The following is a 144179-nucleotide window of genomic DNA, read 5'->3' on the forward strand; positions in this document are numbered from 1 at the left end:
GTAATATCCTTCCATAGCATTAAATTTTAACTGCGGTTAAGGTTTTTTTTTTTTTGCTTATGGTACGTAAGGTTTCACTCACTTAGAAAATAATTAGAGTGTTCATTTTAAGCATGAAACACAAGAGGGGTAGAGGCTTCCATCTACAAACAGCAATTTTAGCAGTAAACCAGTCAGATATCTTTTTTTTCCCAAGCTGCTCAAGCTGGCAGATGATCTTTCCTACTAAATTTAACTCTTCATTCACCCCAGCATTGTTCATCAATTCTACCGCTGCGTAAAGGAATAGCTGCTCATTTCTAAAATATAGTGAGAAGTCAATCCGAAAAAGAAGCTTTCAGCAATTTCCCCAAAACAAGGAAGTATAGAAATAAGGGAGGGGGTAAATTTTGAAGACCTTTCTTTAATTTTCCTGCCATAATTACTGTTGTTGTTACTGTTATGGTTTATTTTATTTTATTTATTTTATTTCGGATTTATATACCGCACCTTCTCCCGAGGGACTCAGGGCGGTGTACAGCCAGATAAAAACATACAATACAAACATTAAAAACAATTAAAAGGATATATATTAATTTGGCCCCAATTTAAGATAACAAATCAATTAAAAAATATTTAAAAATATGTTAAAAAATATGTTAAGCCAGCCCGGCTCGCTGAAAAAAGAAAGTTTTAAGGGCACGGCGGAAGGCACCGAGGTCTTGGATTCTCCTTATCTCTGAGGGCAGCTGATTCCAGAGGGTAGGTGCCCCCACAGAGAAGTCCCTCCCCCGGGGGTCACCAGCCTACATTGTTTGGCTGATGGCACCCCGAGGAGGCCCTCTCTGTGGGAGCACACAGGTCGGTGGGAGGTCATCGGGAGCAGCAGGTGGTCTCAAAGATAACTAGGTCCTATGCCATGGAGTGCTTTAAAGGTGGTAACCAACACCTTGAAGCGCACCCGGAAGACCACTGGGAGCCAGTGCAGCTCACGCAGGAGCGGTGTTATGTGGGAGCGCCAGGCGGCTCCCGTGATTACCTGCGTGGCCGCATTCTGGACCAGTTGGAGCCTCTGAATGTTCCTCAAGGGGAGACCCATGTAGAGAGCATTGCAGTAGTCCAGGCGCGAGGTGACGAGGGCGTGGGTGACTGTGCACAGGGAATCCCGATCAAGAAAGGGCCGCAACTGGTGGATCAGGCGAACCTGACAGAAGGTCCCCCTGGCTATTGTTATTGTTGTTGTTGTTATTATTAATCATTGCAATCAGCCAGAGGATCAGATTGGGTTTGGCATTTTTGTCTACCTATTGAGTCCTTACCAAGGATCTGGGATAGGCAGATCTGGATGTTTGATGATGTTACAGATATTGCCACAGGATGGAAGCTGTTCCAAATAAAGCTGCCTTCTTCAATTGACTGATCATGAATTTGTCAATGCCAATGGTGTTCAAGTGGTATTATTGTTATTGTCATTGTTATTATTTTATTAGTAATTTCTAGGGCTAGGGGTGATATGATAGCAGTGTTACAATATTTGAGGGGCTGCCACAAAGAAGAGGGGGTCAACATATTTTCCAAAGCACTAAAAGACAAGAGATGAAACAATGCATGGAAACTAATAAAGGAGAGAAGCAACCTAGAACTAAGGATAAATTTCCTAATGGTGAGAACAATTAACTAGTGGAATGGCTTGCCTTCAGAAGTTGTGGGTGCTCCAACACTGGAGGCTTTCCAGAAGCCTCCAGCCATTTGTCTGAAATGGAGCCTGGATAGCTCTGCAGACAAGGCACTGTAATTTAACACCAGCTGCCTGCAATTACTGCGAGTTTAATTCTCACCAGGTTCAAGGTTGACTCAGCCTTCCATCCTTTCTAAGGTAGGTAAATTGAGGACCCAGTGGGGGGGGCAATAAACTGACTTTGTATAAAATATACAAAAGTATGAAGGCTATTGCTTAACGCACTGTAAGCCGCCCTGAGTCTCCGGAGAAGGGTGGCATATAAATCATTTTTTTAAAAAAATGATATAAGGTCTCCTGCTAGTACAGGGGTCAGATAAAAGACCTCCAAGATCTCTTCCAACTCTCTTCCAAGGATATTTTTATTAATGGTTTATTAGAATTTCTTATGTTCACCCCTTAACAATTCATCTGTTAATCAAGATAACAGTGGTTATCAAACACAGAAGTATTATAAGATTCTTTATCCAGTGAATTCTTATTTTCCTTCTTCACTTCTTTCTCTGAAACAGGTAGCAGGCATCTCTATAATTTATAGATCTCCGTCAGTATCTTTGGCCTGAGCAGAACCTTTTATTTTAAATGTCTGTGTTTTAGCCTGCACCTCTGTAAGTTGTGGGCAGGCTATTATTCTGTGACAGCAAGGATGTCCTTCAAATGTGTTTGTAATCCAGAAAGCAGCTCAAAGAAGTGCTTGTTCCACAACTTGCAAGAGCAGGATACTGGAGTCGGCAGTTTCAGCTGAGCGTCGCTTTCTTATTTGTTTTCAGTGGTGTTGCAACATGGAAAAGAGACAGGAAGCTAGGTTTTGTTTTTGTTTTTTTATTTAGGAATAACAAAGTAATGAACCATTATATAATTAACAACACTAAGCTTTTATGAGAGATGGAGACAGTGAATAAGAGAGAAAGGTAATTGCTAATCAGTCATGAATGAAAAGGCAATTTCATAAGGGGAGGAAAAAAGGAAGAATGCTACATTGTCAGAAAATGTGCTACAGACGTGAAGTCTAGAGACCAATAATAGAATAGAATTGAATAGTTTACTGGCCAAGTGTGATTGGAGACACAAGGAATTTGTCTCCGGTGCATAAGCTCTCAGTGTACATACAAACAACAAAGTAATATAACCATAGGATACCTGTTGTGGCCCGCCAGTGGCCAGTGGAGCTGGCAGCAGATTGGGACAATGACGAGGTTGGGGAGGAACTTGGGCCAGTCCTGGAGTCTGGGGAAGGCTCTGATGAGGGCTCTGCGTCGGAGGCAGAGAGGGGGCCAGGGCCATATGCCAGTTATCAGCTGCCTTTAGAGGCAGACATCAGTGAGGCAGTTGAATAGCTGGACCTGTTCCCAGTGTGTGCATGCACAGAGTTGCCAGATGAAGAGAACAGCTAAAGAACAAGGGTCGACTTGGGAGTAAGGCCACAGGTGGACGATGAATGGCCCCTCCCAGAGGGAATAAAAGAGGAGCGAAAGGGGAGTGGAGTTTGCAGGAGACAATTAGAATTCATTACTTCATTCTTGCCAAGTATTGCAGCTTCTGAAAGACATCAGCCTGGCCACTCTCCAAGCCTGATAAAGGTCAGTAATTGTGAACTATCTTGAAAGACTGTGGGAGAGGAAAGACTTTGCTGGAGAGGAATTTACTGTAAATTAAATAAAAGGGGTTTATTGGGATGAAGACTTGGCTTTGTGCTGCTGGGGAAGCCTAGGTCAGAATAAATACCAATAGGAGAACATAGTAAAAAAATATGAGAAGGATAATAGTAATGCAGTCCTGCTGCATGGATAAATATCTTTAGACATAACACAATTTTGTGGGAATTATGTGTTCAGAAGAGTGATGGAATGAGGGGAAAAACTGTCTTGTATCTAGTTGTTTTGCCATACCCTATAATAACCTACGGGACTGGTTACCTATGGGACCGCCTACTACCACCAATACCCTCTCACCGGCCAGTACACTCTCATAGAGAGGGACTCCTCCGGGTGCCGTCAGCCAAACAATGTCGACTGGCAGCCCCTAGGGGGAGAGCCTTTTCTGTGGGGGCACCTACTGTCTGGAATTTTTATTTATTTATTTATTTATTTATTTATTTATTTATTTATTTATTTATTTATTTATTTATTTATTTATTAGATTTTTATACCGCCCCCTCTCCCGAAGGACTCGGGGCGGTGAACAGCCAAAATTAAAAAACATACAATATAAACAATTAAAATACGTTTAAAACAGAATTAAATCTAAAATGGCTCCCCAATTTAAAACGCCTTACCCATACCCCTATAAATAAGACGAATTTAAAATTTAAAAATTTAAAATTTCCACATTTAAAAAGGGGGAAGATTTAGGCCAGGCTCCCCCCGGAGATACGGAGGATCCCGGATCTGCGCACCTTCCACCGCGCTGTGAAGACCTTTTTATTCCACCAGGCGGGCTTTTCCCTCTTTTTAATATGTAAATTTTAATCTGTTTTTAAATTATTGGGGTGTTTTAATTTGTCTGGGCCAAAATGGTTTAATTCGATTTTATCTGGTTTTTTAAATTTTTTGTATCTATGTATTTTATTGTTTGGTTGTTCACTGCCCTGAGTCCTTCGGGAGTAGGGCGGTATACAAATCAAATAAACTATTTGATGCCATTGAAGTCTGTACCTGTCCTGTTTGGTTGCGGTGCCAAATCAGACAGTTATACAAGTGACAACGACAGCCTCATTAATTCCTCTGTAGAACTGTGTCAACAGCTCCTGGGGCAGTCTGAACGTTGAATGCAAAATGTTACTATTTCTATTGGGTGTAGCATAATCAGAAAAATAACAACAACAGAAAGAAACACCTGATGATAAAAAAAAAAATAAATTATATCGAGAATCTGAGGTAGGTCTTGTCTATTCTATCAGCTTTACCTCTTTATATTTCCTTCTGAACCTGTATGCTTGTTACCTGTTCTCTTTTTATCTGTTGTATGCCATGCAAAGAGGTTCTATGAGCTGCAAGACCAATCCCAGCAAATAAGAGATCATATTATTTTCATGATTGTCATAAATGCACATTTAAAGAATTCTTTTAATCTTGGGCAATCAAAACGGTACATTTCAAAAAAAAAAAATTCTGGAATAAATTGCACATGCGAACAGGGTGCAGACTTTCTTCTATTGAAAATATTGTTCAGAGTAACTACATTCATCTTTTCAAACGCTTGAGGACAAAAATAGAACGCATGTGCATGCTAACCAGGCGTGGTATTCAATAATTTTGCTCCCGGTTCGCAAATGTGAGTGCGTGCACATGTGCAGAGCTTACTGTGCATTCATAGAGCGTCAAAAACGGGACATGATGATGTCCGGGCGCATGGGCGGAGCTTCCCATAGCTGCCGCTATACTGGATAGAACTGGCTGAATACCACCACTGAAGCTAGCCCCCCCCCCCCACACACAGACATACACAGAGAACATTTTTTTAAAAAAAAAATATTTTTAAACATGACAAAACATAACAAAACATAAAACATAAAACAACCATCATCCATTACAATCACAGAAAATGTGTCGATCGGTTAGAATTTTTTTGTGCTTAATCCCATATCAAACATTTTCAAGTTATTTAATTTCTCTTATTTAACAGTTTTATATATCCCTTTATATTATTATTCTCATTTAACCATTATTTAACAAAGGCTTAACTCCCATAAAAATCACTTCATATGTTTTATCATCACATTAGTTTCATATTTCATACTTCATTTCCGTGCCTTATTATCTAGCCATTGATAAAATTGATTCCATATCAAATAGTATTGTTTATCTTCCTGTTGTCTAATTTCAAATGTCAATTTACTCATTTATTTATTTATTTATTTATTTATTTATTAAATTTTTATACCGCCCCCTCTCCCGAAGGACTCGGGGCGGTGAACAGCCAAAATTAAAAACACACAATACAAATATTAAAATACATTAAAACAGAATTAAATTATCTTAGGCTTCTCCAATTTAAAACCCCATTACCCATAAAATTCACCAATTAAAAATTTTTTTTTTTAACCCAGCCCGGCTTGCTGAAATAAAAACGTCTTCAGGGCCCGGCGGAAGGTCCGGAGATCCGGGATTAGTCGTATCCCTGGGGGCAGTTCATTCCAGAGGGCGGGTGCCCCCACAGAGAAGGCTCTTCCCCGGGGGGTCGCCAGCCGACATTGCCTGACAGACGGCACCCTGAGGAGACCCTCTCTGTGGGAGCGTGTTGGCCGGTGGGAGGTTATCGGAGGCAGAAGGTGGTCTCGTAAATAACTGGGTCCTAAGCCATGGAGCGCTTTGAAGATGAGAACCAACACCTTGAAGCGCACTCGGAAGACCACCGGAAGCCAATGCAGCTCGCGCAGGAGAGGTGTCACGTGGGAGCGCCATGCCGCCCCCATAAGTACCCGCGCGGCCGCATTCTGCACCAGTTGGAGCCTCCGAGTGCTCCTCAAGGGGAGCCCCATGTAGAGAGCATTACAGTAGTCAAGGCGGGAAGTAACGAGGGCATGAGTGACCGTGCATAGGGAGTCCCGATCCAGAAAGGGGCGCAACTGGCGTATCAGGCGAACCTGATAGAAAGCCCCCCTGGCCACGGCCGTCAAATGCTCTTCTAAGGACAGCCGTGCGTCCAGGAGGACACCCAAGTTACGCACCCTCTCCGTGGGGGCCAATGTCTCGCCCCCAATAGTCAGCGATGGCACCAGCTGACTATATCGGGACGCCGGCAGCCACAGCCACTCAGTCTTGGAGGGATTGAGTCGGAGCCTGTTCCGCCCCATCCAGACCCGCACCGCCTCCAGGCACCGGGACATCACTTCAAGGGCATCGTTGGGGTGGTCTGGGGTGGAGATGTACAGCTGGGTGTCATCAGCGTACAGATGGCACTGCACCCCAAAACCACGGATGATCTCGCCCAGCGGCTTCACATAAATGTTGAACAGGAGAGGCGAGAGGACCGACCCTTGTGGCACCCCACAAACCAAGTGCCTTGAGGTCGACCTCTGCCCTCCAGCCAACACAGACTGCGACCTGTCGGAGAGATAGGAGGAGAACCACCGTAAAACAGTGCCTCCCACTCCCAACCCCTCCAACCGGCGCAGCATGATACCATGGTCGATGGTATCAAAAGCCGCTGAGAGATCTAATAGGACCAGAACAGAGGAGCAACCTCTGTCCCGAGCCCTCCAGAGATCATCAACCAACGCGACCAATGCCGTTTCCGTGCTGTACCCGGGCCTGAAGCCGGACTGGAACGGATCTAGATAGACGGTTTCCTCCAGGTACTGGGGGAGCTGTCGCGCAACCACACTCTCAACAACCTTCGCCAGAAAGCGAAGGTTGGAAACTGGACGATAGTTTGCTAAAACAGCTGGGTCCAGAGAGGGCTTCTTGAGGAGGGGCCTCACCACCGCCTCTTTCAAGGCGGGAGGCAAGAACCCCTCACTCAAGGAAGCGTTTATAATCCTCTGGAGCCAGCCTCGTGTAACCTCCCGGGTAGCCAGCACCAACCAGGAGGGACACGGGTCCAATAAACATGTGGTTGCATTCAACCTCCCCAGCATCCTGTCCACGTCCTCGGGAGTCACAGGGTCAAACTCATCCCAGATAACCGTCTCAAGACAGACCTCGGACAACCCGCCCGTACCTACCCAGTCGGAGTCCAAGCCTTCCCGAATCTGAGCGACTTTATCGTGCAGATAATGCGCAAAATCCTCAGCACGACCTTGCAAGGGGTCTTCCCGCGCTCCCAGATGGAGAAGGGAGCGAGTCACCCTAAACAAGGCAGCTGGGCGATTTTCTGCCGACGCGATAAGAGCGGAAAAGTAATTACACTTCGCCGCCTTTATCGCCACTAAGTAGGTCTTGATATAAGACCTCACTAGTGTACGGTCAGATTCGGAGCGACTGGCCCTCCAACTACTCTCTAGGCATCTTTTCCGGCGTTTCATCCCCCTCAGCTCCTCGGAGAACCAAGGAGCTGGGCAGATTCGGCGCCGGGTCAGAGGCCGCAAAGGCACGACCCGATCTAAAGCACCAGCGGCCGCCCTATCCCAGGCGGTCACCAGGTCCTCAGTCGAGTCGCGTGCCAGAGTCTCAGGAAATGGCCCAAGCTCCATTCGGAACCTATCAGGATCCATCAGGCGCCTGGGGCGGAACCACCTAATTGGTTCCGCCTCCCTGCGGTGGGGCATAGCGGTCAGGAAGTCAAGTCTAAGGAGATAATGGTCTGACCATGACAAGGGTTCAATAACTATATCCCCTGTATCTAAGCCATTCAACCACTGACCAGAGACGAAAACCAAGTCCAGCGTGTTTCCTCCTATGTGAGTGGGGCCCTGAATTAACTGGGTCAGGTCCATGGCCGTCATGGAAGCCATGAACTCCCGAGCCGCCTCAGATGCTTCACCGATGGACGGCAGGTTGAAATCCCCCATGACTAAAAGCCTGGGGGTATCAACCACCACCCCGGCTATAACATTGAGGAGCTCGGGCAGGGCCGCTGCCACGCAGCAAGGAGCCAGGTACGTAACCAGCAGGCCCATCTGCCTCCCATGGCCCCACTTCACAAGGAGAGACTCACAACCGGCTATCTGAGGTACAGTGGCCTCCCTAGGATCAAGACCTTCCTTTACAATAACCGCCACCCCCCCCACCCCTACCCTGGGCCCTTGGCTGATGGAATGCGCGGAAACCCGGTGGGCACAATTCTACGAGGGGGACCCCCCCCCTCCAGGCCCAACCAGGTCTCAGTAATACCCGCCAGGTCCGCTCCCCCCTCCTGAACCAGCTCACAGATGAGGGGGGCTTTATTAGACACGGACCTGGCATTGCACAGCATCAGCCTAAGACCCAGGCTCTGAGACTCCGGACAACCCAGGGAACGAGAAGAGCACTGGGGGCCGGAGCATGTCACCGCTTGAAGACAGCGGATACGTGCCCCCACAACATGATATGGCCCCCTGCTCCCACCATACCTGCCCCTCCCACCTACGGTCCTGATGACATCGCCCTCCTCCCTACCAGCACCAACCCCCTCCGATCCCCGCTCCGCACCTCCCCTAGCGCGACCCTGTGCCGGGCCTGGTCCCCTCCCCAACAAATCACCCTCCCTATCCTTTGCCAAACAACCCTCCCCCCTCCCAAAACCCCTTAAAAGATTGGCAAATGACAATTTTAAAAAACCCCTCAACCCCCTCTTCGCCGCACATTCCATAATTTTCTTAATAACTTCATCTTCAGTAGGTATTTTCTCTTTTTTTTCCCAATTTTTAGCAAAAAACAATTCTAGCTGCTGTTAAAACATTCACAATTACAGTAAATATCTCAGACACAGAGAACATTCTTATCCTAGAACTCAAAACAAAAGAAACTATCTTCAACAGAAGTAATTTTCAACAGGTTATCCAGAGATATTCACCAGAAGCTCCACCATAGCTGTTCATATCCACAGAACAGAGCTCCCACCTCTCTCTCTCACACACACACATACCCCACTTCTTCCATCCTCATACCAACAGTCAGCTGGCAAGTATTCACATCTCTTCACATGTGTACTTTCCTGCGTGTCAATATTTCAGTGAGAATGAAGCAGCAACCAAAAAACTGGATCGTGGAAATGTGTAAATACAAGCGGCAACATGGATCCTAAACTCAGCAGGTGTCCAATACAGCTATCCCATGTTAAGTCTATGTGTGCTGTGCTAAGGTGGATGGTGACCTTGCACAAATAACTCAAAAAGAAAGATACGAAGAAGAAAGAGGGTTGCGATGAAAGTGATATTTGGCTGGATTACATATCCACTACCTTCAGTATTAACTTTGTAGAGAAAAAGTAATAAGGATAGAATAAATAATAATAGAATCTAATATACTGATATACTAGATTTAGTAGAAACTTGTTATTCTGTAACCATTAGGTTCCTGTAACACATACATAGCCTTTGCATTTGTATAACACACATATATTGTACCTTTATATCGGTAACACAAATATGCCTTTGTATTTGTATCACATATATTATGCCTTTATATTTGTACCTCCTGTAATAAACATATTCTGTTATTAGGCTTCTGTAATGTTTCTGGTATTTGTCAAACATATGTTCCTGCTGTCAGCCTTGGAAGCCATATTAGGTCGGAAGCTTCAATGCTGCCATCTCCTCATGTGTGGGAAAGTAGGAGGGGGGATTAGGAGAGGGGAGTTACTAGACATAATAGCACTCTTCCTATCGGTCAAGGTCAGGGTGATCCAGCATCTGGAGGAGGAGGATCAGATGCTGGGTCGAGGTGGAACAGATGGTGATTGGAGCATATGATTGACTGAGGAAAAAGGGGGTTGTTTTGGGAGCTTTGTATTACTGAAAGAAAGCTCGGGCTTTTCAGATTCGGGATTTCCCAGATGTGCCACTTTACCTATTTCTAATAAAGAGAACTTTGGAAAATGCCTGCTTCCATGTCTTTACTGGGAGTCAGGGGTTTTCTGGAACGCTGACACCTGCCATTTGATCTGAATCCATATCAATCTTCTTCCTGTTTTTCTTGTGCCATCTAAGAGCATGGTACGTATCTCAGTTGGAACTGCAGACATCATCCGAGGGATAATTTACACTTCAGCCCTAATTTACACCTTTGATCTGTATAAGCTCATTCCTTGCAGAACCAGGGGGCCAAATGAGCAATTGGGAGAACAAAGGAATGCTCAAGGAAGAGATAACGCTAATTGGGAGGCTTCTATTCCTTTGCTGGGCAACAAGGAATACATAAACCTAAACTAAGAGGCCAGAATTGGGTACTAAGATGATGACTCTGAGGGTATAAAAAGGATGCCATACCTTCCCCAAGATGTGGCTATCTCCTCTGCATGCATTGTATCTGTATGTTCTGGATATAGTCCCACCCAGTATTTTGTTTTTGGCCATAAATAAAATCTGCTTCTTTTTGCAAGCCTCGTCTTGAGTCTCTCTCTTTGGCATTCTGGTGACTCAAGTATATTTTGGGACCTTATAACTTCAAAGAATAAAATTTTAAATGAGTTGTCATTATGATATGGGGCACGTAAAACAATCCAAGTAGCATGTAAATGTTTGAACAGGATATTTTGTTCCAAATTTAGCTTGAGAAGTCCTTTAAAAATAGAGAGGATAGGGAAAGGTAAATCAGAGATGGTATTCAGCTGGTTCAGACCGGTTCAGGCGAACCAATAGCGCAAATTGGGGGCTGGCCTGCCCACCCGCCCTCGCTCTATGCTGTCCTATTTAGGCATATATTTTAGGCCAAGCGCATGTGGAAGGCACATGTGTGAATGAAGCAAGCGCTCATATTTGCAAACCGGTAGGGAAAGTAAGTGAATACCATCCCTGAGGTAAATGTAATGTAAACTAATGTACCCATAATGATTATCTCATTCACCAAAAAATGTAGATTCCCGTGCTTTGAAAGAAGAAAACATAGAGAGGAGGCTGTTTGTTTAACCTGATCTTCATTTTCTGAATGTCTTTTTTTAGTGACCCACAATTGTGTACATTTTCAGAAATGCTGTCCTACTTAGTGTATTTATAGCACTTATATTACCTCAATAGTTTCTACATTCATAACACCTTAAGTATGCTTATTCTAATTCTAGTAAGCTTTTTTTTTTTTTGCAGGAAGTAATGCTCCTTCTTTTTGTCTACACAAGCATAAAAACAGTTATTTTATCTGTCATGATTATACATCATTATGCAGTAAGTTAGTAAACCAGGCCTATTTTTCTCCATTTCTTTCCTTGCCAAAATTCTTTTGGCAAATCAGTTTTCTCTCTCTCTTTCTTTTACATGGGGCTTCACATTAGTTTTCTTAAGAAGTTGTGACATAAATAAATGCAAAGTGCCAATTCTTTTATTTCTGTAATAAGTAGAGAATCTATCCAAAATTCTTAATTATACTGTAAATTTCTTTGCTAAAGTAAGTGTGGCCTATTTCCACAAAAAGTCTGAGGCAGTGGTGGGTTCCTCCCGGTTCGGCCGAACCGGTAGCGGTTCGCCCTCCCCCCCACCCCTCCACCCGCGGGGCTTCAAAGGGCTGTCCTACAGCTGATCAGTGTTAAAAGCAAACAAATGAGTCGGGTCGTAAGTGCGAGGACTGGTTGTAAGTGTGAGGACCTTCCAGAAATGACTCTGATCAGCTAACCACGCCTACCTAGTCACATGACCTCCAAGCCACACCCACAAAATAAGCCACGCCCACAGAACCGGTAGTAAAAAAATTTAGAACCCACCCCTGGTCTGAGGGTTGAATGAACAATAATGCCTCCAATGTTATAAATTGCCAACAGATGGCAGTACCAAAGTAATAGAACTTTTGATGTCTTCCTTGCATCTGTGAGAGGTTTTTTTCACTTCTGTCATGGCAAGTTTGGGTTCTTTAGCAAGAACATGCTTTGAGAAAAGTTTTTGCTGCTATTGACTGTGACACCAAAACCTTCAGTGAGAACTTATTAGTGTACTTTAAACCAGGGGTGGGCTGCTGGGGGTTCACAGGGGTTCGGGAAAACCTCGAGCTAAGATTCTGTGCAGTTTGGACAACCCCCAAATCCCACTCCTGGCTGGCCCCGCCCACCCCACCCTGCCCCTCCCAGGAATCCCCACACGACCCGTTTTGGATGCAGGTAAGTCCAGGGCATGTGCGGAGGCTTGGGGAGAGTGAAAAACAGGCCTATCAGGCCTGTTTACGGCCTCCAGAGGGCCTCCGGAGCTTGGGGAGGCTGTTTTCACCCTCCTGGAGGCTCAAGGAAAGTCTCTGAAGCATGGGGAAGGCAAAAACACCCTCCCACAATGATGCAGGAGGCCAACTAGGCCACACCTACCATGGCTATACCCACCCAGCAACCAGGCAGAGAACCCCTTGCTAAAATTTTTGAAGCCCACCCCTGCTTTAAACAATGTACTATGGTTAAATTTTTGACTGATAAAGGAGACTCAATTCAAATTCACACCAATTCACACACGGGCCTGGTGGCTCAGCAGACTGATAGCATTGTGATTAACACCAGCTGTCTGCAATTACTGTAAGTTCGAATCTCACCAGGCTCAAGGTTGACTCAGCCTTCCATCCTTTCTAAGGTAGGTAAATTGAGGACCCAGTTTGTGGGGGCAATAAGCTGACTTTGTATAAATATACAAAAGTATGAAGGCTATTGCTTAACGCATTGTAAGCCGCCCTGAGTCTCCGGAGAAGGGCGGCATATAAATCAAATTAAAAAAAAATCTAGCTTGTTTAGAGTTTTAACTTGGCTGATATGAATATTGTGCATGGAGGAGGAGGAGGAGGAGGAGGAGGAGGAGGAGGAGGAGGAGGAGGAGGAGGAGATGGTTAACAGGGAAGAACTGATTAATGTGATCAAGGACATGATAACCAAGAAATGTAGTGCAAACCCATGGAATATCATCACAAAGCTTCATCATTTAAAAAAAAAAACACATATGAGCAGAAAAACACATGGTTACATGTCTATGGAGATTCTCAGTCATCTGGGTTATGGTTGTTCCAAAGTTTCTTCAGTTCTGAAGAAGCTTCTTGGATGAGAAGTGAAATGACTTCAAGGGAAAAACAAAATGTAATTGACTTTTGAAAAAGGGCCTTTGGGACATGGTTACATGTGGGCTTTTTAATGTATGTAATTATATTGACATCTTTGCATCTTGAGCCAGGAACCACTGTCAGCTCAGAACACTATGTTGTAATGCTTTAAAATTTGAAATAACAATTAAATAGAGTTACAGGGGATACGATGCCTCAGTGGCTAAGACGCTGAACTTGTCGATCGAAAGGTCGGCAGTTCAGCAGTTTGAATCGCTAGTGCCACATAACAGGGTGAGTTCTTGTTACTTGTCCCAGCTTCTGCCAACCTAGCAGTTCGAAAGCACGTAAAAAATGTAAGTAGAAAAATAGGGACCACCTTTGGTGGCAAAGTAACAGCGTTCCGTGCACCTTTGGTGTTTAGTCATGCTAGTCACATGACCATGGAGACATCTTCAGACAGCGCTGGCTCTTTGGCTTTGAAATGCCTATGAGCACTGCCCCCTAGAGTCAGGAATGACTAGCACATATTTTCGAGGGGAACTTTTACCTTTACCTTAGAGTTTGAAGACATTAGAATGAAGTTTGCCTGCAACATGACAAAACTAGGCCTCAAACAAGTCATCCAAGGGACAATTGTGAAGTTGGATTTCTGCAGACTTATCCAATACCTTACAGTAATTCATGGGCATCTGTTTGACTCAGATTATTGATATATTATTTTATCAAGACTATTATTGAATTATGGTTCAAGAAATTGTGTGATTGTGTGTGTTTTAGAAAGAGGGGGAGAGAGGAATGTGGGTATGCATGAACATAAGCTGCTTATAGTCAGATTGGTGAGATGGATGGATGGACAGATGGATGGACAGAGACAGACAGACAGACAGACAGACAGACAGACAGACAGACAGATATTCTTCAAAAGAAAACCAATTCAGTATAATCAGGCTAACATCTCTGCATTATAGTTTGGTAATGCTGGATATATTCAACTTCAACAAATAATTTAGGCAATGTCTTTCAAGGTTACCCGCTGCTATTTATTTTTATTGCTTGTGCAATAATTTATGCTACCATATTGCATGAGAGGGAGAAAGAAAAAGAGCACCTACATTTTCTCTTTCAATTTAATGCTATTCTTAAACCTCATAACAACAATGGTAGGAAATAGAGAATGGAAGATGCCTTTTGTTGACAAACTTGCTCTATCACTGTCAAATTTGCCATGCCAAATCATCAATCATTTTCAGTGCTGTGGAAGAGCAGACTGTTATTTTCCTTAAACCACAGAATATATTTGTTATACTTCTCCGAAGACTTATCTGACTGATTCACATGATTTACAGTGAAAGTCCACAAGCTTCCTGAAAAGATATCACATCTTAACATAGGGTTCAATCAACTTTCACTGACAGAAATAAAAAGGAAATATTTCCCAGTGCTACAAAACTGACCCACTAAAACCAAAGAAACTTCCCCCTTAGCAGCAATATATACACATCCTCAAATACCATCCATTAGGAATAAGAATGATAAAAGTCACCCAGATAAAACATAGGATTAAAACTTATAGGAAATATTTCAGCATTCACTGATTTTCTTTATTTGCAGGTAATTGCTACAGTATAAATTAAGAATATATTTCATAGATGCTATTAGCATTTAATATGATTCTAGCCTCTTTGTTTGCTTTGCTTTTGGTAAAACAAAATATATAACTCTTAATATATCTATAGATCAATGAATTAATATAAGAAATCAGTTATATATCACTTATACCCATGAGATAAATGAAGATACATCAATTTCTCTTAGCAAGTCATTTTGAAGGATTTAAGTCTGTTCAATAAGTTACAAATGTTCCTCTCTCTCTCTCTGTCTCTTTCTCTGTCTCTCTGTCTCTGTCTCTGTCTCTCTCTGTCTCTCTGTGTCTCTCTTTCTCTTTCTCTTTCTCTGTCTCTGTCTCTGTCTCTCTGTCTCTCTGTCTCTGTCTCTCTGTCTGTCTGTCTCTCTCTCTCTGTCTCTCTCTCTCTCTCCCTCCCTCCCTCCCTCTCTCTCTCTCTCTCTCTCTGTCTCTGTCTCTGTCTCTCTGTCTCTGACTCTCTCTCTGTGTCTCTCTCTTCTCTCTCTTTTTTCTCTTTTTAAGACAAATTATATCCTTTCTTGAAGATTTGTAGCTATTGCAGGTTGCAGAATCTTGTAGCATACTAACATCTGTTACAAATCTAACAAATTATGAGCTTTTGTGGATATGCATGATAAATCTGTTCATATTTGAGGAAGAACGTATTTTTGTTGTTGTTTTCAAGAGACTAATAGAGTTACCCCCTATGGAAGCTATTAATATATGATTTCCTTTTCAAGTAGCATAGCAGGATAACAAATATCTTTGCAAAAAAAAAAAAAAATGGGGAACAAGAGTTTATCTAAGCAACAGTAAAAGTTGGCTATAGAAAGACAGGACAGGAAAAATGAGACACCATCGATAAGGATCTAAATATGTTTTGAATGGGAAAGGGGAGACCTGTGGGAATAATAAATATAAGAGACAGAGATCATTGATTTTCCAAAAGAAAAATTGTCCATTTTCAGAAAGAGGCTGTCCTATCAATTAGTGAGCTTAAATGCTGGATCTGGTTGAAACATAAAATTGGCAGTCCAAGAGGATATATGTTAGTTGTGGAATTCAAAATTTTTTACTACCGGTTCTGTGGATGTGGTTTGATGGGCATGGTGTGGCTTGGTGGGTGTTGCAGGGGAAGGATATTTCAAAATCTCCATTCCCACCCCACTCTGGGGCCAGCCAGAGGTGGTATTTGCCGGTTCTTTGAACTACTCAAAATTTCCGCTACTGGTTCTCCAGAACCTGTTAGAACCTGCTGAATAGCACCCCTGATATATGTCATGTCCTTTGTTTGTACATATATACAGGTAGTCAGCAACTTACAACAGTTCATTTAATGACCATTCAAATTTACAACGGCACTGACAGTTGACCTATGACCATTTCACAAACATTGCCGTATCCTCATGGTTATGTGATCAAAATTCAGATGCTTGGCAACTGACTGACTTATATTTATGATAGTTTCAGTATCCCGGAAGGTTACCTTTTGTAACCTTCTGTCAAGCCAAATCAATGGGGAAGTCAGATTCACTTTAACAACTTTGTTATTTTTCTGCCCCAGCTATGGACCCCAAAGAACGAAGCACACACAAAGTTCATTCAAACCTTGGTTTACTAATTAATCAGTCTTTTACAACAATGGCTGTTAATTAACTGCATTAACAGCCACCAAGAATTCAAAGAATAATAACTGAAAGCTTAATGTGGTTGGCAGAATGCCCAGAAGCAATTTGCAGGAAGCTGATAAGTTAAGCAAGACAAGACACGAAGGTATGTGAATGAAGTTGTTCCCTGCAAATTGCTTCAGTTGGCATTCCTCCTTAAATAGGCTAAGGGAGTGGCCAATTAGCCCCAAGCCTTACTGTCGAGGAGACCTCCTCCTGAGGAGCCACTCCTGCCTTTTGGCAGCTCTGCGCGCCCATGCATCGAGAAGAGGCTCCTCCTCTTTGTCCTCTTCACTTAAAGGAGCTTCTGGAGGTTCTGAAGGCCCTGGTGAATCCCTGCCTCTGGCACCACATCTTTACCAGCCTCCTCATTGTCTGACTCGAGTGCCAGCTGCATAGGCTGCTGGTGCAGCACTACACCAGCCTCCTCACTGTCTGAATCAGCTACTAGCTGCACAGGTCACGTATGAGTCACAACAGTTATTAATTTAACAATCACGGTGATTTACTTGTCACCACCATGACAAGAAAGGTCCTAAAATGGAGCAAAAGTCACTTAACCAATGTTTAGCAACAAAAATTTTGGGCTCAATTGTGGTTACAGTGTATAGTGTTTTAGGTGTACCAGATGTAAGTGTACCAAAAAGTACTTACAAAAGATCGTCACACTTACAACAATTGCAGCACCCCATGGTCATGTGATCAAAATTCAGATGCTTAGCAGCTGGCAAGTTTTTATGACAGTTGCAGTGTCCCGGGGCATGTGATCACCTTCTGACTAACAAAATCAATGGGGAACCCAGATTCACTTAACAACTGTGTTATTAATTTAACAACTGCAGAGATTCACTTAATAACCATGTCAAGAAAGATCCTAAAAATGGAGCAAAACTCAGTTATCAAATGTTTCACTTAGCAAGAGAAATGTTGGGCTCAGTTGTGATCGTAAGTCAAGAACTAAGTACCTGTACATATCTTATTTATTTTTATTTATTTTATTTGTTTGTCAAACGTGTACAAGATAATAAGTATAGGTATGAACATAAATATAAACAAAGGAAGTAAATACAAATAAAGGGGGGCAGTAAGACAGGGATGGTAGGCTCGCTGATGCGCTTACACACGCCCCCTTTATGGACCTCTTAAGAAGGGAGTGAGGTCCATGATAAACAGTTTGAGGTTGAAACTGTGCGGGTTTGAGGTTGTAACAGGTAGAGCATTCCAGGCATTGTATTTCCTGCATTTGAGTTTGAAGCAGTATACCTTGAGTTTGTATCAGTTGTTTGCCCATGTACTATTGTGGTTGAAACTGAAGAAGTCGTTGACAGGCAAGATGTTGTAGCAGACAATTTTGTGTACTATACTTAAATCAGACTACAGCTAGCACAATTCCAGATTGTCCAAGCCCAAAATTTTAAGCCTGGTGGCATAGTGAATTCTATTGTGAGTAGAGGAGTGGAATACTCTTCTCGTGAAATACCTCTGAACCCGCTCAATCATGTTAATGTCCGAAATACAGTGTGGGTTCCAGGCGGATGAGCTGTATTCAAGAATTGGTCAGGCAAAGGTTTTGTATGCCTTAGTTAGCAATGCAATATTATCTTCTCTGAATAAGGTGCTTGATGCAATTGCCACAGACTCAAGACTTGAATGGGAAGAACAAGAAACTGGGGAATAATTTATCAGGTCTTGTGGTAGCCAAAGTCTAAACTGGGAAACCAAATAAACTCTGGTGCGAACACAGTGCAGTTTAGAACAGAATTTCTGAAGTTCGTTCATGAAACTGGAGGAGCAGCAAGGAAGAAAAGCAACAGGGGCTTTAATGTGGAATTGTCCTGAGTGAAGCTAAAACATTATCAGAGGATGTTGAGAAGAAACACTTGCAGAGCTGGGTAGAAAAACTATGATTATGAATAGAAAAATAACCATGTTATTTCCCCTTGCTTTGTTAAATCTCTGCTTACCTTTAATTATTGAGTTTGTTAATTGTTCAGATCAAATTACATTTCTTCGGAACTAGAAATACAGTACATAGATTTTTTTACAATACATTTTATGCCTGCGCTATAGAATAAAGTAAAACCCATGGTATTTAAGTAAGCTTACTGACAGGTTCACATACATAGGAATGCACTATTAAGATACACAGTACTGAATACTCTTCATTTTGTATATAGGTATGTTTAGAGTTTTTCAGAATAGATTGAGTTGTTTGCCTCTCCCCCCACATCTCATACAAGCCACCAGAGAAACAGATTTCTGCTTCAAGGAACAAGTCTAATGTCACGGGAACATAGGGATGAAAAAGGGAAAAGGAAGAAAAGTAAGCTATAACTAATTAATTGAGCAGACAGAACGATAAATGTGAAAAAAAATATATACATGCTTAGGGCATTTTTTGAGTTGGGCACATGAACTGTAAGAATGTAATTAAAACATTCACAAAAATGCAATATAGACATGGGAAGTTTGAAGAAAAGGTGGTTAGGTCAGGCTGTAATCCACATCTAATTTGTGTACAATCATTTGCAATTTAGTTATGTCCTGTTTCTTTTTTAAAGTACCTAAATCATATCGAACAGTGATGGGTTGCTCCCGGTTCTGTCCGGTTCTTGCAAACCAGTAGTAAAAGTGGCGGGAGGCTCTGCCCATTCGCTCGGACATCATAATTGATGATCTGTGCATGCGCAGAATCGCGCGTGCTCCCATTGCCAACTGGCAGTAAAGGTAAGTAGAACCAGGGGTGAAATGCTCTTGGTTCGGACCGGATCGCCCAATCCGGTAGCGATGGCGGTGGGTGGTTCAGGGAAACGGTATCAAAAATCCCTGTGCCCCCCCATGCACAGCTGAGCCATGTGATCATCAGAGGCTTTTTTTTTTTACTTTTAAAAGCATTTTTTCTACAACCTCTTCAGCCAAAAAAATCCTTTTAAAAGTTAAAAAAAAAAAAGCCTCTGATGATCGCGCAGCTCAGCTGGGATTGTCAGAGGCTTTTAAAATCATTTTTTTTCTATAGAAAAAATGTTTTTAAAAGTCTCTAATGATCAGGCAACTCAGCTGGGATCGTCAGAGCCTTTTAAAAGCATTTTTTTTACAAGCTCTTCGGCCTAAGAGGTTGTAGAAAAAATGCTTTTAAAAGTAAAAAAAGAGGTTTTTTTACTCCCACCCAGTCATATTACCCCCCACCAAGCCACACCCACAGAACTGGTAGTAACAAATTTTACATTTCACCACTGAGTAGAACCCACCCCTGATATTGAAGCTGTGTACAAAGAAGATCAAAAGAGAAGATAATAATATGGGTGAAGAGGAAAACCAGCTGTCCCACTTAGTCAATATAGTGTTGCTAAAAGCTATTTCATTCACCTTCAGAAATGTATGTGTATGTGACACACTTGTATATGTGCTGAGTGTATCCATATGCATATTCCCAAAGTATGCATTTTTAAAGATACTTTGTCTTAAAATATTGAGTTTATATGAATTTTGTAAAACTCAGACATGGACTTGAGAATTTAGTGGAACTCTGTAGGTGAAGACATTCTGATTTATGCATGATTTTCATTATTTCTTTTTTTAAACACTTTATTTATACATTTTCACTTTACATACATAACTGCTTGGTGAACAGCGTATTGTCTGGATCATTTTGGTTATATAATAATACTTTTCCTGCTCCTAATTTCTACCTCTGTTATCCAACCATTTGTAAAATAATTCCCATGTTCGAAAATACTCTGTATCTTCTTTTTCTTTTATCTTTAATGTCAATCTGTCCATTTCTGCACAATCTGTTTTTTTTTTTAAATTACATCTTCTTCCATAGGTGTTTTCTCATTTTTCCAATACTATGCAAATACAATTCTTGCTACTGTCAGAACATGTAATATTAAGTATATATTCAGGCGAACCGATAGCAACCCACCACTGATATATTCTCTTTATGGTACTTTTCTGGTACTATGCCTAACAAAAATGTTTCTGGCTTATAATCTATATGCTGCTTTAACATTTTTTCTAATCATGTATGTATTTTTGTCCAGTATTTCTTTGCTTTGCACATCTCCACCACATGTGATAATATATGTCCATTTCATTATTTTTGATGCTCTTCCTGTGTGTGCCAAGAACAAAATGGCATCACCAATGTTCACACGAAAAGTATGCCACACCCATATATTTTGTTTCATGATTTGAAAATTATATATACTCTTGGTGGCCTTCTGTACCATGTATCTTACATGGTATTTAGTAACATTGAAATGTAGTTCTTCACCTATATGAATAAAAATAGCTTTGCTGAAATGCACCTATTAACTAATGCATTTTGGATACAACCTGGCTGTATGCTAGACAGTCTTCTATATTTTATGAGATGTGCATGCCAAGAATCTGGAATAAATCACAAATATATTGAAATGGGATTGTGAAGTACAAGCTGCAAATCAAGCCTGAAGCGGTTTAAATTAGTCCCTGTCCAGCAGGTGAGCATTGAAATTCTTACTACAAATTACTAGCATTTCTGTTTGCATCCTCCCCACTTAACCCTCTCTCCCCATCCCAGTTTTAAGCATCCTCAGTAGCTGGTCATCATTTGTAATTTCTAGACACATATGTAATAAAAAGTGGAAGCATTTGGTCTCTTTGTTTCTTTGTCCTTTGACTGATAGTGTATTAAAAAAAGGAAAACTCTGGACAGGATCCTCAATTCCTATTCTTTGAAGATTCTAACTTTAAGACTCTAATAATATTTGTTTATTTGTTTTCCCTTTTTATGCAGTGCTATTTCTACCATCCCTCAGGATCAGAATTGTGACCTCAGGACCAGAATTTTAACAGATAAAAGATCTATCTCTTAATGAAATAACATTTTTCAGAATATTTCTACATAAAATTTAATGGTTTTTTTTTTTGGTGAATCATGACACCCTGGTATTATAATGCATACTATAATTACAATACTGTAGCCTTTAACATGACAGTATGCACTATTCATTTATTTGCAAGTTCTGCATCCCTCCTTTTCTCAAGAAACTCAAGGCAACTTAGAGGTGGCTTTACTATATTATCTTCATTTAATGACCCCATACTCTTTTGCAGGGTGGAGTCTGGGTAACTGAATGGAGCTTAGTGTTTACTGGCCGGATGCCCTTTCCTGTCGCCAATGCGGAGTTATATTCAGCAGATATATCCTTATCGTGCCCAGGGAGAGAAATATCTGCCTCTATCTAGGATCAAACTCACAAGTTGGGTTTACTATATGAGCCTAGGAAAAGATGCAGCTGCTTTAAATAGTTCTGACTAGTGTTGTCTTCACATATGTTATCTGCAGGACATTTTTAAAAATTGAATCTGAAATTTTACGTACTAATTTTCTTTCAATCTAGCAGTTCGAAAGCATGTAAAAAATGCAAGTAGAAAAATAGGGACCACCTTTGGTGGGAAAGTAACAGCGTTCCATGCGCCTTTGATGTTTAGTCATGCTGGCCATATGACCACGGAGACGTCTTCAGACAGCACTGGCTCTTTGGCTTTGAAACAGAGATGAGCACTGCCCCCTAGAGTCGGGAACGACTAGCACGAAGGGAACCTTTACCTTTTTATAAATAAGAATTGTTTGTTATAAGTTTCTTGCTCATGAGACCAACTGTAAATTCTCTTTTTGAATTTGTAAAACAAATCATTATTTCTTTGTTTTCAATCTTTGCATATTTGTAAACACCTTTTCTTCCAGTAGTTCTGCAGCTGCTGGCCTTAGTTGCTCAGCCAACAGTTCTGAGTCCTGAAGCCATTTGTCACCAGAGGTCCAGGAACTCTGATACCTAGCATGGTCCTTATTGATCTGAATGACAACAAATGCGGTATGCATTTTTCTAAATTACATCTCACTATATTGCCTATGGGAAAAACCCTCTTCATCTGACTTCTTTGATGAGATCTATCCAATATGGTTGAACATCTGGCATAGCTCTCATCCTTCTCAGAGCATGCAAGCCCTACAACCAAATCAAGTCAATGCCTCATTGGGGGATTATTATTATTCCATATGACACATTAAGATATGATAAGTTCATACAACATGCTGAATCAAAGATCTGTGTTATATCTTATAGAAGAAATGCTGGAAATGTAAACAACATCAAGGAACATACTACCACATGTGGTGGATGTGCTCCAAAGCAAAACAATATTGGAGTAAAATTAGAATACAATTAGAAGAGATAACCAAACAGCATATAAAGATGAAGCCAGAAATATTTTTATTAGGAATATTCCCAGGGACTTACAAAAAAAATATTATTATAATTATACATATTATAACAGCAGCAAGAATAATATATGCACAAAATTTGAAAAATAACAATATACCAACAAAAGACAAACTGATTAGACAAGTTTTGGAGAGTGCAGAAATGGACAAACTTAGAAAGGAAATACAAGAAAAGGAGGAAACAGAATATTATATAGTGTGGGAGAAATGATATGAATGGTTAGAGGAGAGGGATAAAAGGCAAGGAAAGAATAAATGAGGAAGATATAGGAGTGGAAATGCAGTAACAAACAAGAAGAAACAGAACAGATGCAGAACATAGGAATGAAATTGTGTACACTGTTATCTATATGTATATATGTAAATAAATCAATACTAGAATTATATGTATAAAGGATAAATTGAAATAAGGGAGAAAAAATGGATATGTAAGAAATGTTTACGATGCAAAATTGTTGAAAAGAAGAAAATTGTAAAAGATTCTTTTTTGTTTGTTTTTTTTAAAAAACAAAACTGTTTAATAAAAATTATTTTAAAAAAAGAAGAAGTAGAAGAAATGCATGCTTAATCCATGGTGGGTTGCTCCCGGTTCGCACTGGTTTGGGAGAACCGGTAGTAGCGGTGGCAGGAGGCTCCGCCACCCACCCGAAAGTCATCAAATGTGCTCTGCGCATGCACAGAAGCTTCACGTGAGCGAACCTGTAGCAAATGTAAATAAAACCCACCACTGGCTTAATCAGTGGGGTAAGTAGCATGATGACATCCAGATGTGATGTATTATAACCCCTATAAGAGTCAACAAACTTGGTTTAACAAAGGAATAAAGGAATTGTCCATAATATCTAGAACACTTTAGCTACTAAATTTCTGTTGCATCCTACTTAAAATAATCCAGAAACTTGATCACAGAAAATTGCATCCTACTATTTACCATATTTTTCGGAGTATAATATGCACCTTTTTCCCCCCTAAAAGGGGGTGAAAATTTAGGTGCATCTTATACACTGAATGTAGCCCTGCCCACCCACTGGCCCCTACCCTTTGGCCTCTGCCTCCCAGCAGTTACCTCCTTGCAGCAAACAGCAAGAAAAAACAGTTTCTTTCAGCTTCAGCACAGCCTTATTAGCACAAGTTGATTGGATCGCCTCCCAACTCTCAGCTGTTTTGCTCTCAGCTGTTTTGTGCAGGCCTCTGCTGCTTGCTGCAAGGAAGAAAATTGCTAGAGCAGGTTTTTTTTCCCCTTGTGCCAATCAAGCTATGCTGAAAACAAAAATGAAAGTAAAGCAGGCTGTTTGCTGCAATGAGGCAAAATTGTTGGGAGGCAGAGAGAGATTTCTTTTTCTTCTTTTCTTCACCAAAAAAGGTGAAATATACTCTGAAAAATAGGGTACTTAACCTACTCAGAAATTTGGAAGGGGTATGTGAAAGCATTGATTGAAAGTTCCATCAAAGCAATTGTATGAATAGAAATCGGATACATCAAGTGGATCAGTTTAATGCAGAACTTTTCGTACCCTTGAATATCACTTTATAAATTCAAAATATTTTTTTTCCTGCTTCTTGGGATAGTTAGGCTACAGAATGTTGCAATTTCAATATTGACATTGGCATGAATAGCCAGCAAATTAATTTTACCACCAATCTGAATATCAGAATTGTAAGATTATCTGCATATCAGGGAAGAAAAGGAACCCATTTCTTTGGGTTCAATGGATTTTATTACTTCTTTAATGTGAATAACTATAGACTTTTTACTTGTCTCTCTCAGGCTAATGGAGGGTGAGGTCATTTCTACATTAGTTATTTATAGTATTTTCTAGACTTGACTCAACATCATTATGCCAAAATGGCAATAATGCAGGCAGGCATTATATCATTTCTGATGCCAAAAAGACACTATGGTAGTGCACAAATGATCTTAGAATGTAATGCTGGACCTGCCAACACAATAAGTTCAAATTCAGATATCAGCACTCTGATAATTCTGACTTATTTGTTTATTTATCATTTGTTTTATTACTATTGTTGTTGTTTTCTATAGCATGTATGTTTAAGAAGTATTCTTGGCTGAAACCTCACTTTTAATCTACAGACTAGGACAGATTTAAATCTCTTGGCAAAGAATAATGGTTGCCATGGGAAGATTTATAGGTGCTAGCCAGTGGTGGGATTCAAATTTTTTTACTACTGGTTCTGTGAGTGTGGCTTGGTGGGTATGGCATGGCTTGGTGGGCGTGGCTTAGTGGGCGTTGCAGGGGAAGGATACTGTAAAATCTCCATTCCCGCCCCACTTCAGGGGAAGGTTACTGCAAAATCCCCATTTTCTCCTGATCAACTGGGACTCAGGAGGCAGAGAATAGATGGGGGTGGGGCCAGTCAGAGGTGGTATTTACCGGTTCTCAAAACTAATCAAAATTTCCGCTACCAGTTCTCCAGAACTGGTCAGAACCTGCTGAATACCACCTCTGGTGCTAGCCAAAAATTGACTGCTGTTAAGAATAAGGGAGGTGACAAAACTATTAATTCTGCTTTTTTAAAATTATATTAGCAGTAATTATCTCTGTCTCCTTCCAATTGTGTTGGCATTACAGCTAGGAAACACTTTGCATGATTGTGTTGCCAACTATTTTTTTTTCTTGATACATATGTCTGTGATCATATATGTCGTTTAAGTAAAGTTGTAACTGATTAATTACATTTAGCCTGTACTGATGTGAAAGTGTTACTCTCCAAGAACAAATATCTACTGAAACATTTAAGAAAATAAATATGTTAAGAGAAATGGCACCAAGTAGGTAGAAAGTGCAGTTCAGCAGCAACTTATCTTAAAAAAAGGGGCTTTAATAACTTTTTTCCTAAGTTAGTGTTGTGTATTTTATCATCCCGCCCCAATTTTCCTCATTAATTACTGCGTTTGCTAGGCTGTGCGAAAGAAATTGTTGTTAAATTATGCATTACTGATTAATGAATTTTGTGCGTTTTGCTACTTCACCACAAGACACAGTGCCACAAGTCAATGAATAAATTGACTTCTTTGATTGGGGGAAAGACATTATCTATTTTTATTAGTGACTGGAAGCTACTTATTGACTTTTTATTTGAAAAATAAAAAAAAAAAAACCCTTGGGATTTATGATTTGATGATTAGACAGGATAGATTATAAAAATAAGAGTAATATGATGTGACTTTATATATATATATATATATATATATATATATATATATATATATATATATATGTATGTATATATATGTATACACACACACACACACATACAGTACATATACATACATGCATATATATATCTGCTGTGAGTAAAATTGGAAGCTACTTCTTTATATCTTTTTTCTTTCCTTTTCCTTTTTCTTTAACTTTCTTTTCTCACACTTTTTGCTTTTTCTTTGACTTCTTTGTTGTCTTTTTTCTACCTTATTATGTGTTAGTTTGTATCTTCTGTTTTAAGAGCTTTAATAAAAATTATATACCCCAAAATGCTTGTATTGTAAGTAAATGATAAATGAGCCCATTTAGTTATACTGCATTTGAATAATCTGCAAGCATTTTTATAGCTTTTTGTGGAATAGAATTGTTTAAAATATCCTGTGCTAAAAATCTATGAGAGGTGTAAAGTTGATCATTATAACTTATGGTCCAAAGACCATTGTTTCAAAATGATGTGCTGGGCTTGTACGCATTCACCGCCACCCGCCCGTTCTCTGCCACCTGTTTGCTGCAGTCCATTTGCCGCCACCACGGCCCATTGTAGAACAGCTGATCAGCGCCACACCAACCCCCCTCCTCCCTCTCGCCACAACATTTGCTATATAAGACATACCAAAATTTACTCCAAAATACATGGTGATAAGAAACCTGTGCTGAGAAATTGCAAATTTGGATTTCAGATTGAATGGGCTTGCTTTTGAAAATGGCAATTCTCTATTTTTCAGTTCTTCAGATACAGTATAATATCTTGATATGTTAAACGTAATGTATTCATCATAATACACATATCTCCACCATTCGTAGACACCAATATAGCATTTGAGGACTCCAAACTTCTTTTTTTAAAAAAATTTGATTTATATGCCGCCCTTCTCCAGAGACTCAGGGCGGCTTACAATGCATTAAGCAATAGCCTTCATACTTTTGTATATTTATTTTATTTTCAGCTTATTGCCCCCACAAACTGGGTCCTCAATTTACCTACCTTAGAAAGGATGGAAGGCTGAGTCAACCTTGAGCCTGGTGAGATTCGAACTTACAGTAATTGCAGACAGCTGGTGTTAATCACAATGCTTTTAGTCTGCTGAGCCACCAGGCCCTTTTATACTTTTCTATACTTTTATAAGTATAGAAGTTTTATATACTACTATACTTTTCTAACTTCTATACTTTTCAGTAGCAGCTCCAACTCTTATTATTAGTGTAACCCTTATTTGCTGTTATGTGCAAAGTGAAGCTATTTCTAATATTTACATACACAAACACATGCATATAGATAGTTAAGTTAACTCTGATCGTCCTTTCCCCCCAAAAAAGATTGTTGTGTTTTTTTTAACAAAAAGCTAAATATATGACTGTCGAATAAAAATAATTATATGACTGTTCTCACTTATATAAGTCAATAGTATTTAGGATACAGTCCAATTTGTTACATAACAGTATATAAAATCAGAATATTTAAAAAGGGAAAATAGAAAAGTGATCACTGTCCTCCACCCCCCCAAAGAGAATATTTCTAATTCAGCATTACAAATTCTACTAGAAGTTACATTCAAATTTTTGAAAAGTTGATTCTTCAAAAAAAACCAACATCTTCTGCCTCTGTAGATGGAGGCAGCTTCTTTTTTTTTCTCACTGTAAGGCTTTAAAAAGCTGTCACATTACCAAAAGAATCTGTACTTGTTAAATAAACTCTTCAGCATCCCTTAAATTTACCGGAAGTCAAGAACAGATTTTATTTTAAATGTAAAAAAAAAAAAATGTACTTGGGCTTTAGGCAGATTGCTTCTGCAACATTGCCCATCGTTCATTTCCTCTAGCAACAATACAATTTGGCTGCAAGAGAAAGAAAACACATCCAGAGACTTTTTTAAAAAAAGTATTTGCTGGGTACAGAACAATAGAAAGCCAGTCAAATTTCAGCAGAGCAGAATTTCCAATTCATCTTAAAAATATAATAAGCAGTAATATTAAAAATGCATGCCTATTTTCATCAGATGCTTTCCAACAGACAGAGCAAAGAAGAAGAAAGTACGACTGTAGAAAGAGAAAGCATGTGGAATGAGTGGTAAGGGATGGATGGGAAGAAGATGCAAATGTTACTGTCAATGTGTGCAATTAAGCATTTTATAGAATGCCTAGGAAATCTACAGCAGGCCAAAAATGGGACGTCAAAGTATGAAATGCTTAATATTTCACACATTTCCTGGGTGTTCTATGCCAAAAGGCAAACTGGCAAAGTATAAAACACTCCCACTAAAATGCCATTCTAGTCTTCTTTGTTGCAACATGTAGATCAATACTAATTTCTTTCTCTTTCTTGTTTTTAGTAAGGAAGTCCTGTACATTATTTTACATTTCTTCTTTGATTTTCATAAACGTCTGTAACCCCAACTCTAACCCTTTTCATGACTCTTTTTTCATACTTTGCCTAAATAGTTCTTGTCATTCTTCATAATGCTGAGGTACCGTATACAATGCCTTGGAAAAGTACATATCATTTTGGTCTGTAGAGATTCTCAGTCATCTAGGTCATGGTTGTCCCAAAATTGCTTTTTTCAGGAGGCAACTGGATGAACATCTTTGAATGGTGTGGGACAGAGGTGTTATTCAGCAGGTTTCTGACCAGTTCTGGAGAACCAGTAGCAGGTATTTTGAGTAGTTCAGAGAACCGGTAAATACCACCTCTGACTGGCCCCATCCCCATCTATTCTCTGCCTCCCGAGTCCCAGCTGATCAGGAGGAAATGGGGATTTGGCAGTAACCTTCCCCTGGAGTGGGGAAGGAACCCCACTGCCATGCCTATCAAGCCACACCCACCAAGACATGCCCACAGAACTGATAGTAAAAAATTTTGAATCCCACCACTGGTGGTGGAGTAGGAATTTATTTCCAGAGAAAAAAAATGCAGGCTACAGGAACCAGGAGTCCTACTTAGGTGACCCTGAGGACACAGAAAAACCTCCAAGTGCTTCAATGGCCCTCTAAAAGAATGCAAATGACCAGCTGTCTGCAAGGAATATAAATCCTTCCATTCTCCACTATCCTGTCAGAGTTGAAGAAGCTTCTTGGATGAGAAGTGAAACGTCTTCAAAGAAAAAAAGAAAAGAAAGGGGAGTGGTTGTCGTAGGAGACAACTGTTCGTATTTCTGAAGATTTTGCTCATTGTGTTCGTGCCACAAATAGTGGTGGGTTCCTCCTAGTTCAGCCCGGTTCGGCCGAGCCAGTAGCGGTGACGATATGATGTCACCGAACCGGTTCTGCCCCCCTGCCCACCCCCGAGTTATTCTTACCTTTTATTTGGCCCCACCCCCAATCTATTGCTGCCTCCTGAGTCCCAGCTGATGGCTAGAGGGAAAAAAAATTGTTTAAACTCTTGCCACAGGGCTTCAAAGGGCCGTCCTAAACTGATCAGTGTTAAAAGAAAACAAATGAGTAGACCGGTGCCTGCAAAAATAAATGGGTAGACGCAGTGGTGGGATTCTACTTCGGTAGAACCGATTGTTAAGTAGTTAAGCAGTTAAGCAGTTTGGAGAACCAGTTGTTAAAAGAAATCTCCTTTTGTTTTTTTCCATTTTACATGGTTAATCCTGTAAGGATTAATTACAACATTTGGTGTTCTTTCCTAGCCTAATCTTTATTACAGAAACTGCCTCTCTGGCAGTATGCCTAGACTTACTGTCACTTCCGGTTCTGGAGGCTATTTTTTTGCTTGACTTTCTTAAACAGGAAGGGTTGTTTTAAGCTTTTTACACCACTGTTGGGAGGAAATACTCCCCTTTTGGAGTTCTTCCAGCTAGGGTGCAATCATCAGCACTTTGAAGAAATAATTGAATCCTTTTGTGCATATGGACTACTCAGAGGGCTGAAAAAGTTATTTTTGACTGGTCAAAAATACTTTTGACCAGTCCTTGAACTTACGACTGTCCTTACATTTTACGTTTTTTGCCCTATCTTGTCACCACGGTGAAGAGAAGCAGTTGTGAAATGAGTGACATGGTTGTTAAGAATGCTGCACGGGCATAAATGTGAGGATGGTCGTAAGTGTGAGGACCAGTCAAAAGTGCAAGGACCTGTCAGAAATGACTTTTTTCAGCCCTCTGAGTAGTCCCTATACACATAGCCATGGCCGCCCGGTCACATGACCAGCTAGCTACACCCACCCAGTCACATGACCTCCAAGCCACACCCACAAAATAAGCCACACCCAAAGAACTGGCAGTAAAAAAGTTCCTGGCCACAAAGACTGCTTGCCAGAACTTAATTTGCAGCCCTTTGGCTGGGAGCTCACAGCCTTGCAATTATCGCCAGGAACTGATAAGGTCTGTTACTGCAGTTAACTCCTTGCAGGACTGTTGCTTGGACTTTTCGGTGGGTGAATGCCATTAATTCACAAGAGGTAAATAAAGGGATTTTTTTGTGACAAGAAGTCTGTTTCTTGCTTCTGCTAAGGCTGGGTCAGAACAGTCTCCATGTAGCACCAAAAGTACTTATATTCTTTTCTTTGATCAAAGCGGTCAATTTAACCCTTTCTGCCAACTCCGTCTGCCAAAGTTTGTTTCAGTGTTTAAATATAAAGGCCATCCTTGTCAAAGGTTCTGCAGCCAAAGGTATTTTGGAGGTGAGAGGGAGTGTTTCAAATCTCCCAGGCTAGGTGGCTCAGTGGCTAAGATTCTGAGCTTGTCGATCAGAAAGGTTGGCAGTTTGGAGGTTCGAATCCCTAGTATAGGTCTCCTGCATGAGCAGGGGGTTGGACTAGTAGGTGACCTCCAAGATCCTTTCCAACTCTGTTACTGTTATTTGCAATCCATGAAGTGCAGAGAAGATGAGGCTTTGCCATGCTATGCCTGCCATCTTACAGACATTTCTGGCTTCATCTCTTTCCACCTCAAGAGAACTCACCTCGCCATCCTCCATGAAAACAGTGGCAGAGTTTGTTATGCATCTCTTAAAGTAATCCTCCCAAAGCTTAGCATTTACTTATGCCCCCAAAAGAGATTCAGCAAGTTATCTTACTCATATCAGAAACAGATGGCCTAGGCAGAGATTGGCTAAGCAAAGTGTGCAGTTTTATTGCAGAAATTAATCCAAATAGTACTGAGTTTATTGTGCTTCCATATTATTTAGGCAAGTTAATCTCAAGAAAAACTGCCCAATTATCTTCCTTACCAGTAGGGAATCTCATTTCAAACTTTATTCTCAGCAGGTTTCAGTATCACAAAGAAATGCCATCCCAGCTTCCAATTTGAAACACCAAGAGTGTTGCAGAGTTGCAAATTTCCAACGTTCAAAATTCATAGTACTTAGCATACCTGAACCCAGCTTCAATCTATAACAGATCCCCAATGATGATATTTTAACTACAACTGAATCTAAATATTTATCCTTCTATGTACGTGTGCTCTAAATCAGACACTCTCATAGGCTGCATTTCTCTATACGGATAAACATTTGAAGTTGAACTTTCATCTGAATGAAATAATCGAAATAAATCCCCCCAAATAATATAATTTGTTCACTCAAACTCCTATCAAACTATGTATCAGTATCATATGTCTGCTTTACTTTGGTCATGTCACGCTTGCAATGTTTTTTGAGAAATCAGTGATGTTAGGAATGATTAGTAGAACAAGAGGAAGGGACAAGCAAGGAACATGCTGGCTTGATAACATCAACATTGATATAAAGATGAATATCCAACAACTGAAAGAAACTGTTCTTAACAGGGTAACATGAAGAGCTCTTGCCTTTAAAATTGCCAAGAGTTGGACATGACTGAATTGTAAAAGTAACAACAGACTCCTATTAAATATCAATATGATCCCATAAAGCTCTGATAAGTTTCAATGGTGAAAATAATGTGAACATTCTGAAAATCTGAAAGGAAATGAATATTTTCTTACAAGAATGTACATCTTCAACTCTTTCACATTCTTGCAATGGCAATGGCTTTTACCATTTGAATGCACATTAAAAATGGATTTGAAATAACATATTTTTTACAATCTGGAGCCCTGTGCTTCAAAATATGCTGTCTGATGAATTTCTGAATTGAATAGAATGGAATGGAATGGAATGGAATAGAATAAAATAAATAAAATAAAATAAAATAAAATAAAATAAAATAAAATAAAATAAAATAAAATAAAATAAAATAAAATAAAATAAAAACATAACATAACATAACATAACATAACATAACATAACATAACATAACATAACATAACATAACATAACATAACATAACATAACATAACATAACAAAACAAAACAAAATAAAATAATAAAATGGAATGGAATGGAATGGAATGGAATGGAATGGAATGGAATGGAATAAGAGAGTTGGAAAGGACCTTGGAGGTCTTCTAGTCCAACCCCCTGCTCAGGCAGGAAACCCTATATCATTTCAGAAAAATGGTATAGGGTTTCTCTTCTTAAAAACTTCCAGTGTTGAAGCATTTACAACTTCTGGAGGCAAGTTGTTCCTCTGATGAATTGTTCTCACTGTCAGGAAATTTCTCCTTAGTTCTAGGTTGCTTCTCTCGTTGACTAGTTTCCACCCGTTGCTTCTTGTCCTGCCTTCAGGTGCTTTGTAGAATAGCTTGACTCCCTCTTTTTTGTGGCAGCCCTTGAGATATCAGAACATTGCTATCATGTCACAATTCTGTGACATGATTTTGGAGAGCAATGCAGAGGTACGCTAAAAGTGCAGGGTCTAGTCAATGTCCTCATCTTATACTCTACTTCTGTTCACTAACCCAAAGCTTTTGTGTCAATTTCTAAAGATTTGGGAAATTTCTGAATGCTATAGATCAGGGGTCCCCATCCCCTGGGCCATGGCCCATTACTGGGCCTTGAGCCTTTCGGGACCGGGCCACGGAAGTGGTGGGCAAACATGTACATATCCCATTCATGCGAGCAATGGGTGAATGCATGTGCTCCATTCGCAGGAATGGCAGGTGAATGTGCCTGCTGCTGGTCCAAATGGAGTTGCATGCACATGCTTGCCCACTGGGCATGCAGAACCATCCCCTCCCCCTTCCCCACTGATCCACAAAGCCGAAAACTCTGCTTTAAATATATCCAAGTATCCCTCTAATAAGAAATCTCTGCAATGCTCAGGCAATTACAGTAAGAATAGAATTTGTAAAAGGTAAAGGTTCCTTTCGCATATATGTGCTAGTCGTTACCGACTTTAGGGGCCAGTGCTCATCTCCGTTTCAAAGCCGAAGAGCCAGCGCTGTCTGAAGATGTCTCTGTGGTCATGTGGCTGGCATGACTAAATGCCAAAGGCGCATGGAACGCTGTTACCTTCCCACCAAAGGTGCTCCCTATTTTTCTACTTGCATTTTTTACGTGCTTTCAAATTGCTAGGTTGGCAGAAGCTTGGACAAGTAACGGGAGCTCACCCCGATACGTGGCACTAGGGATTAAAACCGCTGAATTGCCGACCTTTTGATCAGCAAGCTGTGTCTTAGCCACTAAGCTACCGCATCTCTTAGAATTCGGTACTACCAAACTCATATTAAACCACGAGAAAAAGGAGTCAGGCAGGAATGCTTTCTTTCTTTCTTTCTTTCTTTCTTTCTTTCTTTCTTTCTTTCTTTCTTTCTTTCTTTCTTTCTTTCTTTCTTTCCTTCCTTCCTTCCTTCCTTCCTTCCTTCCTTCCTTCCTTCCTTCTTTCTTTCTTTCTTTCTTTCTTTCTTTCTTTCTTTCTTTCTTCTTTCTTTTATATGCCATCCATCTCACTATCAAATGATCCTTCCACCATCTCTACACCATGAATGAATTATACATACCATGGATATGGAAGAACTGAAGCCTGGTTATTAAAATCTATGGAAAAAAATGTCAGTGTCCTGAAACCTGCAGAAGACACTATCTTGACTGCAAGAAGGAGAAGAGCTAAGAATATTAATTACAAATGTAAATCAGGACGATGAAAGGACTGAGCTTTCTTTGAACCTCAGGAAAACAAAGATAATGACTACTGGCAAATTAGAAAAAAAATTAAGATAAACGAGAAGCTAACAGTGCATGAAATGGATGTACCAAATACGAAGCTGCAGGAATGTGTACCTGCACGAACGGTATAATACTGGGAGAAACAGGGCAGCTTGAGGTGTTTTTCAGTATAAAGGCACCTGCTGTCAGCTACAACTTGATATAAAATTCCATAACTACCATGATACGATCTTTTTTTTTTGCAAATGTTTTATACAGTTTGTTTAATTCTTGCCTTTTTCTATGTTACAGAAAATTTATTTGTAAATGACAAAACAGATTGCTGTGTAAAAGGACTCTTAACTACAAATTAATTACAGCAGGGGTTCTGTTTTACAACTCATTAAAATCTCCTGAAGTAGGGTTCCTGGAGTTTTGCCTAAGCTATATCTCAGGAATTTTATATTTCCACATTTCTCATTTGCTATAAAAGATAAACCACAAGTTATCTACCAACGATGCTTAAAATTATTACAGTACATCTATCTTGTACTTTCTGTCATTTACTTCTAAATGGATCTCTATCCTTTGTTTATTTTAATTGCTTTGGTTTTAAAATCACCAAGTTATTCTCCTCTCCTTTTTTCTCAGGGTAAAAAAAAAAAGGAAAGAAAAAACAGCTATAGTATTTTTGTATATTGCATTCTTTGAGATCGGTGTAAAATATTGAAATACTGAACTGCGTTTTCTAACTCCTATTATCTGAAGTGAACCTATTAATTTGCCATTAAGAGCAGCTGCATCTGACTATTATAACATCATTTCTGTTGATTCATCATAATTGGTCTGCAATGAATAAGGAAAAGAAAATGCAAATGATCTCTTTCTATCAGAATATGGCCTAGAAAGAGCAACTTCTTAAATGAGGAGTATAATTTTCTTAAGCATACAGATCCATACAAACCTAAGCAGAAAAAAAAAAGAACATCCTAAAATGTGTAATTTCCAGTTTCAATATTTTTTAAGAAACCATAGAAATAATTGTCTAATCCTCTTCCTGGATGCCTTTGCGTTCTCCTGAAAATACTAAGATCAGGTATTGTTCTTGTGCACCAGAACAACCTTCTGACCATCCCAGCTATACATCCCTCCCAAGTTCTGTAAATTTTAGTAAACTCAGTATATTGATTCAGATCTTGTGTCCTTGAAATAGAATGGTTTCAGTTTTACACATATCAGCTAATGAAAAGGGCAACCATGCTCTACCTTGCTACAAATAATATGTGACAGGCAGAGTGGAATTCATATAATTTACCTACCGGCTGGCCCAGCACCGAAAATGTGAGTATGCGTGTGCGGGTGCTCATTTCACTTGCACATGCCACCTCTGCACATGCGCCCAGCCCCAAAAACATACCTAAATAGGATAGCATAGAGCCGGGCTGGGTAGGCGCACCCACCCACAATTTCCGCTACTGGTTTGTCTGAACTGGTCCGAACTGGCTGAATACCACCTTTGCAGTGGTGGGATTCAGCCAGTTCGCACCACTTCGGGAGAACCGCTTGTTAACTTGCTGAGCAGTTTGGCAAACTGGTTGTTGGAAGAAATCATTAGGGCAGAGAACCAGTTGTTAAATTACTTAAATCCCACCACTGCACCTCTGGTGTCAGGAATCTATAACTCATATTTCATTTCTCCAATATATCCATTACTACGTGTTATTTCATAAGTATCCATTCTTTTCTAAATTCCTTTTAGGATGACTGGAAAAAAAATCTTATTATTATATTGGGATCATACCAGATGCTTTTGCCTTTAATCTTGTGTCAGTAATATATCCCATCCATGCACCATTCTAACTACATCACAAAGATGTTACAGTATCTATTTTTAATGGTAAATTTTCATGATACTGTGTTTGTTTCATCTCATCTCTGGTATGGAGGTAACGTTATGTTTCATTGCCCAGTTTAAATGTAGTGTTTCTCCACTTGTCCCAACACAATTTGGACTCAACAGACACTATTACTTCAATAATGTGGTGGGTGTCTAAAATTAGGAATTAGGGCCCTTATTGGTCATCTTAGGCTGCTGATGACATGCCCTCTTCCTTCTAGTCAATGATTTCCATTTTGGATTGGGCTGTGGGAGGGAACAAACCCTTGGTTTCTACAGCTATAGCTGCACTTATTTATTTATTTATTTAAGCATATATAAGATAAGGTAAAAGTATAAACATAATTTGAATACATGAAAAGAGTAAGTAAAAAGGAATATTAGGACAGGGACGGTAGGCACACTGGTGCACTTATGCACGCCCCTTACAGACCTCTTAAGAATGGAGTGAGGTCAACAGTAGACAGTTTAAGGTTAAAGTTTTGGGGGTTTGGGGAAGAAACTATAGAATCAGGTAGTGCATTCCAGGCATTGACCACTCTGTTACTGAAATCATATTTTCTACAATAGAGTTTGGAGCGGTTTACCTTGAGTTTGTATCTATTATTTGCTCATGTATTGTTGTGGTTGAAGCTGAAGTAGTCATTGACAGGTAGGACATTGTGGCAGATAATTTTATGTACTATGCTTAGGTCAGACTGAATTCGGCGTAGTTCTAAATTGTCTAAGCCCAAAATTTGGAATCTGGTTGCATAAGGTATTTTATTGCGGGTAGAGGAATGGAGGACTCTTCTCATAAAATATCTCTGGACTCTCTCAATTGTATTTATGTCCAATATGCAGTGTGGGTTCCAGACAGATGAGTTGTATTCAAGAATTGGTCTAGCAAATGTTTTGTATGCTCTAGTTAGTAGTACAAAATTACCAGAGAAGAAGCCATGCCTTTTTGTTGTTACAGTGGGCTCTGGCACTTAGATCTTTAGAAATGAGTACTCCAAGGTCCTTGACAGAGTGAGGGTCATCTACAAGATCATGTCCATCTAATTTGTATTATATGTTTTGATATTTTTTTTTTTGCCAATGTGCAAGACAGAGCATTTGTTGGTTGAGATTTGAATGTTACCTTCAGTATACTCAGCCTTCTTCAGAGGATTAAAACGTATCTACTGTTTTCCCCTGCCCATCTAGAAGTTTGAAAGCATGCAAATACGAGTACATTAATAGGTACCACTTTGGTGGGAAGGTAACAGCATTCTGTGTACTTTTAGCCATGCTAGCCACATGGCCACAGAAAATCTGTTTGGATAAACATGGTCTCCCTCAGCCAAGAAACAGAAATGAGCATCTTACTCTAGAGTTGGGCATGACTGGACCTGGAAACCTTTACCTTTTTACCTGCTGTTTTTTTGAGAGATCATTAGTCCTGTGCTGCACAGAAGACTGGAAATGACACATGCTTTATAAATGCCCAATGCACATTTGAAACAGCCCTCCACATGGATATAATATTTACAATTTTCATTACTTTGGCTTTTATCTGCACCATTTTAACTACATTGCCAGTAATTTCCAAATGCTGCCAGCCATGACCTGTCACTTCCAGCACTGATCACTCCCTTCACTCACCCTGCACTGAGTGACAAGTTCTAAACTAATAGGAAGAACAAAACCAAATAATTATATGACAGTCATTGACTAGCAGGAAGAAAGGAGAAAATAAAATATACTTTTCAAATATCCAGAACATCAAAAATGAATAAGGATGTGCGACACATACATACATACATACCAGGGATGAAATCCAGCAGGTTCTGACAGGTTCTGGAGAACTGGTAGCGGAAATTTTGAGCAGTTTGGAGAACTGGCAAATGCCAGCTCTGGCTGGCCCCAGAGTAGGGTGGGAATGGAAATTTTGCAATATCCTTCCCCCAGGAGTGGAGAGGGAATGGGGATTTTGCAGTATCCTTCCCCTGCCACACCCACCAAGCCACGCCCACAGAACCGGTAGTAAAAAAAATTGGATTTCACCACTGATACATGCATACATACACACATACATATACGCATATACATATACATTAAAAGGCTTCATTCTTATTAGTTAAAACTAACCTAAAATATTAGCATTATAGAGCTCCTGAAAAATTTGATGGTCGCAATACAGTAGTTGATGTAAAAAATGACAGGTAGGTAATGTTGAGGCAAAATCATTCCCTACTCCAACAAATTCAGTTGGTCTTAATTGTTCTTTGTCTCATTTTGTATGCCACCACAAAGAACCTTATGTGTTATATGTTATTTCAGGTTTAATATCAGAAAGTAAGAGTTGCTTGTATTGCTGGTCATTATATCATGTTTTATCAGTCAGGTGTAGGGCAGTGGTGAAATCCAAATTTTTTTACTACTGGTTCTGTGGGTGTGGCTTGGTGGGCATGGTGTGGCTTGGTGGGTGTGGCTTGGTGGCCATGGCAGGGGAAGGATACTGCAAAATCTCCATTCCCTCCCCACTCCTGGAGGAAGGATATTGCAAAAATCCATTCCCACCCCACTCTGGGACCAGCCAGAGGTAGTATTTATCGGTTCTCCGAACTACTCAAAATTTCCACTACCGGTTCTCCGAACTGCTCAAAATTTCCACTACCAGTTCTCCAGAACCTGTCAAAACCTGCTGGATTTCACCACTGATGTAGGGCAATTAGAGCATCATGAGTTGCCATGGGGAAGAGAGGGAGGGAGGGAGAGGGGGGAGAGAAAAGTTTTGCAGAAATGAATTGTCAGCTGAACACCTTGAAAATGACTAAAGTCTCTAGAAAGATCAACATTAGCAAACCCCTTCCATCCCATGTGTTTAGAAAACAATTATTTTTTTCCCCCTATTGGCAGGTGTCAGTCTGTGAGAAAGAAAACAATGCAAAGGAAATCCATCATTTGCTTTCTTTAACTTGTTGTGCACTAAATCTATAAACACAGCCTACTTCATCAGCGTCATTATTGAGGAAGAATCAAATTTTATCTATCAGGCTAATAGAAAATATGCCAGCATCCCTTTTGGCTTATTTAAGGATGTTTTGATTGTGATGTGGTAAATTTCCTGCATATTTTCCTCTCTCGTTAAACTAAATTTGCCGTAAAAATCCAGATTTGCCTTAAAAATTAGTTCAGAGAATGAATTTCTTAATGGGCACAAAATATCTGCTGGAGGCTATTAAGAAAGACTGGGTCTGCTTTCTATCATTAAGAGCATGTTTCTCCATTTCTCCTTTAGGGAAATATAATATTTTGTCTCTTTAATATTTCCCAAAATATTTCATTCTTCTGGGGGTGGGGGGGAGTAGGTTCTGACTTTCTACACTATCATGTTAGAATCTTTTCTACTGGAGTTTTCATTACCTTTGAGTAAAAGATAGAGCACTTCTTTATTCCCTGAAAAAATAAAATACAACCTGAGACACCATCTACCACTTTAGGTGTTCATAAACTTAGTTGGCCGTTTCAAAAGACCAATTTTAACTAACTCACTTTTTTCATGATATAGCAAGCATTCATCAGTTTTTGTTATTCAGAATTATTAATTTTCTTTAACAACATCAAACATAGTATGTAAGACAAACTAGATCCTTTCATAGACTGTTAAAACTTTCCAGTTAGAACTTTCTGGACAGTATAAGGTTAATTCCATCCTTGCCTTTCCCCATTTAAAGCAACATTTTGTAGCATACAACATGCTACTTTTTGTCCCATAATGCTTTATATTATAATGATTAATCCTCACAAAGTTGTGAAATCTGATGATTCTGCATGTCGTTGGTGAAGATGATAGAAATGGCCAAATTAACTTTTTTGATTAGAGAAAAGATAATATCTGAATTTATTGCTCAATGGAAAATCCTTATGGATTTTTTGCATAAAACAGAAGGGGAAAAAAAAGAACTTTTGCTCTAAGGTTTTGGTGATTAGTTATGATTAGATAGAACAAATTACAGAAAGAGGACAGTCATGCTGTAACTTAGAGAAAGAGATAAATTTTCAATTGTACTTATAACAGAAATAAAGAAAATCACTTCTTTATATTTTTTTATTGCCTATTTTTCTTCTATCTTTATTTTGTGCTTTAACTTTGTCTGTTATACCATGATTCTTTTTTCTTTCTCATTCTATTATAGTTTGAATCGATTTTTGCTCTTGTTTTTAAAACTTTCAGTAAAATTATACTAAAAAGAAAGAAGGAAGGAAGGAAGGAAGGAAGGAAGGAAGGAAGGAAGGAAGGAAGGAAGGAAGGAAGAAAGAAAGAAAGAAAGAAAGAAAGAAAGAAAGAAAGAAAGAAAGAAAGAAAGAAAGAAAGAAAGAAAGTCACCAGACCCAAGTTCAAAAGTGAAATGTTTTAGAAGCTAATTTAGTTTTTTTCTGTATCACTTTGTTCCAGAGGTGGGTTTTAGCAGGTTCTGACCAGTTCTGGAGAACCAGTAGCGGAAATTTCGAGTAGTTCGGAGAACCGATAGTAAAAATTCTGTCTATTCTCTGCCTCCCAAGTCCCAGCTGATTGGAAGGAAATGGAGATTTTACAGTATCCTTCCCCTGCCACGCCCACCAAGCTACGCCCACCAAGCCATGCCACATCCACCAAGCCACACCCACAGAATCGGTAGTAAAAAAATTTGAAACCCACCACTGTTTTGTTCATACTGATGAAATGCTTTTATATTTTTGATTATGATGCTTATGGACTGCAATGAACTGAAGCTGTTTTTCCCTGTTTTGGTTGAATGTGGCAATAAGAAAAGCAAATACCAAGATGTCTCTTTCTACAGGTGGAGTGAAAATGCTCCTTACTTCCATATATATGATCTTCAGTTCTGACCTGCTATATCTATGATATTTAAACTATGGGTCTGTCGTGAAGCAGTTCTATAGAAGGGGAAAAAGGCAAATAACAAAACAATGAACTTTGGAGATGTGCTATTTAACAGCCTTTCAGCTTCTGAAAATTTTCCTTGTTCTCAGTTTGCTTAACTTGTCTTTCGTAGATTTGTCTGCTCAACATGGACAAATTAAAGCCATGCTAGAAAAGCAACTCAATAGCTAAAGCACATATCACTTTTATTGTAAGATTAAAGCCGAAGAGCCAGCACTGTCCAAAGACGTCTCCGTGGTCATGTGGCCGGCATGACTAAACGCCAAAGGTGCACAGAACGCTGTTCCCTTCCCACCAAAGGTGGTCCCTATTTTTCTACTTGCATTTTTTACGTGCTTTCGAACTGCTAGGTTGGCAGAAGCTGGGACAAGTAATGGAAGCTCACCCCGTTATGGTGCACTAGGGATTCAAACCGCTGAACTGCCGACCTTTTGATCAACAAGCTCAGCATCTTAGCCACTGAGCCACCGCACCCCTTTACCTCGTTAATATACTTTCCAGAAAACTAGAGAGGATCCCTTCTGAGATACTTCCAATTCCTCCCTTACTTCTGTGAGCTGAAATATCTTTTTCATGACAGTTGTCTCTAAGCTGTGCTTCTTCTTCCTGCCTCCTAAGGTCATTCTCACAGCCTTTTACATGACCAAGTAAACCTTGTCAATTCAGAGAGGGCCACAATACACAAAAATAAGTGTTTGTTTGCATTTCATGGTATTAATGAGGAATCAAGTTTCATCAGATTTCTAAGCAGCGGCTAAATATGAGATTAGAAGTCTCCAGTTCAGTTCCTTATTCTTTATCTGACTTTGAGTTGGTCACAATTCCTTAACCCACCTCATTCAAAGAGTTAATGTAATGATGAATTGAAGAGAAGAATACACTAATAATAAGGACTCTAAAAATATTCTTATTATGCAAATCAATGAAAAGGAATGTCTGACGATACAAATCTCAGTCCTTCACATCTTTTTTCATGATGATGGAACAAGAGCCCAAGATGGCAGTTGTGACCATGTCTTCGGTGGAGTGGAGTTTTAAGTGCATGATTAGACCTACCGTCTTAATTCATTGCTCCCTCAACCTATAGATGCCTCTGTTTCTTTGAGGAGACCCTCTACAGCTCGTCATGTACTATGACAGGGGTGCAAAAAATACAATTTGGAAGCTAAGTGCAGCCCATTAGAATCTTGAGTAAAGGATGATTAGTATCATCCTTTAGTATCATCCTTTAGTGTCAACATTTTCACTTTGGAGGAAGAAAATTTTTAAGCTTGTAGAGTTCTTCTGGGGCAAGACATTCTACAAGGCTTATGATGCATATTTCATTTTTTAAAAACCCTGTCCCAACACATGCCCCACAAAAGAGGTATTTAGTTTTGTTATATAGCAGTGATGGCGAACCTTTTTGGCATCGAGTGCCAAAAAGGGAGCGTGCGTGCACGTGCTTGTCTGGGCCGCAACCCAGAAGAGGAGCTGCCCAGGGAGCATACACACGCCCAAAAATGTATTCCAGTTTCAAAAATGTATTCCGTGTCGCCTGGCATGCGTGACAGCCAGCTAGTCTTCCAGGTTTCTGGTGTGCATGCGCGGTGCGATGATCAGCTGGCTGGGGCACATGCTCATGCAGGAAAACAGAAAACGAACTCTTCCAGTTTCCGGCACTGCGAAAGGCACACATGAAAAGACCAGTTGATAATTGTGCATGCATGTGCGCCAGAAACCCAGAAGAGGAATGGGCGAGGCTGCGCGTGCTAGGCAACATGACTCTGCATGCCATTTTGGACATGCGTGCCATAGGTTCACCATTATGGGTATATAGCCGTGTTGGCGAACCTATGGCATGCGTGCCGGAAGTGGCACACAGAGCCATTTTTCTGGGCACGCGAACCGTCACCGAGCTCACCTGAAATTGCGCATGTGCACTTGCCCCAGCTGGTGTTCAGGCCTCTGGTGTGCATGTGCGCAATTCAGGGGACCCAGCTGGTCTTTGGAGCTCTTCTGTGCATGTGTGCGTGTTTGCGCATGCACGCAAGATGACTGGTGTGCAGTGCGTGCATGCGCAGACAGCACTTGCGTGTGTGCATTGCACGCATATGGTGAGATATGGTGAGGCAGGATGAAGTTCATCGTTCTTAAAAGATATAAGGCTTGCTAAGTTTTTATTGCTTCAATTTTGCTACATAACTTCTCAGTAACAGAAACCAGATATGTTAGCTTCCCTTGCAAATTTGCCTCCTCTAATCTCATTCTCACTCACTAGCTTTCAAATGCTGACATGAGTAATTTTGAACTAGACGTGATCAGGGAAAACAGTGATGATAACCAGCCTTGGCTGTTGTCAGTATTGAAACTGATAAATCGCAGATGCATTCAGCATACTAGCTGGGAAAGTTTCTTGTGAATATTCTACTAAACCAGAGAGAATAGAGCTCAATCTGATTATCTGAAAATAGTAGGCTACCAACTTCCTGATTCTTTTGGGGTGATTTGGAAAACCGCTTGTGTGTTACATTGCATTTACAGGCCAATTTCAAATGAACTTCTTTTAACTACTTGCTTGGGAAAATTCAAGATTGGTAGCTTGTGGCTATTTAAGTTGACATCCAGGAGCATCTCTAGAGCCACAAGTTGTAGTTCAACAATATTGGAGGTGCTACATCATCACATAGCTCAAGAAGCTTAACCATTTAAATTAACTTTTTCTAATCTTGTTTGAATCAGGGATTTTTAATTCCTTGGTTAACCTCATAGTAGTCCAAGTAATAAAATTTGATTATTATTTGTTTTGCCAATTTTAAGATGTGCCACAACCTGAAATACCAAGTTTTGTGTAAGTGATGCAACATAGGTCAATCACTGATGCTCAAAGGATCTATAAAGTATAATGGTATTGTTCTGTATGATTTATGCAAGACTACTATAGGAAGTTCATGAATAAGTAAAGCTTAATTTGGAAACTCCAGCTCATTCTAATTTCTTTCACATGCCTCCAAATCTTCTGAGCTGTTGCTTTTTGTGGAGTAGGTACCAAACTTCTTGACTTCACCAATGTCTCTAAAATACATTTGGTTTATTTCCCTGTAGATCAATAATAGTAATAACACTTAGACTATATACTGCTCCTTGGTGCTTTATAGCACTCCCTGGGTGCTTTACAATGTCAGTATATTGCCCCCAACAATCTGGGTCCTTATTTTACCAACTTCAGAAAGATGGAAAGCTGAGTCAACCTTGAGTTGGTCAGGATCAAACTCCTGGCAGTGAGCAGTGAGTTAGTCTGCAATACTACATTCTAATCACTATATCACCACGGCTCCTAATAGATCTATTTAATAGATATAACCAATTTAATTTCTTTCATTTCACGAAGTGAAAAATTTGAAGTGAGCAGTGTACATTCCAGAGGTGGGTTTCAGCAGATTCTGACCAGTTCTGGAGAACCAGTAGTGGAAATTTTGAGTAGTTTTGAGAACCAGTAGTAAAAATTCTGACTTGCCCCGCCCCCATCTATTCTCTGCCTCCCGAGTCCCAGCTGATCCGGAGGAAATGGGGATTTTTCAGTAACCTTCTCCTGGAGTGGGGAGGGAATGGAGATTTTACAGTATCCTTCCCCTGCCACACCCAGCAAGCCATGCCTACCAAGCCATGCCATGCCCACCATGCCCACCAAGCCACAGTCACAGAACCGGTAGTAAAAAAATTTTGAAACCCACCACTGGTATCCAGTTTACTTAGGATGGGAAATGATCAGGTAGTAAAAGTATACCAGGAGGTTTTGTTAAGCATCCTATAATTCCCTTAGATCAGTTCAAGTTTCTATTTGATTTAAAATGTGTACATTCTGTTTGATTTGAAACGTGTACATTTTCCATAAGGATATAGTCTCAGGAACGTTCATGGAATATTATTCTATAATATTCAGTTTTGACAGGAACACTTTAAGGTGTATATTTACATACTGTATATGCATACTATTTAATTCTGAATAGTTCCCTTTCCACATTAATCTAGTCATTTTATTTAAATGGGGATTGAGATTCTTCCTAGGTATGTCTGCTTATAGTATAAAACTAATGCAATTAAGGTAATAGGAATTAAATTCCATTAGATTCTAAAAAATTGATCCTTCTTGTCCTGTCTCACACTAAGGCTAAAGCATTATGTGCTGTCTGCATTTGTCTTAGCTTCTAATAGAAACTTACACTTGATATTTTACTTTATTTGTGAATGAGGCCACAGAGTTTTGGTCAAACATCTCATCGTATTATATGCAAACTAGTACAAAGTATCACTTATGTGATTCTTAATCTGATCTAATCTAATCTAATCTAATCTAATCTAATCTAATCTAATCTACCTAATATTTTAAGGTTTTAATGGATAAACCAAAAAAAAAAATGTTGAGTTAAACTTTAAACACAAAACCAGCTGGGTAATTTAACAGAGTTGGAAGGACCTTGGAGGTCTTCCAGTCCCATTTTAGGCAGGAAACTCTGTAACATTTCAGAAAAATGGCTGTCCAATCTCTTCTTTAAAAAGATGGTGGGTTTTTTTTCCTGCCCTGTGTCCCTTCACTGTTAAACTCAGGCATAGGCTATTGGGATTAGTGTTCAACAGTGAAAGGACACAGGGCAGAAAAAAAAAACATCCTGCAGAAAGCACAGCTCCACAACACAGTCCAAGTAGGCTCCAAACTCATTTGCACTACTCAGGAGACCCTGAGGACACAAACAAACCTCCAAGTGGCCTCAACAACTCTCTAAAAGGATGCAAATGACCAGCTGTCTGCAAGGAATATAAATCCTTCCATTCCCCACCATCCAGTCAGAGCTGAAGAAGCTTCTTGGATGTGAAGCGAAACGTCTTCAAAGAAAAACAAGGAAGTCCAGTTGCCTCTTGAAAAAGCACCTTTGGGACAACCATGACCTGGATGACTGAGAATCTCCAGGGGCATTTATTCCAAGTGTGGTCTTACCAAGGGTTTTCAAAATGGTACTAAGACTTCATGTGATCTTGATTCTATCCCTCTGTTAATGAAACCTAGAATTACATGGGGTTTTTTTTATGGGTGGTTGCTGCATACTGTTGGCTTATACTTAAGTGATTGTCCACTAGGACTCCAAGGTCCCTATCATAGTTACTGCTATTAATAATCATAAGTTTATTTGTCAAGCATATATAAGATAACAGGTAAAAGTATAAACATAATTTGAATACATGAAAAGAGTAAGTAAAAAGGAATATAAGGACAGGGACGGTAGGCACGCTGGTGCACTTATGCACGCCCCTTACAGACCTCTTAGGAATGGGGTGAGGTCAACAGTAGACAGTTTAAGGTTAAAGTTTTGGGGGTTTGGGGAAGAAACTACAGAATCAGGTAGTGCATTCCAGGCATTGACCACTCTGTTACTGAAGTCATATTTTCTGCAATCGAGTTTGGAACGGTTTACCTTGAGTTTGTATCTATTATTTGCTCGTGTATTGTTGTGGTTGAAACTGAAGTAGTCATTGACAGGAAGGACATTGTGGCAGATAATTTTATGTACTATGCTTAGGTCAGACTGAAGTCGGCATAGTTCTAAGCTGTCTAAGGCCAAAATTTGGAGTCTGGTGGCATTGAGCCAGGTTTCATCTCATCTGTACCTGTACATTTGGTTTTTCTTGCCTAAATGTAAAACCTTACTCTTCTCTGAATTTCATTTTGTTGGATAGTGTCCAGTGTTCAAGGCTGCTGAGATGCATCTGGAACTTTAGCTTATCTTCTGGGGTGTTGGCTATTCCTGCCAGATTGGTTTAGGGTCAGTGAGTCACAGTCTTTCTTAGCCCTAGGAAGGAGGAATTAGTAAGCCCCTTTTGAAAATATTGCCGCTTTCAGAGACTTACTGAAGCAGTCATCAAGAGTCAAAACTGACATGGAAGCACACATTTCTTGTCTTTTTTGTTTCATAACACTTATTCTAAGCATACCTTTATTTCAAGAATTACATTTTCTACATATATATATATATAAAAAGTTTATATTCTTGGTCTTCAAAAAAGCTGAGAAATGCCACTGCAGTATTTCTTCCAGCATTTCTGTAAATTGGAAATTGACACATAAAACAACTAAAGATCCCTCTCCATGGCTGAAATCATAAATTATGAGTTGTTCGTAAACAAAGGTTAAACACGAGGGGATAGAGACTATATTTTATTTTGTGGTAGAATATTTAGTGTTAAAATGTTGGTGGGTAGTTCCCCTGTAATAAAACTAGTCTGACATTATTTACAAGGACGATGCTACTATATCTCTCAATAACTAATAAAATGCTTCTGCTGGGGAAAATGAAGTACCTATATAAGAACGGTCCCTGTATAACAAGATTATTCCTGTGATAGTTAGCATTTTTTTAGGTTCAGTCAACTCTGTATCAAATGATAGGCACATTTTAGTACACATGATTTGAGATGATGCAATGCAATATCTTGGCAACAGGTTTTTACCAGTGGTGAAATGTAAAATTTGTTACTACCGGTTCTGTGGGCGTGGCTTGGTGGGGGATTAATGTGACTGGGTGGGCGTGGGCCAACTATTTTTTTAAAACTTTTAAAACCATTTTTTCTAAAACCTCTTCGGCCAAAGAGGTTGTAAAAAAATGCTTTTAAAAGCCTCTGATGATCAGGCAACTCAGCTGGGATCATCAGAGTCTTTTAAAAGCATTTTTTCTACAACCTCTTCAGCCAAAGAGGTTGTAAAAAAATGCTTTTAAAAGGCTCTGACGATCCCAGCTGAGTTGCCTGATCATCAGAGGCTTTTTTTTCTTTTAAAAACATTTTTTCTACAATCTCTTCGGCCAAAGAGGTTGTAAAAAAAAATGCTTTCAAAAGCCTCTGACGATCCCAGCTGAGTAGCCTGATCGTCAGAGGCTTTTTTTTTCTTTTAACAACATTTTTTCTACAACCTCTTCAGCTGAAGAGGTTGTAGAAAAAATGCTTTTAAAAGCCTCTGATGATCCCAGCTGAGCTGCGCGATCATCAGAGGCTTTTTTTTAACTTTTAAAAGCATTTTTTCAGCCGAAGAGGTTGTAGAAAAAAGGCTTTTAAAAATAAAATAAAAAGCCTATGATGATTGCACGGCTCAGCTGGGCATGGGGGGGGGGCAGGGATTTTTACTACCGGTTCTCCAAACTAGCCGCCACCATCGCTACCGGATCGGGTGATCCGGTCCGAACAGGGAGAATTTCACCCCTGGTTTTCACTCACTTTAAGTGCTTCAAACCGTAGTGATTACCTATTTCATGTCTTAATTTTTTTAAAAAAAAATATGTTTGCAGTTTTGGTTTTTGTTTCTTCACAATTTCATTAGTACTGTATATAAATTGTGTAGTTACCATGTGTAGAACATATTAGAAATCTTAGACAGAATATGGCAGCTTGGAATTCATTTTACCAAGATTGAGGCGAGACGACATATCTTGGTTCTGTTTCAGATTTAATATCTTTAATAGAACTGCAGTGCACTTTGGGACTCAGCAGAGTGAACATCATGCCATAAACCCAGAAAAGGCTACTTGTATCAAAACACACAATCTCATTTGGCGTTTACTCAATTGGGTCTTTCTTGGTAACAGCACAATGATGATACCATAAGATATCAATCCAGTCAAGTCTTGGACTTTGCTTGAATCAGAGGAATTTTATTGGCTACATATCTTCTTAGCCATTCTTCTCTAGGAAGTTTGGGACAACAACGGCTGAAATAAAGATATGGAAGTAATTTTTATTCAGTATATTTATTATTTCCGTATAAGTCCAAACTTTGCCATGTATTCATATCCAGTTAGATTCACTACATTTTGACACTGATATTGAGCAGGAAGACACTGTTGGAAGAAAGAAAAAAACCTGTCAGGACCTCTCATCACCACTCTGCATATGAGTTCTACAAGATTGCTAGATGAACAGCATCCAAATAATACCTGTTTATTTCAATACCGTATTTTTTGGAGTATAAGTCGCCCTGGACTATAAGACGCACCTACCTTTTTTTGAGGAAAACAAGAAAAAAAATCTGCCTCTGTCTCCCAGCAATTTGCCTCCTTGCAGCAAACAGCCTGTTTCAGTTTCATTTTCATTTTCAGCACAGCCTGATTAGCACAAGAAAAAAAAATCTGTCTCTGCCGCCCAGCAATTTGCCTCCTTGCAGCAAACAGCCTTTTTCAATTTCAGCTTCAGCACAGCCTGATTAGCACAAGCAGCTGATTGTCAGTTGGATCAGCCTCCCGAAGATCAGCTGTTTCAGGCTGCAGGGATTGCCATAGCCTATTACCGCCTTTGCACACCTCATTTTCTGGGGGGACGGTGGGTGGGCGGCGCTACATTTGGTGTATAAGATGCATCCAAATTTTCACCCTTTTTTATGGGGGGAAAAAGTGTGTTTTATACTCCGAAAAATATGGTAGTTTTTCCATGTCTGCAGAGATACTGTAACTGATGCTAGTTAATTTTCCAGTCACTAGAGTGCAATTTATCCATGATACAAGGTTAATTCTTATATCTCAATGCCAGCAGATCATCAATTGAATGTTCTGATTTGTTGACTGATTCCCACCTTGCACCCACTTCCCCACCACTCAGTCAGAACTGAAGAAGCTTCTTGGATGAGAAATGAAACAACAAGAAAACAAGCCCAATTGCCTTTTGGAAAAGCACATTTGGGAAAATATCTTTGCTTGTTTCTAGTTGTTTGCTGATCTGTTGCTTGATTATCTTTTCTACAATCTTCCCCAGGTATCAATATCAGTGGCAAGGCTCCAAGCGTCAAGCTTCCAATTCATTCGAATCGGAACATTGACAAACAGGTTAATTGTCCATAGTTTCGGGATCCTTTTTTTCTTTTTTCTTTTTAAAGATTGGAAGCACATCAGCTCTTTTTCAATGCTCTGGATCCCTAGTGTATCAGGATCCTTGAAAAATATATAACAGATTAACAGAGTTGGAAGGTACCTTATAGGTCATCTAGTCCAACACCCCCCCCCAATCAAGCATGAGACCCTACACCATTTCTGACAAATGGCAGTCCAATTTTTTCTTGAAAGTCTCAAGTGATGAAGCTCCCACAACTTCCGAAAGCAAGCTGTTCCAATGGTTGATTGTTCTCACTATCAGAAAGTTCCTCCTCATTTCTAGGTTGAATCTCTCCTTGGTCAGTTTCCATCCATTATTCCTTGTCTGGCCTTCAGGTGCTTTGGAAAACAGCTTGACCTCCTCCTCTCTGTGGCAGCCCCTCAAGTATTGGAACACTGCTATCATGTCTCCCCTGGTCCTTCTCTTCACTAGACTAGCCATTCCTGTAACTGTTCTTCATATGTTTTAATCTCCAGTCCCCTAATCATCCTGATTGCTCTCCTCTGCACTTTTTCTAGAGTCTCAACATCTTTTTTATAGTGTGGTGACCAAAACTGGATGCAGTACTCTAGGTGTGGTCTTAGTAAGGCTTTATAGAGTGATATTTGTACCTCACTTGAGCTTGATTGTATCCCTCTGTTAATGCAATTTAGGATTGCATTGGCTTTTTTGGTTGCCACTGCATATATGGCTCATATATCATATATATCTCATATATAGTTCCAGGATCAGCTCTGAAAATTTCTTCAGAACTCTGAGATATAATCCATCTTGTCCTACAGATTTGAACTCATCTAGAGTGAATAGGTGTTTTTACAGAACACACACCTTGCTTTGGCTAAACCTAATACTACACCTGAGGCTGATATTATCCAAACATAGGAAGAAACATATAAACTATTCTGGACTGCAGAGATAAGAGGCAAATGTAATAGAGAAAGAACACATACCATATTTTTCGGAGTATAAGACGCACCGGACTATAAGATGCACCTACCTTTTTTGGTGAGGAAAAGAAGAAAAAGAAATCGCCCTCTGCCTCCCAGCAATTTTGCCTCGTTGCAGCAAACAGCAAACAGCAAACAGCCTGCTTTACTTTCATTTTCATTTTCAGCATAGCTTGATTAGCACAAGGGAAAAAAAATTTGCTCCAGCAATTTACCTCCTTGCAGCAAGCAGCAGAGGTCCGCGCAAAACAACTGAGAGCAAAACAGCTGAGAGTCGGGAGGCCATCCAATGAACTTGTGCTAATTAGGCTGTGCTGAAGCTGAAAGGAGCTGTTTCTTCTTGCTGCTTGCTGCAAGGAGGTAACTGCTGGGAGGCAGAGGCCAAAGGGTGGGGGCCAGTGGGTGGGTGGGGCTACATTCGGTGTATAAGACACACCTAAATTTTCATCCCCTTTTAGGGGGGAAAAAGGTGTGTCTTATTTTCCGAAAAATACGGTACTTATTTGCAAAAAGAAACATTGGAATTTCTAAATGTTAAGCCTGTGCTTCTTTAACTGAGCTATGGTATTTCAATTGCAGATCACAGTTTCATTTATTATTCACATGCAAATATTACAGAAAGATATAGATATGGCACCTTGGTCTACCTACTCATTAGGTGAACTTTCATTTCTCAGGTCAGCACTGCCAACTGCAATGCAAATAAAGATGCTCCTAAATGTTTCAGCAAGGATGAGTAAGCGTGTGGGAGGACAGGACACATTTGACAAGGCCGCTTTTTCTCAAACATGCCCCTTCACATTTTTCCCCCTAAACCTGAAGGGAAGAGTTATTAAAAACAAATTAAATGTAAGTGCTATTAAACTTTTAAGGCTGACACATTTGACATTTATTTCAACATCCCCATAGGTTTCTTCAGAAGTTCTAGTTATTATTCTACCATGTACATTCTTTCAAAACTACCTTTTCATAACCATGATTAAAAAAAAAGTTGTTTCCTTAAAGGTGGAGAGCATCTAGTACACTATGACAATGAATAGGGATGAAACACTTCTGGTGAGGCGAATGCTTATTAAAATGAATCACAGATACCTCTCTGTCATTTGAAGTGTGCTTTAATCAGTGGTATCAGATAGGCTGTTGTACAGGGCATTGTGGAGGAAAAAATGATGAAATTGGGAGACATTACCATAAATATATATCAAGGACTTGCAAGGCCTCAACAGGTGAATTATATATAATTTTGCACACCCTGCTTTATAAGAAACATTGAAAGATACAAGATAGGGCAAAAGAAATAGATAATGGGTTTCTGGAATCAGAACTATGAGTCTTGGAGAAAATTAGGTTTATATTCATCCTGGATGGAAGAAGAAGAGATAAAACCGGATTGATGCATATAAAAGGATAAGAGATGTAGAGAGATTGTTATGAAAGTGTTCCAGTGAGTAATCATCACCGGGGGAGAAAATTGGATTCCTAAAAGTGAAAAGTCCAGAGGAGAATATTTAAAAAAAAAAAAAATACAGAAAAGTTATCTTTCGGTGCAACTTTTAATATGTTGGAATCAGATGAGTCTATTAATGAAAAGTCTCAAATGTATTCACAGAGTCGTATCAATTCCAGGAAATTATTCATTTCTTCTTCACCCAGGGAACAATTACCTTGGAGAACTTATTGCTTTGTAAGATAGAAGTGGCGAGCTGTTCAGGCAGCTTAATAGAAAGGTAAGACAAACAAAATAGGGTTAATGCAGTTAGGGGTATTAAACTTTGACGAGTAGAGGGCCTTTTCATATGTGGAGTTTAATACTTTCTGAACTCTGAACAAAGTAGAGTTTTGTGAAAAGCTACAGTAAACTCAGGGTTTTAGAGGAGAAGGGAGGGAGGGAGGGAGGGAGGGAGAAAGGAAGGAAGGAAGGAAGGAAGGAAGGAAGTCCCGAGCATACTGAGAATATCTATTTGAGATATTCAACTAGTGTAGTTCTTTTGAAATTGCTTCTTCATCTTGTATCTTATCTTCTACTGATTTATAAAGTAAAAGTACCTATTATCAGTAATACTCCAAAATAAGATGATATGCTCTAGTTAGAATTAATTACTTTAAAGAGTCAAAAAAGTTCTTAATGTATTCCTTAACTTTGGTTTAACCCTTCCCTGAAGAAAACAAGGATTCCAAAATATTCAACTTTGATTGGATCGTACCAAAGATATTTATATTTAACTAGGCTTATTCGGCATTTTTTATGTTTGAAGAAAGGCCTGGTGTAAATAGTGAGACTTAACCAGGGGTGGGCTAACTGGGGTTTCAGAGGGGTTCGGGAGAACCTCTAGTTAAGATTCTATACAGTTCAGAGAACCCGCAAATCCCACTCCTGGCTGGCCCTCTCCCCCCCTACCCATCCCAGGAGTCCCCACTTGGCCCATTTTGGATGCAGGTAAGTGCAGGGCATGCATAGAGGTTTGAAAAGGGAGGGTGAAAAACAGGCCTACCAGAAGTTCAGGAAGGCTGGAAATGGGCTCATTTCCGGCCTCCAGAGCCTGTGGAGGTCGTTTTCACCCTCCTGGAGGCTTGAGGGCCTGTTTCCAGCCTCCAGAGTGCCTCTGGAGCCTGGGGAGGCTGTTTTCACCCTCCTGGAGGCTTGAGGAGCCTGGAGAAGGCAAAAACACCCCCCTGCCATGGTGCAGGAGGCCGACTAGGCCACGCCCACCATGGCCATGCCCACCCAGCAACCGGGCAGAGAACCCCTTGCTAAAAATTTTGAAGCCCACCCCTAGACTTAACCTAAAATTCAGATACAGACTAACTACAAAGAGGACAATGGTATCCACATCTATGAAAATACAGCTAGAATGGCATATATTAAATCAAACAGAAGAGCTTTCCAAAAGTGTGACATTTCAGAAGTCTCTTTTTTATGGGCTAATTTTGTCTTCTATGGGGGCATTTGTATTACCTACATTTTACTTTGTTTGCGATTAGTGGCCATAATCTATCATCCATCTTCCTTCCTTCCTTCCTTCCTTCCTTCCTTCCTTCCTTCCTTCCTTCCTTCCTTCCTTCCTTCCTTCCTTCCTCCCGCCCGCCTTTTTTTCTTTCTTTCTTTCTTTCTCCTCCCTCCCTTCTTTCTTTCTCCTCCCTCCCTTCTTTCTTTCTCCTCCCTCGCTCCCTTCTTTCTTTCTCTCTCCTCATTTCATTTGAATTTCTGCCCCATTATATCACTTTTTAAGAAACATTTTTAGCCTGGCCAATAAACATTAATGATTACATGCTTCCAAAGCTTCTAAATAAAATGTTTTCATATGCTTTAATGAGTTCTTAACAGAACTGCAACCTCTTAAAAAGAACCATGGATAGTTTGAAATGGATTGACATGATAGTTAGTTCTGGGTTAGCTTTGAAATAAAAGTTGTTAAAACGTTAATTAGATTTCTGTAGAGCAAGATTAGGCAAATTATTTACCATATCTTGGCAAACACACAAAAGGAAAGCACACAGGTTAACATAATTTTATTTAGAATTTATATGATGAGGTCACACATTCAGCCAGATGTTTATCCACCTATCAATTCCTTCCCAAGGACCTGCAATAAGAAGATGTTGTTTGAGGGTATTAAAGATGTTGTTGCAGATGTAAACTGTTTCAAGCAAAGCTGCTTTTTGCAATTGACTGATGGTGACTTTGTCAATTACTATTATCATTTGTTGTGCAGTCAACCAGATGTTTAGGCTGTATTTGGCATTTCTATCCACCTATTAAATCCTTCCAAAGGACTTAGGATAGGCAGATGTGGATGTTTGATGATGTTAAAGATAACATCACAAGAGGAAAGCTGTCCCAAATTATTATTTTATCCCACTAACCCTAAACTGACTTCAGAGCAGTATATACAGTTCCTGCATTTCAATTTTCACATAACCTTCTGATGTATGTGGGTGTGTGTAAGACAGAAAGAGCTCATGCATCTTATGGTTGTCAAGTGTGTTGTGCAATACACAAATCATTTTTTTCCATGAGATGTATTTTTAGAACAGGTTGGAAAAGAGAATGACTGAAGACAGAAATACCTACATGGCAAGTTACTTTTCATCAGTTATTAATAGCTTTTTCACTGTTCCTAACTGGTTTTTCAATAGGATGAGGATAATAATAAAAATGCTACTTGTAGCATTTTGCATTACTGTTTTGTTTTTACATCAATTTGTGTCACACCCACTTCAAAGACTCTAGGCAGCTGTTGTGACTGTTTCCATTTCTATACTACTCTTCCTAAAAAGCACAAAGCAGTTTATATTAAAACCCCGTTAGTAGAATGCAATGACTACTTTTTCCTCTCTTCCCAAATCTCTCCAGGTACATCTTTATAGCTGCTAGAGAAAAACTGTTATCTAGCTATTGCTGGAAAAAGATAGATGGTTGGAGAGGCCAGGGATGTAGAAAGAGAGAGGAGAGGCCATAATGTGAAGCATAGTTAAGCTAAAAACAGCCTTGGGAAAGCTTTGCTAGGATAGCTGCTTTAAACATCTGCCTACTTCCAATATGTTTGTTGTTAATATTTGTAAGTAAGACTATACATATATACACATTTATGCTTTGTGTGTGTGTGTGTGAGCAAGAGAAAGAGAATGCAAAAGAAGTGTTTAGAGACCGGGGAAAAGCATCTGAAAAACATCACAATAAGAAGCCAATTTTCTTTCATGAGATGCAAAATAGTCTTTGAATGCTTCTTGGTTATATTGTTATTGTCATCATCATCATGTAAACAATGAGGGAAGCTCTTTATAAATAGGGGGGGGGAATAAAGGAGAAAAATGTGCCCTCTCTTACAAATTGCCAACATTCGCTTGCTTTTGATTTGGCTTCTAAAGCAATTTTCTTTAACTTAGCACTTTACAGATGTCTTGGAGCACTCAGAATTCCCAGTTAGCATGACCAAATGGACATGCTGAGTACCATTCCAAGGATTTCGTTTTTGCTTTACAAGCTCATGCCCTAAATGTCCAGTTATCATTAGTGGTACTTTCTCACACTTCAGTGGACATAAGGATGAAGGAATCCTGCAAAATCTCTTTTTTTTCCCCCTGGAATCAATAGAAGAAACCATTCTTTTGAAAGACTAAGAATCATTTAGGTATGCTTTCCCCTAGCCCCCTGAAGTTAAAATGATACACAATCCAGAAAAGGCACATTTCCCAGCATGGGTGTCCACAGGGAAGAAGGGGAAAGCTGAAATTAATGTTTGAGGTTGCAACACAACCTTTTGTTACTCCATCGTGACACTGTACACATATTTATAAGGGGTGAAGCTTATGACATGCAGTTGTAATTCTTCTTTAATCATTCTGATGAAACTATTATTTTGCAGATACTTTCAACACCCTACCTCTCTCCCCCCCCCGACTTGTATACAACCATAACACAAATATGCTGCCTTGTTTTCATCTCATTTCTACGTCACAAGCAGGGGTGGGCAGCTGGGGGTTCACAGGGCTTTGGGAGAACCTCTAGCTAAGATTCTGGCAGTTCGGAGAACCCCCAAATCCCACTCCTGGCTGACCCCGCTCACCCTACGCGCCCCTCCCAATAGTCCCCATGCAGCCCATTTTGGATGCAGGTAAGTGCAGGACGCACACGGAGGCTCAGGGAGGGTGAAAAACTGGCCTACCGGAAATTAAAGAAGGCCAGAAATGGGCCTGTTTCCGGCTTCTGGAGCCTAGGGAGGCCGTTTTTTGCCCTCCTGGAGGCTCAATGAAAGCCTCTCAACCCCGGGGAGGGCAAAAATGCCGCTCACTGTGGTACAGGAGACCAACTAGCCCACACCCACCATGGCCACACCCCCAGCAATTGGGCAGAGAACCCCTTGCTAAAATTTTTGAAGTCCACCCCTGGTCACAAGTCATTCTCAGCAGGGGTGGGTTCTACATTTTTTTACTACCGGTTCTGTGGGCGTGGCTTATTTTGTGGGTGTGGCTTAGAGTCATATGACTAGGTGGGCATGGCTAGCTGGTCAGAGTCATTTCTGGAAGGTCCTCGCACTTACGACCAGTCCTCGCACTTACGACCCGACTCATTTGTTTGCTTTTAACACTGATCAGCTGTAGGACGGCCCTTTGAAGCCCCGTGGCAAGAGTTTAAACAGTTTTTTTCCCTCTAGTCATCAGCTGGGACTCAGGAGGCAGCAATAGATTGGGGGTGGGACCAAATAAAAGGTAAGAATTACGTGGGGGCATGGGGGGTGGGAGGGCGTGGGGGAGAACCGGTTCGGTGACGTCATATCATCACCGCTACCGGCTCGGCCGAACCGGACTGAACCGGGAGGAACCCACCACTGATTCTCAGTGGTGCCAGCATTAAAGCAGGATTTTCCAACAGATTCAGAAACTATTCAAAGACTACCACAATATATATATATATATATATTGTGGCTTACAGCTTACAGTTTAAATATATAAAAACTGTAGGCTATTTTCACTTATTGCAGTGGCTTGAAAGAGAGGTAGGATATAAATCAACAATGGGGATAAATGTCAAGGACAGTTTCCTGCAAGGATGGGTAGTGAGCAACTACTGAGTTGATCTCCAACCTTCAATCAACAGAAAAAATGGCATGAAAGTTGTTGATCCCATTGCAGGAGAAGATGAAGAGAAAAAAAATAAAAAGCTACCAGGATATACTTATAGCATGGCTAAGTGTGAGCTAGAAATGGTAAACAATGACTGAAACCAAAATATGAAATAAGATTCAACCTGCTCAGTGTTTGGATGTGAAATCTTTCAGATATCCTAAAGAGGGGGGTGGTTCACTAAGATTAGCCATTAGAACCAAGGGGATTTTAGGTTGACCCTGTGACTTTTGTTAATATTCCTTAATGCTTCTTAAATATTCTTCTTTTTATTATAATTTTCTTTTTACTTCATTATAGCAACAAATAGGAAGGCACTTGTGGATCAGTGGTTTAATAGACACCAGAAAAGGTCTATGCTCCAGTGGTTCAAGTCCTACCACCACGTGATGAGGTGAACTCTGGTTCCTTTCCCAGCTCCTGCCAATCTAGCAGTTTGAAAGCATATAAAAGTGCAAGTAGATAAATAGGTACCACTTATGGTAAAAAGTAGGTGTTCCACGTTTTGTCGTAAGTTCTGTGCTGTAGCGTGATGTCATGCTGGTCACATGAGCATCGAATTGTCTTCAGATAGGTGCTGGCTCAATGGCTAACAGAAACAGAGGAGCACCAGTAGAGTAAAACCAGTAGGCACACCTCTCTCTCTCTCTCTCTCTCTCTCTCTCTCTCTCTCTCTCTCTCTCTCTCTCTCTCTCTCTGTGTGTGTGTGTGTGTGTCTCTCTGCCTGCCTGCTTGCCTGTCTCTCTCTCTCTCTCTCTCTCTCTTTCTCTATCATCTACCTATTTGTCTCTGTCTCTGTCTGTCTGTCTGTCTCTCTCTCTCTCTAGAATCTATCTACCTGTCTGTCTGTCTGTCTGTCTGACTGTCTCTGTCTCTGTCTCTGTCTCTGTCTCTTTGTCTCTCTGTCTCTCTACCTGTCTCTCTCTGTCTCTCTCTTACTCTGAAGTTTATTATGTTGATTTTCCCTTACTATTGATAGCATTTATCTCTTCCTCATGCCCAAGAAACTTTGGAAAATACTTAACAGCCACATATGCACTTATTTCTCTATCATGCAAACTACAAGCACTACTACTTTTATATTACAAAAACACAATTCTACAAACATGTTTAAGCTGCAGAATTTGATACATGTTTCATTTCACATTAGTGCTGTAGTAGACTGATATTTTTTCTTTCTTACTTTTCATTGTTGTTATCAGTGAAACATCTTTACTATTGTTACTGATGTAATTTTTTATAGAGGAGCACAAATGCTACTTTACAATTGTTAGGTGGTCAAACGATGTGACTAAAGTAATGAATAGTTCCTCTCATCATTTGTTAAATTTTAGGTTTTTTGACTGAAATAGGGTTTTTTGGTTTTTTTCTTTGGAACAGGATCATGTACCACATTAAAAGTAATAGGAGCAAATCTAATTGTGTGTTCCTTAAAATAAATTAAAGGAGAGTAGCTTTTTTTTTTTAATCACAATTTCCTTTGAGCAAGCATTTTATTCTGCTTTTGACTTCTTATTAAAAAGATGTTGCTCTGGAGGTAAGATGCTGAAAACTAGCAGAGTATTCCCACAAGTAATAGCATATGGAGCCTGAATCTAAGCAGCTGACTGATGTTTATTTTAAAAGGTTCTCTTGAACTAATCCATTATACATTGCTTCATTTTTTAGCATCTGATTTCTGTCCAACGGTGCACGATGTTTAGCTGAATTATTTAAAACAAAATACAGTACCTGACTACAATGTGAAACATTCTCACGGTGTGTTGCTAAATAATTATTAGTTGTTTTGCTTTGTACTTTTAAGAATTTACAGTTGCATGAAATACGAAAGTGCAGGCTGGAGTTAGGGAGTCCATACTTACAGTTAACATTCAGAGTAAAATTTTAATATGTGACGGAGGAAATCAGCACATGAAACATTGTATTTTGAGTCGATCTAATACAACTTGCCATAAGCTAGTCTTCTTCTAAAGGAGAATATTTGTACTTGAGGGTTGAAAGGAGGGTTCCTTGGTGCTCTCTGAGCTTAGATGTTTCATTACCTTAACTAGGTAACATCATCAGTGCTAGTAAGGAGTGCTGTTTGCTGTCAGTTTATATTTTGGTGACTTGCCTGTCTGTGTGGGTAGGGAATGGTCTTAGAAAATCTTCGGTTGGGCTGTTTACTGATGGCTCTTTGGCAGTTTCTTGATTGGGGTATTGCTTACTTGATTGTTCATCTGAAGTTCACCTTGGGGTGAACTTCAGCAAGCCAAAAGACCCAGCAACCCCAGAAGGAAAAAAAAACAGGACTCATCTACAATATACAATGTAAGAACTGCAATAACCACCGTGTAGGACGAATAGGCAGAAGACTGGCAGAACACATCCATGAACATCAACTGGCAGTCAGAAGACATGATGAAAATTCTTTAATTTTGTTAAGGAATTCACAGAGCAACCCTTGAGTAGCAAGGGTATGCACATGAAAAGCGATTGAGAGTAATTAGTAAATAACACAGCCAACACACAGATACACTGAGTTGTGTTTACTTTCAGGAAATAGTAATAAGGCACAGTCCATTAAACAGTCCAGGTCATAAAACAGTATAAAGTATAAAGCAGTAGATCTCAAACAATAGTTCAGGGATAATCCAATAACAAAGTCCTCTTTCCAGTCATTGTAGTCATACACAATAACAGTTCTTCTATATTTGCAAACACAGCAAAGAGCAACAAAGATCAGCAAAGAGAACAAAGAGCAATAAACCAGAATTCTAGCTCCCTCTTAAGGACATTGGCTACAGAGCTAACCAATCAGGACACAGTATGATGCAATACAGCAACACAGCAGTCTTAAATCAATATTGATGGTTTATATATTGCCAACCCAACAAGTTAGTAAAATCATTTCCTAACAAATTTCACAACCTACAGACAGATTTAAGCATAGTTTTAATCAGGGAAAATATGACAATCCTAGACCAGGCCAAGTCCAAAAATGCTAGGGAATTTCTAGAAGCTTGGCACTCTGACAAATCAGCCATCAATAGACACATACACATTAACAACATCTATAGACTATGCAAAAGAGACAATCAACCAGCCCAAAAGAGAACAAAAACTTTCGCATTGATGCGCATGTCTAAGATGGCGTCCCGGCGCTGAATCCCGGATCCTTGGGGGGCAATGCCTCGGCTTGGGGGGACTTCGGGGGGGTCATTTTGAACAGCTATGACCCCCGTTTGGGAAAGAGAGCACCTGGGGATCCCATTGAGAGCTTTGTTAGCTCTCCGGACCATCCCAGCTCCGAGGAGGACGACGTTGAAGCGCCGGCGGGTGAGGGCGTGAAGGATGCGGCCTGCGGGGGCGGCACTAGCACCGGCGGCTACGGGCAGTCGCGGCGGCGGCGGCGGCGGCGGTGGCGGCCCCCTGACGACGGCGACGTTTGAGGCCCCTACGGAGGTTCCCCACGCCCCTGGATGCCTCGAGGAAGATCTAGAGGCAGGGGGCGGCTGGGGGCGTCCGTGGGGAGGCCGATGGCGACGGCGACGATGGTGGCGGCGGCGGCCGCGGCGGCGGCTGCGGTGACGGCAGCGGATGTCGGGGTGGCTCCCAGCGGCTTGCAGACCTGAACTACAGCATAGGATTCTTCAGCAGCAGCCTTAGACTGAGCTCTGGGAGACTGGAGAGTGTTGGACCCTTGGGGGAAGGGTTACCTCCATGGGGACCCAGAGACACCCCCCTAGGACGAGCTGGATGGGGGGGGAACGAAATAGGGCCGCATTATCCATCAGATAATGGTTGAGGGATTGCAGGGGTCGGAAAAGAACTACAAACCTATGCGGCTTGAATTTCCCCTCCCTCTTCCATCCTTTGGACCGAGTTTAGGCCTATGGGCCTTACTACGGTTGCAGCTCCCCATCTACTTTGGCCTGCTGAATTATTCCAAATTTTCCCCCTTTTACATCTAGTCTGTCTGAACTCCCTGCCATGTAAAATCTCTTCAACGTGAATTTACGAACTTAAACCTCCTTCTGAGCAGGATACTTGACCCCCAGATGCTACTAATCCCAGGAGGGATACTGGTTCTATGGACATAAGGCCAGTGGGAGGCGGACTATGGCTATCTTCACGCCCGGATTTCCATCAGAGTTTCCATGGGTGGCCTAGGTGAGAGCATGGCTGCCCTGGAACCTCCGGGGTCGAAGGATATGTACCTCCTTGGCCATTGTCGTGAGAGGACAATGGGCTTGATGGCCTAACCATGGACTAGAATTCTCCCTATGTCTGTAACATCAGTGGTACACCCTTCCCTTGGACTCTGTCTCCCCTGATTATATGTATTCGGTGTCGGAACTCCTCGCCCTGCGAGATTCTCCCCACTCGCAGGTTTGGCCCTCCACATTATCGAGGGCCTATCTCGATGACGGGCTTTGGAGTCCAGAGAGATGGCATGGAGCAAGGAAGAAATTGTGGGGTTTTTTAGGGAAATTTTTTAAGATTTTAAGGGGTTCTGGGAGGGGGGTTTGTAATGATCTTTCTAGAGAAATTGGGAAGAAGACTCTGGGGGATGGGGGGGGAAATCCACCAGGGTCAGAGCCGAGCCCGGCACAGGGTAATGATTTGGGAGGTGTTGGTCGAGGGACTGGGAAAGGGATGGGGGACGATACCTATGAGGTCTGTACCATCAGCACGGTAGATGGGAGGGGCAGATATGGCGGGAGCAGGGGACCATATCATGTGTTGGGGGCTCGCACTCGCTGTTTGAGAGCAATTGCTTGCCCCGGTCCCCATGGCTCCTCTTGGAGACTAGGTGGCTTAGATACTCAGGATCTGGGCCTTCGGCTGATGTTATGCAATGCCAGGTCCGTGGTTAATAAGGCCCCCCTCATTCACGATCTTATACAAGAGGGAGGAGCGGACCTGGCGGGTATTACGGAGACCTGGTTGGGCCCGGAGGGTGGCGTCCCTCTGGTTGAAATGTGCCCACCAGGCTTCAGAGCATTCCATCAGCCGAGGGCCCAGGGGAGGGGCGGGGGGGTGGCGGTTATTATTAACGAGGATCTGGATCCGAGGGAGACCACTGTGCCTCAGATAGCCGGATGTGAGTCCCTCCTTGTGAGGTGGGGCCGTGGGGTTCAGATGGGCTTGTTGCTTACGTACCTGGCTCCCTGCCGCGTGGCAACAGCCCTTCCTGAGCTACTCGACGTGATAGCCACGGTGGCAGTAGATACACCCAGGCTTTTAGTCATGGGTGATTTCAACTTGCCATCTGTCGGTGAAACGTCTGAGGTGGCTCGGGAGTTCATGGCTTCCATGACGGCCATGGACCTGACCCAGTTAGTTCATGGCCCTACTCACAGGGGAGGTCACACTCTGGATCTGATTTTTGTCTCTGGCCAGTGGTTGAGTGGTCTTGTTATAGGGGATATAGACATGGAACCCTTGTCATGGACTGACCACTCACTCCTTCGCCTAGATCTTCGAACCGCGACCCCTCGCCGCAGGGAGGCGGACCCAATTAGATGGATCCGCCCCAGGCGCCTGATGGATCCTGATAGGTTCCAGACGGAGCTTGGGCCATTTCCTGAGGATCTAGCACATGACTCGGCCGAGGACCTGGTAGCCGCCTGGGATCGGGCGGCTGGTGGGGCCTTGGACCGAGTTGTGCCTTTGCGGCCTCTGACCCGATGCCGATCCCGGGTGGCTCCTTGGTTTACTGAGGAGCTGAGGGAAATGAAGCGCCGGAAAAGACGCCTGGAGAGCGGTTGGAGGGCCAGTCTCGCTGAATCTGATCGAACACTGGTAAGGTCGCATATTAAGGCCTACCTAGTGGCGATAAAGACGGCAAAGTCTAATTACTTTTCCGCCTCTATTGCGTCATCAGGGAATCGTCCGGCCGCCCTGTTTAGGGTGACCCGCGCCCTGCTCCATCTGGGAGTGCGGGAGGATCCCTTAGAAGGCAGGGCGGAGGATTTCGGACAATACCTGTATGACAAAATCGCTCAGATCCGGGGGGATTTGGACTCTGACTGGGTAGATCAGGGCAGGGTGACGAGGAACAGTCTTGAGAATGTTATCTGGGAGGAGTTTGATGCTGTGACTCCCGATGATGTGGACAGGATTTTGGGGAGACTTAGTGCGGCCACATGTTTACTGGACCCGTGTCCCTCCTGGTTGGTACTGGCTTCCCGGGAGGTTACACGAGGCTGGCTCCAGGGCGTCATTAATGCTTCCTTGAGTGAGGGTCACTTCCCCGCTGCCCTGAAAGAGGCGGTGGTGAGGCCTCTCCTCAAGAAGCCGTCCCTGGATCCAGCAATATTGGCTAACTATCGTCCTGTCTCCAACCTTCGCTTCATTGCGAAGGTTGTTGAGAGTGTGGTCGCGCAACAGTTTCCACAATTCCTGGAGGAAACATCCTATCTGGATCCGTTCCAGTCGGGTTTCAGGTCTGGGCACAGCACGGAAACGGCATTGGTCGCGTTGGTTGATGATCTCTGGAGGGCTCGGGACAGGGGTTATTCCTCTGTTCTGGTCCTATTAGATCTCTCAGCGGCTTTTGATACCATCGACCATGGTATCATGCTGCACCGGCTGGAAGAGTTGGGGGTGGGAGGCACCGTGTTACGGTGGTTCTCCTCCTTTCTCTCCGACCGGTCGCAGTTTGTGTTGGCAGGGGGGCAGAGGTCGACCTCGAGGCCTCTCATTTGTGGAGTGCCGCAGGGATCGGTCCTCTCGCCCCTTCTGTTCAACATTTATGTGAAGCCACTGGGCGAGATCATCCGTGGCTTTGGGGTGAGATACCACCAGTACGCTGATGACACCCAGCTGTACATCTCCACCCCAGGCCACCCCAACGATGCCCTTGAAGTGATGTCCCAGTGCCTGGAGGCTGTGCGGATCTGGATGGGGAGGAACAGGCTCAGGCTCAACCCTTCCAAGACTGAGTGGCTGTGGCTCCCGGCATCCCGATATAGTCAGTTGACTCCATCACTGACTATTGGGGGCGAGTCTTTGGCCCCCACTGAAAGGGCTCGCAATCTGGGAGTCCTCCTGGATAGGCAGCTGTCTTTGGAGGAACATCTGATGGCTGTTACCAGGGGGACCTTTTATCAGGTTCGCCTGATTCGCCAGTTGCGGCCCTTTCTTGATCGGGATTCCCTGTGCACAGTCACTCACGCCCTCGTCACCTCTCGCCTTGACTACTGTAACGCTCTCTACATGGGGCTCCCCTTGAAGAGCACCCGGAGGCTCCAGCTGGTCCAGAATGCAGCAGCGCGGGTAGTGATGGGAGCAACATGGCGCTCCCATGTAACACCACTCCTGCGCGAGCTGCACTGGCTCCCGGTGGTCTTCCGGGTGCGCTTCAAGGTGTTGGTTATCACCTTTAAAGCGCTCCATGGCATAGGGCCTAGCTATCTCCGAGACCGCCTGCTGCTACCGATGACCTCCCATCGACCCGTGCGCTCCCACAGAGAGGGCCTCCTCAGGGTGCCATCAGCCAAACAATGTAGGCTGGTGGCCCCCAGGGGGAGGGCTTTCTCTGTGGGGGCTCCCACCCTCTGGAATCAGTTGCCCCCGGAGATAAGAAGAATCCAGGACCTCAATGCCTTCCGTCGTTCCCTGAAAACCTATCTTTTTCAGCAAGCCGGGTTGGCTTAAGAAGAAATTTTTAAAATTTTTAAATTCTTTTAATTAGTCTGTGATTTTTAATTTTTTGGGCCAAATTTTATATATATTTTTAAATGTTTTAATATTTGTATTCTATGTTTTTTATCTTGGCTGTACACCGCCCTGAGTCCTCAGGGAGAAGGGCGGTATATAAATTCGAAATTAAATTAAATTAAATTAAATTAAAGATTCTAGCACCTCTCTACCAGTAATCAGCACCCAGATCAGCATAGATTAACTCAGTGGTGAAATCCTACCGGTTCGCACCGGTTCAGGCGAACTGGTAGTAAAAAAAAAAAAAAAAAAGCTACTGGTTTGTCCTAACTGGTATTTCCGACAATCAGCTGTGTCGCGCGATTTATATTCACTAGAAAGCAGAAAATCCTGCTTTCTAGCAAATCTAAATCGCGTGGCAAAACTGTCCCCCCTGTTGTTCTACGTACCTTGGTAAGTGTCCTTTTTCCGTGTGCAGCGTGCATTTGACGTGCACTGTACATGTGTGTGTCCAGCATGCATTTGATGCACACTATGCATGCATGTGTGCAGCGTGCATTTGGCATGCACCGCACATTTGCGGGCAGCAAACGGGTGGCAAACCACGGAGGATTTCACCACTGGATTAACTCCAAGGTTAACATCAGACCAACACTCAAGTAAGCAATACCCCAATTAAGACATTACCAAAGAGCCATCAGTAAACAGCCCAACCAAAGATTCTCTTAGACCTCCCCCACTCACACAGACAGGCAAGACACCAGAATATAAACTGAGAGCAAACAGCACTCCTTACTAACACTGATGATGTTACCTAGTTAGGGTAAGGAAACATCTGCAAGAAAACAAGCAAGCTCAGAGAGCACCAAGGACCTCTCATTGTCTTCCTCTGCCAGATTTTATGAGAGGAGAAAAAAAAAAGTAAAAGCAAAAGGAAATAACCAAGAGGGAGATGGTAGAAAAACAGGGAGTCGAGAGAGAGTTAAGGAAATGGGAAGGAGAGGGAGAGGGAATGGATGTGTTGGGTGATGAGAGATATCACATTAGATATGTATGTGCGAGAGAATGATGTCTGTATATTTACAGATATGAAATGCAGAAGCATGCTCAGTAATCCTGTGTTTGCCACCCAGAGTCAGAATAATGAGATGACTGGCTAGATAAATTAATATAATAAATAAATACCTAGACTAGAGATTATTAAGTTTGTAAATTTACATAAGTACAAATAGATTGTCTCGAGTCAAACCCAGCTTCTAGTGATTTCGTGGGCATATTCATCTGGTTTCCTTGGCAGCAATTAACGAAGTGATTTGGTATTGTTTTCTTCCATTTTCTTTTCCTGAATTCTCCACCAAGTCTACAGTCCTGAAACTTCTTGGTGGTCTCTTAAGCAGCTAATAAGCCAGACGAACTATACCTAAATGCTCAAGATTATACAGAGAAACATATAATCATAATCATAATAATCATAAGTTTATTTGTCAAGCATATATAAGATAACAGGTAAAAGTATAAACATAATTTGTATACATGAAAAGAGTAAGTAAAAAAGGAATATTAGGACAGGGACGGTAGGCACGCTGGTGCACTTATGCACGCCCCTTACAGACCTCTTAGGAATGGGGTGAGGTTAATAGTAGACAGTTTAAGGTTAAAGATTTGAGGATTTGGGGAAGAAATTACAGAGTAAGGTTTATTACTTATTTATTTATTAGTCCAATTTATATGCCACCCTTCTCCGTAGACTCAGGGCGGCTTACAATGCATTATAGCAATAGCCTGCATACTTTTTTGTATATACCTGCTTATTAGGGCTTTCGGGCCCCCCTAAGCGGTGTTGTTCTATACAAAGTTGGCTTATTGCCCCACAATCCGGGTCCTCAATTTACCTACCTCGAAAGGATGGAAGGCTGAGTCAACCTTGAGCCTGGTGAGATTCGAACTTGCACTAACTGCAGGCAGCTGGCAGCTAAGTGCTAGCACTTAACAGCACTTTAGTCCACTACACGACCGAGGTTGTGCATTCCAGGCATTGACAGCTCTGTTACTGAAGTCATATTTCTTGCAATCAAGTTTGGAGCAGTTTACCTTGAGTTTGTATCTATTATTTGCTCGTGTATTGTTGTGGTTGAAGTTGGAGTAGTCATTGACAGGCAGGACATTGTGGCAGATAATTTTATGTACTATGCTTAAGTCAGACTGAAGTCAATGTAGTTCTAAGTTGTCTAAGCCCAAAATTTGGAGTCTGATGGCATAAGGTATTTTATTGCAGTTAGAGGAATGGAGGCCTCTTCTCATAAAATATCTCTGGACTTTCTCGATTGTATTAATGTCCAATATGCAGTGTGGGTTCCAGACAGATGAGCTGTATTCAAGAATTGGTCTAGCAAATGTTTTATATGCTCTAGTTAGTAGTACAACATTAGCAGAGAATCAAATTCAATTTGATTTCAATTTCAATTTGAAAGAGTCACAATATATATTTTTTCTTTTCCTAGAAAAGTAGAAGAAACTATAAATCTTATTAATGCTGATCATCTGTCTTCTGAGCAGTTAGGGACATATTTCCTATTCCTATCATTCTAATAGTGACCCAGCAAATGCAAGACAAGAATCTCAGCAATCCAAGGACTCTTAGAAAAGACACTAAGAACTACCCTTAATTCTATCCTTGATTTTGTCCCAAAGGTGCTTTTTCAAGAGGCAAGTGGACTTTCTGGTTTTTCTTTGAAGACGTTTCACTTCTCATCCAAGAAGCTTCTTCAGTTCTGACTGGAAGCTTCTTGGATGAGAAGCGAAATTACTTCAAAGAAAAACCAGAAAGTCCAGTTGCTTCTTGAAAAAAACATCTTTGGGACAATCATGACCTGGTTGAGTGAGACTCTCCATAGGCATTTACCCTAGATTTTCATTTGCATGGGTGCTGGAGTCTATAAAAAAAGAAACTACATTGTGACCATTGTTGCAATTCTTTATAAAAAGGGAAGGCAAGAACGTTATTGTTATTGAGAAGGACTGCAAAAGCCATTATATCCAGATCTTTTTCAATCTTAACCCACAATGCTAAGCTCCCACAATATCCTTCTGCTCCCCATTGACTTTTTGGCTGGGAAGCAAACAAGTGACTGAAACCTTCACAATTTGAAATCACTCCCAAATGCAAGACAAGGGAATGTAATAAAATAATCTTGAGATATTTGTGGACATTTATCAACATTTAAAATAATTTTTTTTTTAGAAGCTGGCCAGGTATGCTAGAGGCAGCTTGCATTTCTACTGCTGATTCCAATGTAATTTAAGGCTTTCTTCAGTGGGCTTACTATGGATTTACTTTACTTGTTACTGGGCTTTTCTTCAGGAAGTCAAAATATCTTTTGGTGTAGAACGCAGAACTTGTGTAACCTAGGGAAATTCTATATTGTTGAAGATGCACAAATATCTTTCAATTTATATTAGGTTTCCTCTATTTCTATTGTTATATGTTAGAGATTTATTTATTTTTATTTATTTATTAGTTTGTCAAACATGTACAAGATAGGAGCTTTAGGTATAAACATAAACAAAGGAAGTAAGTACAGATAAATGGGGACAGTAAGACAGGGATGGTAGTCACGCTGGTGCACTTATGCATGCCCCCTTTACAGACCTCTTAGGAACGGGGTGAGGTCCACGGTAAACAGTTTAAGGTTGAAGCTGTGAGGGTTTGAGGATGTAACAATGGAGTCAGGTCAAGCATTCCGGATGTTGACCACTCTGTTGCTGAAGTTATATTTTCTGCAATCGAGTTTGAAGCGGTTTACCTTGAGTTTGTATTGATTGTTTGCCCGTGTATTATTGTGGTTGAAGCTGAAGAAGTAGTTGACAGATAAGAAGAATTGTAAAAGACAATTTTGTGTACTATGCTTAGATTGGACCGCAGGCGGCGCAGTTCCAGATTGTCCAAGCCCAAAATTTCAAGCCTGGTGGCATAAGGAATTCTATTGTGAGTAGAGGAGTGGAGTAGTCTTCTCGTGAAGATATGCTTTCAACCAAAGATAAAACAAAACAATATATGGAGGGTTTATGCTTAAATATTTAAATCATTTTCTCACTCAGCTGCTGTTTATATGTTTTTTGGGGACTTTGTTTACTGTTTTTCTTTTTAAAATAAGAACTGATATATAAGTTTTGAAAGGAAGGAACTAGATAATATGTGATGTTGGCCATTTTGTATTGAAACTTGCGAAGATCAAACGTCTTTTTAAAAAACGTATAGCAGATTTCTGTAAATACTAACATATCTCTGTTAAAAGCATGAGCTGTCTAATCCCAAGGTTAGAGGAGAAGTTTTAGTAAAATATCTTCCTGTTCTGGAAGTTGAACTTTTCTGCTGAATATTACCCTTTTCTTTTTTGGGGCTTTTTCTACCCCAAACATTTCTTAGTTTGAGGTGGAGAAAGCATGCCCAGGGTGCCATCTTTCTTTCTCTCCCTATTTCACTTATTGATATTAGAAATAATATCGTTCCAATATTTGAGCAGTGTTTCAATATTTGAGGGAGGGTCACAAACAAGAGGGGAGGGGGGTCAACCTATTTTCCAAAGAACAAGAACACAAAACAAGAAAAAATGGATGGAAACTAATCAAGGAGGGAAGCAACCAACAACTAAGGAGAAATTTCCTAACAGTGAAAACAATCAACCAATGGAACAGCTTGTTTCCTGAAATTGTGGGTGCTCCATCACTGGAGGCTTTTAAGCCAATCTTCTCTAGAATGGTATAGGGTCTCCTGCTTGAGCAAGAGATTGGACTGGAAGACCTCCAAGCAGGGGTGAAATGCTCCCGGTTCGGACCGGATCGCCCAATCCGGTAGCGATGGAGACGGGTGGTTTGGAGAACTGGTAGCAAAAATCCCTGCCCTCTCCCCCATTCCCCAGCTGAGCCGCACAAACATCAGAGGCTTTTTTTTATTATTTTTAAAAGCATTTTTTCTACAACCTCTTTGGCCAAAAAAATGCTTTTAAAATTAAAAAAAAAAAAGCCTCTGATGATTGTGCGGCTCATCTGGTATCATCAGAGGCTTTTAAAAGCATTTTTTCTACAACCTCTTCATCCGAAGAGGTTATTGAAAAAATGTTTTTAAAAGGAAAAAAAGCCTCTGCTGATCAGGCAAGTCAGCTGGTATCATCAGAGGCTTTTAAAAGCATTTTTTCTACAACCTCTTCATCCGAAGAGGTTATAGAAAAAATGTTTTTAAAAGGAAAAAAAGCCTCTGCTGATCAGGCAAGTCAGCTGGGATCGTCAGAGGCTTTAAAAAGCATTTTTTTACAACCTCTTCAGCCAAAGAAGTTGTAGAAAAAATGGTTTTAAAAGTAAAAAAAAAAAGCCTCTGATGATTGTGCGGCTCAGCTGGGATCATCAGAGGCTTTTAAAAGCATTTTTTCTACAACCTCTTTAGCCGAAGAGGTTATAGAAAAAATGTTTTTAAAAGGAAAAAAAGCCTCTGCCAATCAGGCAAGTCAGCTAGGATGGTCAGAGGCTTTTAAAAAAAAGCTTCTGCTGATCAGGCAAGTCATCTGGGATCGCCAGAGGCTTTAAAAAGCATTTTTTTTACAATCTCTTCAGCCAAAGAGGTTGTAGAAAAAATGGTTTTAAAAGTAAAAAAAAAAAAGTTGGCCACACCCACTCAGTCATATTAGCCCACCAAGCCACGCCCACAGAACTGGTAGTAACAAATTTTACATTTCACTACTGCCTCCAAGGTCCCTTCCAACTCTGTTATTCTCTTCTGTTCTGTGTTCTTTTTCATGATATTTCCAGCAGGTTTCCATTTCAGATTCCCCTTTGCATTGATGGTAGTTTACATACAAGTGTCCAGTGCCGTTATTCCAGAAAGTCTGTGCACCTGTGTGTGCTTTAGCAGTCAGATAACAACAAAAAAGGGTTCCACATAATAATCACTAAGTCTCTTTTTTCTTGCCTTCATACTGAAAGAATGTGGCTGCCTCCACATCCCTCATTGTTCAAATTAGCATTCATACATGTCAAAAAGAGATCATCTTCGCATCCTTTTTGTCATGTATGTCTTTTAATCAGGGCAAGCAAATGAAATACAATTTTATTTCTTCCCTAGTGTCTTTTATCTTTTTAGTTTACCTACATATTTAAAAAGGCCAAATCAACTTGTGTGGTGGCAGCCAAAAAAGCCAATACAATCCTAAACTGCAGGAATACAATCAAGATCAAATGAGGTACTAATACACTCTATAAAGCCTTAGTAAGACCACATGTAGAATGCTGCATCCAGTTTTGGTCACCACACTATAAAAAAAAATGTTGAGAGTCTAGAAAAAGTGCAGAGAAGAGCAACTAAGATGATTAGGGGGCTGGAGACTAAAATATATGAATGGTTACAGGAATTGGGCATGGCTAGTCTAGTGAGGAGAAGGACCAGGGTGACATGACAGTAGTGTTCCAAAATTTGAGGGCCTTTGACAGAGAGGAGGGGGTCAACTATTTTCTAAAACACCTGAAGGCCAGACAAAGAATAATGGATGGAAGCTGATTAAGGAGAGATTCAACCTAGAAACAAGGAGAAATTTCTTGATAGTGAGAACAATCAACCAATGGAACAGAAGTTTATTTTTATTTTTATTTTTTTATTTTATTTTATTTCCAATTTCTATACCACCCTTCTCCCTGAGGACTCAGGGCGGTGTACAGCCAGAATTAAAAACATGCAGTACAAATATTAAAAAACAATTAATATATATATAAATTTGGCCCAAAATTAAAAATCACTACCAATTAAAACATTTAAAAATTCCTTCTTAAGCCAGCCCGGCTTGCTGGAAAAAATGAGTTTTAAGGGCATGGCGGAAGGCACTGAGGTCTTGGATAAGGTGACCAGATTTTAACATTGGTAAAGAGGGACACCATTGTGGGCATGGCTTATTTTGTGGGCATGGCTTGGAGGTCATGTGACTGGGTGGGCGTGGCTAGCTGGTCATGTGACGGGGTGGCCATGGCTATGTGTATAGGGACTACTCAGAGGGCTGAAAAAAGTCATTTCTGACAGGTCCTCGCACTTTTGACTGGTCCTCACACTTATGACCATCCTCACATTTATGCCCATGCAGCATTCTTAACAACCATGTCACTCATTTCACAACTGCTTCTCTTCACCATGGTGATAAGATAGGGCAAAAAACGTAAAATGTGAGGACAGTCGTAAGTTTGAGGACTGGTCAAAAGTGCGAGGACCAGTCAAAAATAACTTTTTCAGCCCTCTGAGTAATCCATATGCATAAAAGGATACAGCAATAGAGAGGGATGAAGGAAGGGAAGGGAAATTAGAGTAGGAGTGAGGGTAAGAGAGGGAGGAAGAGAGGAGGAGAAGGAGAAAGGAAGAGGAAGTAGGGAGGAGAAGAAGAAGGGGAGGAAGAGAAAGTAAGAAGGAAAGAAAAGAGAGAGGTGGTAGGTTTGAGGAGAAAGATTGCTGTACAATAAAAAAGATGAAAGGGAAGAAAGCCAAACCCAAACAAATATAAAGATATTAAGATAAAGAATGAATTGTTAAACTTTAAAGAATAAAAGAGAACAAATATGAATAAATAGCAATAATTAGAAACACACATACAAACATACAATGTATTTTCTTTGAACAGAATATTTGGCTGGTTCACAAATTTAAACAGTGTTTAGTCATTTCAATTAAATTTACAATTTCTATATTTCCTTTTTGCCATATTTATTCCTCATCTATTTTTTTTAAAAAAAAAACAATATTAGCCTTCATCCTCATCTCTAATCTTAATCAAATTCAATTTTTCCCTTCTATTCTATATTATACCCCTTCCCATTGTCATCTATTTTTATATCCATCCTCACATTGGTTAATTATGTATTTATGTAATACAGTTGTTTAATACAAATTCAATATTTTAATATAAATCAATTAGTTATATAATTATCTTTTTTGTATATTAATCAATATGAACATGAATATTCCAATTATTTCCATGCAATCCAATTTCTTACAAATCAATTAATTATATTTAGCAATAATAATAAACCAAATAATTTCCCCCATATATTCCTCCAAACCACAACTTAACCATTTCTGCTTTCAACACAATATACAATTAATAGTATCTCAATTATTACAATTCCCTAGTTAAATAGAGCTTTTTTTCTTTTGTGTTTTAAAATCTTGAACTCTCCTCTTTTGCCCTAAATTTCCCATTGTTTGTACCTACCTTTTTTGGTGAGGAAAAGGAAAAGAAATCTGCTGCCTAATTTTCCAACGTTGCACCAAACAAGCCAACAGCCTGTTTCACTTTCAGTTTCCTTTTGAGCTTGGTTTGCACAAGGAGAAAAAAAAATCTGCTCGAGCAATTTAGCAAGTAGAAGAGCCCTGCGCAAAACAGCTGAGAGCAAATCAGCTGAGAGTGGGGAAGCCGAGCTAATCAACATGCTAATTAACCTACACGGAAGCTGTAAGGGGCTGTTTTTTCTATTTTTGTGGGCATGGGTCTACTCATTTGTTTTCTTTTAACACTGATCAGCTGTAGGTCGACCCTTTGAAGTCCCGCGGCAAGAGTTTAAACAGTTTTTTTTCCTCTTGCTATCAGCTGGGACTCAGGAGGCAGAATGAAAAATCGGGACTTTTTTAAAATGCCGCGGGACGTGGGACAAATTGCTAAAAATCGGGACTGTCCTGCCAAAAGTGGGACGTCTGGTCACCTTAGTCTTGGATTCTCCTTATCTCTGGGGGCAACTGATTCCAGAGGGTAGGTGCCCCCACAGAGAAGGCCCTCCCCCTGGGGGTCACCAGCCTGCACTGTTTGGCTGATGGCACCCCGAGGAGGCCCTCTCTGTGGGAGCGCACGGGACAATGGGAGGTCGTCGGTAGCAGCAGGCAGTCTCGAAGATAACTAGGCCCTATGCCATGGAGTGCTTTAAAGGTGATGACCAACACCTTGAAGCGCACCCGGAAAACTACCGGGAGCCAGTGCAGCTCACGCAGGAGCGGTGTTACATGGGAGCGCCATGCTGCTCCCGTCACTACCTGCGCTGCTGCGTTCTGGACCAGCTGGAGCCTCCGGGTGCTCTTCAAGGGGAGCCCCATGTAGAGAGCGTTGCAGTAGTCAAGGCGAGAGGTGACAAGGGCATGAGTGACTGTGCACAGGGAATCCCGATCAAGAAAGGGCCGCAACTGGCGAATCAGGCGAACCTGACAAAAGGTCCCCCTGGTTACAGCTGTCAGATGTTCCTCCAAGGACAGCTGCATATCCAGGAGGACTCCCAGATTGCGAGCCCTCTCTGTGGGGGCCAAAGACTCGCCCCCAATAGTCAGTGATGGAGTCAACTGACTATATCGGGATGCCGGAAGTTGCCTTCGGAAGTTGCGGGAGCTTCATCATTTGAGACTTTCAAGAAAAGATTGAATTGCCATTTGTCAGAAATGGTGTAGGGTCTCCTGCTTAGGCAGGGGGTTGGACTAGATGACCTATAAGGTCCCTTCCAACTCTGTTAATCTGTTAAATCTGTTAAAACTTCAAATGAACATTTCTGTAGAGTTTTAAACAGGAAAGCTTGAAAAGATCTAACTTGTTTTTAGGTGGCAATGCTTTTTCCTCTCTCTTGGGTGGAATATGTAGTTGTCAGTCATCTGATCTTATGCCTTTCTCTAAAGGTATACCTCACCTCCAGTTTCAAGTCAGAAAGAATAACCTTCCCTTTTCTTTTCTTTTTTTCTGTACTACATCTGCTATGAAGGGCATCCCTATGGTTATGCCTTCTGCTTACTTTTAAGTGACACCATGGTGACAGGTTGTGGTTACATTCTTCATTTGCACTGTGATGATTTTAGTAGAGTTTCTGGAATAAATGACTGTCATTCAATGTATTATGTATTGTTTTATCATAAGAAGTAAAACACAAAAGAGGAACAAGGTGAAACAAAACAAAAGCATACATTCAACCCTAACAACAACGAAACAGGAAAAAAAGTGTGCAAAAGAGAGAGAGAGAGAGAGAGAGAGAGAGAGAGAGAGAGAGAGAGAGAGAGAGAGAGAGAGAGAGAGAGAGAGAGAAGTGGCCAAATAAATTTAATATTTAATATTAAATGTTTAATTTAATATTAAATTTCAGCTGGCCTCTGAAAAGAAAAAAAAAGTGGTAAACACACACATACACACACACACACACACACACACACACACACACACACACACTTCCATCCATCCATCCATCCAATAAAGGAGAATATGTATAGCTCAGTGTTGAAATGAGGGATTCTTGGTGCTCTCTGAGCTTGCTTGTTTTTTTGCATTACCTTAACTAGGTAACATCAGTGCTCACTGCCCTGCTTATGTTACCTAGTTAGGGTAATGAAACACTTGCAAGAAAATAAGCAAACTCAGAGAGCACCAAACACCCCTCATATATATATCCTTCTGTTACCCTTCTGTTGTTGTATTTAATGTGCAGAAAGTCCACAAACAGTTTCCGGTCTCTTATAAAGCTGTCTAGTCGATTATCTCTAATCAAAACAGTTAATTTCGCTGTCTCTGCTAATTCAGTCAATTTCAAAATCCATTCTTCAATGGAATACAATGACATTCAATCTTCTCTGCCTATGCAGACCTAGGTTGCTGCTATATGGGCTTCATCTTGCAATGAGCAATCGTGCAATAATGAATGTGTCGTTGCTCCTTGAGGAAACCATTATACTCCACAATGTATACTGGAGAAGGGAGGAAACATTTGAAAAGCTTGACAATTGGAGGAGCAGTGAGATTCAAGAAGACCTTAGCAACCTCAAGTGAGAAGATCAAGTGAGGTACTAATACCACTCTATAAAGCCTTAGTAAGACCACATCTAGAATACTGCATCCAGCTTTGGTCACCATACTATAAAAAAGATGTTGAGAGTCTAGAAAAAGTGTAGAGAAGAGCAACTAAGATGATTAGGGGACTGGAGGCTAAAACATAAGAAGAACGGTTGCAGGAATTGGGCATGGCTAGTCTAGTGAGGAGAAGGACCAGGGGAGACATGATAGCACTGTTCCATTCTTTGCCACGGAGAGGAAGGGGTCAAGCTCTTTTCCAAAGCACCTGAGGGCCAGACAAGGAATAATGGATGGAAACTGACCAAGGAGAGATTCAACCTAGAAATGAGGAGGAACTTTCTGACAGTGAGAACAATCAACCAATGGAACAGCTTGCCTTCAGAAGTTGTGGGAACTTCATCCCTGGAGGCTTTCAAGAGGAGAGTGGACTGCCATTTGTCGGGGATATTGTAGGGTCTCTTGCTTGGGTGGTGTTGTGGCCCGTATGCATACCTTCGTGTCTTGTCTTGCTTATCTTATCAGCTTCCTGCAAATTGCTTCTGGGCATTCTGCCAACCATAGTAAGTTCTCAGTTATTATTCTTTGAATTCTTGGCAGCTGTTAATGCAATTAATTAACAGCCATTATTGTAAAAGACTGGTTTATTCAGTAAATTAAGATTTGAACGGTCTTTGTGTGTGCTGCATTCTTTGGGGTCCGTAGCTGGGGCAGAACAGGTGGGGGGGTTGGACTAGATGACCTACAAGGTCCCTTCCAACTCTGTTAATCTATGAATCTATGAACCCTAACTATCCAAGGGTGTCACAGATCTAAAAGAGAGGTGATGCACTCATAGCACCAAGAACACAGCCCCTTTCCTCTCCATCAAGAGGAAACTCTTGTCCAATTACCATGTCCGTCTGTGCTCAGCTAACTCCAAAGAACCTGCCCCACATATCCAAGTGAATTTATTTATTTATTGGTTCGATTTATATGCTGCCCTTCTCCAGAGACTCAGGGCGGCTTACAATACGTTAAGCAATAGCCTTCATACTTTTGTATATACCTGCTTAGTAGGGCTTTTGTCCCCCCCCCCAAAGCGGTGTTCTTTTTTTATACAAAGTCAGTTTATTGCCTCCACAATCCGGGTCCTCATTTTATCTACCTCGAAAGGATGGAAGGCTGAGTCAACCTTGAGCCTGGTGAGATTTGAACTTGCAGTAATTGCAGGCAGCTAGTGCTAGTTAACAACACATTAGTCTGCTGTGCCACCAAGGCTCTTAGTAGTACTAGGATACTAAGTACTACTACAAATGTACTAGAATACTAGTACATTTAGCTAACAGATGTTGTGAGGAATCCTTGCGGTCGATCTTCCAACTCAGTCTTTTTAGGAAGCACTGAGCCGCCTTGAATATGTCTGCTGAATGGCAATCCAGGGATGAATAAGTACAGCAAAATATCTCAATTTAGTTATTCACACCACCATAATATAATACTTAACCAAGCCTCTTCCTCATGTTCAGTCACTCTTCATTATCTCAGTTTATGCGGTCATAAATTACTGTCAAGCCTGAGTTTTGAATGAAAAATATGAGATTAGTAAAAAAGTATCATACTGGAATTTGTGCTGAAGCTACCTGAATGTCTAGAATGGGCATTTCAGATTAGTCCTCTCTTCCTCTCTCTTTTTAATCTGTGTTTGCATTTCAGATACAAAACCTTTTGTTAATGAAATGTGTTAATTAATTGCCAGTATGAATGCTGAAGGTGATACTCTTTTGATAGGCCCGTTCCTATTAAAAGCCATAACAGCCAAAGCTGTTTTTTTTTTACAAAGATAGAAAGATACCTTTAAAAAATGAATAAAGATAAATGATGTGCATTTTAATCTTCAAGAGACTGCTTGATGTTCAAGTGTGTATGGAAGGCTAATAATTTAACAAAAACAACAATGCACAAAAAGTTATTTTGAATGGACAAACCACTCCATTCAAAGTCTCATTTAGAATTCCTTGCTACTGCCAGTAGCTTTTGCCACACATCTACACAGTGTATAAAGTTAGCACCCACCTGTTGTGCCCCGCCAGTGGCCTGTGTGGATCGTGGCTGATCCCGACGAGGAGGAGGCTGGTGTGGTGTCACGCCAGCAGCCTGCGCAGCCGGTGCTCGCGTCGGACAGCGAGGAGACTGAAGAGGATGTGGTGCCAGAGGCAGAGACTCAGCCAGGGCCTTCAGAACCTCCAGAAGCTCCTTCAAGTGGAGAGAGCGAAGTGGAGGAGCCTCTCCTCAATGCTCGAGCACGCAGGGCTGCCAAAAGGCAGGAGTAGCTACTCAGGAGGAGGAGGTCTCCTTGAGAGTAAGGCTTGAGGATAATTGGCCACTCCCTTAGCCTATTTAAGTCACATGCCATTAGTAAGTTTCTTGCTAGAAACAACTTGTAATTATCATCAGAGCATTTTTGGAAAAGTCCTATCTTGCTTTCTGGGCTGGTTGCCAACCTTTGCCAGACTTTGGTTTATTCTTGCTACTTAATAAATTTGATAAGGACCGTTGGTGTGTGTCTATATCCTCGGGAATCCGGAGCTGGGGCAGAACACCACCCCATCTAGAAGAATGAAATATTTTCAGAAATATTAAAAAGGCAGAATATTATATTTCCCTGAATGAGAAATTGAGAAACATGCTCTTGGAGACAGAAACTCAGAGCCTCAGCTCCCTCCCCCCCCAAACAGATACTGAGCTGGGGCAGCTTTAGAAATGCAGATTTAGTAATCCATTATTGCCTGTAGCAAGGTCTGGTTCTGAACAAAGGTAGGGCAAAGCCATTCAGCCAAAATAGGAATTGCCCTTCATTGCATCACCCAGCAAGCTTCAACCAAGCCTGGGCCTCAGACAACCTACAAATGTAGCAGTGACCCCTACAACAATCAATATAATGCATTTCTTGCACAGGAACAGGAAGCTCAAGAGCAAGGCACAAGAGAGGGTATAAATACCTCTCTCTCTCAATTCCATGTGGTCAGCTGCCCAAGACTTCAAACCCATATGGACCTGTTCACCAATAAACCATCGTTCCAAATAGCCTCCATATTTCCAGTGTCTTTCTCCCCACTTGGAACTGAACCAGATGGATATTTCTTCCAACAACGGCAAAGGTTGGATGGGTAAGTAGAAATGATAGAGGACTGCAGACAGGCTGACGCAAACACCTCCTGAATCCCAACTGTGCATTGTGTGAGTCCTGTATGCTGATTGGTTAATCCAACTTCCTGTTCTGTGTTTTGCTGTTCGAAGGCCCCCTAGCAAGAAAGTTAAAATTTACTGACATATAGAAGGAATGTCTATATAATCATCCCTGAATTACAGATGCATACTTTCCCTCTTGTGTAATGCAGAAATCTGTTCCAGTTTTAAGAAGACATCTGATCTGTTATTAAACTTGATACCTTGCAAATAATGTTTTCTTTGCTTCATGAAGCCACCAAGGAACAAAAAAATAGCCATTGGGCATGCTTCACCTTTCAGCCTTGCCATTCACTTGTTTGTTAACTTGCCAAAGATACATCCATAGTATCCCTCTTTGCTATAGATATTGTTTGGAAATGCAGCTGCCAAATATTCATAAATCAAAGAAAAGAAACTACCCAGGCAGACAAGAGCAAATAAAAATGCCATTCATTTGTACGCCATTATGTTTGGAGGAAACAACAACAACAATCCAACAACAACTGATCATCGACTTTCTTTGGAATTGTTCTGGGCATTGTTTCAGGTTAAAAACAAGGAAACAAATAAGGGATATTTTGTGGAATATTTTGGGATAACCTTCATGTCTCCCTAACTGTAATAGAAATATATCCATTCATAGAAACATTCACTAGAATAGAATAGAATAGAATAGAATAGAATAGAATAGAATAGAATAGAATAGAATAGAATAGGGTAGGGTAGGGTAGGGTAGGGTAGGGTAGGGTAGGGTAGGGTAGGGTAGGGTAGAGAGAATAGAATAGAATAGAATAGAATAGAATAGAATAGAATAGAATAGAATAGAATAGAATAGAATAGAATAGAATAGAATAGACTCTGTTCTGACCCTTCCAACTCTGTTATTCTGTTATTTATTCTGTTAATGTTTTTTTTAAATACCATATTGTCATGATTTACCTTCATCTCCTTTCCTTGCATCTTGTAGCTGCAAAACTTTTTAAATAGTATTTTCTCTCTTCTCTCCCTTTTCCCTTGGTGCAAGTTTTTTTCTTTTTTCTTTTTTTCTTTTTTTTTTTTTTTGCTGTGGTGAGAATGCTGTACAGATGGTGTGGTTGCTGCTGCAATCAGGACATGGTATATGCTAAGATCTCTTCCCCTCTAAGATATCCCCTCTCCTCTGATCATTAGTAACTCTCCTCCATAGAGATTTTGGCTTCAGCTGCAGGAGAGAAGAGAAACTTAGCTTTTGCTGATTAGTCTGCCCACACAATACCTGAGCAGAATTTTCCAAAACACTTGTCAAATCTTACACGAGCTTTTTATAAACATAGATTTAGAGTTCTCTTTTGAAAGAATGTTTTAGATCTGTTTTAGCATGGAAATTAATAGTTGTGGGGAGGTGATGTTGTTTGTTTTGAATGATTAATCTGTGAGGTCCTTGGTGCTCTTTGAGCTTGGTGGTTTTTTGGCAGATGTTTCATTACCAAACTAGGTAACATCATCAGTGCTAGAAGTGCCCTCTCAACCTGTTGAGAAAAAGAGGTAGACCAAAGCAGGCCCATCTCATCTGCTTCCTCTCTGGCATTTCCAGCCATGCAAAGGCCATGCCCATCCTTTTAAAAGATGTAACAGTATCCATAAATGTCTTAGTTGGCTCCACACTAGAATCTTTAGCTGTGATTGCATCCATAGCCAGCCAAGTTCAATCAGCTCACTCAACTCAAACCTTCAACATAAAAGGGGAATGGTAACTGAGAAGATGTTGGGGTGATCAGGAGAAGAAGGAAAGACTGCAAGCTGAGGCAAGACTGGAAACCAATACCTCAGTAACTTTAGCAATAACAGAAAGTGCTCAAACACACTAACCATCTACAACTTTATATAACGTCTTGCTCCTCAGGCTACAATTTAGTACCATGATTCCCTGAAAATAAGACCCTGTCTTATATTTTTTTGAACCCCGAAATAAGCACTTGGCCTTATTTTCGGGGAGGTCTTATTATTTTGGGGAGAGGAAATGGCAGGGACCAGCTGCCCATGCATTTAAATATTTTTGGGGAGGGCTTATTTTCAGGGGATGTCTTATTTTAGGGGGAAAAGGGTAGTAACTCTGCCGCACGGTTTGAAGGGAGCCAAATGTGAACAAATGACTCCCTGTAGGAAAAAAAGACTGCAGAAAATCCAAAAGTGGTTGGATCAGAGGTGGGTGTCACATAATGTAACAACTGGTTCGCCTAGCACCAAAAATGTGAGCATGTGCAGCTTCAAAAACATGGCAATTTGCTCTCGCGTGTGCCTTCTGCTCATGTGCACGGCTTAAAAAGCATGGTGATATAGGACGGTATAGTGCCAGGGCAGGTGGGCAGACCCACCTACTGGTCACAACTACCGGTTCATCCGAACCGGTCTAAACCGGTAGCAGCCCACCCTTGGGTTGGGTCTAAAGCAACAACTCCCGCTTTAAACTTTAAGACCCTCATGGAAAAAGCTGAACAAGTCAAAGCCTAAGGATTTGGTTACCTGGTAAAGAAGGCCAAGGCCCTTCTTGGGAGGGTGAACTTGGGACACTGTTCAGGACGTACAGAATACATGGTAACCTCAAAAGACAGTAGAAAAAAGAGCAAAATCCTGTATTGGGTAAAGCTTGAAACTTTGTAAAAATCCTTCAACCAGTTTATTGGGTCTCCAAGTCATAGCCAAAAGACACACACAGGTTCATATTCAAGATTTTGAATTGTATGACTGTAATTTTGTTGTTTGTATCCTTAAGATTTATATTGATATAGTTTCCTGATTGCTTATTTGTATCCTATGACTATCATTAAGTGTTGTACCTTATGATTCTTGATGAACGTATCTTGTCTTTTTATGTACACTGAGAGCATATGCACCAAAGACAAGTTCCTTGTGTGTCCAATCACACTTGGCCAATAAAAAGTTCTATTCTATTCTATTCTATTCTATTCTATTCTATTCTATTCTATTCTATTCTATTCTATTCTATTCTATTCTATTCTATTCTATTCTATTCTATTCTATTCCTTTCTCTACCTGGTTCTCCTCATTTTCTTCTCCAAGCTTGACCCGAAAGAATATCAGGCCATCTTTTATCTTAGGGAGAATTTAAACTTCTCTTGTTTCACTGAATATTCTTGTTTAAATTCATATCTTCTCTGTTCCTCTGGGTTCTTAGTGAAGCAAACATAGCAAAATCATCCACTTGCAAGGAGAAGGTTCAATCCAAGGGATAGGCAGGGGATTTCAGCTGATGCCCTTTTACCATCCATAGCAAATATTAAATCTGCTTCTTCTGGGAATGCTACGAGGAGCTTTGTAAATCGGTACATTATACAACAGTGAGAAACACCTTTAACTGTAACCTACATGCTGAGCAATGGTTTTTCTGTCCAACATTTTAAAGCAAAACAGTCTCAGATTGATTTACATTTTTTTCCCTCTCTCTCCGGATTTCAATGAAACAATGGCAAAAGATGGAGAAACTCACTGACTTTTCAAAGAAATTATTTATAACCATGTGCAGTGTTTGTATTGATGATACGATAACTTCATGGGGGAGAGGTGAAACAATTTTATAGAGAGGAATACACCCTCTCTGAATAATCCTTTCCTCCAATAAATCAGTGGTGATTGTTTCTATAGACAAAACAGCACCAACTCAACCGTACACAGGTAGATAAGAACAAATATATTAGTTTCCCTTTCACTCTAACCTTCATTCTTCCATCCTCTATATCCCGCATCTTAATAATTCATGAAGGTTGGTAAGTTCTTATATACTGTACATAAAAGAATCAGAGAAACTGATCCATCTTCACAAGCAAAATCCAATTGTTATTGTAAAATAAAAAGTGCAACATTTTGATTTAGTGATTTGAAGGCAACTTAATCCAAATCCTCTTCATATTGTATTAAATGCTTTCAAATTCCTTTGGAAAGACCTGTTTATTGTCTACTTTTCTGACTATGATTTCTGACTCATTGCCAATTTTTCTGTTGACTTTGCTAGTCAAAAGAAAGCTGTGAAGCTTGTGGATGGTGATCAAATGATCACAGGACACTACAATCATGATAAAAATGCATCAGTTGTGAAGTGCCCAAATGATGATAGCAATAGAAACACACTTAGACTTATACACCGCTTCACAGTGCTGTACAGACCTCTCTAAGAGGTTTACAGAGTCAGCATATTGCCTCTAACAATCTGGATTCTCATTTTACTGACATCAGAAGGATGGAAGGCTGAGTCAACCTTGAGCCGGTGAGGATTGAACCCCTGGCAATCAGCAGAATTAACCTGCAATACTGCATTCTAACTACTGTGCCACCATGGCTCAGTAATGATCATGTTACCATGGAAACACTGTGCTTATCATAAGTTCAAACACTGGCCATAGAACGATTTGCCAATCCTGTCACATATTCTAGCAGTTGCTAAACTAAACAATCAGTAACCAAGGATTACCTGGAGACTAAATCTTGTGAAGAATGGTTGCAAGAATTGGGTATGTCTAGGTTCAGGAAGAGAGAGACTAAAAGGAACACAATAGCAGTGTTCCAATATCTAAGGGGAGGTCACAAAGAAGAGGGGGTCAACCTATTTTTCCAAAGCATCTGAAGGCAGGACAAGAAGCAATGGATAAAAACTAATCAAGGATAGAACCAACCTAGAACTAAGGAGAAATTTCCTGACAGAACAATTAATCAGTGGATTAATTACTACTTGCCTCCAGAAGTTGTGGGTGCTCCAACACTGGAGATTTTAAAGATGAAATTGAACAACCATTTCTTCAAAATGGTATAGGATCTCCTGCTAGTATAGGGGGTTGGACTAGAAGACTTTCAAGGTCCCTTCCAACTCCGTTATTCTTTCAAAAATCCCATTGTCTTTATATTCTTTTCTATTACCCCCTAAAGGGACGTGGTGGCTCAGTCGCTAAGGCACTGAGCTTGTTGATCAAAAGGTCAGCAGTTCAGCAGTTTGAATCCTTAGTGAGCGTGAGCTCCCATTACTTGTCCCAGTTTCTGTCAACCTAGCAGTTCGAAAGTGCATAAAAAATGAAAATAGAAAAATAGGGACCACCTTTGGTGGGAAGGTAACAGCATTTTGTGTGCCTTTGGCGTTTAGTCATGCCAAATCAGGGTTTAAACAATTTGGTTTAGCCTGAGTCAGCCTTAACACAGACTGACTGACCAGCAAAGCAGTGTACTGTCTATTAAAGTCTAAAAAGTATGTATCTGTAGGCTACTTTTGAAAAAAAAAATGTCATTTTGGTTGCTTTAGCTACTGCAAAAAGAAATATAGAGAAAGGTTTTCTAAATGAACAAGCTAGGAACAATTAAGCTCCCCTGCCCTTTGTGTTCTCGGTTCAAATCAGGTACTGTACAATTATTACTGATTTTCACTTGATGTTCTGAAACTCGGATTCTAATGTGTTTCTTTCCACTTGAATTTTAGATTTCATGCCATTTCTCTAAAGGTGAACTATCTGAGAATGCTTAGATGTTAATCCAGAGCAAAGAATGAAATGAACAGCAATGGCATTTCAGTTGGTTATCAGTTATGAGTAAGCATTTTAGCTCACTGAAAACCTAGCCCTATGCATAACACCAATTCAACTTTTCCCAGTTGGATACACAAACTGTTGCAGGATTCTTCTAAAAGTCTCTCCTAACAATATAAGAGCTGCATGGTGCGGTGGTTAGAATGCAGTACTGGAGGCTACTTTTGCTGACTGCTGGCTGCCTGCAATTTGGCAGTTCGAATCCCACCAAGCTCAAGGTTGACTCAGCCACCCATCCTTCCGAGATGGGTAAAATGAGGACCCAGACTGTTGGGGGCAGTATGCTGACTCTGTAAACTGCTTAGAGAGAGCTGTAAAGCACTGTGAAGTGGTATATAAGTCTAAGTACTATTGCTATTGCTATATTTCATCTGGTGTTTTTGATCTTTGAATCATGGGCATGGATCCATGTGCACGTTGCTTTAATTAAAATGAAATATATTGATAATTGTATTTTTCCCCTTTGCAACAATGTTACAAACCAAGGAAATTGGTTCATTATAATTCAGAGGAAGAGCTTGATGAATTGCATTTACGATCATGCTGATAAGAGCTTTTTTCTTTTCTGTAGCAACACTGATAAAGTTAATCATCTGGATGTTAACAAAGTTCCAGGTTGGGGGATTTATTCGAAATATTAAAAAAATAAAAAAGAAAGAAAGAAAGAAAGCTTCAACGGGCAGCCATTGATTACAGGATTTCGTTCTATTAACCAGTTTTATATTGACAGACGATGGCTGTATAAATTAAAATAAATGATAGCATATGTCTGGGGCAGTTCTGAGATGTGTCAATGTATGTCTGTGTTCATGTATGTGTGTGTTAAATTTAGAAAATTCTTTTTCCCCATTCTTGTACAGATAGTCCTCAGCTTACAACAGTTCATTTAGTGACCGTTTGAAATTACAATGGCACTGGAAAAAGCAACTTGTGACCGTTTTATACACTTATAACCATTGCAGCATCCCCAAGATCATGTGATTAAAATTCAGAGGCTTGCCAACTGACTCGTATTTATGACGGTTGCAGTGTCCCTGGGTCATGTGATCCCCTTTTGTGACCATCTGGCAAGCAAAGACAATGGGGAAGCCAGATTCACTTAACAACCTAACAGCTTCAGCAATCCTGTTACTAACTGAACAACTGCCATGATTCACTTAACAGCTGCGGCAAGAAAGGTTGTAAGATGGGGGCAAGACTCTCTTAACAAATGCTTCACTTAGTCACTAAAAGTTTGAGCTCAATTGTGATCGTAAGGCAAGGACTACCTGTACACATTTACATGTGGGTGTGCTTCAGTCTACTTCATCACTGCTGAATGATAAAAAGTTGGAACTCATGGAAAAGGTTTGCTGGATAAGGTGACAGGACAAATGGTAATGAGAAATATAGCAGTTCATCCTGCTGCCTTCAGAGAGAGAGAGAGAGACAGAGAGAGAGAGAGAGACAGAGACAGAGACAGAGAGAGAGACAGAGAGAGAGACAGAGAGACAGAGAGACAGAGAGACAGAGAGACAGAGATAGAGACAGAGATACACACACACACACACACACATATGTATATATATATATATATATATATACACACATACATACATATACAGAGAGAGATACACACACATACATGCATACATATATATGTATATATACACACACACACATACATATACAGAGAGAGAGAAACAGAGAGAGAGAGAGAGACAGATACACACACACGTACATACATATGTATGTATATACACACACATACATATATATGTATATATACACACATCCATCCATCCATCCATACATACATATATAGAGAGAGACAGAGACAGAGACAGACAGACATACATATATATGTATATATATATACACACACACACATGCATGCATATACAGAGAGAGAGACAGACAGACAGAGACACACACACACATGCATGCATATACAGAGAGAGAGACAGACAGACAGAGACACACACACACATACATACATATACAGAGAAAGACAGACAGACAGAGACAGAGATAGAGACAGAGATACACACACACACACACACATACATACATATAGATGTACACACACACACACACACACACATATACAGAGAGAGAGAGAGAGAGAGAGAGAGAGAGAGAGAGAGAGAGAGAGAGAGAGAGAGAGAGAGAGACGTGCAGAGGTGATTGTGAGTTTTCAACACTGATTGAGCTCATTATGAGCACAGCTATTTCCTGTGCATGTAGTTTGGTCCTGCAGTTATTATAATTGCAGTTCTAATCATCATGACTATTATTTTTAACCCACCCAATAATCTCACTTCTTTAGACTGATTATGGCTCTGCTTGTTTCTTTATCAGTTTGCCAAAATATTAAAACAAGCTTTAGCCGATGAATGAAAAAAAAAATTACCTACCGACTGACAGGTAAGCAGGGACAGACCCGCAATGCACTTCTTTTAACAAGATCCCTCTTTTTGTTTGTAACATCACAAAAACGGTTCTTCCTTCTATTGTTCCAGAGGACCTGGATAAACCATCCAACGGCTTAGGCATCAAGTCAAGAGTCAGACAGATTGCAAACCTTTTTGTTCTTGAGAAATCTCAGAATGGCTCTCAAGCAGGTTTTCAGTTTTGTTTCTCACTTCACATACTTGGATTTCTTCCTTTCAAGGGGGATGAGGCATTCCGGAATGCTGCAGAATAACTTTTTGTTGGTTGGTAGGTAGGTAGGTAGGTAGGTAGGTAGGTAGAGGCAATTGTCAGAGGCAATTAGCCCCGTTACCTTCCTGGGGTAATTGCCTGGATCATGGCATTTTCCTTGTGTATACCTTTGAAAAATAAAACCGGAATACATTTTCTAACTAAACTCATATTTATTGTAAAGAAGAAAATAAAACATCTTACTAGTCTAAAAATAATTAAATTGTTACATTTTGGTAAAGTTCCTACCGGCTACATCTCTGTAGCTGGACTTCTCTTGGCAAGAGAACAAAGAAAAGTGAAGTAGAATGAAAGAATGCGGATATACGTAGTTAGCTTACTGATAAGCTACGGAAAGTCTGACAGTCCATAAATAATGAGCTCTGCTGGTAAATACAAAAACACAGTGACAGTATTTATTTATTTATTTATTTATTTATTTATTTATTTATTTATTTATTTATTTATTTATTTATTTATTTAATTTGTCAAACATGTATAAGATAATAGATATAAGTATAAACACGATTATGAATACAGGATAAGGATATGAATAAATGGGGACAGTAGGACAGGGATGGTAGGCACGCTGGTGTGCTTATGCACGTCCCCTTACAGACCTCTTAGGAATGGGTGAGGTCAACAGTAGACAGTCTATGTCTACTGTAAACATAAAGTTATGTCTACTAACTGTAAACATAAAGCTATGTCTACTATGTCTACATAAAGTTATGGGGGTTTTGGGATGAAACCACAGAGTCAGGTAGTGCATTCCAGGCATTGACCACTCTGTTGCTGAAGTCGTATTTTCTGCAATCGAATTTGGAGCGGTTTACCTTGAGTTTGAATCTATTGTTTGCCCATGTATTATTACGGTTGAAGCTGAAGTAGTCATTAACAAGTAGGACGTTGTAGCAGATAGAACCAAAGGCGGCACAGTTCTAAGTTTCCTAGATCCAGAATTTCAAGCCTGGTGGTGTAAGGTATTTTGTTTGAGCAGAGGAGTGGAGGACTCTTCTTGTAAAATACCTCTGGACTCGCTCAATTGTATTAATGTCCGATATACAGTGCGGATTCCAGGCAGATGAGCTGTATTCGAGAATTGGTCTAGCAAACATTTTGAATAATGTATAATTTTGTATAATTATAGTTTGTATAATGGGTGCCAAAAAAGTATGTAACTTCTTAAATAAAGTTTCATCCATTCTAAGGAGAAATCTACACATCATAGGCAATCTTGGTGCTCTCTGAGCTTGGTTGTTTTCTTGTGGATGTTTCATTACCTAAACTAGGTAACATCTTCAGTGCTAGACTAGCACTGCAAGTTCAGAGAACACCAAGAACCCCCCCATTTCCACCTTGAGCTACAAAATGTTCTCCTTTATTGTTAACAACATAGGACTGGCAGAAAAAAAGACCCGATTGGTAACCACTACGGGGGGGGGGGGAAAGCTTTAAACTAATCTAAAGCTTCTATATCCTGCACATTTGGAACAGATGCTCATATAACAATTCATGCATAAAATTTTCATGGTTCTTATGACACATCCAAAGCTACACCCATTACATTTTCAGTTTTATGTGGCATTTTTATGCGCCATTTTTTTTTAAAGAATCTCTGTACAAATGTTACAAGAACAATTCTGGTTATGATGAAACATATCCTTCTGCCTATTTAGTGAAGCTCTTGAAGGATTTCATAGGTCATGAAATCTGCAGCCTTAAGAGCTCTTTGACTGTAGCAATCAATATACTGTCTAGGAAAATTACCCTGCATCTTAGAAGCTAAATTAATGGTTTCATTACCATGCTTAAAAAATAATAATAATAACCCCACAGGCAAAAAAAAAAAAACATTACCCTGTTGCAGTGCCACTTTCTCTTCCTTTGAAGTCCTTTTACTTTTCCCTGTATTTCTTGTGGAATAGTAAAAATGTTTTTACTTGTTCTTGAAAAACAGTAAATATATAAATCCTCAGCTGCTGGAATATTTGAAGGACATCCAGATGATTATTTATATCACTGATGTCAATGCACACACATTACATTTGTAGAGCTACAATTTCTAAATTCAATGAAGGACACAAGACAAGAGAAGACACTGATTATAGGGTCTGAAATGGGTCTCAGTGGGAAAGAGCAGATTGAAGTTGAACCCAGGCAGGCAAAATTGTTTTTACAGAATAGTAGAATAACAGAGTTGGAAGGGACCTTGGAAGTCTTCTAGTCCAATCCCCTGTTCAAACAGGACATCCTATACTAGGGGTGGGGAAATGTGGCCCTTTTACAACTGTGGACTTCACCTCCCAGTATTCCTGAGACAGCTGGCTCAGGAATTCTGGGAGTTGAAGTCCACAGGTCATAAAGGGGCCATATTTGCCCACCCCTGCCCTATACCAATGATGGCTAACCTTTTCTGGACCGGGTGCCCAAAGCACGTGCATGAATGCATGCGTGCATGTCTGAACCCCCAAAATGCAATGCGCGTGCAGCCCCTGTGCATGCGTCCTGCCCCATGCATGCATGGCAAAGACACAAAGACCAGCTGGCCATCGGGAGGCATGTGCGCATGCACGGTGGAGCTGAACTGGGGTGACAGCTCGCGTGCCCACAGAGAGGGTGCTTTGTGCCACCTCTGGCATGCGTGCCATAGGTTCACCATCACGGCACTATACCATTGCAGACAAGTGGCTGTCTACTCTGTTCTTAAAAGCCTTAAGTGATGGAGTACCCACAACTTCTGAATGCAAGCTGTTCCACTGGTTAATTGTTCTCACTCTTAGGAAATTTCTCCTTAGTTCTAACTTGCTTTTCTTCTTGATTAGTTTCCATCCATTGTTTCTTGTCTTGCCTTCTGTTGCTTTGGAAAATAGATTGATCCCTCCCCTTCTTTGTGGCAGCCCCTCAAATATCAGAACACTACTATGATGCTATTCTTTCTAGATAGCCTCCACACCCCTAATTATCTTTGTTGCTCTTTTCTGCACTCTTCCAGAATCTCTACATCTTTTTTATAATATGGCAACCAAAACTGTATTCAGTATTCAAACTTACTAATGTCAGCACTCCAAGCTGCATTCACTCCAGTGCTGACATAAGAAGGAGGAGGTGGGGGCATCTGGCAAGAGGACGCTTGACTTTTCACCTACTTATTTTCTCTGGAGATACTATCCCCTAGGAGATGGGTTGGGAGGGGGGAAATTCCTTTGAGGTGAAGTAGTAGATAACAGCAGAGTGACTTGGAAGATGGCCAATGAGAAGCAGAGCAGTGGGGAAAGGAAAGGGAGGGTTTGGACCAGGAAGTCAGTGTTGGCTGCAACTGAGTCGGAGTTTTCGATTGTTGTGCTTAATAAATGAAAGATTTCGATCAAGGACTGTTTGTTTGAAATGCAGTTTATTTGAGACGACACCGAATCCTGACAACTAAGGCTTTATCAAGTAGTACTAATACTTGTCGTGACACAGTATATCTCAAGTTTTCCTCAGTAATCATCAGAGTAGATCACAGTACATCACAGTTTTCCACAGATACCACTGTTATCTCTGAAAGGCAAGCATTATCTGGGAAGGAGCAGAATTGTGATTTGAGAGTCCTTGTAGACTCATGGTTCCTGCTTGAACTCCAGGGTGTAGAATGCGGCTGCAGAAACTTTTGAGCAGCTTTGGCTAGTGCACCAATTGTACCCTTACTTGGTAAAGGAGGACATGACTACAATCACGCATCCTTGCTTGGACTACTGCAATACATTTTATATGGGGCTTTAAAGATTTTAAATAGCATTTAGAAATTACAACTGGCCCAGAATGCAAAGGTCCAGGAGCTCAAACACCGGGGTGTCAAACTCGATTTCATTGAGGGCCGCATCAGGATGGTGTTTGACCTCCGTGGGCTGGGGTGGGCATGGCCAGAATAGGCATGGCCAGCTCAACATCAGTCATGTTGGGGGCACCTGTCGTGGCCCGAGTACTCTGCCAGTGAAAATGGGCTCCCGAGCTCCATTTTCACTGGCAGACCGCGGACCGGTCCTTCACTGTTTCCAGGGCAGCCTCGCAGGCCACATCTAAGTACCCCTCAGGCTGGATCCAGCCCCATGGACCTTGAGTTTGACACCCCTGACCTAGTGTGATCCTTGTTGATCCAAGTGACAAATGATTTGGTTTGGGTACTAAGTCTCATCATATTGTTCATAGGGCATAACATTCCAGTGAACACACTTCACTGGGGGATGATTTTTATTTAAATGTATATGCCACCAAACTCAGAGCAAGTCAAAATTCTACATTTTCTTCAGGGAAGTAATTCCACATTTGCGTCAAACATTTGGAAGAAGTAGAATCAGCTGGCAATTCTCCTAATGCCAACTATATGACTCATTTTTCTCAAGAACACAGCCAGATGCAGGCCAAATTTGTTTAGCTATATCATGACATTTAAAGTGTCATTTTCACACCAGAAAGGAATAATAAGCAAGAAAGTACCTAGCTCTATAACACCTTTAATAGAAAATGCCAGCAAGCAATAGAAAACATTCCCCCCTCCCCATTGGAAATACACGTAGTTGGCTGGCAAAACTGTCCCATTACGTGAAGCTGACACAAAAATGCATACTGTGGTTTTGTGTTATATTGTTACTTGTTCAACTGGAAATGTTTATACTAGAGTTTCTCTACCAAAACACAGTTAATGAAATAGAATAGGTAACAGGAAAAAAATGGTAATATAACTATAGTACATTAGCGGGTAAACATCTCATTAAGGCTTGAGTCTAGAAGTGAACACCAAATCAGGACAAAAAGAGGTGGTAAGTCCAAATTGCAAATATACCTTGAATCAGCAAGAGCCATATTTAAAAGTGGAATTGGCAGAACCAAGCTCATTATTGACAAAGAGTCACAACCATAAACTATCCTCCATTTTACAACCGTGGTTGATATGAAAAAGAAAATTAACTACTTTGCAGTCTGTATTGAGGCAAATTTCTTGGATGGAAAACAAGTGAGGTGACTCTTCCTCTTCAGTTCATCACAATGTTTTTTGACAGGATGTAGGTACTGTAATTTTCAGGGAGGCTGTGCCGGAATATGCTGTGTTCCCTAGAAAATTTATATCTTTTCTTCTATAGACTATCTATAGACCAGAGGTGTCAAACTCAAGGCCCGGGAACAGTGGTGGGTTTCAAAAAGTTTTACTACAGGTTCTGTGGATGTGGCTTGGTGGTCATGGCATAGCTTGGTGAGCATGGCGTGGCTTGGTGGGCGTGGCAGGAGAAGGATACTGTAAAATCTCCATTCCCTCCCCAATCCAGGGGAAGGTTACTGCAAAATCCCCATTTCCTCCCAATCAACTGGGACTCAGGAGGCAGAGAATAGATGGGGTGGGGCCAGTCAAAGGTGGTATTTAAAATTTCTGCTACTCAAAATTTCTGCTACTGGTTCTCTAGAACTGGTCAGAACCTGCTGAAACCCACCTCTGCCCCGGGGGTTGCTTAAATCTGGTCCATGGGGTCACCCTGAAAACAGCAAAGGACTGGCCTGTGCCTCTGCCTGGCCTGGCCAGGCCTCTGCCAGTGAAAATGGAGCTTGGAAGGGCCTCAGGGTGGCCCTCCTGAGCTCCATTTTCACTGGCAGAGAGTTGCAGGAGGCTGTTGCAGTCAAAAACGGAGCCCATTTTCCCTGGCAGAGTGCTAAGCATATGGCGAGAAGGATGTGGAATTCATTACCAGCTTAGATGCCTACACATAAGCAAGAATCAAACACACTAAGCCAAAATAACAACTTCAGGCGCAAATAACACTTTCCCTGCTAGAAATTTTTAAGTTCGATAGAGGGCTGCACAGCAGTGCAGTTCTCTCTCACAACTACTAAGATTTTCTGCAGAACTGGAACAATTTCAATTAAGCAACCTGGATACATCCCTAAGAATTTGGTGACTACACATTGGGGAGAAAGATAAATGAGCAATCATGGGGTTTTGGATGTGTCTGATTCTGTCCCTTGTCTTCCTCTATATCACAAAACACATTAAGAAAAGGAGAATGGAAATGGATGAGGAACACGCTATTTTTGAGCACTCTTAACATATGTGCAGAGTGCTAAAGGAAAACTGCAAATAAAATATGAATTAAAAAAAAAACCATATGTACAGAGTCCAGCAATTGTTCAAAACATCTGCCAAACCTCAACATCCTGAAATTCAGTTGTAGACACGTATCTGTTATTTTCTTAAGGAAGGGTTAAAAAAAAAGCAAAGGAGTAGTATGAAATTCACAAGCACCTCTTTTTTTTTGCTTCAGGTTTCAGATTAATTTAGAGTTCGCCCATGCTGTTGTTCCCCAAATTTAATATCAAAGGTATAGTAATAGCAATAGCACTTAAACATATATACCGCTTTACAGTGCTTTACAGCCCTCTCTAAGTGGTTTACATAGTCAGCATATTGTCCTCAACAATCTGGGTCCTCCTATCACCCACCTCGGAAGGATGGAAGGCTGAGTCAACCTTGAGCCTGGTGAGATTTGAACTGCCAAATTGCAGGCAGCCGGCAGGCAGCAGAAGTAGCCTGCAGTACTGCACTCTAACCACTGCGCCACCACGGCTTATCTACATTTATATCTATATTTGTATCTTTGTTTTATGAAATTATTGAACTGAAAATACACCAAAGACTTCTTGAAGAACAGTGACACGTGACGTTTTGCCTTGAAAGGGCTCAGTAGTGTCAGATAAAAGAAAAGGAGACTTCTGTGAAATGTGCAGATATTTTATCTCTCTACTTTCTGACTTTTGGCCCTTTTCATGTTTAGAACTGCTGTAACTTATGTTGCTTGGTTCCTCCTTTAAAAGATGGAGTGGCTGTTCAGAAAAAGAGCAGGAAGGTATTTATTAACTGTATTAATCGTTCTGAAATTCATATACTATCCAACTTTCAATTTCTGTTTATTAACTGCATTAATCATTATTAAATTAATATGCTATCCAACTTCCAATTATGCTCATGCTAGATTACATATATACATTTAGACTTTGGTTGTTTTCAACTTCTTTTCCCATCATTGGAACTATTCAGGGGTAGTATTCACTTATCTTCGCTACCGGTTAACAAATGGGAGCGCGCGCGCCTCCTCCACACATGCACAGAGCTTCTGTGCATGCGCAGAGGGTCAAAAATGGGACGTGATGACATCCGGGTGGGTGGGTGGAGCCTCCCACCACCGGCACTACCGGATCGCACAATCTGGATAGAGCTGGCTGAATTTCACCACTGGAATTATTGTTCCCACTGAATGTCTGCTTATTATATATTATATTCTGGTGAGATAGGTGCCTTGCAAGTTGAATGAATGGATGGATGAATGGGTGAATGGATGAGTGAGTGAGTGAGTGAGTGAGTGAGTGAGTGAGTGAGTGAATTCTCCTGTATAACCCTGTATAACGCCTTATAACTAATGTGATGAATTCTGGAGCCCCAGTCAAATCATACCAATAACAAATAGAAGCCACATAAGTCTCAGTGAAACACTTCTTTCTTCAGGAAGTCATAGTGTCATGGTAGCAAATAACCAACGGATCATGAGGATAGCACAATTATATACAGCAAGGAACACTTTTCTTTTAGAACTGTACTTATGAATGTCCCCATGACCGAGAACTTCAATAGTGCAGTTTGGTCTTCTTTGCATGTGCAATAAAGTACTGTACATGCAAGCATCTTTTTTGTAGACAGTTCTGTTGTACTCACAAAAAAACACTTATTCCTTGACATCATAGCACCATGATGGTGAACCTATGGCACACGTGCCCAAGGTGGCATGTAGAGCCATCTTTCCGGGCATGCGAGCTGTTGCCCAACTCACCTGCAGCTGCGTATGCATGCATGCCGCAGCTGGTGTTCAGGCCTCCCGTGCGTATGCATGAAATTCAGGGGACCCAGCTGATCTTCGGAGCTCTCCTGCGCATGTGTGCACATTTGCGCATGCGTGTGAGAATACTTGCATGCAGCGCATGCATGTGTAGATGGTGTTCATGTACATGCATTGCATATGTGAAAATCACATGCATGCACAGATGGTGCGATTGCACATGCAGCACACTGGAGGAAGCTGCGTGAAACCTGCGCACTTGCACAAGTGGTGCAATTGCATGCACAGTGCACGGGGGAGCCGCATGAAATCCGCGTGCATGTGCAGATGGTGTGGTTACACGTGCAGCGTACAGGGAAGAGCCATGCGTTAGCACAGATAGCATGCACAAAATGTGCAAAATGCGTACCTGTTCGGCACTCAGTGAGTAAAATGTTTGCCACCACTGTCATAGCATAATTTAGGGAAACAATGTAATTGTTGCTTTGTGGAGATGTTTGTACTTGTACCATCAGATGGTTTGTACCAGGTGTGGGTTCTACTTACCTTTGCTACCGGTTTGCAATGGGGCCGGTTCGCAACTACTGCTTCACTCGCACACAGGCACGCTCTTCTGTGCATGCTCAGAAGCGTCCTGATGATGTCAGGATCAGTGGGTGGAGCCTCCCACTGGTTTTACTACTGATTCTATAGAACCGGTCTGAACCGGGGCAACCCACCACTGGTTTGTACCATCACTTGGTTACACCCCAGTGTTGCTGTATTTGCTTGTTTGGGGAAGAAATAGAGATCGATAAATGATGCTAGAAGAAATTTAGCAACATGTTCTGCTAGAGAAACGAGGTAATAAGGCAGCAGGTTTCTTTAGGATCATTCTTGTTTCCCATTTCTGCACTACACGATTTCTGAAGTAAACGATGTCTATGGCTTATTTCTAACCGTCCTATATTATGTTCCTCCTTCCTCCCAGTTTGCCAAAACTGCCAGGATGAAAAAGAAATGATTATTCGGCATCCCAACAAATGCACAATGTTTGAAAAGGAAAGAATGTGACCAAACTAAGAAGCAAGTAATGTGCACACTTCTAACCTGAAGCAAGATATAAGAAATTATCTGTTAGAGTTACAGAACATTAAAAATAAATAAATAAAAGTTTTCTTGGCTGCCTATCTTTGCCCTTTCAGCAGTCAAGCTGTCACTCTTTGTGGAGTAAATAGGTAATTGAAAGTAAATGTATTTTCCTTCTAAAGTTCATTTGAAGCCTCCAGGGATACAAGAAAGGAGGAGAAAAAAAATGATAAAGAAGCCAACTTCCACGTTATGTATATGTAGCCCTTGAATTTTCACTGACATTTCTGCTAAAAGCACTCCCAAGACATTCCCCATAGTTATAGCAAAAAGGAAGATCATATGCAAAGTAGGGGGAAAAAATGCTATGACTACATATAGTTTTTGAAAGTGCTCCTTCAAAGGTTAGTGCACATGAACACTGTTGCTGAGGTAGATTTCTGGTAGAGAGTAAGGTTGTAGGGATTGGTGTCGACCCAAATCAAATCACTGGTTCAATTTAGTTCATCAATTTGATCTTATTCGATGATTTGGAAAATCAAGTCCATTTGTTTTGACACTTCCATTTTCTCTGACTGGAGTGAATCTGATGCAGAGACAACCAGCTAATCAGAGAAGGCATCAGAGTTTTGTTAAGCACAGTAAGCATGGGATTGATATTATAATGTCACCTTGAAAGATGCTGCATTATTAAGCATCATAGGAACAACATTAGAAACATATAAACTGGGTAGCTATTTCATCCATCCTGGGATATGATACAATACATGATACACAATTCACAATACACAATAGCAATAGCAATAGCACTTAGACTTATATACCATTTCATAGTGCTTTACAACCCTCTCTAAGCGGTTTACAGAGTCAGCATTATGAGCCTCAACAATCTGGGTCCTCATTTTACCAACCTTGGAAGGATGGAAGGCTGAGTCAATCTTGAGCCAGGTGAGATTCAATCTGCCAAACTGCTGGCAGCCGGTGATCAGCAGAAGTAACCTGCAGTACTGCACTCTAACCACTGCACCACCACGGCTCATACACGATGCATAATATATGTTGTATGATATATGTTTATGATATATTTATTGAAATTATTTAAGCTTGTATATATAAACTTGTGGAGGGACGTGGTGGCTCAGTGGCTAAGACGCTGAGCTTGTCTATTAAAAGGTCGGCAGTTCAGCAGTTCGAATCCCCAGTGCCGCATAACGGGGTGAGCTCCCATTACTTGTCCCAGCTTCTGCCAACCTAGCAGTTCGAAAGCAGGTAAAAAATGCAAGTAGAAAAATAGGGACCACCCTTGGTGGGAAGGTAACACCGTTCCGTGCACCTTTGGCATTTAGTCATGCTGGTGACATGACCACGAAGACATCTTCAGACAGCGCTGGCTCTTCGGCTTTGAAACGGAGATGAGCCCCGCCCCCTAGAGTCAGGAACGACTAGCACATATGTGCGAGGGGAACCTTTGCCTTTTATATAAACTTGTATATATATATATATGTTTATCTTATAACTAACTATAAATGTCTCCCAATCAAAAGTTAAAACTGCATAAAAGTATTATATTAAAAGTATAAAACTAAACACATTCAAAACAACAAAAAACTGGCACCAAGACAAACGTCTGAGGGGGCAGTCACCTAATCCTATCCCATCGCTTGGGGGGAAAGCCAGGTCTTCAAAGTTTTGTGAAAGACTAAGAGGATAGAAACCTGATGAATATCAAGGGCAGATTGCTCCATAGGGCAGGAGCTACCACTGAAAAGGCATACTTCTTCCATCAGATAGACTATCAGATATGGCTTTCATGGTCAAACATCACCATGGCTTTAAAAAGCCTAGAGATCTTTATGGTTAACTATATTAATATGGACTCTGGATTATACCATCTGAGGATCAATAGATATTTATCAAGTTTAAAGTTATGGACACTTCATTTTTCCATATGAAGGCAAGGACATTGATCTGACAATCTCCAAATTATACTCTTCTTCCTTTTCCTGGTAGAGAACCATTATATGAAAATTCATTCACTTTATATCTCTATCTATGCAATAATACAATTTCGTTGCCTACCCTTATCTAAATTCCAGGAATCATGTCTTTATTTATATTCTATTTTATCTCTCCAAAGAATTGTGTGGAAAATGCCATCATATCACTTTCATTTGATTTTTTTTTTTTGGTTGATGTTACAAAAATGGAACTTTAATTAAAAAAAGCGGAAGTTTTACAAACTTTGCGAGATTTATTCTCTTTAATGCTAAGATTGCTCCCTGTAATATCATACTTAAATTCCAGCCTGGGCTAGAGAATGATCTTAGTGGAATGAACAATTTCACACTGAGAACTTCATTTGAATTTCTTGAATTTAGGGGAAAATATTCCCTCCTCTGGTTTAATGGATATTCAGTGGGGAAAATGAAAACATGTTGACATAATGTTTGTATTTTCTAAAATAAAATTTATATACATGTATAAAATAAGTTCTCCGGGGGAAAATGCCCACTTTTGTGATGGGGTTTATCAACACATTGAGACTTGGTTCACATGTAACTATATGCTACAATTTATCAAACCATGTTTTCCTTAATAAGCCATCATTATATATTTATAGAATCTACAAAGAAAAATGAATAGTTTAGCATAGCCCATTTAGTCAAAATCAAATGGAACCCATTTGATTTTTCCCTTGATTTTCAGTTGAATCATTATGAGATTTAATATTTAGACAGTATATATAAAATTATGTTGTTACTAGCTCCTTCTTTTTCTCCTTTTATTCTTTTTTTAAAAGAAGAAACCCTTTAATATTGGGAATATTTTTTTAAAAAAAAGAAATAATTTTTTCAAGGTTGAACATCAATAGCCTAGTTTGCACTTTGACATATGAATTGTATTACAAATTTGTGATAAGGTGAAAATTACCTTTATGCCCATGTTAACTAAATTAATACTCATCACAGAACATATAAAAGTGTTCTGAACTATAAAATCTCCTATTGGGATATTTATAAATGCCTTCAGTATATTACCGTATTTTTCAGAGTATAAGAAACCTTTTTCCCCCCAAAAAGAGGGTGAAAATCTGGGTGCGTCTTATACTCCGAATGTAGCCCTGCCCGGCTTCTCAAACGGAGGTTTCAGAGGCTGAAAAAAGCATCAGAAACCAAGCTTCAGAAAAGAAGCCCTCAAACAGAGCTTCAGAAAAAAATAGTCTCCAACTTCATCAGGACTGCTGCTGTGTAATCCCTTGACATATTATTTGGAACAGGCAGATAGGCTTAAACCCACTGGCAATTTCCCACAGTCCTATTTTGTTTCAAAAGCTAATGACAGCGCAGAAGTTCTAATTCAGCTCACAGTCATTGGGAGCAAAGAGATTATGCTCCCAGAAACTTCTTTATAATTTGTAACAGTGGTGGGTTCCCCTTACCTTCGCTACTAGTTCGCGATTTTGACCGCATGCATGCACAGCTTCTGCGCATACACAGACCATCTGTGATGACGTCCAGGTGGGTGGGAGGAGCCTCCCGCCACCGCCGCTACTGGTTCGCACGAACCAGGGCAAACTGGTAGAAACTTCCTTAGAATCTGTAAGCATGGAGGTCTGCATTTGAAAAGGGGATCCACCCCACATTTTGTAAACTGCAGTGTGATGCCAAATAAATTAGCTTTGTTATTATACTGAGATATATTAATAAGGCAAAATGGCTTTAATTGAATCCAGCTAATTAGCATCCTGTTTCACCATGAAGGAATTATTAGAAACACGAGTTTCTTTCAAACAGCCTTGAGTAAACCTGAATAATATTATGTTGTTAATAACCCAATCGAACAATGATATTGTTGCATTGTGACAGCTAAGACAGTGAGCCATTGCATCTTTGGTTCAAATTTAATTCTGCCTTGAACTCTTGAAGGCTTGGGATCAGTTAGCAAATGCAGATAATGAATTGTTGTGGCTAAGTCTATAGTAAATTATTTAAATCTACTATAGAAAAGGTCTATTTGATTTGGGAATATGATCCTAGAAGGGCATATTATCCTCTCTCTCATTCTCTCTTTCTGTTTTGACATTTGTACATTAGGAGTAAAGTACAAATATAAATACATGAAACATATTTCCCACGATTAGTGCACATTCTTCCCTCCAGCAAGCCTTCAGATACCATTTAGGCAGAGTTTGATCCAAATAAAAATAACTCTCTAGTGGTACATTTTTCAACTATATCCTCTTCTTTGCCTTACAGATCAGTTTGGCAGCTCTCTGTAAGATTTGTCACTATCAATATTAATAAATTTGCCTTTTGTTGTCCTCTGCTCATTGGGATTTGATTTTATTTATTGCCGTTTATATTGTTTTGCATAATTTTATATCACCTTTATTAATAAAATTAAACTGAAAAATGTAACATATAAGCCTTTAAAGAAACATCCTCTTAGTTGTAAAACTTTTTTTTATATATCTTCTCCCTTTCCCCCTCCCAGTTTAAGGAACCAGCTGAGTTCAAATTTTTAAAAAGATTAAAATTCAAAAATGAGTGAATGAAATTATAATTATCTGCTGTTCTGAAAATTGCATATTCAGTTATGTATAAAACGAGGCAGAGAAGCATAAAATAACTTAATTTCTAATTTCAAGAACTATTAACTATTAGGAAACTAGCCCTGGGAATACACTTTATTTTATTTATTTATTTATTTTATTTCAAATTTATATACCGCACCTTCTCCCGAGGGACTCAGGGCAGTGTACAGCCAGCTAAAAACATACAATACAAACATTAAAAACAATTAAAAGGATATATATTAATTTGGCCCCAATTTAAAATGACAAACCAGTTAAAAATGTTTTTAAAAAATGTTATGTTAAGCCAGCCCGGCTTGCTGGAAAAAGAAAGTTTTAAGGGCATGGCGGAAGTCACCGTGGTCTTGAATTCTCCTTATCTCTGGGGCAGCTGATTCCAGAGGGTAGGTGCCCCCACAGAGAAGGCCATCCCCCTGGGGGTCACCAGCCTACATTGTTTGGCTGATGGCACCCTGAGGAGGCCCTCTCTGTGGTAGCGCACAGGTTGGTGGGAGGTCATCGGTAGTGATCTGTCCCCGTCCACACACACACACAAACACAGCCAGCCAAGGGTTAAGAAAGTACTTGGCACGCACACAGGTCGTTATCTCAAACTTGGCAGCAATATAATCACCGTCTGCCAAGAGCTTTTACTGCAACAGATAACATAAAATTACATACGCATTGCAAATAGTCCAGCAAAACAATATTCCTTTTGGCAGCTTCAGACGTTGTTCAAGTGACTAGCCAAAGTTCGTTTTTGTTCGTCACGGAGTTTTACCAGCCACCACCCTCTCTTATATAGTCTCTGGGGTGTGGTCCAGTGACTCAGTTCTAATCCCTAGCACGCCTCCTTAACTGCTGCAACCGTTTATCACGCCTTCGTTGGCGTGCATCCAGGAATGACGGCTCTCCTTCGCTCTCATCCGAGACACCTGGCTCCTGGCTAATCTCCTCTCCCTCGGCCGGCACCTGAGACAGTGCCAGAGAGGAGGGGCCTGGAGAGGGAGGCCTGGCTGACTCCTCTTCCTCATGTTCGGAGCGTTCTTCCTCTGATGAGATAGGCTCAGAGGGCGGGACCACAACAGGTAGCAGCAGGTGGTCTCAAAGATAACTAGGTCCTATGCCATGGAGCGCTTTAAAGGTGATGACCAACACCTTGAAGCGCACCCGGAAGACCACTGGGAGCCAGTGCAGCTCACACAGGAGCGGTGTTATGTGGGAGCTCCAGGAAGCTCCCGTAATTACCCGCGCGGCCGCATTCTGGACCAGTTGGAGCCTCCGGGTGCTCCTCAAGGGGAGCCCCATCTAGAGAGCATGTTTACCCCTACTTTAAGGTAGGGGTAAACACAGTGGTGGGATTTAAATAATTTAACAACTGGTTCTCTGCCCTAATGATTTCTTCCAACCACCAGTTCACCAAACTGCTCAGAAAGTTAACAACCTGTTCTCCCGAAGTGGTGCGAACTGGCTGAATCCCACCACTGGGTAAATAGTAACAGTAACAGAGTTGGAAGGGACTTTGAGGTCATCTAGCCCAACCCCTGCTCACACAGGTATTCTAGCAGACAATATTTACAATTGAGCTTATATAGTCTTCTGAAAAGTTCCCTCGTCAAAGAAAAAGCAAAAATATCTTTGGGCCCAGAAAATCTGGGAAGGTTTTCAAAGTAGCCATGACCAATCTTTCATGAAATGCTCCCAGCTTCTTTCAACTGCCCCTGTATTGCATTATCTCCAAGAATGGACCCCTCTTCAAAAAAAACAAAAAAAAAACCCGTCATAATCTTAGTTGTTTTAAAATGCAGCTGAGTTTTATGATCTCTAGCTTTTGGTTGTAAAATTAAAACAAGGAAACGGTGTTGAGAAAACAAAGCAAATTGGGCTGTAACGTTGAGATATTTTCATTTGGCACTTCTTTTTTTGCAGCAGCTGTTATTCATTATGCACTAGTAAAGAGCATAATGTTCTACAATGCATATTTGATTTCTATTGTGGATACTTCCATGAATTATGTTCCTTTCTCTGGACAATCTGATTAAATCAGCCAACTTAACATTGAACTTCCTACCCTGTTCCCCTGAAAATAAGACATCTCCTGATAATTATCCCAATCGGGCTTTTGAGTGCATGCACTAAAATAAGCCTCCCCCAAAAAATAAGCCCTCCCCAAAAATATTTAAATGCAGAGCTGGAAATCAGGTAAGATGGCAAGAGGAGCCTCCACGTGCCCCAAAATAATAAGACCTCCCCGAAAATAAGGCCAAGAGGTTGAGGGGTTTTTGGTGCTCTAAAAATTCTTTAAGGCCATCCCCACCAAAACTGAAAGGGCAAGCCACTAGAATATAGTCTGACAGCAAACCACACTCCTCAGCACTGATATTGTTACTTAGTTTGGGTAATGAAACGTTTGCAAGAAAATAAGCACCAAGGACCCCTCATTTCAACCTTAAACTGCAAATATTCTCCGTTATTGGAGAAAATCCCTGCTTCACGTTAGATTTACAAGAATTTATTTGTATCTTTATTTAGAAGGAGTGAAATTGGGGAGATTTTAAAGTGCTTTGTTTTAAAGAATTGCCTAGTTCTACTCTGCTTCCACTAATGAATTTAGTGGAATAAAAGTACAACATGATTATTCAAAAGTGTTTCCTTGGCCACATGGTACATTTAGTACATTGGCTGTAGTTGCTCCACAGTTTGTACAAACAAACTCTTACATAGAATAGGGTATTTTACTATTTTGTTTATTTAAACCTGGACTGATAAAATCTTGAATAAATCATTTTATACCGGCAAAGAATCACAATAAATTGTAATTTGTTATTGCAGTAGCTGCAGTAAAAAGCTATAGATTTTTGTTATTGTTTGAGCCCTATAAAATATGTGATCTTTTACTATCAACATTGTAATTTCTTCCCAAGGCATCAAGAACTGGAAGACAGTATTATGCCTAAATTGAAGAATCTGAAGTACCTTTAAAACATCACCAAAAATGAAATATAGTAGTCAGAGTGGAAACTTATGAAGGCTTGGAAAAGAGTTGTGAGATTTTTATATTTTAGAAGAAGTCACAGCAACATATACTGTACACTGACAAAAAAAAAAAACATCTATTAGCCTAGACATGGATACTATAAGGAAGAATATTTGTAGCTCAGAGGTGAAATGAGAGGTTCTTGGTACTCTCTGAGCTTGGTTGTTTTCTTGAAGATGTTTCATTACTCAAATTAGGTAACATCATCAGTGCTAATAAGGTTTGAGGTTTGCTCTCAATTTATATCCTTTTATATTCAGAATATAAATTGAGAGCAAATCCCATTCCTTACTAGCACTGATGACATTACCTAGTTTGGCTAATGAAAGGTCTTGAAGAAAACAACCAAGTTTAGAGAGCATCATGGCTACTACAAATTAGCACATGCAAGTTCCTGCATGGTTAGCACATCTTTGAAAAAAGAAGATTTAGCTTATATATCACAGAAAAGTATACCTTTTCATGTCGACCTCTCAATTACTATTTTATTAAATGATCATCTTAGCATTTATAAATTAGCATTAGAAACATATATCTGATAAGTATAAAGTATTAGAGTATGGATAGATACTCATCTATGTATTAGTGCACGAGTGTGCACTAACCCTATTAGTGACAAGTGTCAGGAGCCTGGATAGCTCTGCAGACAAGGCACTGTAATTTAACACCAGCTGTCTGCAATTAAAGTAAGTTCGAATCTTGCCAGGCTCAAGGTTGACTCAGCCTTCCATCCTTTCTAAGGTAGGTAAATTGAGGACCCAGTTTGTGGGGGCAATAAGCTGACTTTGTATAAAATATACAAAAGTATGAAGGCTATTGCTTAACGCACTGTAAGCCGCCCTGAGAAGGGCGGCATATAAATCAAATTAAATAAATAAATAAATAAATAAAAACCTCAAGGCCTGGGAGCTGAATCTGGCCTGTGGGGTGCTCAGATCTGGCCCACGGGACCACCCTGGAAACAGCAAAGGACCGGCCCATGGTGCCTCTGCCAGAAAAAAACAGAGCCTGGAGGGGCACGTGCAGCCCACCCAACCTCCATTTTCATTGGCAGAGAGCTGCAAGAGGCCATCGTGGCTGAAAACAGGAGCCCATTTTTGCTGGCAGAGTGCTCGGGCTACCACAAGCACTTCCGTCATGAGTGACATCAAACTGGCCATGCCCACCCCAGCCCTCGAGGTCAAACACAACCCTGATGTGGTCCTTAATGAAATCGAGTTTGACACCCCTGTATTAGAGCATGCACTGCATTTGGCTGAATTTTAGGGAATGTAATTATTCAGGACACACGTTCAATCTCTCAAGCCAATCCCTTGTGTTTCTGTTCCAGATGTTTTGTATGGCTTAGGTTCTGTTTGATTTCTATGGAATTCCACAGCCATGCAGACGCGAGCAATGTGACCATGACAACACAAAACAACTAAATCTAAATCTTTCACAATTTTTTTCTAAAATATTGTAGTGAGGAAGGAAAAAAGTAAGCATGAGATACAGTGACAGGGATATTTTCCCTTGTGGATCAGGATACTATTAGTCAACCAAATCACAAAATTTTGGAAGCTAAGCAGCATTTGTGGGATCGTGAGGATTTCATTCTTTGGATGGATTATTTTACCTAGTGGGGTAATGAAATTTTTTCAAATAAACACCAATCTCAGAGAACACCAAGGACTCTGTAATCCAACCCTACACATCTTCTCTCTCTCTTTTTTTTTTTAAATTTGATTTATATGCGGCCCTTCTCCTGAGACTCAGGGCGGCTTACAGTGCATTAAGCAATAGCCTTCATACTTTTGTATATTTTATACAAAGTCAGCTTATTGCCCCCACAAACTGGGTCCTCAATTTACCTACCTTAGAAAGGATGGAAGGCTGAGTCAACCTTGAGCCTGGCGAGATTCGAACTTACTTTAATTGCAGACAGCTGGTGTTAAATTATATTGCTTTTAGTCTGCAGAGCTATCCAGGCTCTTTTATTAGATAAATCATATCTCAAGTAGTTGGGTTATCCAGATTTCTTAAAAAAGAAAAAAAAAGCAAACTAGAGATACATATCAATTTTTGTCTCATTGAGCAAGTGAGAGTGCTTTTCCCATTCACCCCTTAATCCAATTTACACACTGTTTTTGGATGACAGAGTTATGAACTCTAGCTTTAGCCGAAGCAAGAGAGGCCAGTAGTTCAATAGATCTCGTTCTGAGTTATTTTTTTCAAGTTTTTTATTTTTTATTTTTTTTATATAAAAATGTCAAATCAATGTGTGAACAGTGTGGCACCTGGGCGCCATACATTCCAATACAAATGAAATTGATCAGAATTGATCACATAATTATTACATTCAATCAACTTATGTATTTCTAATAACAATACACATCTATGTTAGGTTACAGTCCATCATTATTCAATTATTCCATATTTTCTCATTCCTACTTTCATTTTATAAACTAAAAATGTATACATTAACATTCTCCTTATTTCTATCACTTATTCTAGCTTTTAATCATGTCACCCTTTATTACAAACCTTTTTCTTTCTTTCCTGTCTAACTTCTAATCATGTCATCTGCCTAAAGAAAAAAAAAGAAAAAAAGAATAGAGAGAGGGAGATGAATAGAAGCAACTCAATACAGCAACAAAAAAATGAAAGGAGTCATCCATCCATCATCTCCTGCCCACTTCATACTTTAAGTGCTATGCTTTAAAAGAAAGAGGGAAAGGTGAATCAGTTGTTCTGAGTTATTTTTGTTTTATAAATAATTTTATGCACATTTCAAAAACTAACAACAGATTAGTGAAATCCTTAGGCTTTTTGGTAGCTAATCAATCAGCAAACTGTATCCTAAACTAATCTAAAGACCCAACAGCCCAAGAACAAAAACAGGAATCACATGCAAGCACTATGTGAGACAAAAAACACATTTATGGCTTTATATTAATTAAGATAAATTAAATGGAATCTCCCATCTTCCCTGTATCTGTGCCCTTTAGCATTAAAGCAAACAGTTTTTATCTGAAATTCTAATTGGGAAGACTTGGAATAATGAATTTAATTTCAAAAGTGCCATCATTTTAACAGCTGAAATTTGACCCAATGTATTTCTTGCGCTACTATTCAGTTCAATTCAACAATGAGGTTTTTTTTTTCAAATAGGAAAAAGATTATTTTAAAATAATGCATTAATATTCTATTAACATTAATTCCTAAATATTTCAAAGATGTACCATATATGCAGTGGTATATTTTATTTACTAGATAACTCTTTGGAAAAGAATGTTAGCTGAGACTTCTGCTTTCACTCATGGCTTATGCTAACCACCCTAAGGCACAAGTCTAGGGGCAAAATAATAATTTAATAGATCAATAAATTATCTGGGGATTCTTTTCCATGAATAAAAACAATGTTGGGTTTTAAAGCTTTCTACTTCTCTGATGAGGCACAGTATATACCTGAAATAATTAAAGTCTTTTCTGCTAAGATCTGAGCATTCAGTCGGGCTGTACAGGTCATTCATTTCCTTGCAAGAGTTTAATCCAATTTTTTGAGATCTATTTTTCAAGTACTTGACTGCATTCTAAATGTGGTGCTTTACTGTAAAACTGGTCCACTTAAAATAGAAACTTCTGCCTGGATTTTCATTTTCTCCTATAGGCTTAAGCTCTCCTTTTTTAAAAAGCTGGTTTGGCACTTTTAATTATTACCAGTTTCCAGTCTTCCTGATACCCTGTTTCCCTGAAAATAAGACATCCTCTGATAATAAGCCCTTTCGGGCTTTTGAGCAAATGCGCTAAAATAAGTCTCCCGCTGAAAATAAGCCCTCCCTGAAAATATTTAAACACAGAGTTGGAAATCAGGTAAGATGGCAAGAGGAGCCCCATCTTGCTCCATGCGCCCCAAAATAATAAGACCTCCCCAAAAATAAGGCCAAACACTTATTTCGGGGTTCAAAAAATATAAGACAGGGACATGTGACGCATCTGGCCCACGGCCCACGAGTTTGACACCCCTGCCTTAGCTGCATAACATTTTTAAAATTTAGAAGCAATAAAATAGAAATTTGTTTAGATTCAATGCCCTCCCAGCAGCTGTTATTGAAGTGAAATACCAAAAATATTCCTTTTGAATAGAGACTCTCCATTCTTTATTAAGGGACACAATGGCTCAGCTGTTAAAGATGCTGAGCTTCTCAGCTGGAAAGCTGACAGCCAAGGTTCAAGACTTGAGTATCAAACAAGACAGTGAGAGCTTGCCCCAGCTCCTGGGGCAAACTAGCAGTTTGAAAGCATGCAAAAGTGAGTAGATAAATAGGTATCACTTTGGTGAGAAAGTAACAACATTCTGTGTGCCTTGGCATGTACCGTATTTTTCAGAGTATAAGATGCACCGGAGTATAAGACACACCTTAGTTTTTGGGGAGGAAAATAAAAAAAAAGCTGATTGGCAGGTAGATTTGCCTCCTGGAATACCCCCAATCAGCTGTTCCCAGAGGTGAATTTTAGCAATAGGTTCCTTGGTTGTGAGCTCTGTGCCTTGCTTTTTTTTTTTTTTTTTTTGGCTTTTTTTTCCTGCCTCTGAAACTTCTGAAACTCCATTTCAGAAAAAAAAAAAAAATCCCTGCCTCTGAAAGCCTCCGAAACAGAGCTTCAGAAAAAAAGCCTCCAAAGCTCTGTTTGGGGGCTTTTTTTTCTGAAGCTGTTTGAGGGCTTCTTTTCTGAAGCTCTGTTTGGGGGCTTTTTTTCTGAAGCTTCATTTCTGATGCTTTTTTCAGCCTCTGAAACCTCTGTTTGAGAAGCTGGGGGGAGGGCGGGCTACATTCAGAGTATAAGATGCACCCAGATTTTCACCCTCTTTTTTTGGGGGGAAAAGGTGTGTCTTATACTCTGAAAAATAAGGTAATCCTGCTGGCCACATGACAATGGAAACACCTTTGGGCAATCCTGACTCCCTCAGCTAAGAAGGGTAGATGAGTACCACCACCTTTAGAGTCAGACACAACCTTTACCTTTATTCTTTACTAAATATCTTGATCATTCCAATTTGTTTGATCTCATTACCACATCAATCTGATTTTACTTTTTTGACTACTGTTAAGTACTGCCAATGGTGGGATCCTGCCAGTTTAACAACCGATTCGGTGATTGCGCGCTGTGCATGCACAGTTTTATGAAAACTTACCTTCCATGTTACTACTGGGGAGTAATCCACTCTGCCGCGTGAATCAGCTGAGAAGATATAGGTTAGTAAAGCATAGGGGTGGGCGGATGGGCGGGCCCACCTGATCGTCAGAGCAAACTGGTTTGCTCCCAGCTGATTGTCAGAGCTACCGGTTCGCCCAAATAGGTCTGAACCGGTAGAATCCCACCCCTGAATACTGCTCTATAGTTTTGGTATTAGTATACCATGGTATGTTAACATTTCTGGGATTGATGTATAACAATGACTACTTAACTCACATCTTCAGTTGGGCAATCTGTTAATTACTTAATTATTCCCTGAAATGTACTGATTGAAGTAGCCACTTCAATTATTTTTATTATAATAGTTTGTTTATGAAATAAACCAAATCTGTGTCAAACTTTGTTGTTACTTCTTCACTCAGATTCCACAACATTCTGCTAACTCTCACTGGCAAAGATGTGCAAAACAATTATTATATTCAAGAGGCGTAAACAAATTTTCATAGAAATATAGATGGCAATAGTGTGATAAATCTGTTCCCTGCTTTTCCCAGTAATGACTATAAATATATAATGTGTTGTCACATCACTATATTATAATTTCTGTTGTTTATTTCTATGATCACAAGTGAGGTAGAACTGAGACTTGGAAATTCCCAACATAATTATATATTGCCAATATAAAAGTGTTAGAGAGAGACTGGTATATTTTTGGCATCGTTTAAATTCCAGCCAAGTTAATAATAATAATAAAAAAAGCAAAGAGGATCAGAAATTCTATGATTGATATGGTTCTTCAGATCATCCATCGCTAAAAGCCCAGGCAATCCTAAAGTTGAGATTTCATGAGAACCCACTAAATGGCCATTTAAAAAGGCATAAAACCATTCTGATGTGCAATGCGAAGGCAGACAACATCTATTTATTTATGCTTGGGATGCTAGAAACAAATTACAGAACAGATGGCTGGCAATGCCATGTCAGTTATAGAAGCAAAAAAAAAAAAAACTGTTTTAGGAAAGGAAGGTAAATTGTAATCTCCCTCCTACCAATTCAATTAAAAAATTAATAGCTAGTGAAACAAGTTAGATGATATTTATAGTGCTGTTCAGTATAATATAGTTTAGCAGGCCCTACAGCTCTTCTTCATTCAGATTCATTTAATTAGTTTTAGTTTTCAGTCTCCAAAAGTTGTGTTTTCTAATCATTTCTAATAGAGAAGGCTGAAGACAAGGGCCATTTAAGATTTATTATACCTAACAGTTTTGGAGGAAGGCAGGGTGGGTAAAACATGGGAGTTATGGAGAAAAATCTCTTAAAAATCAGAAGTTAAAAAATGTTGTATTGTACAGTATTTTATTCTATTTTTTTCAACAGAATTCTTTGGCAATTTTTTTTATCATATTCAATTTTACATGCTCAGCTTGCCTCAAGATAATTGCTATCTTCCTGTCTGCAATAAAATAGTGGCTCATTTTTTCCCCCCCCAGCAAAGCCATTTTTGAGTTTTAAAACAATTTCTGTTTTAAGAGATAAATTCCCTGTGGATTATAATATGTTTTGAAGTAGGGAAATTATCTAGAACGGTATGTATGCATCCTTAGGAAACAAATATATAATCACAAGATTTTCTGCCTATTATGGCTAAGAGATTGTTTTATATACCTATCGATGCAGGAAATTCTGACAGTCATACAAAAATGTTGTTTGGGAGATTCAAGGTGCATGGCCTTCTATGAATTGAAAGACTGGTTTTTAAGTCCAGGTAGGGTATTCAGACTGCAATTATTTGCTGACAGAGGGCTGCAGTCAAGAGCACAGAATGAAATAAATGTAGGATTTGGTCAAAGCTATGCAAAAAAAAAAAAAAAAAAGAGCTGTAGCTTAGATGTCTGCGGGAATTCTACAGGTTTTCTTGACAAATGTTTTCCAAGAAGCTTTTTGTTTTGCTGAAGTCTGGTTTTATATGAGGAGATATAGGAGAAATGTTTTCATGTGGTGCAGTGGTTAGAATTGCAGACTAACTCTGCCCACTGCCAGGAATTCAATCTTGACCAGATCAAGGTTGATTCAGTCTTCCATCCTTCCGAAGTCGGTAAAATGAAGACCCAGATTGTTGGGGGCAATATAATGCTTCGTAAACCGCTTAGAGATTGCTGTAAAGCACCATGAAGCAGTATACTCTATATGTTGAAGTGCTATTGCTATGTGCAGGTTTCCAATTGGTCCAAGGTATCATTAAAAGGCTTCATGTAACAAGTACTGATATGCTGCCAATGAAATAGTTTTCCTCCTTATCATAGTTTATAAATGCAAATAGCAATACAGAAACTTCCTAAGAATGCCTGCAATTTAACAATGCAATCTCTTCACGGTATTGGGGTACCCCTATAAGGTGGGTGAGGGGTTAAAAAAAATCAGGATGGTAGTTGATGGTTGCTGTCCTAGATTTTTTTTATCTTTGCCATAGACAACAGTCTACTTTGTCCTTATAATTTGTGCTAAATAAATGATTATTCAAAAAGCAGATCAAAGTACTGGTCAGTGTGGGGCTTCCGGTTTGGCTTCCGTCGCCGTTAGACGGTCTTTTGAGACCGCCAGCCCCATCAACCGTAAAGAGCCGCCTTTACAGCTGAAAGGTGGCTCGAAAAACTCTGTTTCCTTAAGGAAACGTGAGATAGAGCCGGCGAGGGCAGGTAGAGCCCTCTGCGAAGTCCCCAGAGTTCTTTTTTTACTCTTGGGGAGGAAGCAGGATGAGGCTCCCTATTTTTGCTTGCCGCTGCTCCGGGCTTTGGGAGAACTCTGCACTTTGCAGAGCCAGGCGATGGGACCAAACCAACTAACGAAAACTAATAGATCGTCTGAACAAGCAGGATGAAATCCGGATCTGGGATTCTAAATTGCAAGTATTTCTAACAACCCTAAGACTGATTTTAAAAGTGAAGAAAGAATGGAAGGGGGAAAAAAGAAAGTTTAAAATGGTGACTGGCTGAGGCTTGAGAAGAAAGCTGACAGCGAAAGTCCTTCCATTTGAATAGTTGAATATGTTACAAAGTATCTGAAACAATAGCGCTGGCTAGAAGTGAAGAGAAAAATTCTTATTTCATGCTTCTTCCTTCTTAGAGACTTGATATTGATATTGTCTGGAGAGAAGTCTTTTTCTTTAAAAGGAAAAAAATATCTGTTTGTGTGGCAGGATGGCATTAAAACTGACAAAGCCAGACAACCAAGCTGTGTGGGGGGGGCTCCCTCATTTATAAATCACATGAACAAGTTTTGAGCTTGCAGATGCAGAAGAATGGCTTTAAAGACCTAAAGGGATTTGTTTTGGAGGAGATGGCAAGACATGATGAGATTGTGAACCAGAACCTTGAAAAATTTAGACAGGAAATTAAAGAGTTGGTACAACAAAAATATGATAACCTGAAACGATATATTGTAACAGCTTTGAAAAGTCTTTCAGAAATAATTATAAAGATGGATAAAGATATCAACCTAGAAATAGAGTCTAAAATGAAGGAAGCTGATTATAAGATTCATAATTTGGATAATAAAATACAAAGAATTAAAAATGATTTGACAATGATTCAAGAAAATAGTTCAGAAGTAGAGTCTAAAATAAAGGAAGCTGATCACAAGACTTATAATGCAGATAATATAAAACAAAGGATTGAAAATGAAGTCACAATGATGCAATTTAGATCCATGGAATTTGCGGTCAGAATCAGGGGAATACAGGAAAATAACAGAGAAGACTTGAGAAAGATGTCCACGGGTGAGCCCATCCACCCACCTGTCCTGGCATAATACCATCCTATTTAGCCATGTTTTCGAGGCTGGCTGCATGCGGAAGGCGCATGCGTGAGCAAAGTTCATGCGCGGAAGGCCAGGCGCATACATGGAAGGCGCGTACACAAAGCGAATGTGGTGAACCGGTGGTAAGAATATGTGAAACCCACGTCTGGTACTGATGTATTTACAAGTGACTTATAATACCTTTGAGACCAGATGTTCCATTGCTAAGCAAGGTGGCTGTTCAATGAGTCATATCTGATTTTTATGACCCTTTTGAAAAGGATTGTTAAATGGAATCACTGCAGTTGTTAAGTGAACCATAGGATTGTTAAGTGAGTTCAGCTTCCTTGAGTCACTTTGCTTGTCAGAAGCTGGCTGGGAAGGTCACAAATGGAGATCACATGACTCCAGGACGTAGCAACCTTTGTTGGCAACCTGCCAGTTGCCAAGAGCTCAAATTTTGATCATATGACCCTGGAGATGCTGCAGTGGTTGTAAGTGCAAGGACCTTTTGTAAGCATTTTAGAGAGGGCTGTAAAGCACTGTGAAGTGGTATATAAGTCTTGCTATTTTTTTCCAGTGCTGTTTCAATTTTGAATGGTTCTAAGTCAAGGACTACCTTAACAGTTAACAGATTAACAGAGTTGGAAGGGACCTTATAGGGAACCCCCTGTCCAAGCAGGAGACCCTACACCATTTCTGACAAATGACAGTCCAATCACTTCTTGAAAGGCTCAAGTGATGAAGCTCCCACAACTTCCAAAGGCAAGCTGTTCCATTGGTTTATTGTTCTCACTACCTATAATGACATAATCATCATCATTATTATTATAATTTTTTTAAAACTAATATATTCCTGCCTGATATGTCTGAAATTCCAGACACAGACAGACAGAAGGAAATTTTATCATGACATGGGAAAAAGCTTTCCCCTACTCTGAGGAGTAGGACTGGATTATTTGGAAAAGAAGTGGGCTCACTCAGGGGTGAAATGCTCCCAGTTCGGACCAGATCGCCCGATCCGGTAGCGATGGCGACAGGTGGTTCGGAGAACCGGTAGCAAAAATCCCTGCCCCCCCCCATGCCCAGCTGAGCCGCGCAATCATCAGAGGCTTTTTTTATTATTTTTAAAAGCATTTTTTCTACAACCTTTTAGGATTAAGAGGTTGTAGAAAAAAATGTGTTTAAAAGAAAAAAAGCCTCTGCTGATCAGGCAAATCAGCTGGGATTGTGAGAGGCTTAAAAAAGAAGAAGAAGAGGTTGTAGAAAAAATGGTTTTAAAAGTTAAAAAAAAAAAGTTGGCCATGCCCACTCAATCATATTACCCCACCCCACCCCAAGCCACGCCCACAGAACCGGTAGTAACAAATTTTACATTTCAACACTGGACTCACTCTTGAATCAGATTGTTCAAATGAAGGCTAGAACATCTGGAATGGTTTAACCTGAATTCTAGAACTTGTTTGCATTTAAATGGCCTCTTCCAAATATATCAGTCTACAAACCTGCTTTGAGATGTTAACTATGTTTATGAGGCCCTTTTATGAAGAAAAGTCACAGTAACGATTTGTGAAAGAAAAGCACACTTGATAGTGGTACAATTGCCTACCACATTTCATTGGAAATGTGGATTCCAGGAACAATTGTCAGAAAGTCATTAACCCTTGCCTGGCTTTTCTATATTACTGTAACCATATGCATCTCTTAATTGCTAAGGAGTAGAGACACATTCTCACCGTGATCCATATGAATCTGAACATTCAGATGATTTCAAAATGGATAGCACAAAGAAACTGTTGTCCACTTCCCACATTTCATTGTTGATTTTGCTATTACACTAATGGAATAGTTAGAATTTTCATTCCTGGGGGGTTCGTGTAGCTGCCTCCATCTTCTCAAAGTACCAAGGTCTCAGACTCCTTCACCACTAACAAAGCTAAATTATTAATGAGTCTTAACCAAATTTATTAACCAGTATTAACCAAATTTATTGAAAAGAACAAGCAGATTCGGTGGTACAGAAGCATGGAAACTAACAACCTCCATTTTACCACCTTATTTACCAGTAAATGCATTGATCCTCTGGCTGATCAGGAGGAAAGGTTGCTACCACCTTTCTTGTCACAGGAGAAATGTGCAGGCATTCTGGACCTGCAACATTTAGCAAGTCTATTAAATGTTATGTGAATGTTAAACCAACCATATTCCAATAGACTTTCAGTTATAGACGTTTGATTTGTGATGTTTGTGTTGGGTTCGGTAAAACCAGGGATGAAATCCAAAATTTTTCCCTACCGGTTCTGTGGGTGTGGCTTGGTGGGCGTGGCAGGGGAAGGATATTGCAAAATCTCCATTCTCACCCCACTCTGGGGCCAGCCAGAGGTGGTATTTGCCGATTCTTCGAACTACTCAAAATTTCAGCTATTGGTTCTCCAGAACCTGTTAGAACCTGCTGGATTTCACCCCTGGGTAAGCATTGCAAACAATTTAGGCTTGCATTTTGCACTTAGTTTTACACGAAGTTTTATACTTAGGCAACCCTCCCCCCCAAAAAAAACCCCCACAAATGTACAGGTAGGTAAAATTTGGCTTAACTGTAGTAACTGCTAGAACCGTGATGGCGAACCTATGGCACGTGTGCCACAGGTGGCACGTGGAGCCATATCTGTGGGCACCTGAGTGTTACCCTAGCTCAGCTCCAGCGTGCATGCGCATGCCAGCTAGCTGATTTTTGGGCCTTATGGGCTGCCGCAAAGAAGAGGGATTCAAGAGCACCAGAAGGCAAGGCAATAAGCAATGGATGGAAACTGAACAAAAAGAAAAGCAATCTAGAACAAGAACCTGGCAGTGATAACAATCAAACAGTAGAACGGCTTGCCTTCAGAGTTCTGGGTGCTCCATCACTGGAGGTTTTTAAGAACAGAGTGGACAACCATTTGTCTAAAATGTTATAGGGTCTCCTGTTTGCAGGGGGTTGGATTAGAAGACCTCCAAGATCCCTTCCAACTTTGTTATTCTGTCATTCCTTGAGGTTCACTGTTTTGTCTGGCAATTGAGTAGATCTCAATCTCAATCATCTTGGTATCTGTTTTGTGCATACTTCCTCAGAATTAAGTCCAACTAAGTGCAGTGGGACCTGTTCCCAGACAATTATAAATGTGTCTGCACTTTAAATTTTATTATAAATTCCTGTTTACCTGGCTAGCATTCCAGGGGATGCAAAAAATGCTTCAATCTGCAATTGAAATTAGCCTCCTTTATTGTTGTCATATTTAATTGTGCCTTCCTTGTATAAATATATGTGACTTAGCTTTCTAAGGGATAAAAAAATACAATGATAATAAAATAAACCTACAATTAATGAGACACCAATCAATATAAAAATGAAATCTTATTATAGCTGACCCAGGAGACTGAGCACAACTCGCCATCACCGGCATTAATTTCCAAATGTCTTGCTAAAAATAAAGATTTTAGCAAATGAAAAATACAGTGCCTTATCTTCCGTAGAATATTTCACAGTTTAGAATTAAAGGTAGGAAAGGACTTATTCTACAGCCATTTAATGCTTTTGTGTTTAGATACTCCAAGCATAATGTCTATAAATTGCAACCTTGTCCAGCTAGGACAATGCAGATCTTCCTATGCATACATGGAACTGATTCCAGAAAAGGAAAGACAAGTTAGGATTGCATTATTTCAGGGATTATCTATAGGATATCATATTCCAAATAGTGAATAAGATCTAGGCAAGCAATGAGCATAGTATCTTCAGCAAACTAATGATGCCAAAATAATGACATGTGCATGGCGATATCATCATCACATAAAAGTTGTAATCATCTACTTACATCACAATTGCTGATGCAAGTACATGAGTCAAGATACTTGTCTGATGCTGTGGACATCTCTTTCTCTCTCCCCCCCCTTTCTCACACACACACACAGACATCTTGAATTCCTTATCTCTGACTCCCAGGCCACAAACTGAAGCAACCCCATAGTTTCACTCCACTTTAAAAAGCAGGAAAGGACACAATTGTTGTGTAAAGCATCTTCAACAAAGTTCATTGGAATAACTTTCATCTAAACAAAGCATTCTTCAAAAGCTCTTTGGTCTTTTGATTTTTCATCACTTTTATCCACTGTTGATATTTTTTTTCCTCAATACTTTCCCCCTCCCTTTCCTACAAAGAGTGCTTGAGAAAGGCACGCAGATGGTTTTTGACATTGAGTCAAAGCTGTGTTTGGTCCTTGATCTACTTATTATTCATTGCAGGCCCCAAATATAATCTCTCTTTGCCAGAAATGAATGTTGATTTGCAAATGTGATGGACTGGATCAGAATCACATGGAATAACTTACATTGGGTTGTTGTTTTTTCATGCATCAGACTTTCATTTTGGTTTAGATGAAAGTAGTTTATAAGCCTACTGAAGATCCTTCAAAACCCAATGTAGATAAGCAGGGTGTGTTGTTGTTTGCTAGCTTCACATAAGTACTTTGCTTGGTCATTGTCATTATATTTAAATTTAAATCAGTTAATTTCCCTGAAGGTGAGAGAACTGAATGAACTTCGTCCACATTGTTAGAATTCTTTCCCTCATTTAATTCTGCAATCTATTATATTGCAACTAGGAAATGATAAATATCACTTTAAAGAAAAACATGCCATTTTCCATAACCATGTAAGATGTTATTGTAAATTATTTTACTAAGTAAGCTTACAAATAAAAGTAATAACAAATTGAGTTAAATTAGAAACCATTGATGGATATAGGCAGTGGTTGGATTCAAATAATTTAACAACCAGTTCGCCCAGGGTCAGGTGGGCTGTTGTGGGAGGCGTGGACCATTTCCATCCTCCAGCTCTACTGCACATATAGGATGAGCCTCCCGCAACAGCCAATCTGACCTTGAGCAAATTGGCTGTTAAATTACCCCACTCTTGCTATCAAAATGGATACTGGGTGCTGCACTGCAATGGAGATATGAGAAATGGAGCAGCCGACATGACGGAAGGAGGAGGAACAGGGAGAAGAAAAAGGAAAAGCGGCCTTCTCCTTCCCTCATGCCGGCAGCTCCATTGCCTGTTTCTCCATTGCGGTGCAGCACCCAGGATCCACTTTGATAGTGGGAGGGGGGATGAACCGGTGCAAACCGGCTGAATCCTACCACTGGATATGGGCATTTCTGAATCTGTTCACATGCCTATATTTGTTTCGGTTGACCAATTGAATTATAACTGGAGACATTTGCACGTATATATATGTGAACTGAGATAGACTGCTAGTTTACCTGTTAGATTCAATTCATGTATGTGCCACTGGGGGAAAAAAAAATCCTAATACCTATATCCTAGATCAGAGGTGTCAAACTGGCAGCCCATGGGCCGGATGCATCACATGCAAGCCACACCCACTCTGGCTCCACAAAGGCAAAAAGCATCACAATACATCACAATATGTCACGTGACGTGATCGAGTTTGATGCCCGTGTTCTACTAGATAATTAATTCAATAGCTTCTCTCGATAGCTTACTTTGGAGCAAAAGACAGCTCCAGTTAAACTGTCCATCAGGTTTTTACTTAAAACCAGGGGTGAAATCCAGCAGGTTCTGACAGGTTCTGGAGAACTGGTAGTAGAGATTTTGAGTAGTTTGAGAACTGGCAAATACCACCTCTGTCTGGCCCCAGAGTGGTGTGGGAATGGAGATTTTGCAATATCCTTCTCCCAGGAGTGGGGAGGGAATGGGGATTTTGCAGTATCCTTCCCCTGGAGTGGGGTGGGAATGGAGATTTTGTAATATCCTTCCCTCAGGATTGGGGAGGGAATGGGGATTTTGCAGTATCCTTCCCCTGGAGTCGGGTGGGAATGGAGATTTTGCAGTATCCTTCCCCTGCCAAGCCCACCAAGCCACACCCACCAAGCCACACCACGCCCACCAACCACAGAACCGGTAGTAAAAAAAAATTGGATTTCACCACTGCTTAAGACTCTTTAGATTTTTAAATGGATTTTTTTAAAAACAAACAAATAAACAAACTTATATTTAAAAACAGATTCAGACAATACACCTAAGCACAGAATATGCAGCCTAACTTATCTCTGCTGGCAAGCTTGGCAACTTTTTTTTTTTTTTAAGGACGACTGTCTGAAAACACATATTAAATATTGCAACATGAAAACCTTGATAAATACATGCTGTGTACTTTGGTACTGAGGCAGTGCGATTGGTGGTGCTTGCCGCTGTTGCCATAGCTTTCATACCTGTCTGAAAACAGACCTCCTTCTAATGGAAAATTAGACAAAGAAGACAGTTGCTTTCCCTGAAGCCTGAAGCATCAATGTTTCCAGTCTAACAGAACACAAAGACTTCAAAGGGAGATGATTTCTTTCTAAGGAGACTAATACCATATATAAATATCCTGAACAACAACAACAACCAAGTAAATCCTGACTCACAACCAAAATACCTTTCCTTTAGTCCATAACTATGCAGAAGATTAGTAACAGAGTTGGAAGGGACCTTGGAGGTCATCAAGTCCAGCCCCCTGCTCACGCAGGAGACCTGTACTAGGGATTCAAACTGCCGACCTTTCTGATCAACAAGCTCAGTGTCTTAGCCACTTGAGCATGCATCCCTGGATTGCAATGCAATAATTTTTATTACACTGAATGTTAAATATTTTCCAATACTTACAAGGTATTTGATTCCAAGTCAGCTCGACTGAGGAAGACGCTCTTTGTTGAAGACAATGAACCTCCTCAAAAAGGACTAAAAGGGACTCATATACCTATAAACCCCTACATGGCTTAGGACCGGGGTATTTGGCGGACCTTCTGCGGCCAGCAACAGCTTCCCATCGCCCGGTGCGTTCCCACAGAGAGGGCCTACTCAGGGTGCCGTTGGCCAGACAGTGTCGGCTGGCGACCCCTAGGGAGTGGGCCTTCTCTGTGGGCGCACCTACCCTCTGGAATCAGCTCCCCCTCAAGCTCCGGATGGCCCCCGACCTTCGCTCTTTCCGCCATGAACTAAAAATGTGGTTATTTCACCTGGCTGGCCTTGACTGATGGGGGTTTTAAAATGGATTTTAATTGATTTTAGAGATTTTATGTGTAACTTTTAACCTGGAGTTTTTGTTTTATTTTTCTGTTTTATTGTTGTGAGCCGCCCTGAGTCCTCTCGGAGAAAGGGCGTCATATAAGTCTAAACAAACAAATAAATAAATAAATATGCAAGGCCCTATTCTGATGTTCAGACTACTCCCGCCGAATCAAATACTTTTTAAGAAGTTCAAATCTCGGACCCCTGAAGCTGTTAGGTGAGTCCAACCACCTCTGTCCAGTGGTTATAAGTAATCAACTAAAACTCTAAGGATTTATTTTAAGACTGTTAGGTAATTGAGGATTCTTCACATTTTTAAAAATCAATCATACTTGTGTGTGTTTATTAATATAGCTAAGCTTACTATAATTTAGTCTTATATATCACTTCACTGTGCTCTAAAACACTCTCTAAGAGATTTTAAGGACGCGGTGGCTCAGTGGCTAAGGCACTGAGCTTGTCGATCGGCAGTTCTGTGGTTCGAATCCCTAGCGCTGCGTAACAGAGTGAGCTCCTGTTACTTGTCCCAGCTTCTGCCAACCTAGCAGTTCGAAAGCATGTAAAAAATGCAAGTAGAAAAATAGGGGCCACCTTTGGTGGGAAAGGAACAGCGTTCCATGCACCTTCAGCGTTTAGTCATGTCAGCCACATGACCACGGAGATGTCTTCGGACAGTGCTGGCCCTTCGGCTTAGAAATGGAGATGAGCACTGCCCCCTAGAGCTGGAAACGACTAGCACACATGTGCGGAGGGAAACTTTACCTTTACCTAAGAGATTTACAGAATCAGCATATTGCCCCCAACAATCTAGGTTCTCTTTGGAAGGATGGAAGGATGAGTCAACCTGAGTCGACCTTGGTCAGGATCAAACTCCAGGCTATGTCGAAGTCAGCCTCCAATACTGCATTCTAACCACCGATCCACCATGGCTTTGATAGGCTTTGATAGCTAAGCATTTCATAGTTATGATAGAGTATCCTCTTCAGCATTCCACAAGATCCTATATCCAATATTTCCTTTCATCCCAGATGAAAGAAGCCTATCCTTTATGAATCACACATATATTAACGGAGAGCATAGAGTATAATTATAATTAATAAATCAAAACCGATATATCTTAATGAAGACAAATTTGGTTCAAAGCAGAGTCACCCAACTAATCAGATGTTAATGCATATTATAATGGATGCTTTAAAAAAAAAAAAAGCCAGGTATTTAACCTTCTTATAGTAACATTAAATTCTTGCTTGTTGCAAATGGTGTTTTAAGTTCATGTCTGCTTTTGAGTGTCACATTGAACCATATTGCTGTATATATTTGCAGGATCCAATCTGGGTCAGTTACTGGGACCCAATGGTGAAATCCAAATTTTTTTACTACCGGTTCTGTGGATGTGGCTTGGTAGGCGTGGCTTGGTGGGCATGGCAGGGGAAGGATACTGCAAAATGTCCATTCCCATTCCACTCCAGGGGAAGGATACTGCAAAATGTCCATTCCCACCCCACTCCGGGGAAGGATACTGCAAAATCCCCATTCCCACCCCACTCTGGGACCAGCCAGAGGTGGTATTTGCCAGTTCTCCAAATTGCTCAAAATTTCTGCTACCGGTTTTCCAGAACCTGTCAGAAACTGCTGGATTTTACCCCTGCTGGGACTCAGGTCTAATCTTCTGACCTTTCAGTCTCATGCTGGAGCCCATCTTCAAGGAACTTCTCTCTCACCGGAATGTGTGCTTTGGGCTATTCTATGCCTAGTATTTCTGTGGTGCCAGGTTCTTTTTAGTTGTTGATTGGGGTGTTGATGGCTGGTTATTAAATCATCATTTCCAACACGAATCAAAAGCTTAGAACATTAAATCTCTGGTCCCAGTGACCAACCCAGATTTGATGCTGAAACATTATCCTGGGACACCCATATTTGCCTTCATTCATGTACATATTTGATTATGAATTAAAGGAACTTTTGACTGGGAATCTGTAACTATACTTTAATCAATATTAATTTCTTGCTTTGTTAAATTAATTCCTGAAATTCTTTTCTTATCTTCTTTATTAATGCTTCTAGTGCCAGTAAATATATATATTAAAAAAAGGAGAAAAAGCACAGCCTTGAATTTTTCCTTTCATTATAGTACTCCTTTGTAATTCAAAAATATGTTTCATTATTTTGTCTTCTCTTTCTTTATAAATAGTCTGTATCCATGTAAGAAAGTTTGGCAGTAGTGATTCTTCAAAGTCATAAAGATGAAAGTCCATTCCAAATTATCAAAAGCTTTCTCCACAGCAAGAAAAAAAGTTTTCTTTTTCTTGCTTGATTTGTATTATTAACAGCATTCAAAATATGTAGGATAATCCTAATATTTTTTTATTATTATTTACCATATTTTTCTTAGAGAAACTATTATGGTATCCAGAAATTCCCAAAGGTTATGAATCAAAAAGTAAAATATTATTTAGAAGACAATGACAACTAATTCAAACTTTTAATAACATTTGTATAATAAATTGTCTATGGAGGCTTGATTTTTGGTAAAACCTGAATATCAACATTATACTTAATATTATTATTTAGAACAAAAAATTCAGATTAAAGAAAGAAAATTTAGAATTTTAGAATTTTGGACTGAAAATGGGAATTTATATAATGTAATTTTCAAGTATTTTTAAACATGTATTCAGGAAATTCTGCACAAAAAAGTAAATGGTGGTAATATATAAAAAGAAGTGTGCAGAATTTCCTGAATTCACATTTCCTATGTGAAATAAGCATAAAACAGCCTCCCATCCAAAAAACCACTTTGAATTTAAATTCATATTAGTTTTAAAAGTTTAAAATATGCAAGCTGAAAACTGGACACATATTTTTTCTCACTTTCATCTCATATGACATGTGATGATGTTTTCATGTGATGATGGTTGCTAATGTCTCCTTTTGCTTCTCTTTTGCACATACACTTTCTTTTTTTTTTAAATGCAGTACATGAGATATGAAGTCATGTGTAATAATTCAGCAATGATACCTGACTTGAGGCATGATCTCCCTTCTGAGATTGAATTAGCCCTAATCATGTTAGCCTTCAGGAAGCCTTTGAAAATTTCAGGTTTTAAGTGAAAGTGTTAGGTAAGCTCATCTTACAAGTACATATTGGTGTGAATTGTGTGCGTATTTGGGTTTAATTTTTAAATGTATTTTTAATAAAATTGTACACTACTTAGAATTGCATTTTTGAAACTGGATGACCATATAAATTCAATGAATGAATGAATGAATGAATGAATGATCCACACTATATTGTTCATTTAAGTATTTGTTCTCAATTTATATAACTCATGAAACTAAAGCAAAATAAGAACAGTAATAATAAGCTATACTAAAACTGAAAAAGGATTTCATACACTATTTAGAATTGCCTTTTTGAAACTGGATGACCATATAAATCCAATGAATGAACGAATGAATGAACTAATGAAGGAGTGAGTGAATGAATGAATGAATGAATGAATGAATGAATGAATGAATAATCCACATTGTATTGTTCATTTAACTATTTGTTCTCAATGTATATAACTCATCAAACTAAAGCAAAATAAGAACAGTAATAATAAGATATATTACCAAGAGAGGATTTCATTTCATTTTTATTTTATTTTTTAATTTCACTAGCAGGAGAGAAACTGAGTGCTTAGCATTTTGCACAGGAAATAGTATTCTATGGTATGTAAACAGAAAAATTATATGCTAGCTAATGCTTATAAATCTAATGGAATTAAGGAACTAACTCCTAATTGGGACTATTAAATGAAAGAAGTTTCAGGTTCAAAGTTTATAAAATAAATGATTATGTGTTCTTTATAAAATGAAATCTTAGTTAGTTAAACAGTGTGATAGTTCAAAATGTAAGCAGTGCACATTTTTAATCTTGGATACAGAATCAATATGATTCCAAATCCAAGTGCAATGTGATCATTAAGCAATTTGAGCAATTAATTATAGTTCATCAAGAAGACTGTATTTAAGAAGATGAGTAATTTAGGACAAAATGACATGTGAACGATAAATGTGAAATGGAAATAAGTATTAATCATATTAATCAGATAACATATAAATAACTATTTTTGAAAATGTCATGGTAAGGCCTCATTAAGATTGCCTCATTTATCTACTAAAACAGATAAAACATTTGTAGTGAGTACTACATACAGAGGGAGGAGGGAGTAGTAGTAGTGGTGGTGGTGGACTGTGTCAGAGGCATAGGAAGCCTGAGGAAGAATTTCATTGAGATTTTATTTATTTATTTATTTATTTATTTATTTATTTATTTATTTTTAAATTTTTTATACCGCCCCCCTCTCCCGAAGGACTCGGGGCGGTGAACAGCCAAAATTAAAAACACACAATACAAAAATCACAGTCACTGACTATTAATATCAAGAATCTCATCTTCTTACTTCTGGTATAGGGGAGTTTGGGGAGGGTTTCATTTTTACTTTAATATGTGCAATTCATGCTTTCTGACTCTATGTATGAACTGGAAATATATCGACATGTTGAAATGTGTACACACATTCACTTAAACATTCCCTTGTTCTCAAGACAAAAATGTGAAAGTACAGGACATTATGATTCATTCACTTAAAGCAACATAATCAACACAAGGTAGTGTAGGTGATGATTAAATAATCAAGGATAGCAGGAAAAGGAGAAAATAAATGATTATTTAATGTGGGGGGGCGGGCCCACCGGGGCAGGGGGCGGGTCCACCTGCAGTGGCCGCTACCAATTTGCCCAAACTGGTCCAAACCAACTGAATACCACCTCTGATTGTGAGGAAAAGATAAGAAACGGTTGTCCCAAAGGTGCTTTTTCAAGAGGCAGCTGGACTTAGTGTTGTTGTTATTGTTGTTTTTAAAATAACCTTTGGGACATCCATGACCTGGATGACTGAGAATCTCCAGGATGTAAATCTAAAAACATAAATAAATAGGATGGCATGGTCATTAAGGGGAAGATAGGCTTATTCACTCTGTTGTGCTGTCTACTTACAAATAGTTTTATGTCTTATGAATCAATATTCTCAACTTCGGCAGCTTTCAGATGGGTGGACTTCAACCTCTTTAAACATACCCCACTTAAAGTTGCCGAGGTTGACAAATATCTGTTGATGGTCAAAGTTTTTTATATCTTACCTCGAACTGACAAACCCAAATAGAAAAGGGAAGGAACTTACGGCTATAAAGATAATAAACAAAATGAAATGGTTCTAATTTGGAAAATCACATATTGCATTCAGCAGCTGATTGAATTCATGTTTGTGAAATATTAAAATACTCATTTCAAGTTAGGGAAAGACAGACTAGATCACATTTTAAACAGTTTAACCGACTGATGTATGATAATAAGAACTCTATGCAAATAGGGGAAAAACAGACAAAAAAAAAATCCAATAAGAACTCCATTGCAAATAGGGAAAAATAGATAAAATCAACAACAAAGAGAACCTAATTTAAATTCTTTCTTATTCTATTATTTACTTACTTTTCAATCATCATCATCATCTTGCTTTAGAATTTACCATCCCATCATCCTGCTTTCTTATTCTTTTGTATATGTAAATAAATTGTAAACTGCCATGTATTTTTTTTTCTTTTTATGTATAGAATGGAGTGGAGTGGAGTGGAGTAGAATAGAGTAGAATAGAATAGAGTCTTCTATTCCAACCCCTGCTTGATTCAGGGTAGAATACTGGCTGGATGCCCTTCACAGATTCACAATATTTATTTTCTCTTTGTGACCTGTGAAAGAAACATCTGCCACTACTTAGGATTGAACTCTCAACCTTCTGAATGGGAGATGAGTGTCTTCACCACTAGGCCACCACTCCACTCAATTTAGTTGCCGTGTAATAAACAATAATATACCCCTGAACAAAATTGGCTTTTTGGCTTCCGATATAAGTAGTTGTTCCTTTCATTTGTGGCAGATGTACAGAAATGCTTCATCAGAAAGATGAAAGATTGTACCACATTCACAAGAGACTGGAAATAAACAGTTAAAATAGTTGCCCTTCTGTGCTGTGAGCAAGACAAGCTGTTAGTTGAAACAGAGGAGAACTGAAAATAACTCCAAAGAACTGTATTTATTATTGATGTCAATTATTTTCCCCACTGTTAGCTAGTAATTTATTGTTTTTCAAGCAATCTTTTCGTCTATTATGTGTCAGTTTGCCACATTCTCCTCTGGCTTATACTCTCGACATAAAACCACACTTAAAGTGAATAGGCTAAAAATAATTATTAATTGCAGTGGTGCAACTGTAGTGGTGTAGAGTTCAATATCGGGAGAGAGAAAAAAACATACCACCATTAAGCTTTTCTTTCTTTATAAGGCAGTGATCTGGATAATTGATGTTATTATACCGTTAAAAGAAAGGCAATGTTTAAATAAGAGTGACTGTTCTCTCAAATCACAGGCAGATTTACAACTCCGTCCAAAAAGAAATGGTGCAGCAATGTATTTATTTGCTGAAAGGATGTTTATGTAAAATAGGAAGTTCTTTTTTAAAAAGAAAAGAAAAGAAATGCAGTTCAGAGGGCAGTGAAAGCAAGATATTCCCATTCGCTCCTGGTTTGTTTGTTTGTTTTTTTGTGCTGCAGAATTGGCATAAGATCAACTGAGCATCAGGTGAGACAATCATTCCTTAATTTAATATAGTCATACTCCAGAGCCTTATGTGGCTATTGTTATCCATGATAGATTCTCCAAATGGCTTCTGTAGAAAGTATACAGTGAGAATGTCTTATAATTAAGCCCTGATTGGTGTTTTCAAGATAGATAAGCTAGATAGATAAGCTTAATTAAACATATACAGATGATCTCTGTGGAGAACTCTGTGGAGTTTGATGCAGCCATCCTTTTCAGAGGTACATTACAAAACCCGAGCTATATAAGTGCTCGGAAACAAATTGTGATGTTTTTAAAGGCATGAATCCATTGTAAATAAATATTAATGGGTAATACTTATTAAATACAATTTTCTGAATGTAGCCCACATAAAGTTAGATAATATAAATGATATGGGTTTTTTTCCCCCCAGTATATGAAAGTAGAGATGGGCTCTTATGCTATAATGAACTATATACAACTAGATTGTTTATTAGTCTTGATCAGAGGTAGTATTCAGGGGGTTCTGACCAGTTCTGGAGAACCGGTAATGGAAATTTTGAGTAGTTCAGAGAACTGGTAAATACCACCTCTGACTGGCCCCACCCCCATCTATTATCTGCCTCTCAAGTCCCAGCTGATTGGGAGGAAATGGAATTTTGTAGTAACCTTCCCCTGGAGTAGGGAGGGAATGGAGATTTTACAGTATCCTTCCCTTGCCACGCCCACCAAGCCATGCCCACCAAGCCAGGCCACCAAGCCATGGCCACAGAACCAGTAGTAAAAAAAATTGAATCCCACCACTGCTCTGGATAAAGTGACTACAAAAATAGTCTCTTGGTTATTTGCAAATCTGTGGGAGGTAAAGGTAAAAATAAAAATAAAACAAAATGGTAGTTATGACCATAATATCAATGCCACAGCCTATTTTTAGATGTGTCACAATAAAAAAAAAAAAGATGTTTTGATTGAATGTTTAAGTCCACCATTTTTCCTTTTTACCTTCCTTTATTTTTTTAGTCCTGCTTAATAACTTATTATTATTATTATTATTATTATTATTATTATTATTATTATTATTATTAATATTTTTCTGGCACTCTGATGCCTAAGGTATCACATTTTAAAGAATTGTAAGTTTTCGTATCCAGAATATTAGTTTACAGGATTAACTATAGAGCACTAAGGTACATAATTGTTACCTTGGTAACAACAGTTAAACGTTGATGAGTAAGCTGATAATAACAAACTTCTTTTTTAAAGTAACTCTTAAAAATCTTTAAAGAGTTTTAACCTCTTAATATTTCCAGGGCATCCTAATCAACACAAATAGAAATTGTATTCCCACCTAACATATAACAGATGGGTCCAAGTAGATATTCATTCCAACTTCTGATCATTGGGTCTTATTTCCAATAGCTTTTTTGAATGGTAATGTTCATACTTAACCTTAGCAATGAAATAAACATTCAAGTGAATTTACCAAATTTCCTCTTATGACACTTTTAGTGACAATATTTTGTTATAAATATTTTTTGTACAGGTTTGCTGGGTTAACATTGATGGAATTAATCTTGTGTTATTCTTCTGTTTGAATGGAAATTGAGTTCTATCTGGTCCTCATAGCAATAGCAATAGCACTTAGATTTATATACCACTTTACGGTGCTTTACAGCTCTCTCTAAGCAGTTTACAGAGTCAGCATATTGCCCCCAACAGTTTGGGTCTCCATTTTACCCATCTCGGAAGGATGGAAGGCTGGGTCAACCTTGAGCTTGGTGAGATTTGAACTGCCAAATTGCAGGCAGCTTGCAATCAGCAGAAGTAGCCTGCAGTACTGCACTCTAACCACTGCTCCACCGAGGCTCATAATAGTAATATAGTAAATAGTAATATATACTGCTCAAAAAAATAAAGGGAACACAAGCAGAAGACATCCGAGATCTGAATGAATGAAATAGCCTTATTAAATACTTTGTTCTTTACATACAGTAGTTTATACACTGCTCAAACAACTAAAGGGAACACAAAACTACTGTATGTAATGAACAAAATATTTAATAAGGTTATTTCATTCATTCAGATCTCGGATGTCTTCTGCTTGTGTTCCCTTTATTTTTTTTGAGCAGTGTATATTCTTCAGAGAATAAAGTACTCTCTGGCCTGCATAGAATAATGTTTCTTTGGTGTACATGGTTACAGATTCTTTATACAGTGTGCTTAGAATTGGATCAAATTCCCATCCTCCTCAGGTTCTCCTCAGTTAGATGAGTAAATTTAAAAATCTTCCTGATGGTAAGGTCACATCATTATTGTTGAGAAATTCATCACTGATTAGTCATTGCTGTATTCTGGAATATAACATTCCAAAAACTGTTATATTCTGGAATATAACATTTTACTCTTAAATCTTCTTATTTAGTCACAAGCCGCATTATAGTATTTGAAATGTACAGATTTTTGATCCTATAATTAGGCTGAGCCTCAGAGATTGTCGTAAGTAGTACTTTAAGCACATTCTTTTCTGATCAAGCACATTCAGTGTATGTGAGATTTCATCTAGTATTTTTATCCTTTTTACTGCTTTGAAATTTCAGTCTTTATTTGATTTATACTGTATGTTGCATTTTTGTTTAGACTGCTGACTTGCTGCTGATTTGAGATATTTGCTATGATTTCCTTTTTAAAATATAATTAACAACAGGCTGATTTGAACATACTGCATATACCTTCTGAAACGTCTTCCTCTAAATTTTCCTTTCTACAGTATAGGGGCAATCTGAGAACATTTCAATCTGTTTCTTGGCCCTACTGTGCATATGAACATGCTTTGGGAAACAACATTTGCTTTTAATTTTATAGATTGCATATTACTTCATATTACCGATAAATATTTAGGAATATTTATCATATTTATATCTATCACTGAAGGTTTTTAAGAAGAGACAGGACAGCCTTTAGTCTGGAATCGTATAAGTTCTCCTGCTTAAGCAGTGGTGGTATTCAGCCGGTTCTATCCATTTTGGGTGAACCGGTAATGGCAGCTGTGGAAGACACTGCCCACCTGCCCGGATGTCATCATGTCCCATTTTTGACGCTCTGCACATGCGCAGAAGGTCCTGTGCATGTGCGGAGGTGGCACATGTGCTCACATTTGCGAACCGGTAGTGGAGGTAAGTGAATACCATCCCTGGGTTGGACTAGAACAGTGATGGCTAACCTTTTTGCCATCGCGTCCCAGGAGGATGGGGCGGGGGAGGTTCGTGCGCGTGTGTGCCCACACCCATAATTCTATGCACCCTGCCCTGCGCATGTGCGCATGACCCGCTCTCCCCTCCCACTCCTGGCACGCGATGGCCCGATAGGCCCGTTTTTCTTTCTCACCTGGCTCCAGATCCTCTCTATGCATCTGGGGAGGGTGAAAACAGCCTTCCCCACCCCCTCGGAGGCCCTCCAGAGGCCCAAAATGGCCCATTTCCCAACTTCTGGTTGGACAAGAAATAATGTTTTTTGCTGTCCCCAGCATCCAGAGACTCCTAGAGAGCCAGGTGAGAAAGAAAAATGGGCCTTCCCCACCCCACACCCCAGGCCCTCCGGAGGCAGGAAACAGGCTGTTTCCTTACTTCTGGTGGGCCCAGAAGGCCTGAAAATCAGCTGGCTGTGCCTGCCGGAGCTGAGCTGGTATGCCCACTGATATGGCTATGCATGCCACCTGTGACACGCATGCCATAGGTTCGCCATCACAGGACTAGAAGATCTGTAAGTTTCCTTCCAACTCTGTTGTCCTATATTTTGTATTCATTTTTTCACTAGTGTTACTTTACCCAAGGTAGACATTTTAAATATAACCTCTACTTTATCTTGCTTCAGTCTTACAGAGTCCTGACTTTGGCAAGTTTCTTGATCTTAATCTGAATGAATTTTTCACAAATCACACGATTTCTATGCTCCTAAACTGTATTTTTTTTTCCTCTAAAGAGAGCCAAACACAATCATTCTTGAATAGCAATTGTTATGAATATTAAACTGCATTCAAGGACACTTGCATGCCCAATTAGATGAGCAATTGTTGGTGTCATATCTACAATTCAGACCCATTTCCCCTAAAATGCACACTCAGCTATGGACTATATCAAGACAATGAAATACAGTCAGAAAATAGGAATTACACATAGTCCTTTTCTTTACATGTTCATACATGTCAGATGTAAATGCCTTATTCTCTAATGTGTAAATAATGTATATATGGAACATCAGGGGTTAACTTATTACTTGAGCTTTAATGTATTCATATTTTACCACTCCCATTCCTGGCTCCGCCCCTTGTATATAAAAGGAGCCATCCTCCCCATTTTCCTTGCTTCTATCTTGAATATTCAGCGAATATAGAATGCCTATTATGATTAAAGAGAATTATATTTAAACCTATAACTTCTACTATCTTTATTGAGTCTGATCCTGAAAATATTGCAACAAGCTGGTAGCAGAGGATGGTTAATTGACTCAATAAGTAATTAAAAATGTCCAAGAAAGATAGGCCCAACACCAGGGCCTACAGCAAAGAAATAGAAACTGATCAAGAGATGATCAACGAATCCACTAATGCGATTTCGAGAGAATCCGAAGAATACACCACTGAAGAAGAAGAACTGATGAGTGAAAATAACGACCAGGAAGAAATCGAGATAGAAAATAACGAACTCAGGTCAGAAATATTAAAAATACTAAAAAGCCAAAAGAATGATGAAAGCCTCATCGCGGACCTCCAGGAGATGCTGAGGAACAGCGGAGCAGCGAGAGAGAAAAACGTCATTAGAGAAAAACCCAAAGATCAAAAAACTGTGAGTGAAATGACTACTGAGAAAATAGTTGTAAAAAAGAAAAGATGTGACCCCGCGCGAAATTTTGAACGGCAGCCATCTTGGTTTCAACGAACTTCAAAAGAGAGTGAAGCAGAGCCAATCAAAACGCTCAGTTCAAAATTTCTGGCGCGAAAAACACTATCAGACGAAGAAAGTGAAAAAGAAGTCTCAAACTCTTCAGATGAACCAAAATCAGAAAGTGAAGACGATTTAACAAAGTCTCAAGTAAAGTCAGCAATGAAAACGCTTTTTGCTGCTTTTGGGCCAAGATTGAAAATCTCCAAGACATCGACGAAGAAGCAAGAAATCAAACCGACAACTCAAGACCTGCACGCTCCCATCCTGACTTCGAAAACGACGACACCCGAGCCCAGAGAGCCATGCCGATTCCGCCCTACACCGCAGACAGAATCGAGTACCAGCACACACAAGAGAAAGAGAAGAACCGCCGCCATCACCAAAGCCCCAAAAACCGAGCCAGAGACCGACTCATCTGAAGAGGAGCGGATCGAGAGAGCTGAAATGGAGAGAACCTTCCACAACGGCGCCAAAGAAGAAATGAGCAACGCGCATGTGCAAAACTACGTAGACGGCCCCGAAAGACTTGAACTGGCCAGAGAACCGCGCAGACTCGTTACAAGCATCCCAATGCCGTTCTGTAATTTCCTGCACTTGAGAGACCACGGACTGCCTCAGGTTGTAAGTAATGGACAAAATAATGTGGGGAACTTACCCAGTGACTTCCCAAAACTTAGAGTTGATGGCATTAATTTACAAGAGTGGTACCAACAGCTTCAGGTTATTTTTATGAAAGAAAATTTACTATTCTTTATAACTAGTCCTCCAAGAAGACCTTGGACTTTAAAAATAGACTGTTTACATCATAGAGCATTTTTCATAATAATTTCTAGCGTGTCTCCTGCAATGTATCATAGCATCAAACCAAACCTAACTGTATCAGAAATAATTCAATGCATGTTTAATCTATTTCACAGCGATAGCGTAGCCACAACCACAAGAATGTCTAAGGATTTCTTTTCTTCTAGAGTGAAACCAGGGGTTTCTATAAGTGAACATTTGATAAATCTAAACAAAATAAGAGCTGAGCTGCAATTGAGGGGGGAAGTGATTTCAGATCAAACTATGAAAAGTGTTATTATCAATTCACTTGATCCATCATGGGATAGCTTTATGTCACACTTAGATACCATTAATTTGGGATATTTATCAATAGAAAGTCTATCTAACAAATTGATAGCAGAAGACAATTCAAGAAAAAATCGTTCCAGTAACCAAACAGAACACAAATCTTTTAGGAAAGTAGTCTTTCAAGATAAATATAATGAAGCCTTTAGATGCCACAATTGTGGATCCAGGGAACACAGTAGAAGAGACTGTCCCAAAGTCCCAAGGGAGAGACATAGGCCAGAATATAGGAGCAAATACAATTACAGACAATCTTCCACAGATAGACACAAATATAGAAGTCCACCAAACTACAGAGAAAGTAGAGGGGGTAGAGAAAATTCAAAAGAGAGAAAATCTGGGTCACTAAATGGGCTAAATAAACAAGACAGCACCAAAACACAACAAGATGAGAACAATAATTGGCTTATTGATTCTGGTGCAACAAATCACACCACTAATAACAAAAGTATATTATCTTCATTTACAGAAGATAAGTTTGTGATAAAGGTAGCTAATCAAGAAAAGGTTCAAGTATTAGGCAGAGGAAATGTGACCTTGCCTGGTTTAGGGAAAATAGAGGGGGTATTATTAATACCAGAAATACCTCACAACATACTAAGTGCTATAAAACTAAGCAGAGAATCTGACATCAATATAGTTTTCTCAAAGGGGAAAGCAACTATAGAAAAGAACAAAACAAATGTAGGCACTGTGATGATAAAAGGGGGTCTACCCTATCTGATAACCAAAGAAAGATGGTTACATAACATTGATTCAAATATGGAAGATTGTATTGAAGCAGATGATGAAAATGTCAGTAACAGTGACAATGATGAATGTAAATTAACTCATGATAACAAAAATACACACAATGAGAAGAAACCAAAAATAGGTAAACCAATTCATGATGAGTGTGCTCATATCTTACATAGGAAGTTAGGACATGCTAGCTTTCCTGTAGTACAAAAAATGACTGAACACGCAGAAGGTGTAAAAATAAAAAATTGTGAAAATTATTTAGAATGCTCAGTATGTAAATCCACCAAACTAAAAACCAGTCCTAGACCAAAAAAATCTAACAGATCAACTAACAATATTTTTGATTTGGTACATATGGACTTAGTTGGTCCATTAACTCCATCAATTACCTATAGGAAACGTTACTTCCTAACAATAGTGGATGATTACAGTCGCTATGGTTTTGTTTACACATTAAAGCACAAGGATGAAACTTTTCAGAAATTTAAGGAATTCTACAAACGCATAGAAACACAACATAATATCAGAATAAAACAAATTATGACAGATAGGGGATGTGAATTCATGTCTAAAGAATTCTCCCAATGGTTAAAGGATAGAGGGATGCTACATTTCACGTCCAATCCATTTTCTGCCTTTCAAAATGGGATTGCAGAGAGAAAGAACTCCACACTACAAACCATGATTAGATGCACATTAGAGGATGCTGGTTTAGGCAAACAATTTTGGTCAGAAGCCTTACATTATTCAAATTACACTCAAAATAGAACATGGTCCAGTATTGTGAATAAGACACCATATGAGGTGATGTACAATAGAAAACCTAAATTAGCACACATGCACATATTTGGAGTTACTGCAGACGTGCACATACCTAAACAATTGAGGAGAAAGGGAGAAAACGTATCCAGGAGATTAAGATTCATGGGATACGAAACTGGAACCAAAGGGTACAGATTCATCGATAATAATAACAAATTTATAGTATCCAGAACAGCTGTGTTTCATGAGCAGGCCAATTGGTCTAAGTTGCACCTTAATGAAATTTTTCCTAATAAAAGCAAAGATAATATATCTTGCGAGGAAGGAACAACAGAAAATCAAAATATTAACAAAAGTAAGAACAAAACCAAAACTTGGACAAATAGTCAGCATAAAATAAAGACAGACACATTAACAAAAAAGGAAGCCAGATATTTGCATGACAACCATAGCAAACCTGAAAGAAATATTAGAAATAATAGAAACCAAATACCAAATAAATACAAGGATTATATTATGCATATGGATGGAGAACAAATAACACCTAATACATATGAGGAAGTATTGAAACTTCCCCGTGAAGAAAGAGAAAAATGGGAACTAGCTATGGAAAAAGAAATGAAAAGTTTACAAGGATTAAATGTATTCACACCTGCGATCGCACCTAAGGATAAAACAATTATAGGTACCAGGTGGATTTATAAAATTAAGAATTTAGAAGGAGGTAATACCTTATACAAGGCCAGACTAGTTGCACAAGGTTACGCACAAAAATATCCAGAAGACTATACTGACACATATTCACCCACAGTGAGAACAGAGAGTGTCAAAACAGCTCTTGTAGTAGCATCTGCACTCAATCTAGACGTGTTTCAATATGACATACAGACTGCATACTTACATGCAAAATTAGATAAGGAAATATATGTAAGAGCACCACACAGTCAATACACTAATAAGAACGAAATTTGGTTACTAAATAAGAGTCTGTACGGATTGAAGCAATCTGGCAAAAGATGGTACGATTGTTTGGTAAAAGTACTAAAGACCATGGATTTCAACGCCACCACTGCTGATAACTGTTTCTTTGTAAAAAAGAGTAATGATCATATTGAATTTGTATTAATTTATGTGGATGATATTTTATATATTGGAAAGCATAAAGAGAGCAGGGAAATCTTTGTAAATAAGTTAAACGAACACTTCTCATTGAAATCACTAGGTAAAGTGAATAAATACCTTGGTGTACAAATTAACAAAACAAAAAGGGGATTCAAACTTACTCAAAAAGATAAAATCATTGAACTCCTAAACAAATGTAACTTAAATAATGCCAAAACATGTGACACACCTATGCAAACTGATTTTCTTAGAAACAATGATGAATCTTCCCCTGAGTTTAAAGACAACACATTTTACAGATCAGTTATAGGTTCACTCCTTTATATATCTAATTGGACTAGGCCAGATATTGCATTACCTCTCAATTTATTGTCAAGATATGTTAGCAAACCAACCTTGTATCATTGGGAAGCTGTCAAAAGAATTTTAAGATATCTGAAAAGTACATTAGATTTTTGTTTAATATTGGAACCCAATAATGACAAAGAACCAAAAATTACTTGTTATGCTGATGCAGATTGGGCTGGTGATACATCATGCAGAAAGAGTACCTCTGGTTATGTTTTTCTATTGAACGATTGTCCAGTTTACTGGTATACTGGTAAACAAGAACTGGTAGCCACCTCTACCACAGAAGCAGAATATGTTTGCTTGTCTAAAGCTGCAAATAACCTTGTATGGTTCAATGATTTGATCACAGATGTTTGGAAGAAACCTACTTTACCATTTATTATGCATGAAGATAATAAAGCGGCCATTGAAATTTCTAGATCCGATGCAATTGGACAAAGGTCCAGGCATATTGATATAAAATTTAAGCACGTGAGACAACTATCTCAAGACGGATTCATCAAAGCAATACATTGTGATACTTCTGAACAATTAGCTGACATATTAACAAAACCCTTACCTTCTAAACAACACAAATATTTAACTTCTAAATTATATGTATTATATTGTCCTGAATCTGAATGTAACTGGTGTTGTATAACGAACCGGCATTTAGAGGGGGATTTGTCAGATGTAAATGCCTTATTCTCTAATGTGTAAATAATGTATATATGGAACATCAGGGGTTAACTTATTACTTGAGCTTTAATGTATTCATATTTTACCACTCCCATTCCTGGCTCCGCCCCTTGTATATAAAAGGAGCCATCCTCCCCATTTTCCTTGCTTCTATCTTGAATATTCAGCGAATATAGAATGCCTATTATGATTAAAGAGAATTATATTTAAACCTATAACTTCTACTATCTTTATTGAGTCTGATCCTGAAAATATTGCAACAATACAGAATTTATTTCTGCACAAAACCACATATTTTGGGGAGAAGGGGGGAAATTAACAACATGATAAGAAGAGTCCATAGCTATTTTTATAAATGATTCCAAGCTGCATCTAAGTTACATTTTCCTTGAGAACTCTCAATAAATGATTGCAACCAAGTGGAAAACATATTCCTTTTCCTGCTGTGATTGCACATTTGTACTGTTCAGTGCAGGCACAAGTATTTGCAATTTCTTTCTGACAGCTTGATTAACCTTGAAAAGTTGCAAAAAGGAAAAAAAAAACTCTCACTTGATCCCTAACTTTGCATCTTCCCTTGCAATGAAGCATAGTAACTATGGCACTGACAATAGCTAGTAACTCCAATGCAGCTTCTTAACAGAATCCTTCCATTTTCCTTCTTGTGTAAGATTGACATCTGCAGTTTTGAATTACAGAAGAATGCCAGTATTCATAAAGAGAGGGCTGAAAAGCTGTGTTTTGACAGTCTCTCACAATGCCTGGCTGCTGGCTGCAGGCAGTCATGACTTAAATAAAACTCTGAGCCTAATCAGGTTGACGTATATTTTCATTTTTTTTAAAGGAACAGAAAAGGAAAACCTATCCCATCAAAAGTAAATTTTGACTTAACTTGGGTATTTGGTAGCAACATTGCATGGCACAGAATCTGATTGATGTCACTGTTCATTCCTACCTTCTAACTTATAATGTATGACATGGCTGCCTGAGGTAGAAATTTATATATACAGCTAATTAATCCTATGACAGAATATTCCATTTGAAGATCAACCGTCTCCTCACAAAAACCTCAAAATGTACGTTACCAGAAATCAGAAATATATAATTCTTGAGCAAAAGATCGGCTTAGACATTTTGTTAAGAGCTATCTGCTACTTCTCTGAAGCTATCTGAGATGACACTAGCGGGTGTTTTTATTTTTACTTTTTTTTTTTTTTTGCCTGAAGGGATTTATAGATTAATACCAAGATCTTGAATTGAGGTCTTAAATAAATTGGAAGCTGGTGAAGATTCCAGAAAAGGACACGGTAATTTCATATCACTCTGTTCCAGTCAGTATTTCATTTCACTTATTTTGTGCTCTGAGAAAATTCAATTGCAGCCCCACATACACAGACTGAAATAAACTGAGTAGTTAACAGAGGCATGTTTTACTATAGTAAAGCTATTTTTTATATAGGCTGTGACTGGTGCACTGGACTGAAAAGTTGCTGCAGGTCACTGAAGCAAATCTGAGAGTACAGCGCTACTATTTGAAACTATTTTCCAGCTAAATGTATTTCTACACATCTCCCATCATTTAAGGAAATTGTCTCTTTCAATTAGTAGGTAGAATGCACACACACACACACACACACACACACACACACACACCTATACATTTATACATCTACATCATCTCTCTCTCTCTCTCTCTCATTTATCATCTGTCTGTCTGTATATCTATCATCTATCTGTCTGTTTGTCTGTCTATATCTGTCTGTCTGTCTGTCTATCATCTATCTATCTGTCTGTCTGTCTGTATCTATCTGTCTGTCTGTCTATCTATCTATCTATCTATCTATCTATCTATCTATCTATCATCTATCTGTCTATTTGTCTGTCTATATCTATCTATCTGTCTGTTTGTCTGTCTATATCTATCTACCTACCTACCTAATTTGTCTGTCTGTCTGTCTGTCTGTCTGTCTCTATCTATCTATCTATCTATCTATCTATCTATCTATCTATCTATCATCTATCTGTCTGTCTGTCTGTTTATATCTACCTACCTACCTACCTACCTATCTGTCTGTCTGTCTGTTTGTCTGTCTGTCTATATCTATCTATCTATCTATCTATCTATCTATCTATCTATCTATCTATCTATCTTCTATCTATCTATCTATCTTCTATCTATCTATCTATCTATCTATCTATCTATCTATCTATCTATCTATCTAAATGAGAGATCAGTCTTTTCTTTTCATTATCCCAGAATTCCTTTGAATGGATAATTCCAAACTATATTTTATTTTTTCCTTATTCTCTCAAACCTTTTTTCTTACTAGATGGTTAGGTTTACCATCTAATTTGATGAAGCGCTCTGGAGAACTGAATATATAAAATAGTTTAGATCAGTCTTTCTCAGCCTTGGCAACTTTAGGATGTGTGGACTTAAACTCCCAGAATCCTCCAACCAGCATTGCTAGCTGGAGAATTCTGGGCATGGAAGTCCACACATCATAATGTTGCCATGGTTGAGAAGCACCAGTTTAGATCCTCCGGTTAGTTTCCTAGGCCTGTGGAAAGGACTGCTGGATTTTTTAAAATACCCAGCATGGTCCGATTTGCTTTTCAGGTTGCAATCTATATTACTATAAGAGTCTCACAAAAGAGACGTCTGATTATAATCTTTAATGCATTCTGCAATGTCCCAGGCTTGTCACCAAGTGACAAAGGCTTTCATGAATGGCAGCAATGAAGTCAATCGATCTCGCCAATGGGAAGATGGACACACTCTTGCTTTGTCGCTTGCTAACTTCATTCCTTTAGCTCAGCAGATGACTACTCCCCAAGCTGTAAGGCATGATTCCCATAAGAGCCACCTTTCTTCCTTTGACTGACATTTTCTTGATAGACATGTAAAACTGCTTGACAAGGTGTCTAGACAATCAGCATGTTAAATACAGGGCTCTGCCACCAGGCTATAGCTGTTGTTTTTGTACAGTTAACAGAAAAATCGAAAGACAAAGAATAGGGCAGTGTATCCCATGTTTCTTTCTTTCTTTTTTTCCTCTTGGTTGCAAATACTTGTTTTTGGACAGTGTCAAAGAATATATTGCAAGAATGTCCTGCCTTTTAGAATAAAAGAACCAGTGTAAAGCCAAAAAAGCAACAAATGCAGGGGTGGAATCTACTTACCTTCCTTACTGATTCAGAACCTGCCATCACTACTGGTTCTCTGAACCACCCATTGCCATCGTTACTGCTTCGGCCGAACCGGGCTGAACATTTCACCTCTGAACAGAAGCATAAATACAGGTCAATAAATAGGTGTTAGGTGCACTGCTACTGAGACAGAAGGGGATAAGGAGAGAAAATTATTGTCGAAAAAATAGTAAAGTGCTTTTCCTAAAGAAAAGAAATGCTCGCATTTTGAAAACAAATTGGGAATGTATTTATTATTTATTATTTATTTATTTTATTCAATTTGTAAACCGCCCTTCTCCTAGTGGACTCAGGGCGGTGCACAGCCAAAACTCAAACACATACCAATACAAAATTTAAAATTATTAAAAGAATTACATACTTTGGCCCAAATTTAAAACAATTCAAATTAAAACCCATTGACAGATTAAAAGCTAAAAAAACTAAAAAACTAAAAAAAAGGGGGGGTGTTTCACACCAGCCCTGCTTGATGGAAAAGAAAAGTTTTCAGGGCACGGCGAAAGACCTGGAGATCCGATATCCTTCCAGAGGGCAGGAGCTGCCACAGAGAAGGCCCTCTCCCTGGGGGCTCACCAGCCAACATTGCCTGGCTGACGGCACCCTGAGGAGTCCCTCTCTGTGGGAGCATACTGTTCGGTGGGAGGCTATCAGCAGCAGAAGGCGGTCCCGCAAATACCCAGGTCCTATGCCATGGAGCGCTTTAAAGGTGGTAACCAACACCTTGAAGCGCACCCGGAAGACCACTGGAAGCCAATGCAGCTCACGCAGGAGAGGTGTCACATGGGAGCACCCCCTCACTCCCATAATCCCCCACGCGGCTGCATTCTGCACCAGTTGGAGCCTCCAGGTACTCCTCAAGGGGAGCCCCATGTAGAGAGCATTGCAGTAGTCCAGGTGGGAAGTGACGAGTGCCTGAGTGACTGTGCGTAAGGAGTCCCAATACAGAAAGGGACGCAACTGGCAATTGGAAGGCAGGGCGGAGGATTTCGGACAATACCTGTATGACAAAATCGCTCAGATCCGGGGGGATTTGGACTCTGACTGGGTAGATCAGGGCAGGGTGACGAGGAATAGTCTTGAGAATGTTACCTGGGAGGAGTTTGATGCTGTGACTCCGGATGATGTGGACAGGATTTTGGGGAGATTTAGTGCGGCCACATGTTTACTGGACCCGTGTCCCTCCTGGTTGGTACTGGCCTCCCGGGAGGTTACACGAGGCTGGCTCCAGGGTGTTATCAACGCTTCGTTGAATGAGGGTCACTTCCCCGCCGCCTTGAAAGAAGCGGTGGTGAGGCCTCTCCTCAAGAAGCCGTCCCTGGATCCGGCAATATTGGCCAACTATCGTCCTGTCTCCAACCTTCACTTCCTGGCGAAGGTTGTTGAGAGTGTGGTCGTGCGACAGTTTCCACAATTCTTGGAGGAAACATCCTATCTAGATCCATTCCAGTCGGGTTTCAGGCCTGGACACAGCACGGAAACGGCATTGGTCGCGTTGGTTGATGATCTCTGGAGGGCTCGGGACAGGGGTTGTTCCTCTGTTCTGGTCCTGTTAGACCTCTCAGCGGCTTTTGATACCATCGACCATGGTATCATGCTGCACCGGTTGGAAGAGTTGGGGATGGGGGGCACCGTATTACGGTGGTTCTCCTCCTTTCTCTCCGACCGGTCGCAGTTCGTGTTGGCAGGGGGGCAGAGGTCGACCTCAAGGCCTCTTATATGTGGAGTGCCTCAGGGGTCGGTCCTCTCGCCCCTCCTGTTCAACATTTATGTGAAGCCGCTGGGCGAGATCATCCGTGGCTTTGGGGTGAGATACCACCAGGACGCTGATGACACCCAGCTGTACATCTCCACCCCAGGCCACCCCAACGATGCCCTTGAAGTGATGTCCCAGTGCCTGGAGGCTGTGCGGATCTGGATGGGGAGGAACAGGCTCAGGTTCAACCCTTCCAAGACTGAGTGGCTGTGGCTCCCGGCATCCCGATATAGTCAGTTGACTCCATCACTGACTATTGGGGGCAAGTCGTTGGCCCCCACAGAGAGGGCTTGCAATCTGGGAGTCCTCCTGGATAGGCAGCTGTCCTTGGAGGAACATCTGACGGCTGTAACCAGGGGGACCTTTTGTCAGGTTCGCCTGATCCACCAGTTGCGGCCCTTTCTTGATCGGGATTCCCTGTGCACAGTCACTCATGCCCTCGTCACCTCTCGCCTTGACTACTGCAATGCTCTCTACATGGGGCTCCCCTTGAGGAGCACCCGGAGGCTCCAACTGGTCCAGAATGCAGCAGCGCGGGTAGTGACGGGAGCAGCCTGGCGCTCCCATGTAACACCGCTCCTGCGCGAGCTGCACTGGCTCCCGGTGGTCTTCCGGGTGCGCTTCAAGGTGTTGGTTATCACCTTTAAAGCGCTCCATGGCATAGGGCCTAGCTATCTTCGAGACCGCCTGCTGCCACCGACGATCTCCCATCGACCCGTGCGCTCCCACAGAGAGGGCCTCCTCGGGGTGCCATCAGCCAAACAGTGCAGGCTAGTGACCCCCAGGGGGAGGGCCTTCTCTGTGGGGGCACCTACCCTCTGGAATCAATTGCCTCCAGAGATAAGGAGAATCCAAGACCTCGGTGCCTTCCGCCGTGCCCTTCAAACCTTCCTTTTCCAGCAAGCCGGGCTGGCCTAATTTTTTAAGTGTTTTTAAGTGTTTTGTTTATTGTTTTTAATTAATGGGGCCAAATTTATATAGGTATATTTTAACTGTATTTTAATATTTGTACTTGATGTTTTTACTTGGCTGTTCACCGCCCTGAGTCCTCAGGGAGAAGGGCGGTATACAAATTCAAAATAAAATAAAATAAAATAAAAAATCAGGCAGACCTGATAAAAAGCCCCCCTGGCCACGGCCATCATATGCTCTTCTAAAGACAGCCGTGCATCCAGGAGGACACCCAAGTTGCGAGCCCTGTCCATGGGGGCCAATAACTCGCCCCCAATAGCCCCCAATATAATTTCATATAAGGCATGCAGTGTAGAATTGTATGCAACATTATGTCTGGAATATAAAACAAACCAACCCTGGGCATAGTAAAAACAACAAACATAAATACCTTCTTCAAATTAAGCTTACTGACTTCCTAGTGATTTCATGGACACAACCATGAAGTTTTCTTGAAAATAATACTAATAAAAATAATATTTTTTCTAGATGTTTTTAGATGAAAGCTGGAACATGATCAGTGAAGTAAAGACAAGGATAGAGGAAGCTCGAACAGCATTCTTCAAAATGAAAAAGGTCTTCTGCAGTCACAACATAAGCCTAAAACTGAAAATCAGGCTCGTCGGATGTTACAGCTTTTCTATCCTGCTCTACGGAGTGGAGAGTTGGTCTCTGACAGAAAGCTACTTGAAGAAAATAGAAGCATTTGCAATGTGGATTTACAGACGGCTGTTACGTATAAACTGGATGAACAAACTCACAAATGAGCTGCCTGGGAAAGCCAAGGGAAATCATCAAAGCCATTAAAAAGCAAAAGTTAGAATATTTTGGACATGTGATGTGACACCCAGAAAAATACAGCATCCTTCACTTAATCCTCCAGGGAAAGATTGAAGGCAAATGAGGTCCAGGCAGAAGAAGAACATCATGGCTTCAAAACAGGGGTGAAATCCAAAATTTTTCCCTACCAGTTCTGTGGGCATGGTTTGGTGGGCATGGCAGGGGAAGGATATTGCAAAATCTCCATTCCCATCTCATTCCAGGGGAAGGTTATTGCAAAATCTCCATTCCCACCCCACTCTGGGGCCAGCCAGATGTGGTATTTGTCGGTTCTCCGAACTATTCAAAATTTCCACTACCGGTTCTCCAGAACCTGTCAGAACCAGCTGGATTTCACTCCTGCTTCAAAATCTAAGGGACTGGTTTGGACAAAACTCAACAGCACTTTTTCATGCGGCTGTTGACAAAAATAGGATTGCCAACATGATCGCCAACGTCCAATGACAGATATGGCAGAAGGAGGAGGAGGAGGAGGAGGAGGAGGAGGAGGAGGAGGAGGAGGAGGAGGAGGAGGAGGAGGAGGAGGAGGAGGAGTGGTGGACTGGGTCATAAGCAAAGGAAGTTTTTAGACTCCCCAATCTAGTTTACTAGCCTGGTATTTCCTTTATTCTGCCACAAAGGGGTCAATCTATTTTCCAAAGCACTTGGAGGCAGGACAAGAAGTAACAGATGTACATTCATCAAGGAGAGGAGGAACCTAGAACTAAAGAGAAATTTCCTGACTGAACAATGAATCAATGGAAGCCTCCAGAAGTTGTGGGTGCTTCAACACAAGAGGTTTTTATGAAGAGATTGGACCATCATTTGTCTGAAATGGTATAAGGCAGAGGTGTCAAACTGGTGGCCCACAGACTGGATGCGTCACGCACAGGCCATGCCCATCGCAGCTCCACGAAAGGAAAAAACATCACGAAACATCACATGATGGCAACATGACACTGCAAGTTTGACACCCATGGTATAGGGTTTCCTGCTTGAGCAGAAGACCTCCAAAGTCCCTTCCAGCTTTGTTATTCTGTTCTTTATGTGTGTGGATAGATATTATAGGTTTGTTCTCATTCAATCCACACCTAATTTCCACTGATTTCCCAAATATTCAATGAAATTCACTTTGTGATTATAAGACTCTTTGAACCCATTTCTAATTATATTTTGAGCGTGCTATTTGGTTTGGATGAAAGACTGATAACTTTAAAAACTT

This window comes from Pituophis catenifer, unplaced genomic scaffold (assembly GCF_029215685.1).
Source record: "Pituophis catenifer annectens isolate HBS135680 unplaced genomic scaffold, rPitCat1.0.hap2 SCAF_4, whole genome shotgun sequence".
In the NCBI taxonomy this organism is placed as follows: Eukaryota; Metazoa; Chordata; class Lepidosauria; order Squamata; family Colubridae; genus Pituophis; species Pituophis catenifer.